This window comes from Dreissena polymorpha, chromosome 12, assembly GCF_020536995.1.
Source record: "Dreissena polymorpha isolate Duluth1 chromosome 12, UMN_Dpol_1.0, whole genome shotgun sequence".
NCBI classification, from domain to species: Eukaryota; Metazoa; Mollusca; class Bivalvia; order Myida; family Dreissenidae; genus Dreissena; species Dreissena polymorpha.
The window spans coordinates 58,991,500-59,135,678 of record NC_068366.1 but is presented as its reverse complement, the minus strand read 5'-3'; the positions used below and the strand labels follow the sequence as shown (position 1 = coordinate 59,135,678).

Genomic DNA, 144,179 nt, shown 5'->3' with positions numbered 1-144,179 from the left:
TTTAACAAAGTAATATTTAATTCATTACAAATATATTACAAATATAAATGTTTTGTTGAATTCCCCCATTAAGAATACCAATTAGTAATCCGAAACACACTTCTGATTGTTTTATGTTAGCGCGCCGTTTACAAATTCTAGCGTCACATATACAGTCGGGATTGTTAGCAGATTACAACGGAATATCTCTTCTTTTCCAAATTTCAACATGTATTTCACACCCATGCACATGACAGTGTTGTTGTCTTTTAGACACCGATGATAAAAGGAAACCGTGCTCGCACCTAGTTGTAGGCTCCCGCACCTGGATTAGTGATAATTTCGTGTTGTTAATGCTTTTCTCAGTTTGTAGCCACGACGAACCCATAATTGATTTTAATAATTGCATCATATATGTCTACATGTCGAATTTTATATTGAAACATTAGGCTGCGATCATTTTGATTTGTCGGCATTTTGTTTCAATTCAGACTCCATGCAGTTCTCAGATCATAATCTCTGTGATTTATTACTCTAACTTGTCTCTAACTTGTTCGTTTCTGACCACGCGTGCTACTGAAAAATAGCCATCGGGATTGTGTTTTATGGCCTTAACAAGCACACAGTGGCTTCGACCCGTGGTTTAATCCCTAAATGTAAGATAAGCACGTGAACTATTAAATATTATGTTGGTCAGTACAAACGTTCCACCGAAAATCGCAGACCGCGTCTGTTGTATTGCCCAATCAAGCCCTGAACATTCAATATCCTGTATATTACGACACACAAACTTTAGATAAGCACGTGCCGTCTGTCAAAAGAATGTTTTGTATAGATCAGTAAACATATCGAAGTTGCTCACACAGTGAATTCCCGTTTATGATCTCGGAAATGAGACCTGCTTAAAACATTGAAAATAACGATATTTATTGTCAAAATAATTTCTAATCAAAGTACTGGCAGTACTGGTGTGACGATGCTTTTGAAGAGGATGGATATAAAACATCAATTTAAGTTTATCTATATCACCACAATTGTGTTTGTTGATACGAACATTTGGGTACGATAAAAAATTTGGGTACGAAAATTTTGGGTACGAAAAAAAATTGGTACGAAAAAAATTTGCGTGCGAAACATTTTTGGTACGAAAAAAAGTTTAGGGGTACGGGGAAGTAGTACCCGTGGGTAACTTGACCCATTGAGCGAAACTGGGAGGCGGGTCACATTCTTGTTCATTAAGTATGGCAATACCTTCATGATGATTCTCGAAAGTAGGTATAAGCACATAGCCGGACCATGTGAGCTCAATCGTATGAGCACTTGACTATCCGAGTTCGCCCACGAACATATGGATAAGTTAACTAATAGCGAAATGACCTTATACATGTATATGCTGAAATCTAACGATCGAACGAAATATCAAACACGGTATGTACACTTAGGTGGTTGTGTAATTTCTGTTAGAATATCGTATTCAATATGTAAATTTTAAATGATTGTGCCCGCACTTGAGTTTTTGCCTTGTTTGAGTCCATACGCGCCTAGGCTGCACCCAGTGTGTGTATTTGTGTTTTTCCAAGGTAATGAGTTATCTCCGCGCTGAGGCTGCATAATGTTGGGACCCGGAGTGTGTCCAGCAGTCCTACCTAATAAGATTAGATTGACGACAGTTGGGACGAATTTTGAATGACAGCTGCAATTTCCAGCTATTTGTTTCGTACTTAAATACTTTTTAATTTTTATATGGTCAAATGCTGCGGGGGGGGGGGGATGCGATTATCCGGAAAAAAACACCTGTCCGGAATGGTGACCACAAAACAGACAAAATATAACATTGCGCCGGGAGCGGGAATCGAACCGGTGTCGTAAAGGTGAAAAAGCGAACGGCCTTACCACTGCGCTAGCGGGACAGACAATTACGCAAATAAATGTTGTTTTATCTATATATATCATAGCAGTGCAGCGTTTACAATTTGCAGGTTCGAAATTGTTCGCATTCTTTAGTTTTGTGATCACGTAAAAAGTTAACTTTACATGTTTTTATTCGCAATTTATTTACTAAATCGAGAACAAATATCAAACAAAATAGAGAAAATATATAGTTGTTTCATTGGTCCATAAAAATAAAATGGATGTAAAATTACTAATTTGAAATTAACGTTCTGATAAACTTATTGAATCTGTTTCCCCAGGATATGCTGTTCTATTAATATTTACCTTTATCAACACGAACGACAACTCTGCTAGGAGAATGTTATCAATGAAAATCAACGAGCAATCTCCTACGCAGTGGCGAATGCCAAGGGAAGTAACTGAAAAATCGAGTTATCTCAATCGGACTGGCTCGGTCTTTTACATAGGTCGCCATTGTAAAGATTTTTTTTTACTGGTTATCAAACCTTAGACGCTGCTGTTCCAGCATCGTCAAAATCAAACGAGAACCATCCAACATACACCATACACAGACGACACAAATTATAAATAATTTTGACAATTTAAATATTATTTTTTTTAATACAGAAACAACTTGTACATGTTATGATATCTAATATAAATTAGTTTTTTATTGGTCGTTGCAAAATAATATGAATTGTACACGATGATTTTTTTGTGCAATCAGTATACAGTACAATACAAATGTATGCAATGCAATGTAATTGTTCAATAATGAACGAACTAAAAGAGTGTAACGATAACGATACAGCGTGTTTTATTTTTATTTTATTCGAAGGAATTGTCAATGGCAAATAATTCGCGAGATACCTCGCGAGAAAAAATGGAGAAAGTTTGTGTTTATGAATTTGAGCACTGTTTCGTCAATATTTACCAGATTTTTTTTTTTAAAAATGGAAATCCGACATATACGGAATTATCATTGTTTAGACAGATGACATCCGATGGTAATTGTATGAAGTATGCAGAGAAGCTGACGAAATGTTAACACAATCTTGCAGAAGTAAATGTATAAGCGTATTATCTGTATCTGTTTCTAATTTTCGTTAATTAAATAAATATTCAACCTTTGCTACAGTATACAATAAATATTTGTAAATATTTTTACTCGGGTAATCGCCGAGTGTAAAGACGCGGCGTGATTCTGCGGATCGATGCCGAGGCAGAAACAGACGCGGCTGTTTTTATTTGTAGAAAACAGTTTGTGTTTGGAAACATGGCTAGCACGACCGATTTTAGTGCACCAAACCTTCTTCAGTTTTTTGTCATTCGGAAACTGGCAAAAAAATATCACATAATCTTTTCCAGAACGTGATTTACAGCCAAAGGCCGCACAGATAACCATTTTCCCTATTCCTGTGAAAACAATTTCACGAAATTATCAATAAAAACAGACAAATAAAACCCGAATTCTGAACTATCGCTAATCTTCTAAGCGGACGCGAAAATGCTTGTTCAGCTGTGACGTCACAAAACAGGGTAGAACAGGGGAGATAAGCGAATCAACGCTTTGCGAGTTACGATCATTAAAGTCAACAAAATCATCTTTTTCATGTTAAACACAACACGCACACGTTATTTTCCCGATAATTTAATCATATTTCAATGTAAAAAGCGTTAAATATATTGACTTTGGATTTTCTTTGAAATTGACCTTTAAATATCAGAGAGAGAGAGAGAGAGAGAGAGAGAGGCGATAAGAGAGAATGTTTATCTGAAAAATATCTATGCGGAGTAAGAATAAGGGTCACATGAATGAAACAATAGGTCAAATAACCAGGTCAAATATTACAAAAACATTGTTACCACTGTAGAGGTCACATTTAGACTCAGTAATAACTATCCCCCAACCTCAAAGGTCAAGGTCACACAAATGTTAAGTCAAATTTGGCCTTAAAACAGCTATAAAATTAATACTTTGCCATTTATTGATTTTGAAATTAATTCACAAAATAGTACAAGTCGGGTTTAAAAGTCTTCTCACTACAGTACACCAAAAGTCAAGGTCACACTTTATTATTTAAAGATCAAATTTTGCAATAAGATTGTTTGACAATGTTTGGATTGGAACTTTGTCATTAATTATGCTATATAAAGATTACTTTCCACAAATGACAATCATGAAGAGAATGCATTTTAATGTCATAAATACCTTACCTGCTATCTATTAGCTACTACCTTTCCAAGGTGGGTTTATTCATTCGGAAAACTTCTGGAGCTGGGAGCCACCACCTATATACTCCAATTAGACTAGGTCGGAACATAGTGTAATGTAACCTAGGCTAAAACTATCCCATAAAACCTCTACCTTTTTTTCCGGAGAGTACACGTAAACAACGTCCATTTTGTCGACTTTGAAAATCGAAATAATGATCGTTCTGTCTATTGTGTATGCGTGGGTTATTGTTAGGGTAAATATTATAACTTGTCTAACAGCGTTTTATCCCTGTTGTTATTTCCTACCGCTTTCACCGGAGGGGACTTATGGTTTTCGCTCTGTCCGTCAGTCCGTCACACTTTTCTGGATCCTGCGATAACTTTAAAAGTTCATCATATTTTTTCATGAAACTTAAAATATAGAATATGTGGCAATATGGACATTATGCACGTCATTTTATTTTGTTCCTACGTCAAAAATTCTGGCTGCTATGGCAACAAATAGACCAGAAATACTGCTGAAAATTGTGGTTTTCTGGATCCTGCGATAACTTTAAAAGTTCTTCATATTTTTTCATGAAACTTTAAACATGGATAGATGGCAATATGGACATTGTGCACGTCATTTCATTTTGTTCATACGTCAAAAAAAATCTGGTTGCTATGGCAACAAATATAAAACACTCTGACAATGGAATTTCTGACAATGATGGAGCCGGTAGGGGATACATATTGCTTGACAATAGTTTTGTTTCATATGTATTGTATTAAACTTTTGTTTAATTGTTACTAAAGACAGAGTGTATTCAAGCGTGCATATGGCGTTGTTCTCGTTTACATTAATAAATAGAAAATGTTAATCATTTGCATTTTGTGCTAATAATTCTTTTACTATGCCGTATGACAATCTGGTCATCAATGACAAGTTATTTGTTTTACTCTTGTTTTTCATGTACCGGCTGCACGAAGGTTGTATATCACAAATAGGACCTTCAAGAGCCGCAAGACGTGGCGAAGATCCTGTTTCTGTGGGCCTTCACCACCGTTGACCGTGCAAGACGTTGACCACGTGGGTTCGGCCATGCATTGGTGGACGTCAGACCATATGGCTCCCGCCATACTTCGGTCTTTGCACGGTACCGGGCAAGACGTTGACCACGTGGCTCTTCCGAAACGTCGGTCGACGTCAGACAAAATGGCTTCCGCCATACCTCGGTCGTTGCCCGGTGACGTCGACCATATGGCTTCGGCCATGCGTCGGTCGACGTCAGACCATATGGCTTTCGCCATACTTCGGTTTTTACCCGGTAACGTCACCGGTCATTTTATGACCGGTCCGTTCAGCGGGCACCGGTCATTGACCGGTCCGGTCACCGGGGACCGGTCCGGTCACCGCAGATCGGTTCTGTCACCGGTCACAGGGTATCACCCAAGGACATCACAGGTCAAACTTTGTCACCGGCCATTGACCGATCCGGTCACCAGGCACCGGTCACCGGGTATTGCCGAAAAGTAGAAGGACTGGCAGCGGAGAGATTAGAGCAGAAGATAGAAGAGAAAAGAGTATACAGATAAGGAAAGTTGAGACATTGCCCGGTGACGTCACCGGGCTCCTGTCATTCACCGATATTGTGGGCTGGTCATTTGAAGTCACCCTCACCGTCCAGTCACCGGTCATTCTACGACCGATCCGGTCACATTTCAGTCTTTGACCGGTCCGGTCACCGGTCAGGTTATGACCGGTCCGGTTACAGGTCAGTCTATCACCGATCCGGTCACACGTCAGCTTTTGACCTGTCCGGTCACCGATTGCCGGTTTGCTTGGCCATTTCACTGGTCATGCAACCCCTGCCTTGAAAAAGGGAGGTGCTGCACGGGTGTCACGCTTTTTCACTGGATTTCAACATCCGGTTATACGTTTACACGACGTTGTCGGCACTCCACTTCTCGGATTCTTCGTCGAATGACTCATCTTCTACTTCAACGATTCACCATCACTACTGGAGTGGACATCGGGTACGCTCTTCTTATCCGAGCAGTTCTCGTCGTTGATCCTTTCGTTAAGCGATTAAGCCAACGTTCGGGGAGACACTACTCTATGAGACCTCTTTCCAGCGTCGCCGAGCATTGTCTCGGCATTGCATGGATAACGGACATCGCCGCTCCTCACGTAGGCGCTCTTGGACCCCCGGTCCCCTTGGCGGTCCTTCCTCTTATTCCTTGACGGAATCTCAGAACTCTTTTCAACGTGTGTCGGTCTCCACACGCGTTTTAGCCGATTCTACAGCCACTGGGCCCGATTTGTCTACGAACACAAGTTCGTTTTACTCTAAGGCTCCAGCGTCAGGAGTTAATTTAGCCATTACGGCTACCTTTTCAGCCTCACGGGTATCTTCTACGTTGCCTAGTCGTATAAGCCGGCTGCTACCCCATAGAATCCAAATACATTATGGAATGAGCATTATTCAGGACACTTTGCGCCTTTCATACTGATACTAGAAGTTTATGAAATACCTACATCTGGTATTCCTACTTCTGTCTCAGCCGGCTACATGCAGACCACTGGTCTTGCAGATGGTTCGGCTTAAGCGGGCTCCGATTCTAACGTTGAGGCCGAATTTTACTATTGGGCCTCTATTAATCAGGTCTATGAACTTTTGTTTGAGACCTTAGATTATGACCTTTGACCCTGCCCTTCCCTATCGGCTACACGCTCTGCAGTTACCGTCACGGAACAGTTGGTCCACTAACAAGCTTTGCTTGTTATGCCAGTTGCTTCTACCCCTATCTTAGTTCATTACTCCATGTTGGAGTATGGGGAACTGAGAGAGCGCCGATCCATAGGTATAGCTAATCAGCTAGAACTCGTGGCGGCCACAACCTTGTAGATGGCTTGGGAGTTATTGGACTCAGTTCCTCCGTGCCTTATTACTTCATCTTTCGTAGAAAACGCAGTTTTTATCACATAATGCTGCGTCTTCAATGTCCGAGATACTAAGGATCCGGAGGGACCTTATCTCTTTTCCCTGCATCAAATTACCGGTTGGAACCAGGCGTGAACTCGATCAGAACTGGTCTTTTTACAGCAGATTATTTTATGGAGGCAGGATACAGGCGGCATCACGGCTAAGACCAGATATTTGCTTCTTAGCGAGAAACAACTCTGGTCAGTGCCAATGGGCTTTTAAGCGTCCAGCTTCTAAACCCTGGCAGCCTCGAGAGCCAATAATGCTAAGAAGAACAACCTTTTCTCTAAAGACTTTCTTCTAGGGATGGTAACGATTATCCGGATAGCCGAATACTGGTCAAAAATCCGAATTGCAAAAGAGGATCCGAATACTTGATTTAACGATGTTCTTGAACGAGGAAAATGCGAATGTTAAATACTGGAAAATAAGTGTCTTGAACCATATCTACCGCCTGTTATTCCAAGCGTCCGAGAATGGAATATGGAATATGTGGATGCGGAGATACTAGATGTATGGAGACGCGGGAAGGTGGAGGCCTTATGTAACAAGGGAATAACCCTCGCGTCCGAAGTTATTTGGCGCCATTTATTAGCGCGGTGCCGAAGTATGGCCGCGACTGGTACCTCCGGCATCGGAGGTGATGGCGGTAGAAAGGGGGGATCCCTAGGGCTGACCTTGGGGAGGTCCCCCTTGCTGGTCGAAGACTTGACAGTCTTCTGATCCGGCTTGGGTTGCCCTTATCCAATAATCCTTACCAGACGACGTCTAATAGGAAGACGGCCTGTTATAGGAAGACGGCCGGTTAGGGGTCGGATGTGGAATAGCTTTATAGTTAGGGATGCAAGAGGTTACAAGAATCATTAACCGGTTAACCTTTTCCCGTAACCGGTTATTAAACGGTTAACCGAAACGCCTTAAGTAGTGAAAATGATTTAGAGTACGTAAAAAATTTCATACCGCTCGAACAGCTCTGTAGAAACAAAAGTTATTTCAAATTTGATATCGCTTGCGTTGATAACATGCCAGTTTCGTAATAAAATGTATTGTATAATTTATTTTATTTATTTTGTAAATGTATGCTATATATTTTATTTAGTTTTCATGCGTACATGCACAGTGGTAAAAAAAATTAAAAACTACACAAAGTTCATTTTCACGCGTTAATAACTTATTTTTGGTTGGGCCGCTTATTTTACGTTCGCGTCGTATCGCTCACAAAAATGGTGTGTTCATTCTGTTTTAATTTTTGAAACTCAAATTGGCTTAATATATAAACGTTTTTTCCCTTTCTATTCGACGTGAAGTGGGTCATGTGTGTCCAACGAATTCGCATCTCTTCTTATTCGATACTTACATATTTTGTTGTTTGCATTTTAGCGTTTGTAGCCGAAGTAGTATCGTTTGATTTTCATTATACGATTAAAAAATGTGGGTAAAATAAAGAAAACAAATGCAAATTAAATTAATTTTGCACGATATGTAAGTTGAATGTTTAATATAATCAGTACATTTACTTAATAGCGAAGTAACTAAGTATAATGATCTCAAATACTGATAGTTACGTATGTTTGTTAACGTACCATAGCGCGAAAATTTTAAGCAATTACACAAATACTAAATTCAACGGTTTTATTTTGTATCTATTTTTAATTGATGTTAAATTATTTAATAAGATAATAATTTGCTTTCTTTAATAACACTTTCATCGGACGGTAATGGTGGAATCATTAGACGTAATATTATCATAATTATATTAATTTTTTATAAACAAAAGGACGTTAACTCGTCAAGATTTCAACTACGGATGCAATTCTTGATAAAAATGTTACTTATAAACACGGTATTTTTGCGAGCAATCAGTGTTGGGTATTGGTAAACAAAACATCAAAATAAGCCGTCTAATGTCTCAACTGTTTTTTTTATCGCGAGTTGAATAAACGTGTCAATTACGTCTTCGCTAATAGCTCCCACTCACCGCAGTTCGCTAGTTTAATGTTAGCGAGTCAAAAAAAAAGTGTCAGTTATCAAAACGTACCGCCTATTTGTTATCACAAAGGTATTGATTAATTGTTTTATTACTTTGATTGTTGACACGTTATTTATTACCGTCGATCGTGCGGCATGTTGTTCTAACTAGTCGCCAGCGCAAGTTGGCAGTATGTCACGCGAAAAAGTAAAATCGTACGAATTATTCCATGAACAAAAATAACCAAATATTTTTTTCCAGGTTAACCTTTTTCCGAAAATGTAACCGGTTAACTGGTCGTTTCGGTAGGTTAACCGGTTAACCTCTTGAGGTTAACCGGTTAACCTCTTGCATCCCTTCTTTATACGCGACTCCTGTGTTATGGTGTCAACAGACAACACATCAATCGTGGTTTACATCCAGGCACAAGGGTGAACACATTCTCACCCCCTGTATCTGGAAAACAGAAACTTACTCGTTCTTTGCAAGAATTTCAAAATTTCTCTCGTCCAAACACATAACATGACGTCTCAACGCCTTGTCGGACGGTGTGTCTTGCAAACACCAGTTCCTTTCGTCGGATTGGACACTTCATCGCGAAGTGACCAACCAGATTTTTCTCACGTTCGGTTATCCACAGGTTGACCTGGTTGCGACCAGAGACAACCACAGTCTTCCTCTGTACGTGAGTCCAGTCTACGATCCAGCAGCGGGGGCGATTGTCGCGCCTTCGTTTGCTTCAGAACTACTGAAACTTACGCCAATATCTCACCCATTTTATTCCCCGAATCTTGGAGAAATCAGAGTGAACTCTTGCCAGATCTTCCTGGTCGCCCCTTGCTGGCCTCGGAGATTCTAGTTCAACGACTTTCTCAGTCTCCTATAGGACTGTTCCAGGAAACTTCCTCAAAGGTCAGATATCCTATCTCAGAGAGGCAGATTTCATACGGATCCAGACATGTTCCACTACACGTCTGGCCATTATTGACAATCCCTATAGATGAACGTTTTTCTGTTAGGGCCTCTGCAAGGAGAAAGTCCACCAGAACAGTCTACGATGCTCTCTGGAAGGTTTTCTCTGACTGGTATATTCGATGACATTTGATCCCCTACATCACTTTGCTTGATGCATAGTGGATTTTCTTATCTATCTCATTGATGATAAGAAACTTTCTCTTATCTCCATCAAAGGAACAGACTATTCTTTCGCATACCTTGGCTTTTCGTAAGCCATATCAAGTCTGTGCTGACCTAGCTTTTTCGGAACTGTTCTGAGCCATGGAACTTCAACGCCTGTTTCTCGTTCCCTTACCCTTAAATGGGATTTGGCTTGCGTTCTTCGGTCGCTTACTGAGGCTTCCTATGAATCCCTTCACCGGGCTTCTTTAAAGTTCCTAACCTGGAAGACCGTTTTCATTCTTACTATGACTTCATCCAAACGAATAAGTGAAGTTCGTGCTTTTTCTGTCGAAGAAGTTGTTGACATGAAGATGAAGATAGACTCATCTTGCCAATCAGGGCTTTGAAGTTCTACTTCAGCAGAATTAAGTCCATTCGAGGTTCTCGCAAGAGACTCTTCGATCATTCCTTTTTATAAAAAGTGGGGGAGCGACGTGTCTGCGGCTTCTATTTCTCGTTGGGTAGCCTCGACTAAAAAAGGTTTACTCTTCTCTCACTTCTAGGGATGCATCCCTTGTTTAAGAGCAGACAGCATTAATTACGAGCTCTGTCAACTAAATGGGTGTATTTTTTTCACACCACTCTCTGACGTGATGCTTTCTGGAGGAATCCTACCACCTTTAATCTTCGTTCTCTTGAGTGCCAACAAGACAACTTGTATTTGTTGGGTCCCCTTGTGGTTTCACAAACGGTAGTGTCTTCTACGACATAGACATACTTACTTAGCTGAGAAGACAAGTCTATACCGTACTAACGAAGATTAGCTGATAACCCTGAATATGGGTTCTGCTGTGATGGGGATTGGGGAACTATAGGCGAACATTCCCGCCGCTGCTGCAAATTCAGCTAATAGCAGGTAACTTTTTTATGACATTAAAACATTTTTTTTAAGTAAAATTCATTTTCATTATTTAATACTTACCTGCTATCGGTGAGTTCCACCTCCCACCCCGCTCTTCGCCTAATATTGTTGCATATATTGAGGTTACAATATACTAAATACTCGTTTCATGAAGGGCTGTACTCTCTAAAAAATATCATAGTTGACTCGAAGGCATGTTTTACATCTTAAACTATTGTTCGGGTTTTATCTTTCGGAGATAATGGTAGGGCATAAATAGGTGTTCACGACCGAAACCCTGAAATATGATAAACTTGGAGACTTTAGTAAAGCCTTGCACTGAAAAAGGTTACATTCCACTAAGAAACGGCCGAAAAAAAAGTTGCAAAAACAGTCGATTTTGATAAGCGTCAAGTTCTTTTTTGGTTTGAACATGACATATCTTTTTTATTGCATAAATCGATTCCGCTTAGAATGGCCTTTAAGAAAAGGTATGGTTATGGGGGTCTCTATGTGCAAAATGTTGCATTTATTTTCGCTCAAAGTTGTCGCTTTTACATTGAACTATATAGGGAAACTATTTAGTATATTGTGACCTAAACGCAAACCTGGCCTAGTCACAAAGGAGCTGTATTTACAGAAAATCATCCTTTTTGGGGTGGGATATTACGCGTTTTTGCCAATGTCACGGAATAAATGCGTTTGTTTCATGAATTTAAGGAGCATTGTGTGTTTTTAAGACAAAAATGCGTTTTCAGAGGACAATAAGAAAAGAAACGTACAAAAACTCGTCTTGAGCATCTCAAATCGCAACAATTTGTGCTGAAAGAACTCATGAACACGTTTCAATAGTTGTTTACTTCTTTTTCTACATAGCTTGTAACAATATTCCAGTATTTTGACCGATTGATATTATTTAGGGTTATCGTTTTACTCCTGAACGCCCGTTATAAATCAAAGCTCCGACCGCGAAAGCCAGATGGCTTATCAGGCGTTATAATAAAATGCATTTTCAAGCATTTCTACGTGAAAGATCGGTCTGAAATTTGGCATGCACATAGAAAATGGGTTTATAAGTATCGAGAGGTGCTTATTTTTCGCGATGTTAACAGTAAATGTTGTCTTATACGCAAACCTGGCCTAGTCAAAAAGGAGCTGTATTTACAGAAAATCATCCTTTTTGGGGTGGGATATTAGGCGTTTTTGCCAATGTCACGGAATAAATGCGTTTGTTTCATGAATTTAAGGAGCATTGTGTGTTTTTAAGACAAACATGCGTTTTCAGAGGAAAATAAGAAAAGAAACGTACAAAAACTCGTCTTGAGCATCTCAAATAGCAACAATTTGTGCAGAAAGAACTCATGAACACGTTTTAATAGTTGTTTACTTCTTTTTCTACATAGCTTGTTACAATATTCCAGTATTTTGACCGATTGATATTATTTAGGGTAATCGTTTTACTCCTGAACGCCCGTTATAAATCAAAGCTCCGACCGCGAAAGCCAGATGGCTTATCAGGCGTTATAATAAAATGCATTTTCAAGCATTTCTACGTGAAAGATCGGTCTGAAATTTGGCATGCACATAGAAAATAGGTTTATAAGTATCGAGAGGTGCTTATTTTCGCGATGTTAACAGTAAATGTTGTCTTATAGGTTACAATATACTAAATACTCGTTTCATGAAGGGCTGTACTCTCTAAAAAATATCATAGTTGACTCGAAGGCATGTTTTACATCTTAAGCTATTGTTCGGGTTTTATCTTTCGGAGATAATGGTAGGTGTTCACGACCGAAACCCTGAAATATGATAAACTTGGAGACTTTAGTAAAGCCTTGCACTGAAAAAGGTTACATTCCACTAAGAAACGGCCGAAAAAAAAAGTTGCAAAAACAGTCGATTTTGATTAGCGTCAAGTTCTTTTTTGGTTTGAACATGACATATCTTTTTTATTGCATAAATCGATTCCGCTTAGAATGACCTTTAAGAAAAGGTATGGTTATGGGGGTCTCTATGTGCAAAATGTTGCATTTATTTTCGCTCAAAGTTGTCGCTTTTACATTGAACTATATAGGGAAACTATTTAGTATATTGTGACCTTGAAAGAAGATTGAGGTTTTATGGGATTGTTTTAGCCTAGGTTACATTACACTATGTTCCGACCTAGTCTAATTGGAGTATATAGGTGGTGGCTCCCAGCTCCAGAAGTTTCTGGATGAATAAACTCACCTTGAAAAGATATTAGCTAATAGATAGCAGGTAAGTATTTATTAATAAAAATGAATTTTACTGGATTTTTTTTTTCGTCTTCCTAACACGAAGGTCAAGGTCACACTTAGAGATCCAAAGTCAAATTTGTCCTTAAAAAAATCAATGCGAAAGATGTTGGACCTTGGACATTTCCAATAAAATTCCCTGAGATCAGGCCCCGTGTTCACAAAACAGAATTTGCAATAGAAAATCGATTTTGCTTGTCATTGAAAATGTTATTTCCATTGTAGTTGATAGGCAAAAATGAAAATCGATGTCAGTTAAAATCGATTTTCGATTGCAAAAATGTTTTGTGAACACCAGGCCAGGTATCATTTTCAAAATTGGCGGTCCTTGTGTCCGACATAAAAAATAGATATTTTGATTTGTTTGGCAAAGCAAAAAAAAAAATCTGTTAAAAATATTCACTGGAATAGGTTTATTTAACATCAATGTTTGAATTTACGATAAAATAGCAAGGTTCATTACCAACAAGTAGAGCCAATTTGCTATCTGTGCTGGTGAAGTAACAAAGTGCTATTCCCAGAACCAGCCAAATCCTGCATTGAGGTACGTGATGTAAGGGAAACACAAGTTTTTCATTGGTTGAAAAAAAGTTTACTGGTTTCAACCCTTGTTATGATTGTTAAGCATATAAAAGCAGTGAACAATCCGAAAGCTACGAATGTTCTTTTTTCCTTGACATTGTCAACATATGATGCAAAAGTAAGGATTTCAAATTGCTGCTAATTTTCACTGATTACTATATGGTTGAATATTGCTGTTTAACAAGAGATGTATTTGTCAGAAACACAATTCAGTCTACTGCGCCGCCAAATTTTTTATTATATCCCTTTAAAAAATATTACTTCCCTTGTAAAAATGATCTGTACGTGCCAAATGATATATAGAAATTATCTCCCTTTAAAGCTTCTTATTACCATTGGATTTGGTTTTTTGTACCTTTGACCATGAAGGATTACCTTGACCTTTCACTACTGAAAATATGCAGCTTCATGAGATACACATGCATGCCAAATATCTTCAACATTGCAAAAGTTATGGCCATTGTTAAAGTTTTCGGACGGACGGACAAACGGACAGACAGTTCAAATGATATATAGAAATTATCTCCCTTTAGAGCTTCGTACTACCCTTGGATTTGTTTTTTGTACCTTTGACCATGAAGGATGACCTTGACCTTTCACCACTCAAAATGTGCAGCTTCATGAGATACACATGCATGCCAAATATCTTCAATATTGCAAAAGTTATGGCCATTGTTAAAGTTTTCGGACGGACGGACAAACGGACAGACAGTTCAAATGATAAATGCCATCCTACCAGGGGCATAAAAATACTTGTTATATGTAACGTCAATATGATAGAAGGTATTTTCTCTTGTTTGCGTAAAAGAATAACATTGTCTGGTAAAATCTGGTGAGGTCCTGTAAATTTCAAGTTATCAGACCACATTTCCTGTAAGTTCCTTTTGTCTTTTGCATAGATTGCTTAAAACACTTTGAAAATTTCTGTCTCGGCTATAACTTTGCCATTTAACAATAGATTTTAAAATAACTTGGCAAAAATACAAATAACCACAAGACATTGTGTTGTGTATTACGACAAGAGTCAAAGTCACACTTAAAAGATCAACTTTGCCACAAAACAGCTTTTTTGGACTGTAAATGTTATTTTAATTTAAATTACCAATACTTACAACCATGAGTACTTGGCATTTTGTGTGTAAAACATGTCACCATACATCAGAGGTCATGGTAAAACTAAATTTTGCTACAAAACAGCTTGTGCAGGCTATGTTACAACCTGAAGTGTAATAACGACCTGAATTGTAATAAACTTTATTACATTATTACAATTGCGTGACAACCTGAATTGTAATAACGCCCGAAAGTGTAATAAACTTTTTTCTTGCTTTAAAATTGCATCTGATCGCATTTCCAAACACAGATTATTGCAAAATATAATGCATACATGGATATAATATATATATTAATAGGGTAATACGACCTATGAATGACAAAAAGGTGTTCTCATACAAACTCAATTGTAATAAAGTTATTACATTATTACAATCGCGTGTCGACCTGAATTGTAATAACGCCCGAAAGTGTAATAAACTTATTTCTTGGTTTAAAATTGCATCTTATCGCATTTTTAAGCACATATTTTTGCAAAATATAGTGTATATATGTATATAAAAATGTATCTTAATAAGGTAATACGACCTATGAATGACAAAAAATGTGTTCTCATACAAAACCAATTGTAATAAAGTTATTACATTATTACAACTGCTTATCGACCTGAATTGTATTAACGCCCGAAAGTGTAATAAACTTATCTTTTGGTTTAAAATCGCATCTAATCGCATTTTCAAACACAGATTATTGCAAAATATAATGCATATATGTATATAAAATATATATTAATAGGGCAATACGACCTATGAATGACAAAAAATGTGTTCTCAAAGAACCTCAATTGTAATAAAGTTATTACATTATTACAATTGCGTAACAACCTGAATTGTAATAACGCCCGAAAGTGTAATAAACTTTTTTCTTGCTTTAAAGTTGCATTTGATCGCATTTTCAAACACAGATTATTGCAAAATATAATGCATACATGGATATAATAAATAAATAAATATATATATATTAATAGGGTAATACGACCTATGAATGACAAAAAGGTGTTCTCATACAAACTCAATTGTAATAAAGTTATTATATTATTACAATCGAGTGTCGACCTGAATTGTAATAACGCCCGAAAGTGTAATAAACTTATTTCTTGGTTTAAAATTGCATCTTATCGCATTTTTAAGCACATATTTTTGCAAAATATAGTGTATATATGTATATAAAAATGTATCTTAATAAGGTAATACGACCTATGAATGACAAAAAATGTGTTCTCATACAAAACCAATTGTAATAAAGTTATTACATTATTACAACTGCTTATCGACCTGAATTGAAATAACGCCCGAAAGTGTAATAAACTTATCTTTTGGTTTAAAATCGCATCTTATCGCATTTTCAAACACAGATTATTGCAAAATATAATGCATATATGTATATAAAATATATATTAATTGGGCAATACGACCTATGAATGACAAAAAATGTGTTCTCATAGAACCTCAATTGTAATAAAGTTATTACATTATTACAATTGCGTAACAACCTGAATTGTAATAACGCCCGAAAGTGTAAAAGACTTTTTTCTTGCTTTAAAATTGCATCTGATTGCATTTACAAACACAGATTATTGCAAAATTTAATGCATACATGGATATAATATATATATTAATAGGGTAATACGACCTATGAATGACAAAAAGGTGTTCTCATACAAACTCAATTTTAATAAAGTTATTACATTATTACAATCGCGTGTCGACCTGAATTGTAATAACGCCCGAAAGTGTAATAAACTTATGTCTTTGTTTAACATTGCATCCTATCGCATTTTTAAGCACATATGTTTGCAAAATATAGTGTTTATATGTATATAAAAATGTATCTTAATAAGGTAATACGACCTATGAATGACAAAAAATGTGTTCTCATACAAAACCAATTGTAATAAAGTTATTACATTATTACAACTGCTTATCGACCTGAATTGTATTAACGCCCGAAAGTGTAATAAACTTATCTTTTGGTTTAAAATCGCATCTTATCGCATTTTCAAACACAGATTATTGCAAAATATAATAAATTATTTATTAAGATCGGACATGAAAACGTGTATTATAGAGACAATGACCGAGAAATATGATAGTTTAACAGTTAACTGTTCCCGAGCGAGGTTCCCGGCCTGCGCGATCATTTCAATAAGCGAGCGGGGAAACAACGCACTTCCGTTGCATTTAAAATGGCGAGTGGCTTACCTTGTTAATAATTATATCCATAGTCGAACTATCTTTTTTTAAGAGGACGTTTTGTCGGAAGATTTTAATTGATTTAGTATGTGTATGCATTATAATAAACAGGTTTATAAAAATCACGGCTGCAGCTGCATTTTAAAAAAAAAGTCACGACGTATAGTCGAATGATTGAGTCATTGCCATCGAGCGCCTGTGGTCGTTCCAGCAGTGGAATCGCTACCTCACTTTAAAGTTTATCATGGTCAGTTCGCGGTAAGTGTGTATGTATGTCAGAGTTTATTTACAGGTCATCGCTGCGTCTTCACGACTGCCGTATGTGCTGACCTGTACTCCAGTTCTTGGTCAGTACAGGGATAGTTATATAATATAGACGGTATCGCGTGAACTAGGTGAACTTGAATTTTATTTAGACCAGATGTTAAATGCAGATATTTGCCGATATAATTATGGTATCTTAATAATAGAGTCTTAATGTGCTTTCAACATAACCATGATAAATATTATTTTTTATTAATTTAACAAGAATTATCCCACCATATTGACCAATGTCTTAAGAATAAGCGAGATGATTCCCGGTACTGTTAATAATGGAATCAAATAGCAATGCCCGACAAACCACTAAACATGGTTGTCCGAAGAACGCGCGAATAAATATTTAAAATATGTACGGATACTTCGCGTGTGGCCGGTTGACTAACCTGTTTTAATTTCACTTCCAGTCTTTTTTTGTGTCTATAGATATATGATCAGCAATATGTAATAATGTTAAATAAACTTCGAAAACTACGCGTAACATCACGTACTGCGTGAAATGCAGCTAAGAACTGCACAGAAAAAGACATATGCTATCTTCGATTTCATTCATTAAACTCTTTAATTTCCACCAACTCCAACCACAATCAACGCCGTATATCTTTTTTTTTAAAGATATTTCTTGTTTATAGATTAAGAAGGAAAACGGATTAGGTTACGGTATTACGATCGTCTCGACTATTTATTTAAAAAAAAAAGAAAGAAAATGCCTTTTTAGGTCTTGAACTCAATAACGAATTGAAATATTGGTTATACATATTTATTTTATTCAAGGTTTAATATAATACATACTGAAGTGAGTATTGATACCGCGCGGTTTATTTGTCATACCTGAGAAATGTACGATGGATTCATAATTTTGAAAACACTAGGGATTTGTTTGTAGTTAAATTATATTTAAGTGTGCAACACCAAAAATAACAAAAACAATTGTGAACAGAACAGGGTTTTATATATTTATTCATTCATTCATCCGTCAATTCGTCCGATCGTTCGTTCGTTCATTAGTTTGTTCGTTCGTTCGTTCTTTCGTTCGTTATTTCGTTCGTTCGTTCGTTCGTTCGTTCGTTCGTTCGTTCGTTCATTTATTTATTCATTCATTATGATTCATTCATTTTTTTATTCATTCATTCATTCATTTCTCTGTCCGTCCATATGTTCGTTCGTGTGTTCGTTCGTTCGTTATTTCATTGATTGATTGATTGATTTATTCATTCATTCATTCATTCATTCATTCATTCATTCATTCATTCATTAATTCATTCATTCATTCATTCATTCATTCATTCATACATTCATGCATTCATGCATTCATTCATTCATTTATTCATTCATTTATTTATCTATTTATTTATTTATGTATTTGTTTGTTTGTTTGTTTGTTTGTTTGTTTGTTTGTTTGTTTGTTTGTTTGTTTGTTTGTTTGTTTGTTTGTTTGTTTGTTTGTTTGTTTGTTTGTTTGTTTGTTTGTTTGTTTGTTTGTTTGTTTGTTTGTTTGTTTGTTTGTTTGTTTGTTTGTTTGTTTGTTTGTTTGTTTGTTTGTTTGTTTGTTTGTTTGTTTGTTTGTTTGTTTGTTTATTTATTTATTTATTTATTTATTTATTTATTTATTACAATTGAGGTTGTATGAGAACACCTTTTTGTCATTCATAGGTCGTATTGTCCTATTAATATATATTTTATATCCATGTATGCATTATATTTTGCAACAATCTGTGTTTGCAAATGCGATCAGATGCAGTTTTAAACCAAGAAAAAAGTTTATTACACTTTCGGGCTCTATTACAATTCAGGTTGTTACGCGATTGTAATAATGTAATAACTTTATTACAATTGAGGTTGTATGAGAACACATGTTTTGTCATTCATAGTTCGTATTGCCCTATTAATATATATTTTATATCCATGTATGCATTATATTTTGCATTAATCTGTGTTTGGAAATAAAATCAGATGCACTTTTAAACCAAGAAATAAGTTTATTACACTTTCGGGCTGTTATAACAATTCAGGTCGACACGAGATTGTAATAAAGTTATAACTTTATTGCAATTGAGGTTGTATGAGAACACCTTTTTGTCATTCATAGGTCGTATTGCCCTATTAATATGTATATTATATCCACGTATGCATTATATTTGGAAATAATCTGTGTTTGGAAATGCGATCAGATGCAATTTTAAACCAAGAAAAAAGTTTATTACACTTTCGGTTGTTATTACAATTCAGATTGTCGCGCAATTGTAATAATGTAATAACTTTATTACAATTGAGGTTGTATGAGAACACCTTTTTTGTCATTCATAGGTCGTATTGCCCTATTAATATATATTTTATATACATGTATGCATGATATTTGACAATAATCTGTGTTTGAAAATGCGACCAGATGCAATTTTAAACCAAGAAATAAGTTTATTAAACTTTCGGGCGTTTTTACAATTCAGGTCGACAAGCAATTGTAATAAAGTTGTAACTTTATTACAATTGAGTTTGCATGAGAACACATTTTTTGTCATTCATAGGTCGTATAACCTTATAAAGATACATTCTCATATACATGTATACACTATATTTTGCAAACATAGGTGCTTGAAAATGCGTTAAGATGCACTTTTAACCCAAGAAATAAGTTTATTACACTTTCGGGCTGTTATAACAATTCAGGTCGACACGCGATTGTAATAATGTTATAACTTTGTTACAATTGAGGTTGTATGAGAACACCTTTTTGTCATTCATAGGTCGTATTGTCCTATTAATATATATATTATATCCACGTATGCATTATATTTTGAAATAATCTGTATTTGGAAATGCGAACAGATGCAATTTTAAACCAAGAAAAAAGTTTATTACACTTTCGGGCGTTATTACAATTCAGGTTGTCACGCAATTGTAATAATGTAATAACTTTATTACAATTGACGTTGTATGAGAACACATGTTTTGTCATTCATAGGTCGTATTGCCCTATTAAAAAATATTTTATATACATATATGCATTGTATTTTGCAATAATCTGTGTTTGAAAATGCGATAAGATGCGATTTTAAACCAAAAGATGAGTTTATTACACTTTCGGGCATTATTACAATTCAGGTCGACAAGCAGTTGTAATAATGTAATAACCTTATTACAATTGGTTTTGTATGAGAACACATTTTTGTCATTCATAGGTCGTATTACCTAATTATGATACATTTTTATATACATATATACACTATATTTTGCAAACATATGTGCTTAAAAATGCGATAAGATGCAATTTTAAACCAAGAAATAAGTTTATTACACTTTCGGGCGTTATTACAAATCAGGTCGACACGCGATTGTAATAATGTAATAACTTTATTACAATTGAGGTTGTATGAGAACACCTTTTTTGTCATTCATAGGTCGTTTTGCCCTATTAATAAATATTTTATATACATTATATTTTGCTATATTCTGTGTTTGAAAATGCGATAAGATGCGATTTTAAACCAAAAGATAAGTTTATTACACTTTCGGGCGTTATTACAATTCAGGTCGATAAGCAGTTGTAATAATGTAATAACTTTATTACAATTGGTTTTGTATGAGAACACATTTTTTGTCATTCATAGGTCGTATTACCTAATTAAGATACATTTTTATATACATATATACACTATATTTTGCAAACATATGTGCTTAAAAATGCGATAAGATGCAATTTTAAACCAAGAAATAAGTTTATTACACTTTCGGGCGTTATTACAATTCAGGTCGACACGCGATTGTAATAATGTAATAACTTTATTACAATTGAGTTTGTATGAGAACACCTTTGTTGTCATTCATAGGTAGTATTACCTTATTAAGATACACTTTTACATACATGTATACACTATATTTCGCAATAATATGTGTTTGAAAATGCGATAAGATGCAATTTTACACCAAGAAATAAGTTTATTACACTTTCGGTCGTTATAACAATTCAGGTCGACAAGTAATTGTAATGATGTAATAACTTTATTACAATTGAGTTTGTATGTGAACACCTTTTTTGTCATTATAGGTAGTATAACCTTATAAATATACATGTTTTATATACATGTATACACTATATTTTGCAATAATTTGTGTTTGAAAATGCGATCAGATGCAATTTTAAACCAAGAAATAAGTTTATTACACTTTCGGGCGTTATTACAATTCAGGTTGTCACGCAATTGTAATAATGTAATAACTTTATTACAATTGAGTTTGTATGAGAACACATGTTTTGTCATTCATAGGTCGAATTACCTTATAAAGATACATTTTTATATACATGTATTCACTATATTTTGCAAATATATGTGCTTGAAAATGCGATTTGATGCACTTTTAAACCAAGAAATTAGTTGATTACACTTTCGGGCGTTATTACAATTCAGGTCGACACGCGATTGTAATAATGTAATAACTTTATTACAATTGAGGTTGTATGAGAACACCATTTTGTCATTCATAGGTCGTATTGCCCTATTAATATATATTTTATATCCATGTATGCATTATATTTGGAAATTATCTGTCTTTTAAAATGCGACAAGATGCAATTTTAAACCAAGAAATATGTATATTTTACTTTCAGGCGTTATTACAATTCAGGTCGACAAGCGATTGTAATAATGTAATCACTTTATAACAATTGAGTTTGTATGAGAACACATGTTTTGTCATTCATAGGTCGAATTACCTTATAAAGATACATGTTCATATACATGTATACACTATATTGTGCAAAAAATGTGTTTGAAAATGCGATAAGATGCACTTTTAAACCAAGAAATAAGTTTATTACACTTTCGGGCGTTATTACAATTCAGGTCGACAGGCGATTGTAATAATGTAATAACTTTATTACAATTGAGTTTGTATGAGAACACCTTTTTGTCATTCATAGGTCGAATTACCTTATAAAGATACATGTTCATATACATGTATACACTATTTTGTGCAAAAATATGTGCTTGAAAATGCGATAAGATGCACTTTTAAACCAAGAAATAAGTTTATTACACTTTCAAGCGTTATTACAATTCAGGTCGACGCGCGATTGTAATAATGTAATAACTTTATTACAATTGAGTTTGTATGAGAACACCTTTTTGTCATTCATAGGTCGTATTGCCCTATTAATATATATTTTATATCCATGTATGCATTATATTTGGAAATAATCTGTGTTTTAAAATGCTACAAGATGCAATTTTAAACCAAGATTTTTTTTTAATTTCGCTTTCGGGCGTTATTACAATTCAGGTTGTCAAGCGATTGTAATAATGTAATAACTTTATTACAATTGAGGTTGTATGAGAACACCTTTTTGTCATTCATAGGTCGTATTGTCCTATAAATATATATTTTATATCCATGTATGCATTATATTTTGCAACAATCTGTGTTTGGAAATGCGACCAGATGCAATTTTAAACCAAGAAATAAGTTTATTAAACTTTCGGGCGTTTTTACAATTCAGGTCGACAAGCAATTGTAATAAAGTTATAACTTTATTACAATTGAGTTTGCATGAGAACACATTTTTTGTCATTCATAGGTTGTATAACCTTATAAAGATACATTCTCATATACATGTATACACTATATTTTGCAAACATAGGTGCTTGAAAATGCGTTAAGATGCACTTTTAACCCAAGAAATAAGTTTATTACACTTTCGGGCTGTTATAACAATTCGGGTCGACACGCGATTGTAATAATGTTATAACTTTGTTACAATTGAGGTTGTATGAGAACACCTTTTTGTCATTCATAGGTCGTATTGTCCTATTAATATATATATTATATCCACGTATGCATTATATTTTGAAATAATCTGTATTTGAAAATGCGAACAGATGCAATTTTTAACCAAGAAAAATGTTTATTACACTTTCGGGCGTTATTACAATTCAGGTTGTCACGCAATTGTAATAATGTAATAACTTTATTACAATTGACGTTGTATGAGAACACATGTTTTGTCATTCATAGGTCGTATTGCCCTATTAAAAAATATTTTATATACATATATGCATTATATTTTGCAATAATCTGTGTTTGAAAATGCGATAAGATGCGATTTTAAACCAAAAGATGAGTTTATTACACTTTCGGGCGTTATTACAATTCAGGTCGACAAGCAGTTGTAATAATGTAATAATCTTATTACAATTGGTTTTGTATGAGAACACATTTTTTGTCATTCATAGGTCGTATTACCTAATTAAGATACATTTTTATATACATATATACACTATATTTTGCAAACATATGTGCTTAAAAATGCGATAAGATGCAATTTTAAACCAAGAAATAAGTTTATTACACTTTCGGGCGTTATTACAATTCAGGTCGACACGCGATTGTAATAATGTAATAACTTTATTACAATTGAGTTTGTATGAGAACACCTTTTTGTCATTCATAATTCGTATTACCCTATTAATATATATATATTATATCCATGTATGCATTATATTTTGCAATAATCTGTGTTTGGAAATGTGATCACATGCAATTTTAAAGCAAGAAAAAAGTTTATTACACTTTCGGGCGTTATTACAATTCAGGTTGTCACGCAATTGTAATAATGTAATAAAGTTTATTACAATTCAGGTCGTTATTACACTTCAGGTTGTAACAAGGCTATAACATTCATCAATTTGATTAGAAAACAATGTACCATAAAATAAAATTTACCACAGGTGTGTGTATCACCTATCTCATAACCTCAAAGGTCATGGTCACACTAAAAGGTCAAAAGTCAAATTTGACAGTCAACAGCATGTATTTGACATAAGCAGTGTTTTGAGACAAAAGAGGAATTTTGGGACATCTTTGCTTGTGTTTGACATGTGCAGTTTTAAGAAAAAAAAAGGAATGCAGGGGAATCTGTTCCTATGGACACGTCTTCTTCTTTTAGGTCTTTCCTATTGTTCTCTTACTAAATGTGGGTGTTCTGTCTGGTTCACTCTTAAAAAAATTGTGTCGGTGAACTCAGATGAGCACTTAAGGGCCATCATGGCTAAATTAACTTTAATAAACATATGTTTGACTGACTAAATCGGCTTACAAGCACTTACTGGTATAGGACTGACTGGCATTAAACAATATTCAATTTATGCTATATTTCCATTCTGAGAAGTTTAAGAATTCCAAAGTCAGTGTCCAAGAAGTCCAGCCTTCCAGTTTCAATGCAAGCCTTGAAACTGTGTCAATACAGACTGATTAACATCAAATAAGCTACATAAAATCAAAACTATGAGTTTGTATTCATTGTTTTATTTGTACGCATGAATAATAATAATAGAATACCTTCACACCTAAGCTACATAAAATCAAAATTCTGCTCTTTGATCCAATTGTTTATTGGTGTGCATGTATAATAACATAAAACAATACTTAAACTAGTGCAATAATTTTACATAATAATGCGATACATATCGGAAAATAACACAGTGATTATTTTACGCCAGACATGTATTATAAAACATGGAAAGCACATACATGCAAGTACGATATTCAAATAACAATACAAGTATATATCTGGTCTAGATGGTTGAATTGACTAAGATAGTGCCATGTAAAGTGTAAGTTAATCTTACAACGATAATAACACTATATTCTAAAATGTAAATGAAATGGCAAAACAAGTACAAGACAGATTAAGTAATTAATATATGTACATATATGTACATGTAGATAATCACTAAATATAATAAATGTTATGTAATAATTTGCCCTCTGTACAAAACATAAATCACTGACACATTTGTATTACTTTTTTTTCACAACCTATCAATTGACTAGTGGCTAACAATATACAGGTCATGGTACAAACACAGCATGGCAAACATAAAAATATAAACAAAACAAATAAACAAAATGGCAAGAAAAGTGAGTTATAAAGCATACAAAGTGTACAAACAGTTCAAGATAAATGGTCCTATATACAAGACATCAATATGTGTATCTCAGGATTACAAAATGTATGTACATTCATTATAATGGTGACACTGTAATATGTCTATTCTAGTTTTAGAGCGTTTTTGAGTATTGATACATAAAGTGTGTATACAAATTTAGACTATTTTTTATCTCAGAGAAATAAAAATACAAATATATTTGATGATATGCCGGATTCTGTTTGACAGGTATTGATAAAAGACAATATAAACGTTGGCCTTGTATAGATACTGGTTTTTTTTGTTCAATAAAAAAAATAAACAGGAAAAAAAATTGATTACATTTGCTTCGATTCTGGACAATGTTTAACATGTAATAATTAAACACAATATCAATAACACAAACAATAAAATTATATAGTAGTCAAATTGTAGCTTTCGGGTTAACATCAGAAATACATAGTAGCACAGATAAAGTCAATACTTAGTTATGCAAATGAAAAACAACAGCAACAAAGAAAAAACATGCAATAACTCAATACTAAGATATACACATCATTACCAACTTTTACATAATGGAAAATATATACAACACAGAATGTTTATTTACATAATTAAACCTTTGAAAAATATATGGGAGATAACTCAGTCAGCCAGCAGCTGGTTGTATCGTCTGCAAAAAAGGGTGTCTATAAAAGGCTCAAAAGGTCAATTATGCATTACTAGTCTATGTGATTTTCTCGAGAAAAAATCTCAATCAATTGCAATATTTATTTAGAGTAATTCAATATTATAAGATATTTGGGTTGTTGTTCATGTTTCTGAAGAAATCAACAGAATAAGAATCATCACAAAACAACCGTAATATCACACTATCATAGCATTTGTTTGATGGTTGCAATCCCCAGAAAGAATTAACTTAAACCTGTGTTAAAAGGTTGCACTTTAGCCCAAATTACAAGTTAAAATAATAAATCTTGTGGCATCCATATTTTTCAACAGAACAGAACACGTTTTTTCAAACTCATTAGAAATATCATAAAGAACAAACATTCTTAGCAAGTTAAATGAAGGTGGGCAAAAAAGTTACCTTCAACAGTTAACTAGGTTTTAATATAGTCTTTTACCACTTAGATACATAAATTTTACGCATCTGTAGTCCCTTTAAAAGTAACATTTAATTGAATACTTTTGTTACTAAATTCAAGTGGTAATTTAACGATAAAACTACATTGTGATTATTATGTATTGGTTTTAGTGCAAACATGTACCAGTATTTATAAACACATAACCAGAACACACAAAACTAAGTGCAACTACTGAGTATATTAGTAAAAAGAAGTGCGCAAATCGTGTATTTAATAGAAAAGAGAAAAAGATTTCACAAAATACCCTACATTTAACATATACATCTGCTAAATATAATCCCTAGTTGGATTCAAAATCTTGTTGGAAACCCCATCAACTCGGAGAGGCTTCTTGTGATCCAAATTTATATATATATATACATGTTATCTTCTATTTTTCTCTCCTCTTAACATACACTCTAGTTTGCCTCATAACTGGGTGTTTAATGCCTGGGTAAACTAATCATCTTAAATCTTTTCAACTTATAAACAATACTGTATCATTCATCTCCTATGAAGTAGTAAAATAATATTAAGGATCAATGGTACATAATGTGCACTTATAGTCTATATCATTGTTATAGTCAATGATGTATGATACAATATTTAAGGTGCTAATTGAGTTTTCTATGATTTCTTAATATATATATTTTATATATACAAGTAATGCTAGTGTATCATGACAATTAAAATACAATTACTGGTAATTATCTTTGTGTGGAGAATCAAGTGGAAACTCTAATCAATTACACTCATTTTACCGATAAATTCTATGCTGGAATAATGAATTACCTCCAACCAACCCAATACAGTACTCAAGCTTTCTAATAAATGTAAAGCTTACATTACAGCTCAATTATGGTACATAGACGCTATCATGTGTGACAAAAAGCATGATCTAAATTAGCTCTGCCATGCGGCTTTCCTTGTATAATAAACAGCTAACATGTCTCAAAATTGGTAAACGTTGCTGCCATTTCTGGCCCAGTGTAGCTGAATTATCAAAACCAGTTGCTTGCCAAATTGATCTATTCACAACTGTAATTGCCTTTTACACTGTAACATAACTGCATCAACATGTTCTTAGATTGACACACATATCCTTTGTGCGTCTGCTGTATACATCTAATGTACATGGGAAATTCATGACTACAACCCCATTTTCTTGTACTCGCATTAAGATTCACTCCCATCTCCAAGACTTCTCATTTCCACAGGCAAAAGGCCCAGGCACCAAAATCTTGAGACAGCATTGCTTTGGCTTCTAAGCAATAAGTGAGGACATTTTTCCTCTCGGCCTGGTGCATTTTCATGAGCAACCTCTTCAACTGGAATCTTCCTCAAAGCTACGTTCAATAATTGAGATCACTTTGATCACAAACTGTATCCCTATCAGGACATGAAGGTTCTTACTGCCCCTTCCTTCTTCTTACGACATATTGGACACTTGGCAAGCCTCTGTGCGCAAACATTACATGTGACCAGATGTCCACATGGGAGTAGTGTGGTGTCGACTGGTCGCTCCATACATATCTTACAGGTCTGCATGTCCCTCAAACGCTCATTCTCTTTTTGAATTGCAGCTGGGTCTATAATTATAGAAAAATTATTACAAAAGCCTCCACTATTTGAAATCAGAGTATTAAGAATGAAATCTAATAGTATTTATAATATTAATGTATAAAATTTACATTTGATTTGAACTGCACCTGTTTTTGTTAAGTACAGATAACAGAAAAACCTGTATAATTAATAAGTTAGATTTAAACTTGTCAAACAAGCATACAATTTGTTGCAGAAACCAATTTCCATGAATTCTGTAAGTTTTGAAAGTATTTGAAACAAGACTATTGCCAAGCAATAAAAGTCCCCTACCGGCTCCACCATTGTCAGAAATTCCACCATTGTCAGAATATTTTTGTTGTTGCCACAGCAACCAGAATTTTTTACGTACGAACAAAAAAAAAATTGACGTACATAATGTCCATATTGCCATCTATCCATGTTGGAAGTTTCATTAAAAAAATATTAATAAGTTATCGCAGGATTCAGAAAACCACCATTTTCAGCAGTATTTCTAGTCTATTTGTTGCCATAGCAACCAGAATTGTTAACGTAGGAACAAAATGAAATGACGTTCATAATGTCCATATTGCCATCTATCCATGTTTCAAGTTTCATGAAAAAATATGAAAGACTTTTAAAGTTTTCGCAGGATCCAGAAAACCACCATTTTCAGCAGTATTTCTAGTCTATTTGTAGCCATAGCAACCAGAATTTTTGACGTAGGAACAAAATGAAATGACGTGCATAATGTCCATATTGCCATCTATCCAGGTTTCCAGTTTCATGAAAAAATATGTAGAACTTTTAAAGTTATCGCAGGATCCAGAAAACCACTATTGTCAGCAGTATTTCTAGTCTATTTGTTGCCATAGCAACCAGAATTTTTGACGTAGGAACAAAATGAAATGACGTGCATAATGTCCATATTGCCATCTATTCATGTTACAAGTTTGATGAAAAAATATGAAGAACTTTTAAAGTTATCGCAGGATCCAGAAAACCACCATTTTCAGCAGTATTTCTAGTCTATTTGTTGCCATAGCAACCAGAATTTTTTACGTAGGAACAAAATGAAATGACATGCATTATTTTCATATTGCCATCTATCGATGATTCAAGTTTCATGAAAAAATATTAAAAACTTTAAAAGTTATCGCAGGATCCAGAAAAATGTGACAGACTCAAAGACTGACGGACACACAGAGCGCAAACCATTAGTCCCGTTCGGTGAAACCGGTAGGGGACTAATAACAAGCTATTGGTTACATGTCATGGCAAACATGGAAGGTGATTTTCGCTCAAGAGTGCCTGTGCGCACTAAATCTACAGGTGGGAAGCCTGCTATGCCCATCCTGAATTTCTTTGTAATAAATGGAAAAATTAAAGGGTAATTGACCATCACTTTACATACCTAGGTTTTCAGTTTGTTGAGTTGTTGCCCCTTCATTAGAACTTTTGCTGGCAGCATTACCTCCTTTGCTTTTCCTCTTCTTTTTCTTCTTCCCTCCATTTTTGGCTTGACCTTATAAAGAATAAGTCCAGGATAAAATCAGATTAGATTTATTTGTTCAACAAGTTGACCACAATATCACCAGTATTTACAAGAAAGAAGGAAACATATTTAACTGCATAAAAGCTATTACAAGAAACTTCCATACATTCCATAAAAACCAAATTTTTCAAAAGCTTACTTTTCTAAAAAAAATATGTCTGTAAGTCACTTAATGTTTGTATGTTTTGTTACCCTGAACTTGACCCTTGCTGACCACATACAACACCAACAAGGCTCAAAAACAACAAGTGGCAAAAATAGAAATAAAATAATATCCTATGATAAACAAGGGCTGTTTGTAAAACATGCATGCCCCCATTATGGGCTGTCAGTTGTAGTGGCAGCCATTGTGTGAATACCTTTTTTGTCACTGTGACCTAAATCTTTGACCTAGTGACCTGAAAATCAATAGGGGTCATCTGCGAGTCATGATCAATGTACCTATGAAGTTTCATGATCCTAGGCCTAATTATTCTTGAGTAATCATCAGGAAACCATTTTAATGTTTCGAGTCATGATCATAGGCGTAAGCTTTCTTGAGTTATCACCTAGAAACCATTTTACTGTATAGAGTCACCGTGACCTTGACCTTTGACCTAGTGACCTGAACATCAATAGGGGTCATCTAACAGTCATGATCAATGTACCAATGAAGTTTCATGATCCTAGGCCTAAGCTTTCTTGAGTTATCATCCAGAAACTGTTTTACTATTTCGAGACACTGTGACCTTGACCTTTGCACTAGTGACCTCAAAATCAATGGGGGTCATCTAACAGTCATGATCAATGTACCAATGAAGTTTCATGATCCTAGGCCTAAGCTTTCTTGAGTTATCATCCGGAAACCATCTGGTGGACGGACGGACAGACCGACCTACCAACATGTGCAAAACAATATACCCCAGTGCCCCAGATAAGCTGCGTATCTGCGTCTTTCACTCTATTAAAATGTTTAAAAACGCAAAGAAATACAATATCATGCGTATTGAAAACGCAACCATTTTCGGTATTTTCTCTTTGGTATTATTTTCGTAACGCGGCGACGCTTTTATTCAGAAAGCGCCTGGATGACGGAGCAGGAAATCAGTCAAAGTTATTTAAACCCTCTGCGCACTAGATTTCATAACTTAATTAAAGCGTTTACGACAACATACATGCGTTTTCAATCTGATTTATCCGTCTCTCATTGTGCATGTATTTGTAAAGCGTCTGTTCTTACAGTTTCTATTACAATGCGAAATAAAAATGTCTAAGAGAGGTCGGAAGACGTCCGCGATTGTTGCGCAAAAATATCAGTCGATCACAAACTTTTTGAACCAAGAAATCAAGAGCCAATAAATGCAGAATCATTCATGTTATCATTTTTTTTAAGTTTAAAGTTTATATTATGGACTGTTTCAAGGGTTAAAGATGTTATGAAACATCTGTTTATTAAAGTTAATTAGTTTACAGTTTTATTGAATCAATACAAGTGCTTCAGCTTCAACAGATGTAAAGCAGAAATGATTATAAGGTATGCAATTGTATAACTAAGTTCACCCTATTTCAAGAATGAAATCACCCTATTTTTCAAAATCAATGGGTGAAAACCCTATTTCCCAAATAATTATCTAGGGCACTGATACCCCCTCTTCTTAGAAGGGGGGCATAAAAATAAAGGACAAGACTTTTCAAAGACTTGAAAACAATTTCTATGAATAAGTAATGAGCTTTAGCCTCTAGAAGGCAACCACACGCTCTCCCAGACATTGAATGCGCAAACATACCCGAGGCGTTTCCTTCAGGTGGGGTTTCATACTCCTCGTCATCATCATTATTTCCACCTGCAGTCATTGAAGTGGCGGTCGTAGCCGTTGCTGTAATGTTGGCACCAGCTACAGCGACCTCAACGTTGACCTGACTGTGACTGGTTGTCAGAGTAGTGCCACTCCTGCTACTGCTACTGGTGGTGGTTGAGGAGGAGGTGGTTGTTGTGGTGGATTCACCAGTCTGGACTGGTCTCTCCTCTTGCCTGACAACTGCTCTAAGCTGTGTTTTTGTTTCAGCTGATAGGAAGAAAAATAATACTTTGTTTTTTACTTCAAACTTAATGGGATTAAATGATGCATGAACAATGATAAGAGAAATCTAAAAAACTCTGTGGAAAAAGTACTCAAATCTCACTTGCAGCCAAGTCCTTAATATGTGCAAGCTTTAAGAGATTTTTCATGTCCCAAAAGAAGTTTGGCCCTTTGCGAATATTAAGCTACACCTTTTATTGGTAATATTTGAATGGCCAAATCATTCAATACTTACATCAGTATATAGGGTGAAAGTCTATGTCTATTGAGCCTCCTCAAATTAATTTCAAGAAATTATGTGAAATCAACCCAATTTATGCACCATCCACAACCAAGTAACTTTAATTGGTTATCAAACTTTTAGGTTTCCTATACATCAATTGTCTTAGTATGATGACATATTTCAATACAAATATGTCTCACTATGGGTTCAATGTCTTATTTATTAGATTTCATGTCCCGTTGACCTTGATCTTTATTAATCTTAAACTGATTATAATATCTAATTTCATGTTAACAGCTCCTATGACCTGGACCTTTTCGAACAAAATCAACAGGTGTCTTGCCTTCATAGTGACATGCAATAATTTGGATAATGATAGGTCAAAGCATTTTTGTTAAAGATATCAATGGATCTTTAGATATGTTTGATTACTAACATGCCTTTGTGAACTAGACCTCTGACTTGAATATGAATAGGCATTTTCCTTTTCTCATGATTAGTCTGCATACAGAATTAGATGATCTAAGGTCATGGCATTCATTTTGAAAACGATTTAACAGACCTGGGACCGGGACCTTAGAGGTATTGAACTCAAATTCAATAGAAGTCTTTCCATCCCGCATATAGCCTAACAGTGCTTAAAAGTCTGACCTTGACCTTGCAGGAAGTCATCCATAGCGAAATAATTATTGCGTGTGACACAATGTCTCCAAATAGTGAACTTTTTTAATTTAAAATCCTTCCATGCATCACCAAGTAATAAAGAGCACAAGCCCTATTTTGACAATAAAGTGAAATATTTAACCTTTGTCCTCAAAGTTTGACCTTGACTATGAAAGACAGCTTTATTGCCTTGGAAGGGTCGTCTTCTAATGTTGTTAAAACTTGTGACCCAACCCTTTTGCTTTTTCTATACATTCGAAAACATCAATTTGTAGTACATCTACTCTCTGCACTATATGTATATTTGTATGAATGCATGTACGAAAGAAAATGCAATAACATATTATTAAAGTTTAAAGGTTATTGTGTGCTACTCAACATCTCCTACAGGTGAACATTTGTCCAAAGTTATTTTGCAATCCTTTAATACATTTGAAAATTACAGACAATACAAGTTTCAGGATAGACTGACAGATTGAAGGAAAAGTAATTACAATATCGCTCAACCTATCTACAGGTTGTGGGGGTTAAGTGGAGAACAACACATTTGCGTTATGAAGTATTGAATTTGATAACATGATTACTAAATTACCCAATTAACTCTAGGCAAATGTCATTATGTAAAAAAATAATGCATAAGCATTCACATTCTTTCATCTAAGTTGATAAGCTTTATTTGTGTGTTTGAAAAAAACAACAACTTGAAAATAAAACAGGAATAGGTACGAAATAATGCCTGCCAGATAAGCAAAGCAAGGGAAGAATGATTTCATAAACTTCTAATCCCACACTGCTTTATAAATTACAATGGTTATCACATTCTATTAATGAGAACAATAAAATACTAAGTATACACTTGTTATATGCCTCAAATCAGTACCAAAATGAGTTATATCTCAAACTAATGAAATGTTTCTCAACGTTAAAGTAACCCCTGTTGTACATAAAATTATGTAACATTTATTCATATAGTGAGACATATTTTCAATGAAATCAAGCTTCAATAGGACAAAATATCTAAATACTGCTTGTGCATACCAGCTGCAGGGGGTCTATTTGCATCCAACCAATCAATAACTTCATTAGCTGTGACATCTGTTCTTCCTGAAAACAAATTACACAAACTTTTTTTTAATTACTTTCACATGCTAGACTTCTGGATAATGTATCACACACATAACTGCTTTAATACTTTTTGTACAGATTTATACTTCCAGTATTCTCCATAAAAATTTGAGTCGACAATTATATTTTCAAAGTAGCCAGTGACTAAGAACTAAAATGGGCGTTTTTTGCGCTGTTTTGAATCGATATTTTGGGGAAAACTAGCCGGTGCGTCCGCAGAACACTGACATTCACAATATCAGTTTAGTCTTAGTAGGTTTTACTTAGACTGCATTGTTATAAAAAAATAAAATGTTGAATAACAAAAAGTGATTAGTTAAAACTTATTTACCATTCAATAAAGTCACAAACACAAGATCAGGGGTGTGATTTAAGAACCACCTCAGGGGAGGAAAATGCCATACTGCTCTTACAGGGTTCAACTTAACTCTGAATTGGTATACAGAGACAGCAAAGTTTATAACTGTTTGTAAAATAAGTTAGACCTTAAAATTGAGGAAATCAGCTGACAGGAGGAGAAATCACAACTCCGAACGGAAGATATTGTTTTTACCCCTATATACATACCAAGGCGCTGCCTAGCTCCTGTTATACCGTCCTTCACTTGATCTTCTGTGAATCCCATATCTATCAGACTGCGGCCCAATTCACTTTGGAGAGGATCTGTTGTATTCAGGTCTGCTAATTAAGAGCAATATTGACAATTAAACGGTATTTTGCAAAAGTACCGGTATGCAATTTTTTTCAATGCAAATGTGGAATTAGACTGTTAACAGTCCTGCATTATCATTTTAATAGAGATAACTCTCTCCTACTTCTTGTACTGTACTTATAATATACAGAGTTACGTTTTCTTATCTGCTTAAAATGCTGATAATTCAGCCAGAAGAGTAAAGGAGCTTTGATATTGTATTGCAATACATCTCAAGAAGTAATTATGAAATTAGAAAAGAAAAAAAATTAGCAGTCTGTTGACAGACTAATGTGGAATATATATTAATTATCTACTATGTTTTCATACAAATACAGTTACAATTTATTTTCTTCTGATTTTTTAGCGACTTGAGTACCTTTAAAACATTTGTTATACAAACAATGTTTCAAAACACTTTGTTGTGTTATTTGCTCTGCCAGTAGATATAATGTGAGCATAATCATACAAACTTTAAAAACAAGAAACTGTCGGAGGCGGGTGCTACTCCCGAAAGTTTTTTTTTGGCACAATATTGCACTATATATTCAGATAAAAGGAAACGTCTTGAGGGCACAGAAGTTGGGGGGACAAGAATTTTTTTATATAAAATTTCAAAGGGCCATAACTCTGTGAACAAGAGATGTGTTCGTCAGACACACAATGCCCACTATTGCGCCGCTTTGAAATAAAAATATTTTTTTACCTTTGACCTTGACCTTGAACTGCCACCACTCAAAATGTGCAGCTTCATGAGAACGCTGCTTTGATTTTTTTTTTGATTTTTTACCTTTGACCTTGAAGGATAACCTTGACCTTAAACTTCCACCACTCAAAATGTGCAGCTTCATGAGATACACATGCATGCCAAATATAAAGTTTCTATCTTCAATAATGCAAAAGTTATAGCCAACGCTTTGATAGAAGTTATGAGCATTTTACCATGCTAAATCCTTGAAATGCACTAAGTGACCCCGTGACCTAGTTTTTGATCCGGCATGACCCATATTCAAACTTGACCTAGATATTGTCTAGATACAACTTCTGACCAAGTTTGGTAAAGATAGGATGAAAAGTATTTGAAATAGAGCGGACACGAAAAGTGTAACAGACAGACCGACAGACTTACAGTGCCAAAACTATATACCCCCTTTTCTTCGAAAGGGGGCATAACAAGAGCTGTCAGAGGACAGCGCGCTCGACTATTCGAGTGCTTGACAGTTTAACGTAAGCCATCAATGGGAAATTGTTCACATTCAATAATTTATTAGACGATCTTTCAAAAATAAAAAAAGGAAAAAAAATAAAAAAAAATTGGGTTGGGGGGGGGGGGGGGAGGGGGGTATAATGTGGGGTCTGGTAATTTATTAGATGTTTAAAAAAAAAAAAATGTTGGGGGGAGGGTGGGGTGGGGGGGGTGAGAGGGGGGTATAATGTGGGGTGTGGTAATTATTAGATGTTTAAAAAAAAAAATATATTTTTTTTTTTGGGGGGGGGGGGAGGTGGGGGGGGGGGGGAGGGATTCTGGGTAGGGGCGTGGGGTATTGTTTGGGTGGTATCCATTGTGGTATTCAGGTAAGTGTTGTTTTGTCACATTATTAATAAAATCTGATCATAAATAAAGAAGTTATGGCAATTTAAGCAAAATGTTCAATTATCTAAGTGTAAAAGGGGCCATAATTATGTCAAAATGCTTGATACAGTGGTCTGCTCTTGTTTATAGGTTGGGGTCATGTTGGTTAACAAGTATGCAACATATAAAAGCAATATGTCAAAGGATATAGGAAATATTTGGGGTAGTACGCAAACTTTAATATTGATTTATCAATAATATGCATATTCTAAGTATAAAAGGGGCAATAATTATGACAAAAATGCTTGATATAGTTGTCTGCTCTTGTTTATAGGTTGGGGTGATGTTGGTAAACAAGTATGCAAAATATGAAATCAATATGTCAAGGGACAATGAAAATAAATGGGGTAGTACGAAAACTTTAACATTTGCTGCATATTCTAAGTGGAAAAGGGGCCATTATTATGACAAAATGCTTGATAAGAGTTGTCTGCTCTTGTTTGTAGGTTGGGGTCATGTTGGTAAACAAGTATGCAAAATATGAAAGCAATATGTCAAGGGACAAAGAAAATATTTGGGGTAGTACGAAAACTTTTACATTTGCACGCTAACGCAGACGCTAACGCCGATGCCGGGGTGAATAGGATAGCTCCACTTTATATATGTCATATATAATAGTCGAGCTAAATAGTTGGGGTAGTACGCAAACTTTAACATTTGCTGCATATTGTAAGTGGAAAAGGGGCCATAATTATGACAAAATGCTTGATAGAGTTGTCTGCTCTTGTTTATAGTTTGGGGTCATGATGGTTAACAAGAATGCAAAATATGAAAGCAATATGTCAAGGGACATTGAAAATAGTTGGGGATGTACGCAAACATTAACATTTGCTGCATATTGTAAGTGGAAAAGGGGCCATAATTATGACAAAATGCTTGATAGAGTTGTCTGCTCTTGTTTATAGGTTCGGGTCATGTTCGTAAACAAGTATGCAAAATATGAAAGCAATATGTTAAAGGATATAGGAAATATAATTTGGGGTAGTACGCAAACTTTAACATAGATTTATCAATAATATGCATATTCTAAGTATAAAAGGAGCAATAATTCTGTCAAAATGCTTGATACAGTTGTCTGCTCTTGTTTATAGGTTGGGGTCATGATGGTTAACAAGTATGTAAAATATGAAAGCAATATGTCAAGGGACATTGAAAATAGTTGGGGTAGTACGCAAACTTTTACATTTGCTGCATATTCTAAGTGGAAAAGGGGCCATAATTATGACAAAATGCTTGATAGAGTTGTCTGCTCTTGTTTATAGGTTGGGGTCATGATGGTTAACAAGTATGCAAAATATGAAAGCAATATGTCAAGGGACATTGAAAATAGTTGGAGTAATACGCAAACTTTAACATTTGCTGCATATTCTAAGTGGAAAAGGGGCCATAATTATGACAAAATGCTTGATAGAGTTGTCTGCTCTTGTTTATAGGTTGGGGTCATGTTGGTAAACAAGTATGCAAAATATGAAAGCAATATGTCAAGGGACAAAGGAAATATTTGGGGTAGTACGAAAACTTTAACATTTGCACGCTAACGCAGACGCTAACGCCGACGCCGGGGTGAGTAGGATAGCTCCACTATATATAGTTTATATATAATAGTCGAGCTAAAAATCATCCGACCAGAACCGCTGATAATATGCACATCTTCTCTTGGTAGTGAAGCTTCCCATAAAGTTTCATTGAATTCCGGTCATTAGTTGCTGAGAAATAGCCTGGACAAGAATTGCACTATATGTACAGTTAATGGAAAATTTCAAAGGGCCATAACTCTGTGAAAAATCATCCGACCAGAACCCACTGATAATATGCACATCTCCTCTTGGTAGTGAAGCTTCCCATAAAGTTTCATTGAATTCCGGTCATTAGTTGCTAAGAAATAGCCCGGACAAGAATTGCACTATATGTACAGTTAATGGAAATTTTCAAAGGGCCATAACTCTGTGAAAAATCATCCGACCATAACCCGCTGATAATATGCACATCTCCTATTGGTAGTGAAGCTTCCCATAAAGTTTCATTGAATTCCGGTCATTAGTTGCTGAGAAATAGCCCGGACAAGAATTGCACTATATGTACAGTTAATGGAAAATTTCAAACGGCCATAACTCTGTGCAAAAATCATCCGACCAGCACACGCTGATAATATGCACATCTCCTCTTGGTAGTGAAGCTTCCCATAAAGTTTCATTGAATTCCGGTCATTAGTTTCTGGGCAATAGCCCGGACAAAAATTGTGCCCGGACGGACACACGAAGCGGTGACTATATGCTCCCCCCAAATTTTTTTGGGGGAGCATAAAAATCAACATAATTACATGCAATTACAAACAAAACAAAACCAATATAAACTCTGCTAAAACTTTTAACACTCACATAAAAATTGCTGTTAAAATGCAGCCCTTTCATCATACATACAAAATAGGCAAAATGTACTTTGGTTAAATTACTGTTAAGTTAAAATGCACTATTTCAAATACTTACAACTGCTACCTTTAAGTCATATTCTTAATATATCAAAACATCCTTCTTACTTTTACGTTATAGGTATGGGGCATTTTGAGGAGAAAGTAAGCTTTTTTGGCATTTTGTAGAACACAGTCATATTAGGGGATTAAACCTTGGTAAGATAAATTTCTCGGAAAATGGGGATGATGACATACATGTATATTGATGAGGGAATATTTCAAAATAAACCCTATTAAAGTATATAAAAAAGCACTCACAAGATGTTAAAACTTGTAGAAAGAACAAACAACACTTGTTAGAAAACATCACTTACAAGTTCTTGATGCTGCTGCTCCTTCAGCCGCCTCCTACAAATACATCCATAATGCAGATATGATTGTATTCTTCAATGCATTTATATTAATGTAAAACATAGTGAAAACAAGCGATGTGTTTGTGAAACACTATGTCCCTATATATATGACCTTTGACCTTGAAGGATGACCTTGACCTTCCACCACTTGAAATGTGCAGCTCCATGAGATACACATGCATAAAAAATATCAAGTTGCTAGCTTCAATATTGCAAAAGTGACATTAAATTAGTGATTTTGACCCATATATTTGACCTTTGACCTTAGGATGACCTTGACCTTTCACCACTCAAAATGTGCAGCTCCATGAGATACACATGCATGCCAAATATCAAGTTGCTATCTTCAATATTGCAAAAGTTATGGCAAATGTTAAATTTGGGACAAACAAACAAACCAACAGACAGGGGAAAAACAATATGTCCCCCACTTTAGTGATGGGGGACATACAAAATAATTTATACTTAAAAGTTTTTCATATCTAATTATACTATTAGATGTATTCGCTGTAAGGTTAAATACAAAATAATAGTAATATATTATATTTATACATGAACCAGATGTGTAGCCACAAAATAATTGTTCAACAAACATAATATACATATAATATATATATATATATATATATATATATATATATATATATATATATATATATATATACTGTACAAGACAACCGCCTGACCTGTTCTCTGACGTGGCGTAAAACGAGGTCAATAATGTGTTGTCCTTTTAGTTTGCGCATGTATTCACAGTTGGGAAACCATCGTATATGTTCAACCAGTGGATTGTCACCTGAATAGAAGATGAAGAGAGTTAGAAGGATTGAATGGGTGATTTGAGGTATATTGGAGACACTGATGTATCTGACAATCTTCTGATAAAAAAACCCAGCAACTAAACTTTTTTTTAATGGTCAGAACTTCTGCATATAAAATTGGTAATTTAAACTAGTGTAAGGTGATTTCAGATTAATGATTTCAGATAAATTGGTATTTTATTGACCTTGAGTCATCCATTATGTAAAGGATTGCTGTATATATTTGAGTTCAATTATTAACATCATACGCAGAATATGCACATGGATTTGATACAACGCAGATCCACTAACATAAATCAAACAATGTTAACATGGTAAGAAAAAAATGACACTTCTTCTGGTTATTCCATAAAGCTATGAAACCAATTTCCAACAAAGCAATGCACAAAACAACCATAAATGTGAACACTTACCTCTTTCCCAGTTGCGAAGTCCTCCACCACAAGCAAAGCACCTGACAAAGTCTGCGACACCTGCAAGGCAAAGAAACATTCCCTGCACGTGTGCTTGTACTGATAAAAATTATTGCAAATTTTGATAAACATAAAATGTAAACTTGAAATATACAAGAGATGTGTTTGTCAGAAACACTATGCCCCCTACTACGCTGCTTTGATTTTTTTTTTTATATCCCTTTAAAACATATTACTTCCCTTGTGAAAATGATCTGTACAGCGCTTCCACTTTTTTTGAAAAGTTGGAAGTCCTGACTTCCAAGCCTTAAATTTTGGACGTCCCAGATAATACAGTTGGAAGTCCCAATTTTATTTCAATTAATATTTTAGTAAACTCTACCGTGTGTGTTGATCGCTGGATACATACATGTTCCAACACTATCCATTAGCCTATAATTCAGTTTAATTGCAATTTCAATGTTCTAAACCAAAATATTACCAGTATTGCTGCTTATGTGTTTAAGAATTTTATAAAAACAAACGTTCGCATTTTTAATCAAGCCCATATGAAAAGTGAATTTTTGGATGGGATAATTCCCATTAAACATGCGTAAATCAAGGGACGCGATGTGCGAGCATCTAGGTGTTTGTATTTGGTTATAACGACCAATCAACGAGGGACTTTAATTTAATTTATTATTTGTAAATTTAAGTATTTTTTTGAAAGTTTCAATGTGTCAAAACTTATTGTGTACATTAATGCCAATGTATTTTTTCATTTTAAAATACAACACGTGTCGTGTAGCATGTCTATATTTAGTTACGGCACATGGTCTTTTTTGACACGCACGCTTTCGATGCGTGGAACTTTACTCTGTCCGCAACAAATTCACGCTCTTAAATACAGGTTTTACATGGCATCATGTATAGTAAATGGTGCAGATGCGTACAAAGGAATTCAAATAATATTACCACGTGGCTGAAGAAAAATTGTGTAATTCAGTTCTATAAATGGACATGATGAAATATACTTGTACTGAAATTAAATTGTTACCTCATACAATTTGTAACATGTATTGTTTTCACAACTTACTTGCCATAAGTAATTAATTGCTCACCATTTGCATTTAACTTCACATAAGGAACAATTGTTGTTTAAGTAATTGTTTATGATAAAAAGGTGTGATGATAATACTGGACATCGTCTTTCATGTACTGTTAATTTACCGTTGGATATTACGTAAAGTTTAAAACTGTGATTCCTTGTAAATGAATCTGCCAAGAACGCAAACTTCAAGACTGACGTCAATCAAAAATAATGATCGCCAGTTAACCATGTCCTTATAAGCATAATCGTCACTCATTGGACGCTGAACAGCACAGTTTGGAGACTGGAATGTTACTCGTGGTGCATCTGTGTCAGCACACATGGCTGTGTAATGTGACTTTATTTGGATACTCTAATATATCTTATCAGTGGGTGATCTATTACCCCATGTTGCATCTATGGCGATTAAGCTCTGAGCGCGGTTATCAGAGTGAATTACCAGTCTAACTGTTGTGATTTGTACGCCCTGTGTATTAGAAATCAGTATACATGCGGATTATCGGACGTCCAAGTGACTTCCACCATTTGTAAAATGGACGTACGACTGCAGATTTTGGGTGTAATTTACGCACGGACGTCCACTAATGGAAGCGCTGTCTGTACCTGCCAAATTATTTAAAATAGAAATTATCTCCCTTTAAAGCTTGTTACTTCCCTTGGATTCAATTTTTTTACCTTTGACAATGAATGATGACCTTGACCTTTAACCACTCAAAATGTGCTGCTCCATTAAATACACATGCATGCCAAATATCCAGTTGTTATCATCAATGTTGCAAAAGTTATGGCCAATGGTAAAGTTTTTGGACGGACGCACAGACTGACAGACAGACAGACTGGGGGATTAAAAAGTAAGAAGAAATCTGTACAGAATACAGAGGGCTCAAAACGCAAACTTTGACAATTAAATAATGGATTAATTATCAATGTCACCATGAAAATCTTTAAAAAAAAAATGAGAAAAACAAAAACATCAAACCTACCAACGTGGAAAAAGCCCAGTTCTGCCAACTGTCTTGTGTCCTGATCTAGATGGGCTGGCCAATCTGTGAATGTGTCAATTCTAGTCTGAAGGTTATTGTACTCCGGATGTCGAGGTCGCTCAATATAAATACCCGTTGTAAGATCCACGTTCAGTCTGGGATCATCCGGGCCTCGCGGTTGGGATGATCGCTCCAAGACTGCAGAGACCGTCTTCAGAGGCGTTGATGAGCGTTGAAGAGCCACATTGGCTCTACGAGGTTCAGTTTCGCTAGGCTGAATTACTGCAGTCTGCTGAGGTGGCGTAGTGGTGGTTTGAGTTGACCCGGCGATGGTTGCTGAGGAACTACTTCTTGTGACTGTCTCGGTTGTCAAGGGGAGATTGGTCAATGGGGCAGAGGAGCTTCTTAGGGGCTGTGATGGCTGGGGAGTGGTGACAGGCAAACTTTGGGCTGTAAATGAACCAATATTATGGTAGGTAACAAATACACATGTTTGGTGTGTACACATATTAAACATATTGATTACAACTTGTATGGCAGTATATTTTTCTGCGCAGTAAACATTTCAGTATTCTGAAGATAAAACATAATATTATTAGTTTTTCTTTTGTGTGGTAAATTTGTGAAAATATATTTAACATCATACACTTTCTTTATCGGTCAAATACCTAGTCAAATAGTATTACAAGGCAGATATTTGGTTTGGGACATTTGATTAGTAAACTAACAATTCACATTGTTATGTGTCAACGAATCTTTACTAAGAATTGATTATATCTACTACTTTCAGAATAACAATTAAGTTTGATACAGATCATTCACTTACATGTTGATATATAATACTTGAACTACTGACGTGTTTCCTGATGTCTAATTTCTTTCTTGAAATATGACACTTAAGTACTTGAGACAAGACTACTAAAACTCCTACACAAATACAAGTTTTAAAAAATAAAAGAAACAAGAGCTGTCAGAGGACAGCGCGCTCGACTATTCGAGTGCTTGACAGCATAACGTAAGCCATCATGGGGAAATTGTTCATATTCAATAATGTCAAGGCAATATAGTCATATTCTAACTGGAAGAGGACCATAATTGAAACATATTGATCGGTTATGTTTTAAAGAAGTTGTACTTTATAGACGATTCTGAGTTCAGGTATATTTTCCACAATCTCTTGAACTTTTGTAAAGACATAAAACAAACTAATAAGATTTTATTTCAAGTTTGATAGCAATAGCTAGGGTGGGATGGTTGGACGATCCTTCAAAAATAAAGTAAATAAATATTTGTGGATTTTTTTACCATGTTTCAAAGAAAAAAAAAATCTTTTTGGGTGGGGAGGGGGTGGATTCTAGGGTGGGGCGTAATGGATGGTTTAGGTGGAGTCCATTATGGCATGTCAGGTAAGTGTTGTTATGTCAAAGCATGAATCAAATCTGATCATAAATAAAGAAGTAATGGCAATTTAATTAACATTTATTAGTTTGACATTGAGAGTCAAGGTCATTCAAAGGTCAAGGTCAAAGTCAACTTGCCAGGTACAGTACCCTCATGATAGTAAGAAAGTATTTGAAGTTTGAAAGCAATAGCCTTGATACTTAAGAAGTAAAGTGGAACTTAACACAAAATGTAACAAAATATTCAAAGTTACTAAGACAAAAAAGGGCCATAATTCAGTTAAAATGCCAACCAGAGTTATGCAACTTGCCCTGTACAGTCCCCTTACGATAGTTAGCGTGTTGTCCAAGTCTGAAAGCAATAGCTATGATACTTTAAGAAGTAAAATGGACCAAAACACAAAACTTAACCAAATGTTAAATTATCTAAGTATAAAAGGGGCCATAATTCTGTCAAAATGCCAGTCAGAGTACATAACTTTGCCTGAACAGTCCTGTTATGATAGTTAGAAAGTGTTGCAAGTATGAAAGCAATAGCTTTGATACTTTAGGAATAAAGTGAACCTAAACACAAAACTTAACCAAAATTTCAATTTTTTAAGTATAACAAGCAAATTCGTAGAATTGATATCCCCCGCAACATATGCTTTGTTTGAGGATGGGTGCAAATCGTACGGATGAACATACTGACAGATGGACGGACGGAGGACAATAACTCAAAACTAAGACAGAGGAAGTGACAGACGGACAGCCAGACAACGCCAAAACAATATCCCTCCGCCTCTGGTGGGGGATATATACTCATACCAAGTTTCATTTAAATCCGCCAAAGCACTTCCAAGATATGGCTCTCCAGAAACAAAAGTGACGGATGGACAGCCGGACGGACAACCGAACAACGCCAAAACAATATCCCTCCGCCTCTGGCGGGGGATATTTACTCATACCAAGTTTCAATGAAATCAGCCAAAGCACTTCCAAGATATGGCTCCGGACACAAAAGTGCCTATAGTAAAAAGCATTTTTTCAAGATACAAAGGGCCATAACTCTGTTTTTAACAGATGGTATACAATGCCATTTGGCGTGCATCATCCTCTTATGCATATATATTCATAACAAGTTTCAATGAAATCCGCCAAAGCACTTCCATGATATGGCTCCGGACACAAAAGTGCCTATAGTAAAAAGCATTTTTTCAAGATACAAAGGGCCATAACTCTGTTTTTAACAGATGGTGTACAATGCCATTTGGCGTGCATCATCCTCTTATGCATATATATACTCATAACAAGTTTCAATGAAATCCGCCAAAGCACTTCCAAGATATGGCTCCGGACACAAAAGTGCCTATAGTAAAAAGCATTTTTTCAAGATACAAAGGGCCATAACTCTGTTTTTAACAGATTGTGTACAATGCCATTTGGCGTGCATCATCCTCTTATGCATATATATACTCATACTAAGTTTCAATGAAATCCGCCAAAGCACTTCCAAGATATGGCTCCAGACACAAAAGTGCCGGACGGACGGACGGATGGACAGCCAGACGGACGGACAACGCCAAAACAATATCCCTTCGCCTCTGGCGGGGGATAAAAAGGGAACATAATTCTTACAAAATGCTTGATACAGTTGTCTGCTCTTGTTTATAGATTGTGGTCATGTTGGTAAATAAGTATGCAAAATATAATATGCATATTCTAAGTGAAAAAAGGGGCCATAATTCTTACAAAATGCTTGATACAGTTGTCTCCTCTTGTTTATAGATTGTGGTCATGTTAGTGAAGAAGTATGCAAAATATAAAAGCAATATGTCAAGGGGCATAGGAAATATTTGAGGTGGTACGCAAACTTTAACATTCCAACGCTCATGGGAACGGGAATGCCAGGGTGAGTAGGATAGCTCCACTATATATATTTCATATACAATAGTCGAGCTAAAAATGCAAAGTACCGGTAAGTGAATTTTAAAACATACACAAATAAGCTTGTATGTAAAAATAATCTAAGACATAGGACAAAATTGTTACAAAACCAGATTTTCAATTTGAAAAAAGTCTGATATAGGGAGACAATTCAAAATGTGAATTGTTACCCCCCTTGTGTAAGATTCAATCTATTTTTACTCGTGGCGACCTTGATTTCAATTTGAAACAAGTTGTCACCATAGGATGACATATGCCTCCTATAAACGCTTTGATAGAAGTTATGAGCATTTGTCCAAACCTAAACGCAGATTTCGAAACCTCAACGCGGACCCTAAGTTCAAGGTCAAGGTCACAGGAGTCAAAATTTTTGTGCGTTTGGAAATGCCTTGTCCATATAAACATGCATACCAAATATGAAGGCTTTATCTCAAGGGACATAGAAGTTATGAGCATTTTTCGAAACCTAAACGCAGATTTCGAAACCTAACTGCGGACCCTAAGTTCAAGGTCAAGGTCAAAGGGGTAAAAAATTGTGTGCGTATGGAAAGGCCTTGTCCATATACACATGCATACCAAATATGAAGGTTATATCTCAAGGGAAATAGAAGTTATGAGCATTTTTCGAAACGGACAGACACACAGACGGACAGTCCGATCACTATATGCCCGCTTTTCTTTGAAAGGGGGCATAAAAAAAGTCTGATAAAGAAAGACCGACTCAAAATGTGCATTGTTACTGTTTGATCAAAGTTATCCCCCTTGTTTCAAAATCAATCTATTTTTAGTCGTGGCGACCTTGACCTTGGAGATATTTACGTAATTCTTTGGCGCGACACACCGTCCAATGATGGTGAACAAATGTACCAAATGATTTTTAAATCTCACAATGAATGACATAGTTGTGGCCATCTCAAGCTTATTTATGGCAATTTTTAACCTTTGAACTCAAAGTGTGACCTTGGAGATATCAATGTAATTCTTTCGCGCGACACACTGTCTAATGATGGTGAACAAATGTGCCAAATGATTTAATATCTCACAATGAACGACAAAGTTATGGCCCGGACAAGCTTGTTCGGCCTGCCAGCCTGCCGACATTTAACAATCTAGTAACCAGTTTTTTCCTTCGGAAAACCTGGTTAAAAATTACCCAATTACACTGTTGCTTGGGTTAATATCGTGCTTAGTTTCCAGGTAGCATTTCTATTAATTTTTTAATAAAACTATATTGCATACCTAACAAATCAATCTTATCAAGCAATTAAAATCATTGTTTATAACACATTATAACCAAATATTCATTTGATTATCTATTCAATGTATATGTACTGCTGTGAACCATCTCAAGGATCAGTCAAACGTGTCTGGCATTGAAGGACAAATAAAATGGGTTGAAACTGAAAAAGAGCATTTATTCCAAGTTCCATAAAATAAACTATGAAACTTACATTATTTTGATTTATTATTATGAAAGATATTTGGCTTTTTTTACAAGGAAGTTATATCCTGAAACAGGTCATAATTGCCTCAGACAAAACCGAACATATCACAAGGAAGTGTAACTAATACTAGGAAGAAGAAACTAGAACCACATAATTTTTTCATTATATCCATACATGCCAGAATTGTTCAGGTCCGAATCGGGACATTCCATACAAAATTGTCGGGATATTTGACCAAAAAGCAGGACACTTAAAACGATCAATCATTCCACCTTTACTTAATGTCACATATATATTTTAACTCATGGTTCTGCCAGTTGTGAAACTATACATTTATTATTATTACATGATCTCTTGTGAATTAAAATTGATAATCAACCAAAATAAACATGTCTCCTCAATTAACATTTTTTTAGCCCGCTTTTTTGAAGAGTACATATGTTTCCTCATTCCTGATCGAGAGCACTGTAAGCACTGTATTTGTTTAGTGAAGGACAGTATCTTTATAGTGCACTGTATATTCACTTGATCAATGTTCACTGGTAGGGGATGTAATTCTTGACTACTTTGTTACCTTTTTCTGAACATCTAAGTGTGTTCCTTCCAAAACAAATCCACTGAAGGAATGTATATTAACTTCCTGTTTTTCAAATAAAATTGGGCAAAAATTCTCATGTGGTCGTGACGGGAATGCGCGTTTTGTTATGTGTGTAATGCTAGTTCAGATTGAATTATTCAGATTGTGTGACAAGATCTCTATCCTGTGAAGCGTTGCAATAGACACATCAAAAACTTCCTGTTTTTGGTATTTGTTAAATCATGATAACGATAAATAACTTCGCTGTATTTGTATTTGGCTTTTAAGACAAAATAACTTCCCTGAATGGTTGTTTACTAGATAGCTATCAGAGTAGCACATTACATTAACCTTTGTGTGAGTTACAGAGGAATACAGAGCTGAATGGCTTGCCATTGTTTATAATGTCTGATTTAAATAAAAGATAAAACAAGATCACAGAATAACTCTTCCTTGAGGTGAACATGGTAACAATACACTTTTGTAATAACAAACTCTTGGTTCAAAGCCGGGACTCAGTTGGTGCAGACTTGTTGAACCATATCTAATAAATCTATTTGTCAAACAACTGTTTCTTTCTCAGCTTATTTTCATGGAATACTAGTGGATTATCAACACCTTCTGAATTATTGTATGAGTCCAACAGATTCACCCTAAAGGCAAACACATATTTGTCCATAGCTCTTATTAGGGTATCCATTCCTAAAATTTACAACACCTCAGATAATCACAGTTAGAGTTCAGTGTAAAATTATACATCGTTTTTTACGAATGTCGGGACAAAAAGTCTCATATCGGGATGCCGGGACAAAGGGCTCAAAAGCAGGACCGCCCCGCCGAGATCGGGACGTCTGACATGTATGATTATATCATTTAAATTGACATTCTTAACTGTTGACAAGTCAGCAATATCAGATAACAACTTCTAGCATTGTTTGAAAATTCCATTGATCAATAAGTGCTGCATGGCACAGGGCGTCTTTATTTAAAATTGGAATATCAATAACCCAACTTTAATAAGAAGACACAATAGAAGAACAAATTTGATTTTCAAATTTATTATAAATGCATTATGTCCACATCCATTTCATGATTGTCAAAATAATAAATCAAATATCAAATTTTCTGCTTTAAATCAGTTTGCGTTAGTGTGGTTATAATACAGTTTGTATTATATTCTGTTCAGTACTTCTAAACTAAACAATCGGACAATTACACTGCTAATAGCCACAATAGATATATGAAAAAATATTTGGCTACAGACATACCTTAAGCTGTAACTATTTATTCATTAACTATCATAAATTAAACAAAAAAGATTTATCATTACAACTTTGCATTGTGCATCTATATAAGGACAAGAAACCGTCGGAGACGGGTGATGTTCCCCAAAGGTTTTGTCACAATATTGCACTATATATTCAGATAAAAGGAAACGTCTTCAGGGGCATTACTTTGGACAAAATAATACAATGGATGGTTTAGCAACTTAAAAATTTCAAAGGGCCATAACTCTCTAAATAAATCATCTAACCAGAACCCACTAATAACATGGGCATCTCCTCAAGGTAGTTAAGCTTCCCATAAAGCTTCATTGTATTCCAGTTAGTAGTTGGGGAGAAATAGCCCAATGTACAGTTTATAGAAAATTTTAAAGGGCCATAACTCTGTGAAAAATCATCCAACCATAACCGGCTGATAATATGCACATCTCCTGTTGGCAGTGAAGCTTCCCATAAAGTTTCATTGAATTCCCGTAATAAGTTGCTGAGAAATAGCTCGGACAAGAATTGCACTATATGTACAATGGAAAATTTCAAAGGGCCATAACTCTGTGAAAAATCATCCGACGAGAACCGGCTGATCATATGCTCATCTCCTCTTGGTAGTGAAGCTTCCCATAAAGTTTCATTGAATTCCGGTCATTAGTTGCTGAGAAAGAGCCCGGACAAGAATTGCACTATATGTACAGTTAATGGAAAATTTCAAACTGCCATAACTCTGTGAAAAATCATCCAACCAGAACCCGCTGATAATATGCACATCTCCTCTTGGTAGTGAAGCTTCCCATAAAGTTTAATTGAATTCTGGACTATAATTGCTGAGTAATGGCCTGGACAAGAATTGCACTATATGTACAGTTAATGGAAAATTTCAAAGGGCCATAACTCTGTGAAAAATCATCCAACCAGAACCCGCTGATAATATGCACATCTCCTCTTGGTAGTGAAGCTTCCCATAAAGTTTAATTGAATTCCGGTCATTAGTTGCTGAGATATAGCCCAGACAAAAATTGTGCACGGACGGACACACGGACGGATGGACGGACAGACGAAGTGGCGACTATATGCTCCCCCCAAAATAAATCTTAGGGGAGCATAAAAAAAATCCGCCAGAGAAAACACAGTTTCCATTCTGGAATAAATTCATATTTTTGATTGACTAAGTTAAACATTTGCTTTTTGTCAATCCAGGATTGAGTTCACCAATAATAGGTCTTAATTTATAGAGGCAAACTAAAGCACAAAGCTGAATAAGGCAATCAATTTACAGCACAACAATAGACAACCAATCAAAAAGCAGAGACACAGATTTCTGTCTAATGGGTAATTTCGTTAAGGTTGTCAGTTCAGCACCCAGCCAATTAATGGTTAGGGGTTAGGGTTCTTTCCTGACAAGCTCATACCTGCAAAAGCTCCATGTCCGACTGGTCCTCCACCAAACATGTCTGATGGCCTGATGCCTGATACTGAAAGGTCCACAGTACATAATTATATGTGACATGTTTAATCATGTACCATCATAATACTTTTTTAATACTAGGAAGTAAAAAACTAGGCACTTACCAGTTACTTATTCTTGTTAATGAATTGGTACTGGTTCAAACATTTTTTTTCTTTCAAAGATTTATCATTTGATTATCAATTTTACATGCTAACTATAAACACATTAAATAAACAAGAGTTCCGCGGTCGGAGATGACCGCATTGAAGCCGGATTTTTGATTTAAATGACAGGAAAGTACCTTTCGTGTTTTTGTCAATGCAATACTTAAATTACTGAAATATTGTTCAAAGGTCAAAATGAAATGTAAGTACTTTTCAAGGCATGAGCAAACCTTGTGTTATGTTTTGAATGCATGCATATACATGAACAACAATAACATTTAAGGTCACAAATATGAACTTGCAAACCTTCATGTCAAGTTTGAAGACTCTATGTCCAAGCATACCAAAGTTATAACAATTTTAACATTTTAACATTTAAGGTCACAGTGACCTTGACCTTCAAATGAATGACATTGAAATGACCAGTGGTCATCTTCTAGTACTGGCCAATCTTTATTTCAAGTTTGAAGACTCTAGGTACAAGCATACCAAAGTTATAACATGAAATAAGAACTTTAACATTTTTACATTCAAGGTCACAGTGACCTTGACCTTCAAATGAATGACCTTGAAATGTCCAGTGGTTACTTACTAGTTCTGGCCAACCTTCATGTCAAGTTTCAAGACTCTAGGTCCAAGCATACCAAAGTTATAACAACTTTAACATTTTTACATTCAAGGTCACAGTGACCTTGACCTTCAAATGAATGACCTTGAAATGTCCAGTGGTTACTTACTAGTTCTGGCCAACCTTCATGTCAAGTTTCAAGACTCTAGGTCCAAGCATACCAAAGTTATAACAACTTTAACATTTTTATATTGAAGGTCACAGTGACCTTCACCTTCAAATGAATGACCTTGAAATGACCAGTGGTCATCTGTTAATCCTGGCCAACCTTCATGTCAAGTTTGAAGACTCTAGGTCCAAGCATACCAAAGTTATACCATGAAATAAGAACTTTAACATTTTTACATTCAAGGTCACAGTGACCTTGACCTTCAAATGAATGACCTTGAAATGACCAGTGGTTACTAACTAGTTATGGCCAACCTTCATGTCAAGTTTCAAGACTCTAGGTCCAAGCATACCAAAGTTATAACAACTTTAACATTTTTTATATTGAAGGTCACAGTGACCTTGACCTTCAAATGAATGACCTTGAAATGACCAGTGGTCATCTGTTAATCCTGGCCAACCTTCATGTCAAGTTTGAAGACTCTAGGTCCAAGCATACCAAAGTTATACCATGAAATAAGAACTTTAACATTTTCGAGCACGCCGCCCGCCCCCCCGCCCGCCCGACAACATCAATCTATAAGCCGAGATTTTTTCGAAAAAAATCCAGCTAACAAAATCAATTAAGTCTATTTAGAATCTTTAATCATGCAACTACATGAATCTGATTTAACGCTTGTTTGCCATTGATGTCAAACATTTAATGGGCTTCATTTTGATTTTATGCTACTCTTTAGTTATAGCAATTGAAAAAGAGGTTAAAATACAAATAATACAATTTTTGACAGTTCTGTATTAAACAACCTTGAGACATAATCAATTTTATGGACACAAAATCTTTTTTTTTAAGCAGATGACTATTTAAGTAATTACTGAACAAAAACTTTCAATCTTATTCAATTTTAATGAACTGAATAGAATTTAGTGTACAAAAACAAATTATTCGGTGTGTGCAATGCTCTTACTTAAACTAAACAGGCTTGTGAGTTTATTTAACTAACCTCAAACTTATTAACCATAGGGTGTATCTTGATTTGCATTCACCCAAAGCATTATTCATGGTTGTGGTAAAAATGTTAGTGCAATAACATTACCACACATCCTACTCATGCCACAACTAACCTTAGGTAAATACTCACAACAAATACTTTCAATACACTCATAATAGATCTTACTCTAACTTGTACTCTATCTTCATGTACTATGGTCTTTATCTTCTTAACCTCAAAACCATTAACCACAGGATGTGATTACATCATTCTTAATTTGCTTTCGGCCAAAAGCAATATTAAATTTTGCGGTGTAATGCTAGTGCAATATTATCGTTGCACATGCCTATCCTGCTGAAAGTATGCCCAAACCTTAGATAATACCAGAAAGAAATACTTTCAGTTCTCATAAAAATAATCCCAAACCCATCCTTAAATACATTACAAGATTTGATCACTATCAACATGAACATGAAACTACATGCTGTGTACACATGTCAATACCAGTAAAACATCTGCACTTTCTGTGACAAATCCCAGATGTTATCCTTTATGTAAATCTCAAGGAAGGTGCAGTGTGATTTTCAGAGCAGTATGTCCACATGATCTTACCACTGCGATCCTGATCACTGTATCCAGCCCTGTGTATGTGAGCCTGTCTGTTCTCTGGGTCTTCAGTTGGCTGAGCCAGAATGCTTCGTGGGCCCTAGAGTTATACGGTTAATTACACCAGTGTACATGTAGCTTATTTATAACATACAAACAACACATATATATAAATAACATCTCTTATTTTGTTTCCCCCATGGCTAATGGTTGTTAATGAAACTAGAGCTGTGTCACAGACGTGACGAATACCCCCACATGCCGCATTGACACAGAATATTTTGCATGTTGTCTTCAAAAAAACAGCCGACACCATGCTCAATTTTTAAAATGCGCTAAGTGACCCCATGACCTAGTTTTTGACCTGGCATGGCCCATGTTTGAACTTGACCTACACATCATTTAGATACAACTTCTGACCAAGTGTGGTGAAGATCGGATGTAAACTACTCGAATTAGAGTGTTTTAAACATTGCACATGGTGTCCGTTCTTTAAGTGACCCTGTGACCTAGTTTTTGACCTGCCATGACCAATGTTTGAACTTGGCCTAGACATCATCTAGATACAACTTCTGACCAAGTTTGGTGAAGATCGGATGAAAACTACTTGAATTAGAGAGCGGACAACATGCTCAATGTTTAAAACGCACTAAGTGACCCCTTGAACTAGTTTTTAACCCGGCATGACCCATATATGAACTTGACCTAGACATCATCTAGATACAACATATGACCAAGTTTGGTGAAGATCGGATGAAAACTACTTGAAATAGAGAGCGGACACTTAATACGGACCTACCGACAAGCTCACTCCTATATCCCCCCCCTTAACTTCGTTTGTGGGGGTATAAAAATAATTGCCTTTGCAACTCGATTCAAATGACAATGATATTAATTACACAGAAATTCTTAATGGATGATCTTATTATAAAAATGTTTAATATCACGTCTCAAATGACACTAAACATTCAAACATAACTATCTAATTTCTTTACAATTCGTTGTTAGGTTGCAAAGGTAATATTGGAAGTTTAAATTGTTTTACTACAATGTTACCCTTGTAAATGTGAATCACAGCGAGGTCATATTTGTGTCCATAAATGTAAGTAAAATGTTGCTTTATCTGAATACTGGTTTACGAATTCATTAATTATGAGTTAATAAATAACATTTAACAGAAGTGTTGCTTGCATTATCAAGTGTAAATATCTCATTGATTTTTCATTTTGTGTTCCTTTAACAGTTAACTTTCCAAATGCTGTCATGTTCCACTTGTGTGAACAATGAGAATTAAAAGCAGTCCTTGAAAACACAATCATTATTTCCATGTCATACATTATACTGAAAGTCTGCTTATTTAATCAGACCAACTGTTCATTTATTAGTTGCAGTATGATAAAGCAAGTATTGAGATCACAGATAAAGCTCAGCATACTTTTGTAAAGGTACAATGTAAGGCATTTACAGAGGAAAATTATCATATTTTTAACAGATAAAAACTAAATATTTTCACATTCCAGATTATGATAGTGAAATTATTATGAAAGCTTGCATAATAGTAAAAGTGTGTTCACATTACATAATCAATATTTTGTTGGGATGTAATTGCTGTTTTGGCCTTAAAAAAAGGTTCTTAAAAGTAAACAGAAACATATAAAACCTGTCATGTTTAAAAATACTTAGAAAACTTGAAGATTCAAGGCCTTTAGAATAGATTCATTGACGTTACAAATGTCAGCTGTTAGACATTCAATCCAAGCCTACATCAAAAATTTGTTTTGAGAATAATGAATTCTAATCCATAATATTTATTCTACACAAAGCTGTGTAAAAGGCAAAACTAAATGTCTTCTCACTGACCCACATGACTGAGGCTGACTAACATGTCCTTATGATCAATACTTATATAATTCATCACGCAAACAGTGTTCGACACTAACTATTTTGAGTAAGGAGTTCTTTGGACTCCCTTTTTCTGAAATTTTGGAGTCCGACCATACTTCAGGAAGTCCAAAAATTATGATACTTTTTATACCGAATTTTTCGGTTTATGACACATCTTAACCATAAATTGTTAAATCCTCTTTCTCGTTTGGTTTCAGATCGAAGTTCAACGTGACTGCTGTTCAATATTTGTTTTCATTTGTTATCTCAGATTGCAAAATTATTTTACACATGCCAGTAATATTAAAGCTAATTATTGTAATTTAAAAACAAAATTCTATGATGCATTTATATATACTTGCTTGTTGAACCTCGATATTTGTTGTAACAGCCCATTGCTTTATACATGTTCCCTATAATAGTTAACATAATATAACAAAGCCAACTAACCGCCACAAAGTCAATCAAAATATTGATTGATAGTGACATTGGGTTATTTACGCACAACTGATTCACAGTCGTTCCCATCCTCAGTGCCTTGGGACCGTTAAAGGTGCATTGTGTAAACAATTACGGGTATTGTGATGATGTTTATAGTGATTAGAGACTGTTCAGCGAAAGCTAGTTTTACACTCCGAATTATTTTAGTAAAAAACGACCAAGGTTGGGTTCATTCAGAGTTTGGAGTTTCTCTTATTGCTACTTGCAAGCACTGCAAAAAAGAAACCAAAATACATAATTTCGGATTGTTTTGTTTTGTTAATGTGTTTAAGCAGCACGATGAGTGGCTTTTTTTCCCGGATGTTAAATGATGCGGACATTCTGATCTCGCGATACGGGATCTATCTATCTATCTATCTATCTATCTATCTATCTATCTATCTATCTATCTATCTATCTATCTATCTATCTATCTATCTATCTATCTATCTATCTATCTATCTATCTATCTATCTATCTATCTATCTATCTTTCTCTGTATACTGCCAACCGCTCTTTCGAGTATTAGAGGCAGAGGGACATTATCAAGTCCGTTTCCTGTGAAGAACCAGTACTAGGTGTCTATGGAGGAGATAATGAGAACGCTCCCCGAGTGGGGTTCGAACCCACGAACTCCCGATCGCTAGGCGGACACCTCATCCACTACACCACCGCGATTTTATGATTTTGCCATAATTCAAAGATGATTCCGTTCTTGTTAGTTTTGAACCCAGACACATGATATGAGAAGGATGACCTTGACCTTTCACCACTCAAAATGTGCAGCTCCATGAGATGCACATGCATGCCAAATATCAAGTTGCTATCTTCAATATTGCAAAAGTATTCATAAAATGAGCGATTTTGGCCAAATATATTTGACCTCTGACCTTGAAGGATGACCTTGACCTTTCACCACTCAAAATGTGCAGCTTCATGAGATACACATGCATGCCAAATATGAAGTTGCTATCTTCAATATAGCAAAAGTTATTGCAAAATGTTAAAGTTGGCGCAAACAGACAGACCAACAGACAGACCAACAGACAGGGCAAAAACAATATGTCCCCCACTACTATAGTGAGGGACATAAAAACCCTGCCCTAACGTTTTGAGAGAAAACATTTTTTTAAATATTAAGTCTTAAAATATGTCTTCATCATTTGGCGTGGCCGGTTTTCACCCGAGGGACGATTTTTTTTAAACTTGGTAAAGGACCACAATAAAATGATACATGCTAAAAACCAAACTTCTTGACCTTGCGGTTTCAGAGAAGACTTTTTTTAAGTGTTTGCTCCATACATATAAAGCAAGTAACCCTCAGAGAGGGGCAAATTTTCACCCCAGGGTATTATTTAAAAAAATTAAACACTTCGGACGAACCATAGATTAACAAGAGTGACTTCTAAATAATACCGCCCTAAACTACTTTCACCTTAAGTCGTATTTTGGAATGGATATAATCATTTTCCTATTTAGTTGAACTATCATGAGTTCAATTGTTCTGATGATTTCACAGAACATTTGATTCTAAGATTGTTCAAAGTTTCACCCGCATAAGGAAATCGTCTAAGCCCACTGGTACTCATTTTTTTCAGTAGACCTGAACCCTTTTCAAACTCGGCAGATATACCATTTAAAAAGCATTCGTAGCAAGTTTCATGAGGATTTGGAAAACATGTTACTTCGGGAATGTTGAGAAATTTTTCATTTAATTTGACATGGTAACCACATTTTTTAATGCAGTTTTGTAAGTTATCCAATTGTCATTGAGACCAATCTTCTGACAAACGTTCTTATAAATTGGAAACAAATATAATCTCTAGCGTTAACAATGTATATTTTGATAACGGACCATGTAGGAACGATGATTAAAAATGTGCAAAATGTAATCACAAAAACTCACTGTAAGTAAGTTGTGCTCAATATATCTAATAAGGACTCTTGCTAGGTACATCTGTGTAAGATGTGACAGAGCACTGTGAACAGGGTTTTTAATTAAAAAATGTGTTAACAGACTGGGATCCTTTACGTTCCAAGTTGTTTCACTTAAACTGGTGAATGGAATTAAAAGTTTTTGCTTACATAAACTATTCAATTGACAATAAAAGTTGTTTCATCATTATAATACAATAATAAGTATAAACAATGCATCTTCTGAAAACAAACGTGTAGACCAGACAGGGGTTTTCATGGGATGAAAGAAAAATACTATTCAAGTGCATAGTCACAATGATGGTATTGTTCTGGTTTTGTATATGCTTCCGACATCACTTAGTTTTGATTGAACACTTCTCACTATGAATAGACCAGCTGTCTATAATCTTCCTTGTTAAGAGGAACCCTTACAGTTCTCAAGCAGTGGTTGAAGTGTGCAGTTATGACTTGGTATTAAAAACTTCCTTCTGCAGTATGTTGAGGGTGAATATTAAATTATTACAATTTTAAAGTGACAGTAAAAAAATGTACATAAGGTTTTTATAGACAGTGTTCGACAATGACTATTTCTGAGTTAGATATTTTTAAACAGACATTCTGATTTTGCGAAACGAAGGGATTTTTTTATATAATTCAAAGATGATTTCGAATGAGTCCGACGGACATCTTTGGCACAAAAACAAGGAGTCCGAGTCTCATTTCCTGGAGTCTCGGACCACGGGACTTCCGTTAGTGTCGAACACTGCGCAAAAATGAATACAATAGTTTTGTGTACATACATTAATAATGAACAAAATAAACTTATATAAAAATACTAAAAAAAGGTGGCTGAATTTTTTTCATTTGAATTGGACCCATCTCTCTTTATTTTTACTTGATACATCAGGTTATATCTCCGATATAAAAAAGGGAACTTTGAACCCGAGTTAATTTCACTTTATATGCAAGTTCAAAGGCTGATAATAGATTTGGTTATCAAATATTTGTTATCCATAAATAAATATAACTACCTCTTCAGACTCGGTAATCTGTGCATGGCCAAGGCGTTCTGTAAGTGGAGACACAGGGTTCTGAGAGGTTGATGCATTTCTACGTGCAGCTGCGGCAGCATCCAACTGCCGAATAGTCTCAGGTGTTGGCGGGTGGTTGAAGTTTGCCGGGCTGCGACCATGAGGGAATATGGAACCAGATGGGGTTGGCTGAGAAATGGAACTGGATGGGGTAGGTTGAGAGGCACTGGTTGCAGCGGGAGACTGGGATACACCAGTGGCCGAGGCATCTCGTACATTCACATTGGCAGTGCTGGCGGCTCTTTGGGGTCCATCGTCTGCCGCAATTGATATATTTCTACGTGTACCCTCACCACTGTTGTTACGGAGAAGTGGGCAGTTTGGGGACATTCTTCTATGAGTCTCTTCAACATTTTCTAATAATGTCCATTCTTCACGCATTGCATCACATGCAAAGCATCTAGTGGCATTAGGACCTTGATCGTGATCATGATAGAAACCATTTCTAGCTAGTGCAATGCCATTTCCTTCACCTTCATAATTGTGGAACGTTATGAACCTCAGCCATTCAAACTGTAATTCTTCCTCATGCGTCAATGGTACTCCAGTGTTCACTCTATTAAAGAAAGACCTAAGTCCATTTACAATAACAGTTTGGTGCAACTGATTATCATTATCTAAATAAAATCTCTGAGCAACATCTTTTGCTATTTGCTGTAATTGTTGTTGTGTTTCGTCACAATATGCCCTAAGAATAGTTCTCCAAGAAATCCATGAGTCTGAATCTGTGCTTGTTTGAGTCATTATTCCAGAATCGTCACTATGAAGCTCCCTTCGAATCAAAGTTTGTTTGGATAACTTATCACCCATGGGCTTTCTCATAGACCCACTGCCAATCATTGTTTGGGGGATATCACACCGCTTTTTTATCCTAGTTTTATCCATTTTAAATGTTTTCTTTTTGACAATATGTTCAGGGTCACAATTTACATTTCTGTGACCTTTTTTAATATCTTTGTCAGAGTTATGCCGCCTTATCACATGCAATTTCTTAGACTTAAGCTTCACTGTTTTGTGCAGTTTATTTGAGTTTTTATCAACACTTCTCTCAAAAGAGCTATCTGTTGAATAAACCATGCATACAGAATGCATACTAAGAGGAGAGTGAAACAGTGTACCTGCTTTCTGCCTTTTCTTTCTTCGTTTTTTCTTCTTGTTCCTTTCATTCAATGGATTTTCTCTAAATAAAGGTGAGCTAGAAGATTTAGGAGAAAATGTTTCTTTATTTTCTTGACAACACACATTATTGTCATCCAAAGTATCATGATCATTGAGAACCGGTCTATTGTCATCAATTATTGAGGTATGACCTATTCTTAACTCACCAATTATAAAGGTACATGTATGACCTATTCTTAACTCATCAATTCCTGAGGTATGATCTATTCTTAACTCAACTTCATCTGCAACAACTTTAAATGTGGGTTCTAAATTTGTCTCTGATTTGCAAATGCTTTGCATTTGATCTTGAACAGTTTCTCTACTATCACTGTGGCACACTAGTACATCTTGCACAGGTTTTGGTAGACCCTTACGCTGCTCATAAATTCCTTCATTACATGTGGTTTCTAATTGATCAAAACCAATACCAAAATGCATTGGTGATGTACAGCTTATCTCCTCAATGCTTAATATTTCCTCAAGAAGACTGTCTTCTTTGCTTTTCACAGATTTGCTTTCAAAGTGGTTGCTATTAGCACTCTTAGAATCAGTACTGTCTTTATGAATGCAAGTACACACACCCCTCACACAAGTGCCATTGTTGTTAATTTTTGTTTTGTCTTTATTAATAATAGAAATGTTGTCTTTTTGTTTCAAGGAAACTTTTTTGTAGTCATCATAAGCATTAACATCTCTATCAAGTTCCGATGCATCTTTTGTTTCCGATGGAATATGACCTTCATTATCACTTATAGTTTCTGAGCCTACTCCCCTTGTGACGTCATCATATTTTGATACAAAACTGGAATCACAGTTGCTGGCTGACTGTTCATCTGAAATATAATAAACAAGATATCTTGAGAATACAAATTTAGTCTGATCATACAGACATAATTTATAATGATTACTGTGTATAACCTTTTTGAAAAGAGATAAATAATCTAGAGCATTAGAACATAGACAATAATGAATATACAATAATACATGTAAATCAAATCATAATATCATAATTTTGTTAAAATAGTAAGAATAGTATGTATCCTTTCATTAATTATATGATTAACACACGTACATGTGTAAAATGTATGTGTAAATGCAGTTTTTGTGAAATAAGTAAGTCTGGATTAAGTGAGCTTTCCATATCCAAAATTATTGCGAAATGTTCTAATTATAAGAAATATGAATGTCGATGAAATTTCTTTTCATTTTTAGGGATGTGTTTTTCCTTTCTAAACAAATGTTTTCAATGAATATGATTGATATCTGCAATACACGAATGTTGATGAAAATCCTTAATTTAATATATCTGGTGATGTTTTTTCTTTCCATAAATATATGTTTAGCTCAAATGTATTCGTAATAAGTATGTTTAAGTGAAGATTTTTCCAAATTATTCAACATTATTGCTTAATTAATAATTATTTAAATTATAAACATATAAAAAGTAGAAAGAAAAAATGAACCATCATACATTGTTGCATTCAGGTTTAATTTGTGTGAATCATGAAGACATTAGTTTGTTTGTCACATGTTTGTGTTTCACCATACATAATACATCACCCATAAAATTACATATTATATATTTTCATATGTTGTAAATCATGTATTTTAATGTAAATAAGTCCCTATGTTTGATTGTAACCACAATCATTCATTATACCTTTAAGCCTCCTTATGTACATTTTGTTATTTTGTTCTTATATTGTATGTTTGTGTTTAAATTGCTGAATTGTTTGTGTCTAAACATGCAGAAGCTGAAAGTTATGAATATTGTATTATATATATTGCTTCAAGACACCTGTTTTGGGATTCATATTTTACAGCTCATTTTTCATCCTTTTATAAATGGATAATCTTAAATTAATTTCATACAACTGTAGGGGTCTAAATAACACAAAAAAACGTAGAGATGTCTTTGATTTCTTAAAAACAAAACAAGCCCATATTTATTGTCTCCAAGACTGTCATTTTACTCCGGAAATTAAAAATAAAATATATTCAGAATGGGATGTCATTTTAGTTTTTAACAATCTAATTCAAGAGGTGTTTGCATTTTATTTAAAAAAAACATTCAAATCACAGTAAATAAAATTGAAAAAGATTCTATTGGTAACTACTTACTATTGGATTTGACATATATGAATAACAGTTTTACCTTATGTACATTATATGGGCCCAATAAAGAAACGCCAGCTTTTTTTACAGATTTTCACACTGACACGTATATAATATGTGGAGACTTTAATTGTGTACTAGATGTCAACTTAGATTATAACAAGGGCTGTTTGTAAAACATGCATGCCCCCCATATGGGCTGTCCGTTGTAGTGGCAGCCATTTTGTGAATACGATTTTTGTCACTGTGACCTTGACCTTTGACCTAGTGACCTGAAAATCAATAGGGGTCATCTGCGGGTCACGATCAATGTACCTATGAAGTTTCATGTTCCTAGGCAAAAGCGTTCTTGAGTTATCATCCGAAAATCATTTTACTATTTCGAGTCACCGTGACCTTGACCTTTGACCTTGTGACCTCAAAATCAATAGGGGTCATCTGCAAGTCATGATCAATCTACCTATTAAGTTTCATGATCCTAGGCGTATGCGTTCTTGAGTTATCATCCGACAACCATTTTATTATTTCGGGTCACTGTGACCTTGACCTTTGACCTAGTGACCTCAAAATCAATAAGGGTCCTCTGCGAATCATGATCAATCTACCCATGAAGTTTCATGATCCTAGGCGTATGCGTTCTTGAGTTATCATCCGGAAACCATTTTACTATTTCGGGTCACCGTGACCTTTGACCTAGTGACCTCAAAATCAATAGGGGTCATCTGCAAGTCATGATCAATCTACCGATGAAGTTTCATGATCCTAGGCGTATGCGTTCTTGAGTTATCATTCAAAAACCATTTTACTATTTTGGGTCACCGTGACCTTGACCTTTGACCTAGTGACCTCAAAATCAATAAGGGTCATCTGCGAGTCATGATCAATGTACCTATGAAGTTTCATGATCCTAGGCCCAAGCGTTCTTGAGTTATCGTCTGACAACCACCTGGTGGACGGACCGACAGACTGCCAGACCGACATGAGCAAAGCAATATACCCCCTCTTCTTCGAAGGGGGGCATAACAATATAATTGATACTTTCAGATATCTTAATGACACTATCCAACAATATACATGGAGACGGTTAACACCATAACAACAGGCTAGACTTGATTTTTTTCTTACTTCAAATAATCTGTCATCAAAAATTAGAAAATCTACTATTGATTCATGTTATCAGTCAGATCATTCCATAATCGACTTAGAAATAAGTTTTGAGGATGTAGTACATGGAAAAGGGCTATGGAAATTCAATAATTCACTTTTAAAGGATATCGACTATTTAAACTGCATTTTTACTCTAATAAACAAGGGCTGTTTGTAAAACATGCATGCCCCCCATATGGGCTGTCCGTTGTAGTGGCAGCCATTGTGTAAATACGTTTTTTGTCACTTTGACCTTGACCTTTGACCTAGCGACCTGAAAATCAATAGGGGTCATCTGCGAGTCACGATCAATGTACCTATGAAGTGTCATGATCCTAGGCCAAAGCGTTCTTGAGTTATCATCCGAAAATCATTTTACTATTTGGGTCACCGTGACCTTGACCTTTGACCTTGTGACCTCAAAATCAATAGGGGTCATCTGCGAGTCATGATCAATCTACCTGTGAAGTTTCATGATCCTAGGTATATGCGTTCTTGAGTTATCATCCGAAAACCATTTTAATATTTCGGGTCACCGTAACCTTGACCTTTGACCTAGTGACCTCAAAATCAATAGGGATCATCTGCGAGTCATGATCAATCTACCCATGAAGTTTCATGATCCTAGGCGTATGCATTCTTGAGTTATCATCCGGAAACCATTTTACTATTTCTGGTCACCGTGACCTTGACCTTTGATCTAGTGACCTCAAAATCAATAGGGGTCATCTGCAAGTCATGATCAATCTACCCATGAAGTTTCATGATCCTAGGCGTATGGGTTCTTGAGTTATCATTCAAAAACCATTTTACTATTTTGGGTCACCGTGATCTTGACCTTTGACCTAGTGACCTCAAAATCAATAGGGGTCATCTGCGAGTCATGATCAATGTACCTATGAAGTTTCATGATCCTAGGCCCAAGCGTTCTTGAGTTATCGTCTGACAACCACCTGGTGGACGAACCGACCGACAGACCGACATGAGCAAAGCAATATACCCCCTCTTCTTCGAAGGGGGGCATAAAAATGTTAAACAACAATACTGTATCCCTATTTACAACTTAGAAAACATAGAAAATATTCCCAATAGTGACATGCAATTTGTTATCAACGATCAATTATTCCTAGAAACACTACTTATGGAAATTAGAGGTAAAACTATTTCATTCTCATCACATAAAGCTTAACAGAACAAAAACCATGAATCTACTTTAATTAAGAAAATAAATTTACTTGAACAATCATTAAATGAAGCTAATTCTGAACAACTTCGAGAACTACAAAATGAATTAGAAAATGTTAGAGAAAATAAACTTAAAGGCTCTCTTATTCGTTCCAGAGCTAAATGCATAGAAGATGGAGAAAAACCATCTAAATACTTTTGCTCGCTAGAAACAAATCATTACACAAACAAGTCGATACTTTTTATTAAATTAGAAAATGGTGCTAGATTAACAGATCAAAATGATATTTTAATAGATGCTGTTTCATTCTATAAAACCTTATACAATAAAAATGAAAACAAAATTAAATACAATATAAAAACTGATTTAGAAAATATTAATATACCAAAGTTGAATAAAGTTCAATCTGACTCAATAGAAGGGCTGCTTAATATTGAAGAAGTATCCATAACACTCAAAAATATGAAACATGACAAAAGTCCAGGCTCTGATGGATTCGCAGCTGAATTCTTTAAAGTATTTTGGAATAAATTAGGCCATTTCCTAGTGAAAAGTCTTAATTACGCCTTTATTAAAAATTCGTTGTCTATTACACAAAAACATGGAATTATAACTTGTATTTCAAAAGAAAACAAGCCGCGATGTTATCTGAAAAATTTGCGACCGCTAGCATTATTAAATGTTGTTTACAAACTAGCATCTGGTTCCATTGCAAATAGATTAAAAACAGTACTTGACATTTTAATCTCTAAAGATCAAACAGGTTTCATTAAAGGTCGATTCATTGGTGAAAACACTAGATTTATTAATGATATATTGAAATATGCTGAAGATAATAATTTACCTGGATTACTAATGACAAATGATTTTGAAAAAGCGTTTGATACTCTGTCTTTTCAGTTTATCGAAACAACTATTAGTTTTTTAAATTTTGGACCAATGCTTCAAAAATGGATATCTATGTTCTTGCATAATACCATGGCCTCCATACAAATAAATGGCTTCTTGTCAAATACTTTCTGTATAGAGAGGGGATGCCGTCAAGGTGACCCTATCAGTGCTTACATTTTTATTATCTGTGCAGAAATTCTTGCCATTAAAATAAGAGATAACAAAAAAATAAAAGGTATAACTATAAATGACATAGAATATAAAATATCTCAATTTGCTGATGATACATGTTTATTTCTAGATGGATCAGAATCATCTCTTAATTGTACACTAGACATGCTTCATGAATTTTCAAAATACTCTGGACTTAACATACATTGTAAACTACGAAAAAACTAGTTTAATTTGGATAGGTTCTATGAAATATAGTACCAGATCAATAAAAACTAAATACAAACTTACATGGGGAGCTACTACCTTTAAAGTTCTTGGAATAATGTTTGATATTAATTTAGACAACATGATCATGAAAAATTTTGATAATAAAATAGAAAGTATTAAAAGTTCAATAACTCATTGGAATCGCAGAAATATTACTCCTCTAGGAAAGATAACCATTGTCAAATCATTGTTTCTACTTTTACTTACTCATTTATTTGTATCTCTTCCATCACCAAGCAAAGACACCATGAAAACAATAGAACAGCACTTGGGCAGGGCCAAGCAAAATTAAAACAAGGGCCACATTGGCCCTAAATCGCTCACCTAAACAAATTTAATAGCCTTAGGCCCAATCGTAATTGACAAGAAACAAATTTTCTTGAACAAATTTTTAGGGGAGCCTTTAAGGATCATCCTTGTAAAAAAAAATTGAAAATCCTACGAGCCCTTTCTGACAAGAAGATTTTTTAAGGTATTGACCATATATGGGCATGGCGGCCAGCTTGGTTATGTGACCAATTTTTTTTTTAACAATATTTTTTTTTCGTGACGTAGGAATGCTCCACATGAAACTTGGTTGAAATTGGCTCAATGGTTTAGGAGGAAAATATGATCTGCTCAGGAACGCTAAAAAGTGGACTTAAACATTGAGATAAAAGGAATTTTTGCTTGTTTTGAAGAGATTCCTCTTTTTTCTCAAAATTGACAAGATATCATCCACTAAACAGGCAACCCATGTTCGCATAAGGAAAAGGGTAACTTGGAAAAAAATGGTATCCATTTAACCCTTTACCAATCAACATATTTTGGACTGAACAATTTCTCAATTTCCCACAATGATCCAACCCTACCAGAGCAATTTCCTAAGCAATAATCACCTCCCATTTTAAAAATGGTATCCATTTAACCCTTTACCAATCAACATATTTTGGACTGAACAATTTCTCAATTTCCCACAATGATTCAACCCTACCAGAGCAATTTCCTAAGCAATAATCACCTCCCATTTTAAAGGAAAAATAATTTCTCATCAACAAAACTACAGCATTAATTGATTTCTGGTAGTTAACCCTTTTCCAAATTGAAAGAGGTTGCAGACGACAAATTAAATTATAATGGAATAAGAAGAAACTGATTTAATAGGGTAGGAAGCATTGTGATGAAAGAAGAAAATGCTAATTTCAGCAATTTCTCCTTTTATTTCAATGATTTCCACAGTCACAAACATTTGCAGAAAGAATTAACTGTTTTGGGTTAAGGGTTTATGTGGTCTGCAGCAAAGCCATCAGAAGAGAATCGTGTCAGAGAAACCTGGCCTGTAGCCAGCAAATCCATTGCTCTAATAGCACTATTAATTGGAAAAAAGAGTACACTATAATTATTTCTAAATCTGCCATCTCAAGGAGATAATTCTGGACTTAATGGTCCGATGTTGCTCATTTTCGACAGGGCTCGAGTTTTCATTGATATGAAGACACTGTGCAAGTTTGGAAAGAATTGGATGAAAAATTTGGACTTTATTGCATAAACACCATTTTCTCAATTCAAGGGGAGTTAATTCTGTACTTCATGGACCAATAATGCTAATTTTTGTAGGGTTCGTGTCCTCATTGATATAAAGACACTGTGCAAATTTGGAAAGGATCGGACAAAAAATGTGGAAGATTTTTTAAAGTTTTCACAAAATAGGCAAAAACGAATAAACATGCAAAGTTCAACGAGCTCCTGCGGCCATGTTTTTTTGACGAATCAAATTTCTTTGAACAACTTTTTCAGGGGAGCCTTCAAAGGTCATCCCTGTGAAATTTTTTGAAAATCTGATGAGCAGTTTCTGACAAGAAGATTTTTTAAGGTTTTTACCATATATGGTCATGGCGGCCATCTTGGTTATGTGATCAAATTTTTATTAACAATTCTTTTGTCCCATGACCTAGGGATGCTCCACATGAAATTTAGTTGAAATTGGCTCAATGGTTTAGTAGAAGAAGATGTTTACAAATTGTTTACAGACAGACAGACAGACGGACGGACGGACGCCGGACGGTGAGTGATCACAATAGCTCACCCCGAGCTATCGCTCAGGTGAGCTAAAAACAGTAATTGTTAATGAGTATAACGATGGTGGGTTAAATATGGTTGATATATGTTCCTTTGAAAAATACATGAAAATAACATGGATTAAGAGAATAATGTCAGGCGAAGGAAATTGTTATTCATTGGCAAAATCGGTCATAGATTTTAAGACAATATTCAACACTGGTAAAATGTATGCCGAAAAAATATGTCTACACCTGAAAAATAAATTTTGGCTCGATGTTTTGAAAAACTATATATTGTACGTTGAAAAGCTGCCAATAATAGATAGTGATGATATTCTGGATATGCCTCTATTTTATAATCATAATTTTACAATAAACAAAAGCTATATCTATATTAAATGTCTATATGAAAGAGGCATCCGATTTGTAAGAGATATTATGGTAGAAAGAAACTTTATTTCCAAAGAATCTTTGGATACACAGGTTGGAACAAATGTAAATTTCCTGCTGAACCAAGGATTTAAAAATACAATAAAGAAATATATTGACAAATTTGAAGACCTGCAACATTTAAAAAAAAACAACTCAAGGACCTATATTACAAACTTACATTAAAAAAATAATAACCAGCCCAAAAGAAGAGAAACATATTTATAAACAAGGGCTGTTTGTAAAACATGCATGCCCCCCTATATGGGCTATAAGTTGTTGTAGCAGCCATTGTGTGAATACGTTTTTTGTAATAGTAGACATGGTGGTGGTGGTGGTGGTGGAGTAGTAGTAGTAGTAGTAGTAGTAGTAGGTAGTAGTAGTAGTAGTGGTGGTGGTGGTGGTGGTGGTGGTGGTGGAGGAGTAGTAGTAGTAGTAGTAGTAGTAGTAGTAGTAGTAGTAGTAGTAGTAGTAGTAGTAGTAGCAGTAGTAGTAGTAGTAGAAGTAGTAGTAGTAGTAGTAGTAGTAGAAGTAGTAGTAGAAGTAGAAGTAGTAGTAGTAGTAGTAGTAGTAGTAGAAGTAGTAGTAGTAGTAGTAGTAGCAGTAGCAGCAGCAGTAGCAGCATTACAATACCAATACTTAAGAATGATCAAATGGGAAAAGGTAACCTAGCACTGGCAGTAAATATGGGGCTCATTTACATGTCAGATTTGGAATCTCTGCTGTAAAATGAGATTTTGAATGAATTAAAGGGAGGCAAATCTGTACTTAAAAGAACATGCATAAACCGTAGTTGTTTCCCTTGTTTGAACCATGCTAAATCCTTATACATTTATAATGCCTATTTCCAGTAACTGTGACCTTCACCTGTGACCTTGACCTAGTGACCTCAAAATGAATAGGGATCATCTGCGAGTCATGATCAATGTACCTATGAAGTTTCATGATTCTAGCCCCAAGCGTTCTTGAGTTATCATCCGAAAACCACCTGGTGGACGGACGGACCGACCTACCGACCGACATGAGCAAAGCAATATACCCCCTCTTCTTCGAAGGGGGGCATAATTATAATCATATCATTTAAAAAAACTTAGAAAAATCAATCATTTGGGTTATAAATAATCAAAATAATAAATCTGTACAGTAACTGTGAAAAGAACTTCAATTCTTGGTAAAGAAATATATAATTTGAGATTTATAATTATATAAATTACTTCCCTTGAAAATAATTGTCTGTAACAAATCTCTATTTTTAGTAGCAAATAATTAAAAGCCACTACCGTGACTGCAGATTCACCACTCAAAATGTGCAGCTCCATGAGATACACATGCATGCCAAATATATAAAGTGGCTATGTTCAATATTGAATAATTTTCTCCCTTTTTAAAGCTTATTACTTCCCTTAAATCTGTATTTTATATCGTAGACCGTAAAGGATGACCTTGACCTTGACCTTTTACCACAATGTGTTTGTCAGAAACACAATGCCGCCTACTGCGCCGCTTTGATTTATTTAACAAAAATATATACGTGGGCAGGTCAGATAACTATGTCCATTTAAAGCTTATTACTTCCCTTGACTTTGTTTTTTCGACCATAGACCTTGAAGGATAATGTTAACCTTGAAATTTTACCACTCAAAATGTGCAGCTCCATGAGATACACATGCATGCCAATATCAAGGTGCTTTCTTCAATATTTAAAAAGTTATGGCCAATGTTAATTTTTTTTCGGACAGACGGACAGACTGACATACTGACTGACGGACAGTTCAACTGCTATATGCCACCCTACCAGGGGCATAATAAAACTGTACTAAATATTGAAACAACAACACAAATTTCAACAACAAGCCTTTTGCTTATATTGATTTGCAAGATCCAAGTCTTCAAATCCTATAGCGTTATAGATAATTTTTTGCCCATGGGGGTAAATACCCCCACTTTTCAAAGCATGGGGGTAAATGGTCAAATTTTGCCTCGCTTAAAGGGTAATTTGCTTAAAGTAAAACAAGATTATAGCCGGGGTACAGACACACTATGTGTATTCCTTCATAGTAGTAGTTTTTTTTAATCAGCCTTCTATTGTTGGCAGATTTTACATTTTAGACGAGCTTCATCCTTATCGTCCACCACAGTGAGCCACAGAAAACCTTTTGCCAACTTTCAACAGTTGTTTTATGAGGGTTTAAGTGTGTCCTTTTTGATTTGAAAACAGAGGAAATTAAATCATTCAGTATAGGCAGTACAATGTTTTTACTCTATACAACTTTTGCCATATAAAAAGAATCAATTTTACTTGAGAAGTAATTTGTTTTGGCTTGAAGAAGCCATGCTTACCTCTTCATGTAAATAAACACATGAGTGCTTGACTGTCTGTTAAACAAATCAATACTAAATTTACCATGTGTCTAGATGATACAGAGTATACATACCGACTGGCCAACTATTTCTACAATCCAGCGCACAAATTAGCTCTAATTTTTACGATAACCAGTCTCATATTTTGGCGAAAGACAATCAGCTGTTTATATTTTTGTTTACATTGTACGCAGAGAATTTACATCATTTACGTAAGTCCTGATTGGTTTGCTTAAAGGAACGCACGGAAATGATAAATTGAGCGTACCTTGATATTTTTTATGCATATCTTACGCTGATAGGCAGCTTATCTAGAACGCTGATCCTAGCTTTGGAATATTAGTTTTAGTTTAAACGTTACTATTGTAAAGCACCATTACTTATTGTCAAGTGTTACTACTGCTGACATTTGTACTACAGACATGTGATTGTAAAGCATCAGAACAGCTGCCATTGTCAGTACATAAGTGTGAATGGTAATGCTGAGAGATAGCTGAGCGAAAAAAATAAGACATGTGATTGTTACAACTGACTTACCCACTACAGACACTTTTATCTATCAAGTTCTACCTGTGATTGTACAACTGACATACACTACACAGACACAAGACCATAAAGCAAATTGTACACTAAGACCACTTGTCTTACCTTTGAGAGTACAGTTAGGGTAGTCAGAGTTCCATATAGCAAGCCTTACCTATGTGAGTACAGTTAGGGTAGTCAGACCTCCATATAGCAAGCCTTACCTTTGAGTGTACAGTTAGGGTAGTCAGAGCTACATATAGCAAGCTTTACCTTTGAGAGTACAGTTAGGGTAGTCAGACCTCCATATAGCAAGCCTTACATTTGAGTGTACAGTTAGGGTAGTCAGAGTTCCATATAGCAAGCCTTACCTATGTGAGTACAGTTAGGGTAGTCAGAGCTGCATATAGCAAGACTTACCTGTGAGAGTACAGTTAGGGCAGTCAGAACTGCATATAGAAAGCATTACCTTTGAGAGTACAGTTAGGGTAGTCAGACCTCCATATAGCAAGCCTTATCTTTGACTGTATATTTTAAATAATATATATATATTGAATAAAATAGCTAACCGTGTATGACACATGTCGGTGCAGACATGCTCCAACTGCCAGATGCCTCACATGTACGTACAGCTTCTCCAATCAGAAGGTAACCAGTGTCACAACTGTAGGTGGCTGTCTCATTCAATGTTGTAGCTCGATTGGAGAAGGTTACAACACCATTGTTTATTGTAAGAGGGCCACAGTCTAGAAATAAACAAGCAAATTTGTTGAATTGATATCCCCCGCCAAATAATTTTTGTTTATGGATGGGTGTAGAACTAAAACAAAAGGTGTAAGTGAAGGGTTGTGCCTGATTATTGTAAACAATTACAATCAGGACATTTTGAGAATCCATTTTAGTATGGTAGAATCCTTACCAAATAAGGCATATTTTATTCAAAATGTGTGATTTTGACCTTTGTGTTTGACTTTGACCATGACCCTAGCAACCTGGATTTTATATTTAACGCTCTGCTCATGTAGATAATGCAGAACAATTGTGGACAGTTATTACAGAATCCCTTGATGCATAGTAAAGGAATGACTAAATAATGAATAATTCATCAAATTTGTGACCTTTGACCTCAATGTGTGACCTTCACCATAGCCCCTAGGATTATGGGTGTTGAATGTGAAGCACCCCCAGATGATTGAGGACAACTATGGCAAGTTTCAAGGCTCTGGCTAATGTATTAATGGAGATAATGATCTAAGCTTATATTAAAAAGCATTTTTTCAAGATACAAAGGGCCATAACTTCGTTATTAACAGATGGTGTACAATGCCATTTGGCATGCATCATCCTCTGATCCATATATATATATACTCTTACCAAGTTTCAATGAAATCCGCCTAAGCACTTCCAAGATATGGCTCTGGACGGACGGAAAGACGGACGGACAACGCCAAAACAATATCCCTCCGCCTAAGGCGGGGGATAACAAGAGATGTGTTTGTCAGAAACACAATGCCCCCTACTGTGCCGCTTTGAATTAAAAAGTATCTCTTTTTATTATATCCATTTAAAAAATATTACATCCCTTGTGAAAATGATTTGTACCTGCCAAATTATATAAAATAGAAATTATCTCCCTTTAAAGCTAGTTACTTCACTTGGATTTGAAATTTTCTTTATTTGACCTATGACCTTTAAGGATGACCTTGACCTTTCATCACTAAAAATGTGCAGCTCCATGAGATACAAATGCATGCCAAATATCAAGTTGCTATCTTTAATATTGCAAAAGTAATGGCCAGTGTTAAAGTTTTTGGAAGGAATCACGGACCAACGGACAGTTTAACTGCTATTCGCCACCCTACGGGACCTTAAAATTCTCTTCTTTCCAATCATTCACATATTAAGATCATTCAAATGTGAAAGTTTGAGCGAGATTCACCAATTAAGTAAGGAAGACTACAAAACACAAGCTTTGAGGGCATATATATGCACGTTCAGATGGAGAGACAAGTGCAATACTTATTGCCTCCCACTCTCTTGCTAATTTCTGAATGTTGCCTTTTACAAAGAATTATTTCTTAAAGCCAAAACAACCCAAACAATTCCAACTGACAGACATACTTTACAGCATGACAGACATGATGGATGGAGTATTACATTCCCATCCAGTGAGACCGATATGGGACTTACAAGGCATGTACAAGGTGTGACACATGCCCTCAAAACATATGTAAGTCATGTGGGTAATACAATAATAATTGAAAAAATTATCACTTTAGCCTATTTACAAGGCCAGTATGAATTCAACTCAACAATGACATCAGAGAAATTGAAGAACAAACCTGCAACAACAAATATGTTAAATATCTGTCGTCCTACATGACTGGTACATTTGTAGACTGATGTTTCGTTTTCCGTAATGTGAAAAGTCATCGTCCCATTTCCTCTATTGGGAACATGAGGGAAAGCAGGATCGCATAAATCCATTGTACAATGGGTGAGAGGTGGTTTGTTTTTCTGGTTCAAACCCACACTATTGAAAACCTTACAATTCAGGTGAACCATTTCACCTGGCCTAATTGTAAGGTTGGTAACTGAAATAGAATAAGCAAGGCTTTACTTATATTGCACACAATACAGTAGTCAGCTCTAAAAGAAGGGTGAAAACGCCCATCAATTAAACAAAACATTTATTCTCTTTAAAATTCCCTTCATCTGACCACTTGCAATAGTTCATAATAATATGCGTAATGTTTCATAATAATATCCTTTTAGAACAGCTTTATAAAGGTTTGTTGTTCCTAATATTAACAAGAAACCGTCGGAGACAGGTGATGCTCCCCAAAAGTTTGTTGTCACAATATTGCACTATATATTCAGATAAAAGGAAACGTCTTGAGGGGCATAACTTTGGGCAAAATAATACGATGAATGGTTTATCAACTTAAAAATTTCAAAGGAATAATACGATGGATGGTTTAGCAACTTAAAAATTTCAAAGGGCCATAACTCTCTAAATAAATCATCTAACCAGACCCCACAAATAACATGCGCATCTCCTCAAGGTAGTTAAGCTTCCCATAAAGCTTCATTGAATTCCAGTCAGAAATTGGGGAGAAATAGCCCGGACAAGAATTGCACTATATGTACAGTTTATAGAAAATTTCAAAGGGCCATAACTCTGTGAAAAATCATCCGACCATAACCGGCTGATTATATGCACATCTCCTGTTGGTAGTGAAGCTTCCCATAAAGTTTCATTGAATTCCCGTAATAAGTTGCTGAGAAATAGCTCGGACAAGAATTGCACAATATGTACAATGCAAAATTTCAAAGGGTCATAACTCTGTGAAAAATCATCCGACGAGAACGGCTGATATTATGCACATCTCCTCTTGGTAGTGAAGCTTCCCATAAAGTTTCATTGAATTTCGGTCATTAGTTGCTGAGAAATAGCCCGGACAAGAATTGCACTATATGTACAATGGAAAATTTCAAAGGGCCATAACTCTGTGAAAATCATCCGACCAGAACCCGCTATTGATATGCACATCTCCTTTTGGTAGTAAAGCTTCCCATAAAGTTTCATTGAATTCCGGTCATTAGTTGCAGAGAAATAGCCCGGACAAGAATTGCACTATATGTACAGTTAATGGAAAATTTCAAAGAGCCATAACTCTGTGAAAAATCATCTGACCAAAACCCACTGATAATATGCACATCTCCTCTTGGTAGTGAAGCTTCCCATAAAGTTTCATTGAATTCCAGTCATTAGTTGCTCAGAAATAGCCCAGACAAAATTTTGCACGGACGGACGGACACACGAAGTGGCGACTATATGCTTCCCCCCAAAAAAATTTTTTGGGGAAGCATAACAAGACAATTGGCCACAGTAATAAAACAAATTTTTTAAATAAAATTCATTTTAATTATTAAATACTTACCTGTTATCGTATGCTTATACTTTCCAAGGGGAAATAACTCATCCGGAATTTTAACTGGGAATCTGCCACCTCAATACCGTAATACAGGCCAGGTTAAACATAGTGCAATGCAACCTAGCCAAAAATCGGTAACCAACCCTCAATATTCTTTCAATATATATACAAAAATATTAATCGAATAGCGGGGTGGGAGGTGGGACTTACCGATAACAGGTAAGTACTTAATAATTAAAATGAATGTTATTTAAAAAATTTGTTTTAATGTCATAAATACTGACCTGTTATCGTATGCTGATTTTGCAGCTGCGGTGGGAAGGTTCGTATATATTTTTCCAACACAGTAGAACCCATAAACAGGGTTATCAGCTAATGATATCAAGTAATCTTTGTTAAAACGGTATTAATTATGACTTCTCGGACAGAGTAATATGTCTATGTCGTAAAGAAGACACTACCGTTAGTGAAACCACAACAAGCCCAAACATATACGAAAACGAAGATAAAAAGATGACAAAGGTGGTCGGATTCCTCCAGTAAACAGCTTAGAGCACGTCAAAAAGTGGGGTGTGATTAATATATGCCCACAAAACAGACAGAGCTCTTAATTCATGCGGTCAGATCTTAAAAAGGAATGAATCCTTAGATAGGATAAGAGTAACTTTCCTTAGTCGAGGTCTAACCCCGAGAAATAGAAGCCGCAGACACATCTCCCCCCCCTTTTTTTGGGGAAATGAAGAGTGTCTTTTGAGAACCTCGAATGGACTTACGACTAACACTGCTGAGATAGAACTTCAAAGCCCTGATTGCCCAAAGAAGTTTATCCTCATCTTCATGACTACCAGTTTGAGAAAAACTTGGAAACTTGAAGGTAGAAGCCATATAGAGGACTTGATATTAAGCAAGGAATCCTGGCTGACACAACAAAGTGAAAACGACAATAGATCCAACTGGCATTGGTCGTATTCAACAGAAAAAGCATGAATTTCACTTCTCCGTATGGTAAAAGCCATAATAAGAAGGAAAACCGTCTTAAAATTATATTGGAACTGTTAATAAACCTGATGAAAAAGGTTCATAGGGAGCTCATTAAGCATCCCAACATGTAACACAAGTCAAAACCGCTTAAGAAGGTAAAGGAACGAAAAACATAGTGTTGACGTTCCATAGTTTGGATCAGTTCCAAAATAGGTAAGACAGCACAGAGTTGCGATGACTTACACAAAACAAGGTATACGAAAGCATAATCTCTATCCTTTGATGAAGAAAAGAACAAATTTCTTATCATCAAGAACAAGATGTGTTTGTGAAACACAATGTCCCCCTATATGATGTTTGACATTGTAGGATGACCTTGACCTTGTGAAGGATGACCTTGACCTTTCACCACTCAAAACGTGCAGCTCCATGAGATACACATGCATGCCAACTATCAAGTTGCTATCTTCAATATTGCAAAAGTATTCATAAAATAAGCGATTTGGGCCACATATATTTGACCTCTGACCTTGAAGGATGACCTTGACCTTTCACCACTCAAAATGAGCAGCTCCATGAGATGCACATGCATGCCAAATATCAAGTTGCTATCTTCAATATTGCAAAAGTATTCATAAAATGAGCGATTTTGGCCACATATAATTGACCTCTGACCTTGAAGGATGACCTTGACCTTTCACAACTCAAAATGTGCAGCTCCATGAGATACACATGCATGCCAAATATCAAGTTGCTATCTTCAATATTGCAAAAGTATTCATAAAATGAGCGATTTTGGCCACATATATTTGACCTCTGACCTTGAAGGATGACCTTGACCTTTCACCACTCAAAATGTGCAGCTTCATGAGATACACATGCATGCCAAATATGAAGTTGCTATCTTCAATATAGCAAAAGTTATTGCAAAATGTTAAAGTTGGCGCAAACAGACAGACCAACAGACAGACCAACAGACAGGGCAAAAACAATATGTCCCCCACTACTATAGTATCTATGTATCTAGCAGAGTGATTAAGGTAATAACTATGCTCTCAATACCCAGTAAAAAATGAATTTCCATAGAACCTTTATACAGTTCTGATGGAATTATCCTTGGACAAGTAACAAGGATTGAAACTCTACCAGAAAAACGTTCTTCTGTTGAGATAACTAAAAGTTATTAATGGCCAGACATGTAGTGGCACATGTTTGGATCAGTATAAATATGTCTCTCTGAGATATGATATTTGACCTGTGAAGAAGTTTCCTGAAAATAATTGTACAGGAGACTTAAAAGGTCGTACAACCATAATCCCATGGTTCATTAAGTATATTGCATGAAATTATGGCAAAAACTCAGTTATTGCAAAAACTCACCAAGAAGGCAAGATATTCCATTTTATGTCAATGGACGAATGTATAACAATCGCACACCCTGCTGGATCGATTTCTGTGAACTGCATTATTGACGTTGTTCAGCATACCGGTATACACTGCGATATACGATCGCATAACGCTAATTACTAGCGTTTGATGATAAACAACATTCTTTGATATACTATGTACACCATGCAACTTCTCTGCTGGGCATTCGCAATTACATTATTTGAACCCAACGGAAAAATAATTCGAAAGAAAGAACTGCAGGACAAAACTTCCAACAGGGCGTTGAGACGACCTGGTATGAGTAAGACGATAGAGAAAATTTGTTGTTCCTGAAAAGAACGAATAAGTTCCTGATTTCCAGTTACAAGGAGTGATAATATGATCACCTCTGTGTCTGTAAGTAAACCACGACCGATGTGTGATAGTTGAAACCATCACAAAGGAATCGTGAAAATGTGTTGTAAATGAAAAACAGCTAAAAAGAATTTTCGCTTTTCAAGATGTAGATGAAGTCAGCTGATGTCTACGTGAAGGCTGACGACGTCCTCGTTTCCTGCGATGTCGAGATCTGGATCGGCCGAGATGTGGATCGGCTGCGATGAGACCGAGATCTTCTAGAATAACGTCTCCGTGAGTGACGACGTGATCGCTTACGAGAGCCGCGACGATGAGAACTGCTCGACGAAGAAGAGCGTGTCCGATGTCTAATCCTTGATGAAGATGATGTATTCGACGACGAATAGGAGAATAATTCAATGAAGAAGACCGAGTTCTTCTTCTTGACCGGTGACTGGTGTTATCGGTGGCAGGCCTAACTGATGACTGTTGACCGGACCGGTGATCAATGACCGGACCGGTGACATGACCGGTGACCGGTGATCAATGACCGGACCGGTGACATGACCGGTGACCAGACCGGACTGGTGATCAATGACCGGACCGGTGACATGACCGTCCAGTCAGTCGTCGATAAATGGTCCGTGATCAACGTCCCCGGTGACGTACCGGTCATATCATGACCAGTGTTGTCACCGGAGAATGACCGTATGGCGGATGCCAAATGGTCCGGCATTGGTCGATGTCCTTGACCAATGCCATTGGGCAAAGACCGGCTGACGGGTGTCGCCATATGGTCTGATGTTGACCGACTGTCTAAGAGACTTAGCATAGTATGGTCGCGATCGTGCCCGATACCCGGTGACTGATACTGCAACTATCATCCATGATCTGCGAAGTCACCAGGTATTTATCCAATCTGTTTCTGCGACCATCATGTAGTCGAATATATGAAAAACAAGAGCAAAGCATTTTCAACCATAAACTGGTCACAGACCAGATTATCATACGGCACATAAAATCATTATTTGAACATAATGAAAATTATAATAATACTGCCGTAGATCATAAATTAAACAAAAGTTTAATTCAAAACAGATGAAAAATAAAATGACGATCAATTAGATTGTCATACGGAACGTTAAAATCATTATTGCACACAATGGCAAATGATAAACAATCTGTCTATAGAAGAACACGCTTTGCACGATCTCGTAACACATTAGAAGAACATGCTTTGCACGTTCTAGCAATGTATTAGAAGAGCACGTTTTGCACGTGGTCGTTCGCGCCTGAAAACACCAAGCATGGTAGAAATAAACCATTGTTCGATAAAAACAAGCATGGCTTACCTTTTACAAATGAAACAAAATCCATTAAATCCACACAAATTAATCGGAATGAGAAATAAAAAGATAAATAACACAATTTATCTATTCAAAACCCCAATCAACCAAGTGAAAAACAATATTTTAATTCAGAGCCGTAAAAGACACGTATACACCTGGTTGCTCCGGAAAGAATATTGAGGGTTGGTTACCGATTTTTGGCTAGGTTGCATTGCACTATGTTTAACCTGGCCTGTATTACGGTATTGAGGTGGCGGATTCCCAGTTAAAATTCCGGATGAGTTATTTCCCCTTGGAAAGTATAAGCATACGATAACAGGTCAGTATTTATGACATTAAAACCAGGGTCTTCCCCAGGCCATTTAAGCGCCCCTTGGCGGGGCGCTTGAATTTCGAAATCAGAGTCCCTGGGGCGCTTGAAATTTTCCGATCAGTGTATTCTTCAGTAAAAGAAAGTGGAGATTGTCCAAAAAAATCAAGGTTTCCCCATCAGTGTATCAATATTCCCTGTTTTAAAAGAGCACTCGGTACCTACTTTCACAAGTAATCGCCATAAACACCACGTGGGGTAATGGATAATCTACTGATAAGAGAATAGCATGACGCGCGTATCGATTATTCTAGCCACATTACACGGTCATTTAAATGCTGACAAGGATGTATCTGGTAACTTTCCAGTCGTCAAACTGTGAAGTTCATCGTCCAATCGGTTACGCAAATGCTTATGAGGGCGGGGTTAACTATCGACCATTATTTTTGATTGACGTCAGGCATGAAGTATGAGTTTATCGCAGCTTGATTAGCAAGAAGTTGTACCATTTGAGTAATATAAAACCGGTAATTAGTACAGTGCAGAACATTAAAGACGGTTTCGGGCATCATCATCACACCTTTTTACTGAAAACAAGTGTTACCTATGACTCATAATTAATACGAGAAGTTAATTGCAAGTGGTAAACAATTAATTATTATAGCTAGTAAGTTGTGCAAATGACTCCCGGTTACAATTATGTGATAACAATTTATTTAATTCCAGTACATGTATATTTCAACATGTCCATTTATAGAACTGATTCACCTCGTTTTTCTGACATTTATTCGACACGTAATGCGCTTTAACAAATTTTCGTTGAATTAATTACGCACACTTGTAAATGTTTCGTCCGATAATCGATAGTTAGAAGACTGATGATGGCAACCGGCCGTGATCCTCGTGGACAACGTGAATTTCATGCATAATTCCGTCAAAACATTTATTCGACTCGTAAAGTGTTTAAACAAATTATCGTTGAATTTATAACGCAACGGTTAATATTTGTTGAAATCTCAAATGGGAATAATTAAATTTGTAATCCGAAACCCATTCCCGTAAATCGATGTTAACGCGTTTTTAATCCGAAACACACTTCCGAATGTAAATGTTACCGCAACGTTAAATATTTTTGCTTCAAATTAGCAGTGCAAATTTATTTTGTGTCGAATCTTTTTCTAAATTAAAAAGAGCGGGAAAATTATGCAGCATGTACAACGTCGCATCTATTGCATACAAATGGCGTGTATTAAGCGTTTTAACAAGCACAAAACAGGTCAGGGGATTGACGCATATTCAGAGGCAATATTTCATCAAATCTACAAATAGTCACTTAAAAAAATGGCAAGGTTTGTATTAAAGAAATAACTGAAAGCTTTTATGGTAAATATTTACCAGACAGAGATTGATAAAAACAAAATAAACGGGATTATCGGGAAATAAATAGAAACTTGAAAAATAGTAAGTATACAGTAATAGAGTTGTGTTGAAATGGATGTATTGGGGAATCGTTCGAGTCGGGATTTTACTATCTGTGCGGAAATTTTTTTAAAACAATTAAACAATAAAAAAATATATATTTTTAAATGACTGGGGGATTTTTTTGAAGAGTCATTGCGCACTAAATGACGTCTTTTGACGCTGTTTTTCTTTGAGTTATAACGCACCACAGAACGTGAATTGACACGTTAAATTAAAAAAAATCAACATCGGGAGGGGTGAACCCACCCCCGATCGGCCCCGGGGCGCCTGAAAAAATTCCTGTGGAAGGCACTGAAAACAGATGTGTGCATACCATAATTACTCGTTTTCGGTACGGAAAATATTAAACAAGAGGGCCTGTAAGACCAAAAGTTGCTCACCTTCTCAGTGCAGCCCCAAGATATTATTAAAACAAATGTTCTAACCAAGTTTCATGATTCTAACCAAGTTTCATGAAGAGTGAACTATAACTGTAACTTTTAGAATGCTAATAAGGTTTTTCTATAGCCATATTAGGATAAATTCTCCGACCCCACACGGTAATATTTTTCAACTGACCAGAACTATTTTCTAAGGGATCCAAGATATCATTAAAACAAATGATCTGACCAAGTGTTATGAAGATTGGACAATAAATGTGACTAAGAGTGTTAACAAGTTTTTACTATAGCTATATAAGGAAATGACCCGCTCCCAGGAGGCCATGTTTTTCAACCAACTGGAACCATTTTTGAACTCGTCCAAGATATCATAATTGGGACAAATCTTCTGACCAAGTTTCATTAAGATCAGACAATTAATGTGGCCTCTAGAGTGTTAACAAGGTTTTGCTAAAGTAATATATAGCCATATAAGGAAAATTGCCCCGACCCATTGCAGCCCTGTTTTTCAAGCAACTGGAACCATTTTCAAACTCGTTCAAGGTATAAGAACAAATGTTCTGATCAAGTTTCATGAAGATTGGACAATAAATGTGCCTTTTAGAAATTTTTCACAAATTTTTACTAAAGCCATATAAGGAAAAATGACACGCCCCCTGGGGGCCATGTTTTTCAACCAGCTAAAATAATTTTCGATCTTGTCAAAAATATTACTGAAACTAATCTTCTGACTATTAAGATGGGACAATAAATGTGGTCTCTAGAGTGTTAACAAGGTTTAACTATAGCCATAAAAGGAAATATTCACCGCCCCCTGGAGGCCATGTTTTTCAATAGACCAGAATCATTTTCAAACTCAATCAAGATGTCATTGGGACATATGTTTCATGAAGATCGGACCATAAATTTGGCCTCTAGGGTGTTAACATGGTTTTACTATAGCCATATCGGGTTAAAATACCCCCGCCCCGCCCTGAATGAAGGACATATTTTTCGACCAACCGGAACCATTTTTTTAACTTGTCCAAAACAAATCTTCTAAGTTTCATGAAGTTTGGGCAATAAATGTGTCCTCTAGGGCATTAACATGGTTTTACTATAGCCATAAAGGGAAAAATGCCCCGCTCCCTGGTGGCCATATTTTTCAACCAACTGAAACCATTTTCAAACTTGTCCAAAATATCATTGTGAAAAAATTTCGGACCAAGTTTCATGATGATCGGACAATAAATGTGTCCTCTATTGTGTTAACTAGCCTTTACTATAGCCATATAAGAAAAAACACCCACCCCTGGGTTCCATGTTTTTCAACTAACTTAATCATTTTCAAACTTGTCCAAGATATCATTGGGACAAATCTTCTGACTAAGTTTCACGAAGATCGGACAATAAATGATAACTGTATGGAAAATTCGAAAGTACATAATTGTATGTATGTGTATAAAATGTAGACTTACTGAAGGTTTGGTTTGTGCTGAACAACGTAGATCACTCACCTGTGTCCTGTGTGACCAGTCCCAAACTCTGGGGTTCAATCTGCGTAGCGGTCCCACCTTCAATGTTAAGCATGAAATATTTATTCAATGACCCTTGCAGTTTCAAAGAAGAAGATTGTTGTACTTATTTTCTATATAGTCTTCATATCAGGTGACAACATGGGCATTGTTAGTTTTGACCCAAGGCGCATGATTAAAACAATCTTACACAAGACATAAATCTGCTGTTTCATAGTAAATGTCAAATATCTGGGTCTTATGTTTTCAGTGAAGATTTTTAAAGTCGCTACCTTAAACTTGCTGAGCTTGAATTTAAAGTTGGCTCGTAGTCTCCTAAAAGGATCAATTGTTTATTGCTATATACACATATGTTTGTTTATTTTTTGGATCTTATTCATGACATTCAATTTTCTGATGGCATGAAGTGTTCCTCAATCCTGGTAACAATTTTATCACCTCCTTCAAACTCATTTCAAGTTGCAAAAAGTTGTTAGTTGATCAGGTGAACTTGACATGTGTCACACACATATTCCTTTTAAAGTTGTTGCTTAGTTGATAGTGACTAAATTGTCAATTGGTTTGAGTGGCATTTACACTTTGTATACAAGCTTGGGGTTTTGTAGAAAAAGCATCATGTACCGGTTATTAAAAGTAATTCATCAATACCACACAAATATACATTAAATCATTCTTGAACAAAATAAAACAAGGGCTGTTTGTAAAACATGCATGCCCCCCATATGGGCTCTCCGTTGTAGTGACAGCCATTGTGTGAATATGTTTTTTGTCACTGTGACCTTGAAATAAAATCCAATAAGTATCATGGAATCATTTACTTATTAATACTAAGATGAAATTCTCTATACATTCTGTCTACAATTTATGACACTTATGTCAATGACCTGTGAAATGTATCCAATTAATAGTGCAAAAACCAATCAGGAGCTATACTAATCAATTATATCCATTATATGATTGAGTCTTTGATTTTTTGGATTCCTTTCACACATTTTGACTTATTTGACAATATGTGAAACATGCACACAATTTGTAATGTTTTATTTATTAATTAATGGTAATGAAACATGTTATTTATAGCAGTTAACTCCCCTAGTCAATGACCACCATAGATAGCAATGCAATCTGATTAAAAATAGCCAAGGCTAGTGTTGTGTATTGGGCAAATGTATACAAGTGCAACTTTACCACATGACCAGTATCATGTGTTTACCACACACAGAAGTCAGTTATGTAATAGACCATTAATTCCACTCCCAACTTTGGCCACTTGCCAAGATACTGACCAGTATCAGATGAGGTTGTGAAATGGTGTAAACAGTGAACACCAGTCCATGTAATACTGGCCTACCACTTGTACTAGTTGGTTTGGAGTAAATACAGTTATGCATGTACAAATGAGACATTAAGCTCAAAAGTTAATTATATGTGCGCTCTAAAAACTAACCAGAGGAGTGGGTTGAAATTTACAATCTTTACTTGGCATTTGAGGAAATCTGAACTCTCAGGGTTTGGATAGAACATCCCCAAATTAACTTTTCTTCACACTGTTGTTATTTTTGTTCAATACACAAATATTAACCTAACTTTACAAATCCTGTACAGTAAAGGAAACTAAATCTAAATTGATATTTTAATATGCTTGATCCTATTTATGTATTAACATTGTTTTATACATACAAACTGTGTTGCTGTTTTTCACTTAACAAGCAGATTAAAAATTAATTATATTTTTATGTATAATTTGAATTGACGAAATTAAATGCAAGATGCGTAGCAAGAATTACATGTTTGATTTATTGTCAGTGAACTGTGACATTTTCTCAATGTTTCAGACCACCAGTTTGTCAAAGCTATCAACATCTTGGATGGTCAAGCTAAATAGAATATACCCAGCAAATCACAACTGTCCTGTTGCCATATCATATTACATTGGTTTTTTAAATGTTAAATTCTCTCGTCATTTCCATAAACATAGTATTTACTGGCACAAAAACAAAGGCTTATACATCATTATGAATGAACATGTGTCAAAAATTCAATTTGTAAGTCTCTTAACTGGACAGTGTGGAAACAGAATAAAATATGGGCTGTCTGTTGTAGTGGCAGCCATTGTGTGAATACGTTTTTTGTCACTGTGACCTTGACCTTTGACCTAGTGACCTGAAAATCAATAGGGGTCATCTGCGAGTCACGATCAATGTACCTATGAAGTGTCATGATCCTAGGCAAAAGCGTTCTTGAGTTATCATCCAAAAATCATTTTACTATTTCGGGTCACCGTGACCTTGACCTTTGACCTTGTGACCTCAAAATCAATAGGGGTCATCTGCGAGTCATGATCAATCTACCTATGAAGTTTCATGATCCAAGGCATATGCGTTCTTGAGTTATCATCCAGAAACCATTTTACTATTTCGGGTCACCGTGACCTTGACCTTTGACCTAGTGACCTCAAAATCAATAGGGGTCATCTGCGAGTCATGATCAATCTACCCATGAAGTTTCATGATCCTAGGCGTATGCATTCTTGAGTTATCATCCGGAAACCATTTTACTATTTCGGGTCACCGTGACCTTGACCTTTGACCTAGTGACCTCAAAATCAATAGGGGTCATCTGCGAGTCTTGATCAATCTACCCATGAAGTTTCATGATCCTAGGCGTATGCATTCTTGAGTTATCATCCGGAAACCATTTTACTATTTCGGGTCACCGTGACCTTGACCTTTGACCTAGTGACCTCAAAATCAATAGGGGTCATCTGCAAGTCATGATCAATCTACCCATGAAGTTTCATGATCCTAGGCGTATGCGTTTTTGAGTTATCATCCGGAAACCATTTTACTATTTCGGGTCACCGTGACCTTGACCTTTGACCTAGTGACCTCAAAATCAATAGGGGTCATCTGCAAGTCATGATCAATCTACCCATGAAGTTTCATGATCCTAGGCGTATGCGTTCTTGAGTTATCATCCAAGAACCATTTTACTATTTCGGGTCACCGTGACCTTGACCTTTGACCTAGTGACCTCAAAATCAATAGGGGTCATCTGCGAGTCTTGATCAATCTACCCATGAAGTTTCATGATCCTAGGCGTATGCATTCTTGAGTTATCATCCGGAAACCATTTTACTATTTCGGGTCACCGTGACCTTGAGCTTTGACCTAGTGACCTCAAAATCAATAGGGGTCATCTGCGAGTCATGATCAATCTACCCATGAAGTTTCATGATCCTAGGCGTATGCATTCTTGAGTTATCATCCGGAAACCATTTTACTATTTCGGGTCACTGTGACCTTGACCTTTGACCTAGTGACCTCAAAATCAATAGGGGTCATCTGCAAGTCATGATCAATCTACCCATGAAGTTTCATGATCCTAGGCGTATGCGTTCTTGAGTTATCATCCGGAAACCATTTTACTATTTCGGGTCACCGTTACCTTGACCTTTGACCTAGTGACCTCAAAATCAATAGGGGTCATCTACGAGTCATGATCAATCTACCTATGAAGTTTCATGATCATAGGCGTATGCGTTCTTGAGTTATCATCCGACAACCACCTGGTGGACGGACCGACATACCGACCGACATGAGCAAAGCAATATACCCCCTCTTCTTCGAAGGGGGGCATAAATATTAATTCAAAACAATGAGATTCCAACTTGTCATACAAAATGGGACACATAATTTTTTAATATTGAATGGAAAAAAGTACATCCACTCGTATTCAATCTAACTAAGGAAGTATATGTCAGATGCCTCCAATGCAGAATAGTCCACAGAATATTGGGGACAAAATCCCTTATGTTCAAAATGAAAATTGTACCAAATAATCTATGTACTTTTTGTAACACTGAAGTTGAAAATATAACGCACTTGTTCTGGTACTGTCCATTTACTCAAGAAATTATTAAATTTGTTGCTGAGATTATTCGTAAAAGTAGACTAAGCATACCTATTCATATTACATGTCAGAATCTAGTCCTTGGGATTATTAATCCAAAAACGAACGATTTAAACATAGTATGCCTAGAGTTTAATCGATATATTTTTCATTGTCAGAGAAAAAACAGAATCCCTTCAAAGTATGGACTCGTAAATAGTATGAAGCACGCTTTTGAAATTTACAAAAATACAATTAAATCAGAAGAAGAATTAAGAATCTGGTCCCTTGTTAAAATTTTACTGACATCACATATAACAACATTACAACACGGGCTGTTTGTAAAACATGCATGCCCCCCTATATGGGCTATAAGTTGTAGTAGCAGCCATTGTGTGAATACGTTTTTTGTCACTGAATAAGTTTTTTGTCACTGTGAATGGTGGTGGTGGTGGTGGTGGTGGAAGAAATAGTAGTAGTAGTAGTAGTAGTAGTAGTAGTAGTAGTAGTAGAGTAGTAGTAGTAGTTGTAGTAGTAGAAGTAGTAGTAGTAGTAGTAGTAGTAGTAGTAGTAGTAGTAGTAGTAGTAGTAATAGAGTAGTACAGGGGTGTCAATTGGCCCAAATTTGAAATCCGGAAAAGTAAGCCGTAGGATAAAGGGAAGAGAGGGCCCAACCCCCCGGGCCCTAGCTTATTGTTCTTTTTTTATAGTCTTTCTAGGTGCAATTTCTGGTGAGTACAATGCAAAATATTATTAACCAAACCATCCGTAACACCTTCGAAATGTAATTAACAAACCAGCGTATCCGAAAACGACTGTCCGAAAACATGTCGCGATACATCATTTGCAAATGAAATAAAATATGCATATCGTTTGACTGCAGAAAATGAAAACCAGTAACCAGTAACCTAGCAAATACGCAGTCAATATATAATTTGATTAACATATTGTTTTAAAATATGACATTGCAGTGCTTTACTTTGCCAGTGCCTGCTCATGTCAGTGCCAGCCACTTACCAATCAGATAGCAATAAATAAAATCGGTACCAAGCGCAAATGTCCGGAATGCCGACGATGCTATAACAATATTCGTTCTGAAATGATCCCGCACTAAAATAATTTTGTCCCTACCCCCACCCGCCTTAAACAAACTCATCGGATTTACATTCACCTCAAAATCAACCCTGGACGGCTCAAATCCGGATTTCCGGAATAATCCGGAAAATTGACACCCCTGGTAGTAGTAGTAGTAGGTGGTGGTGGTGGTAGCAAAAGAAATAGTAGTAGTAGTAGTAGTAGTAGTAGTAGAAGTAGTAGTAGTAGTAGTAGTAGTAGTAGTAATAGAGTAGTAGTAGTAGTAGGTGGTGGTGGTGGTAGCAAAAGAAATAGTAATAGAGTAGTAGTAGTAGTAGGTGGTGGTGGTGGTAGCAAAAGAAATAGTAGTAGTAGTAGCAGTAGTAGTAGTAGTAGTAGTTGTAGTAGTAGTAGTAGTAGTATGCATTACAAAAATGCAGTTAGCCTTACATTTGGTAAAATTTAAATATATTACAAGGGAGGCAAATCTGTAACAATAAATTTAAACTTATTGCATTTGTTTCCCCTGTAGTGTATTACCTCCCCTATCCTGCTTATATTTATATTAATCAACAAAATTAAACATTAACACAATATTTAATATACAAAAAATCTCATATTCTGATAATATTTTTACTGATCCACTGTATTTTACTAAAAGGATGATGTTTCATTGGACTGATAATTATAGATTTAGGATTACAGACCAGTTGCTTCAGTAATATTGTTCAGAGTGTGCCCTGTTGGCCGCGTATGCATTCTAAAATTATCATTCAAAAAACCTTTTTACTATTTCGAGTCACCATGACCATGACCTTTGACCTAGTGACCTCAAAATCAATAGGGGTCATCTGCTAGTCATGATCAATGTACCTATGAAGTTTCATGATCCTAGGCACAAGCGTTCTTGAGTTAACGTCTGACAACCACCTGGTGGACGGACAGACCGACCGACAGACCGACCGACATGAGCAAAGCTATATACCCCCTCTTCTTCGAAGGGGGGCATAAATAGTTAAATAACTGATAATATAATAAAAATATTTATCCTGCAAGTTTTGTACTAAACTCTGCATAATCTATATTCTTATATAATACAATTCAGCACTTACAAATAAATTTTCTAATGTGCAATACTTTTTTTATAAATAATATACATACATATAATCAACATTAAGTAATGTTGCATGTTAAAAGCTTGTTTGTGTTGTTGTGTGTGTTTTTTGCTGTTGTAAACTACTTCCAGTATAACACAACTAGATTTGTATATGAATGTATGTTGAATGTACGCCAGTAATATGTATGTCCCTATCAAGTAGCTGTACAATACTATCTGAGAAGCTTTGTATGTATGTACTGTATTGTCTACATATGTATGTAATATTCTACGGAAAAAATAAAATTTTGCACAAAAAAAAAATAAAAAAATAGTAAGAACTCATTAGGACAGCTCTTTCTTAAGCTTGGTTACAATTTTAACAAATTACACGTAATTCATTAATAGACATACTCCAGATTGGAGTAGACTTTAAACAAGAGGGCCTGAAAGGCCCATAGTCGCTCACCTGAGATACAAAGAAACTGACCTGCTCAGTGCAGCCCCAAGATATCAGGGATCAAGCAACTGGGCGATTTGGGCGATTATATCGCCATGGCTTCCCTTTAATCGCCCGGATCAAAAGCACCGGGGATATCACTTCGCCCTAAAATCTGGCAATTATCATATCCGCAGCACTATCTAAGTGGCTTCTGTTTATTACCGAATACACGCCAAAGTCAATCAACTGACCGAATCGACGAAACTCCGCCCACTGGCGTAGTAAATTACCTATTGAAAATTGATAAGCAACCATTCACAGCGCTCGGCATTCGGGTATTTGGCAGGAATCTCTTGACCAAGCAGAGTGAAATCACTGAAGCGTGTAAGTGTTACAAACGGTGTTTTTACTGCTATTGTCGAGTTTTATTAGGGTCATTATCGGATGAACGGTGCCTTTATGATAGTGAGCAATAAATAAAGTAACACTGTGACAAACTCTCACCACAATAAAAAATTATAACGATTATTAGGGCCGCTATTTCTTTACCATTTAATCAATAGTGACTGTCGATACCACGGGCCTGGCAAAAGCATTTAACAAAAACAATTTCTCGACAAAAACACATGAAATCTTGTTTCAGCAGGAATTTGTGAGCATTTCTGTTTAATAGTTTCATTATTATAATATTTTGGGAAAGGTCAAGTTTGATTAAGAAACCAACAATTTCGGAAATAAAAAGTATACCATTCACTCGTTGTACTATATTTCGGATATGTTAAAAATTCGGACATTTAAAGATACGGACATTTATGTGTTGGTTTGTTGTTGATAGTTTGTAAAACAATGTTTTATGATATTTCAGGCAACTAGAATGGATGGTGGCAATTATCTGGGCCTTTCTGTCAAGAAATATGCGTGAAAAACATTCATTTATTTGAGCCTAGAAATCATCCACCACTTACAGATAACGTTTTAACAACAGAAGCTGTCAAAGCTGATGTATATCATGTCCAAATGACCAAATATAACTGTTAAACAATATAAAGTGAGATGCTTTATTTTCTGATGTTTTCTTCTTCCCTTTCAAATGATGTAAATTGGTGTGATTCTTTGTTTAAAATTAAATAGTTAATTTTGAAACATTTATGCAGCATACTGTTACATTGATGTTAACATTATTATATTATTTTGGTTATCTGTGTTGTTTATCAAGATAAAAAAATATGTATATACAAATAAAGCTTATTAAGACTTATGAAGGCATGACTTATGAAGGTACTTATAGTTTTTTTATGTATTACCATACTTTTTCAAGTGATAATACAGTCAATGACATTAATGTAATGTAGTAAGGTTTCTTATAATAATTGTCCTAAATGATTGTTCATATTAATAAGGTTGGAATAACAGACAGTTTTCACACAAAAGTGGCAACAACTATGTTTGGGCCAGTGAAACCCCTGGGTCATGGTTCACAATGGTCCATTGGTGATTGCAAAAGATCCACTTCTCCCTAAAACTGCCTCACTTCTCCCTCTCCAGAGCTGAGGGAGAAGTGACTTCTCCCAAAAATTGGAGTCTAGCTTGATCCCTGATCATTAGAACAAAATTTAATGTTCTGACCAAGTTTAATGAAGAGTGAACTATAAATGTAATTTTTAGAAAGCTAACAAGGTTTTACTATAGCCATATATAAAGGATAAAGTCCCCGACCAATGTTTTTCAACAGACCGGAACTATTTTCGAACTGATCCAAGATATCATTTAAACAATTTTCTGACTAAGTGTTATGAAGATTGGACAATAAATGTGACAATAAGAGTGTTAACAAGTTTTTACTATAGCCATATAAGGAAAATGCCCCACCATCTGGCGGCCATGTTTTTCAACCAACTGGAACCATTTTCGAACTTGTCAAAGATATCATTGGGGCAAATCTTCTGACCAAGTTTAATTAAGATCAGACAATAAATGTGGACTCTAGAGTGGTAACAAGGTTTTACTATAGTAATATATAGCCATATAAGGAAAAATGCTCCGCCCCATTGCGGCCACGTTTTTCAAGCAACCAGAACCATTTTCGAACTTGTTCAAGATATCATTTGAACAAAATTTTCTGACCAAGTGTCATTAAGATTGGATAATAAAATTAATTAATGTGACTTAAAGAGTGTTAACAAGTTTTTACTATAGCCATATAAGGAAAAAGCTCTGCCCCCAGGCGGCCATGTTTTTCAACCAACCAAAATATCATTGGGACAAATCTTCTGACCAAGTTTCATTAAGTTACGCAAATAAATGTAGCCTCTAGAGTGTTAGCAAGGTTTTAGCCCACTTAAACAGCGAATTGGAATGATTAAAGCCCCGTTTATTAAATTTCATCTATAATCAACGGCACGTGCTATGTTGTTAGGCTTAGGTTCCTTGTATATAACAACTTAATGTTATATTGATGTTATAAAACTTTTAGATTTGCAATTCAACACGAATACAATTGTAAAAAATAACGCACGACTCTTTGTCACAGAACGAACTACTGATTTTAAAACAAATGCATCGCATAACGGGTGCCACGCTCGGCTGCGAAAGCTTGTCAGATTTTTTTTCCCCTTTTTTAGAGGTCACAGTGACCTTGACCTAGTGACCCAACAAGAGATGTGTTTGTCAGAAACACAATGCCCCCTACTGCGCCGCATTGAAATAACATTTCTATTTATCATTTGGCAGGTATAGAAATCATCTCCCTTTAAAGTTTATTACTTCCCTTCAATTTTGTCCAATCCAACCAGAGGAGGGGGGGGGGGGGTGCGCGGAGGGTCTCACAGTCAATTATGACCATGTCAGACATCACTGACAACCAAGGCCTGTGGTTTAAAAGAGATCATAGCCAGAGTTGATCATGTATCTATGGACATAAGTCAACAGGTACAGTGCCCCAGATAAGCTGCGTATCGGCGTTTTTCACCCTATTAAAATGTTTAAAAACGCAAAGAAATTCAATATAATGCGTATTGAAAACGCAATCAATTTGACTTTTACGCTTATTCTTAAGATTTGATGCGTACGAAACAAGTCTCGATCGAAAATTCTTTGCTAAATTTTGGTAATTTTTCATTGGAATAATTATCGTACCGCGGCGAAGAGAGCAAGCGCCTGGATGACAGGGAACCAGAGCAGTCGAAGTTATTCACTTCAAACACTATACGGACTTAATTTCATAGCAAATTAAGCGTCCGACTAAAATAGTTACAACGTGACAATCGGGACACCTCGGACAATTCCGCCATATCGGCGATCGTCTATCGGGACACCTCGGACAATGCCGCCATATCGGCGATCGGTGTGGTGTAGCCCACTGTCCGATGCGTTTAGATTGACAACGTGAATGTATTTGTAAAGCGTCTGTACTTTCAGTTTCTATAATGGTGCGTAATAATGTCTAAGCGAGGTCGAAAGACGTCCGTGATTGTTAGCCAAACTTTTTCCAACCAAATACAAACAACCGAATCATTTGTGTTATCAATTTGTTAGAAACTGTGTATGCAGCAGTTGAAAGTAGCGAGTTGACATCCAAAATACATGACGGAAAGTCCGTGATTAGAAAAAAAATTTCAAAAGTGGAAAAAGTCATATCCCTGGCCTGGTTAGAAATTATTTAAGTTGATGGGACAGAAAAAAAAGTTGAAATGTGCATTCTGCACATAGTCTGTATAACAGCAGCAATGATTTTGGTGTATAAATATTAATTACTTATTTCACCCTATTTAAAAATTGAAATCACCCTATTTTTCAAAATCAATGGGTGAAAACCCTATTACCCAAATTATTATCTGGGGCACTGCAGGTATGAAATGAACATCAAAGAAATTATAATTATATCATTAAAAAATCATTAAAAAAAAATTTGACAAATCAATCATTTGGGTTATAAATAATCAAAATAATAAATCTGTACAGTAACTGTGAAAAGAACTTCAATTCTTGGTAAGGAAATATATAATATGAGATTTATAATTATATAAATTACTTCCCTTGAAAAAAATTGTCTGTAACAAATCTCTATTTTTAGTGGCAAATAATTAAAAGCCACAACCTTGACTGTAGATTCACCACTCAAAATGTGCAGCTCCATGAGATACACATGCATGCCAAATATATAAAGTGGCTATGTTCAATATCGAATAATTTTCTCCCTTTTTAAAGCTTATTACTTCCCTTAAATTTGAATTTTTTACCATAGACCGTAAAGGATGACCTTGACCTTTTACCACAATGTGTTAGTCAGAAACACAATGCCGCCTACTGCGCCACTTTGATTTATTTAACAAAAATATATACGTGGGCAGGTCAGAGATAACTATGTCCATTTAAAGTTTATTACTTCCCTTGACTTTGTTTTATCGACCCTAGACCTTAAAGGATGATGTTCACCTTGAAATTTTACCTCTCAAAATGTGCAGCTCCATGAGATACACATGCATGCCAAATATCAAGGTGCTATCTTCAATATTTAAAAAGTTCTGGCCAATGTTAAGGTTTTAGCACGACGGCAGACGACCAGCTGGCTATGACAATAGCTCGGGTTTTCTTCAGAAAACAGCCTCGCTAAAAATGATTATTTGATCAGCAGTTATTTTTGCAACGCGGAGTAATACACTGACCTTGGTTACACTACAGTCATTATCAAAGTACTACAAACAATTTTGAAAACTAATTTTGTTTATAATCTATAATCAACACTAACCTATTATTCTCTATTTACTATAGCCATATATCTAGCCACATAAGAAACAAGGGACAAAATTGTCACAAAACCATGTTTTCATTGTGAAAAAAAATCTGATAAAGGGAGAACACTCAAACTGAACTTTTGAAATGAACAAAAAAAATTACCCCCCTTTGTAATTTTTTTTTTTTAAATCTATTTTTAGTCGTGGCGACCTTGACATTGGAGATATTGACATGATTATTTCGTGGGACACACCGTCCCATGTTGGTGAACAAATGTGCCAAATGATTTTAAAATCTCACAATGAATGACATAGTTATGGCCAGGACAAGCTCATTTATGGCCATTTTTGACCTTTGAACTCAAAGTGTGACCTTGACCTTGGAGATATCGACGTAATTATTTCGCGCGACACACCGTCCAATGATGGTGAACAAATGTGCCAAATGATTTTAAAATCTGACAATAAACGACATAGTTATGGCCCGGACAAGCTTGTTCCGCCCGCCGCAAGCCCGCCCGCATTCGCCAATCTAATAACCAGTTTTTTTCTTCGGAAAACCTGGTTAAAAATGCCCTGCCCCTGGTGGCAATGTTTTTCAACAGACTACAACCATTTTCGAACTTATCCAAGTTGTCATTGGAACTTATGTTCTGACCAAGTTTCCTGATGATCAGACAATAAATGTGGCCTCTAGAGTGTTAACAATGTTTTACTAAAGCCATTATATAGCCATATATTAAAGGAAAAATGCCCCGCCCCTTGGCAGCCATGTTTTTCAAGCAAACATAACAATTTTTGAACTCATCCAAGATATCATTAAGGTCAATCTTCTGACCAAATTTCATGAAGATTGGACAATAAATGTGGCCTCTAGAGTGTAAACAAGGCAAATGTTGACGCAGATCGACGCACAACGGACAAAAGGCGATCACAAAAGCTCAAACACTATTTTGCAGGTACGATTACCATACAAACAAAGCTGACATATTAGAAATCCTTCCAAAATCACACACCAAATCAACCGCTATTATTTGAATGCAACTATCATTGATGGATAAAATTGGGCAGCGTTATTTGTACCAACATATTTGATGTTTTTTTCTAAATTTGTGGTGATCCAGATAACATCTGTTGGCTACTAAACAATCCTAAACATACCTTCTGAAAAAGCATCATTCCCACATTCCTGAAAGTAATTTTAATGAAAAATATTAGCAAAATGATTCACGAACACATAAAAAACATGTCAAAAAGCATTTTTTTTTATAAAAGATGAACTGGTTCAGTACAGGTTTGCTATCCATGAGGGTTAATATAAACTAACTTTGGAACATACACAATGCAAAGACAAACTTGGCCAGATTATTGTATTAAGAAGTCAATATTGGAGATATGTTAAGCTTTAAATGGGTTGAATATTTTTTTATTCTGTGCTTTTTGCTCACGTCTGATTTTGACCCCACTAAACCAAGATTCAAACACTGACTTGAAATTATCAAGATTAACATTTACGCCAGGTTTCATCAAGATTTTGATGTTGACTTTTACTATAAGATAAGCCAAAGTCTCTATTGCTCGAGTTTTACATAAAAAGAATACTTTAAAATCTGTAACAAGTTACCTTTTCAGTCCGCATGTGTAATGGTTTGTGAAAGTTCATCTGCATAGGACCATCTCCAGGCAACGGACAATTGCAGTGTTGTAGTACGCAACATCCAGGCAATGGAGGATTGCAGTGTTGTAGTGCGCAAAATCCAGGCAATCGACCATTGCAGTGTTGTAGTGCACAACATCCAGGCAATGAATGATTGCAGTGTTGTAGTATGCAACATCCAGGCAATGGACCATTGCAGTGTTGTAGTGTGCAACATCCAGGCAATGGACGATTGCAGTGTTGTGACGCGCAACATCCAGGCAATGAACGATTGCTGTGTTGTAATGTGCAACATCCAGGCAATGGATGATTGCAGTGTTGTAGAGCGCAACATCCAGGCAATGGACAATTGCAGTGTTGTAGTGCATGACATCCAGGCAATGGACCATTGCAGTGTTGTAGTGTGCGACATCCAGGCAATGGACAATTGCAGTGTTGTAGTGCGCGACATCCATGCAATTGACCATTGCAGTGTTGTAGTTTGCAACATCCAGGCAATGGACAATTGCAGTGTTGTAGTGTGCGACATCCAGGAAATGGACAATTGCAGTGTTGTAGTGTGCAACATCTAGGCAATGGACCATTGCAGTGTTGTAGTGCACCACATCCAGGCGATGGACAATTGCAGTGTTGTAGTGCGCAACATCCAGGCAATGGACCATTGCAGTGTTGTAGTGCACGACATCCAGGCATTGGACCATTGCAGTGTTGTAGTGCGCAACATCCAGGCAATGGACCATTGTAGTGTTGTAGTGCACAACAACCAGGCAATGGACCATTGCAGTGTTGTAGGGTGCAACATCCAGGCAATGAACGATTGCTGTGTTGTAATGTGCAACATCCAGGCAATGGACTATCGCAGTGTTGTAGTGTGCAACATTCAGGCAACAGACTATTGCACTGTTGTAGTGTGCAACATCCAGGCAATGTACTATTGCAGTGTTGTCGTGTGCAATTGAATTCAAATACTATGTTTGCTGTGTTTGATTGGCAAAATGCATCTACATTGGCTGTAATAGTATCCAACAAATTATCCAGCTCATGCTCTATAAATAGTCTATAAGCATGAAGTCCACGATCAGCAAGTCTAGTACGTGTATGAGATACATGTAGTTTAGAATAGTAATTAAAAGAAAAACAATATTCATTCAATGAATGCACAATATTCAATGCCAATTTCCCAGTTAGATCACTAACTTTATTACAAGCGGTAGATGCCAATGACGTTTGTACATGTACACTATCTACAAACATCATGTTAAATATCTGGGTCGATCCTACCAGTACATGTATGTCATGTACAGCTTGGCTACATTTTGTGATAGCCACATTTAAGTATTCCCATTTTTCCAAAATGTCTATGGTCGTTTTTAGTTTAGAGTCTTCCAACGAACAAATCCTTATTGAGAGGCAAACCCGTTCCATAAGTTCAATTGGTATTGGCACAGTCTCCCTTGGCACTTTCAACATATGATGCACAGGGTGGGGTTGATTTGAGATTACATTCTGCATTACACAATCTTTAATTCTTTCTGCAATGTTCATATCTCTAACTGTTGGCAACATTTCACGTGGGGATTGTATAAAGCAGTTTATAAGTAACCATTTCATTTGTAAAGACATCTTGTTCCTTGGCATATTTAACATATGATGCACGGAACCAGTTTCATTAAAATCAAATTGTGTAAGTTGAGAAACAACATTTACATTTCTTTCTGAATGATTCCTAGCTGCATGTATAACTTGAATACTTTCTCTTTTGGGAAGCAGATGTGAGGGTTCAGAATCTTCTTCAACTGATTCCGCCATTTTAAGTTGCAAATCTGGGATTGAGAGGCAAGTGAGCTTCCTGAACATATTGATGTTAGCCAAGGCAATGAATATTACTGGATAAGTAAGCCCTGTTGTCTGGATGATCAGTATGAATATATTCTGATTGAACTCTTCCTGGCAATTAAGTAACCAACGCTCTAATTGTGTTAGCATGCACTGCGGTATTATCATTTTCAATCCATTAAAATATCTTGGAAGGCATACCATCGTATTTTCACATCCAGTCTCCCTTTGGTTTCTGAAGCTTTTCAAAGATTTTGCTATCAATAGAATGCATATTAAAATATCCAAAGGGTAAGAATATGTTTCTTCTAGTAGAGCTTTGTTTGATGACATATTCTCCAAAATAGGTGGCAACACGTTCAGTAACATCAACTCTGCTTCTGCATTTTCTGATGCCATGTCAAATGAAATGTCCGAGTCAAAACTTTGATCAGACATATCTATAGATGCATTGGGATAACCAGATGATTGGCTAGATAAAGTTGGCCTGCGCAAATGATGACTTCTTGTTTCACTTCTGTTCACAGTTTCATCCACAGGACATTTATATAAAGTTTCATCTTCACAAACATTAGGATCTTTTAGTACACTTGTTTCTTCAATAAGCAATGAATCAAAGTCACATCTTTTAAGGCTTGGAGCTTTTCCATATGTTTCATCTGCTTCTTGTTTGGAAATTGTATCACTAATCTGCTGAACTTCTGTTTTGTTCGCAAATAGGTCAATCAAAGTCATTAATTTTTCCAATTGGAGTGCAGAGCTTTGAAGGTTTCTAGTTTGATATTGTGTATGCAAATAAGAATTCTCTATGTGCAGCTCCACTGTTTTATTGCTAACCAATGTGTCCTTAGACGATATCGCTGCTTTTGTCTCGTTAATTTCGTCACCATTTTCTTTGTTTATAAAAGTGGTATCAATGATAGCATGTGCACTAGAAGAGAAAACTTCATCACCACAGAAATCTTTACCTGATGAGTTGTTTGTGTTAGGGGTAGTATCATGTTGTTCTGAAAGGTTCTGAAATCCCTCAAAACGACATGTCAGTTCACAAATATTCTCTGTAGATTTTGTATCCAAATCTGTATGACTATTGATAATGTCTGATTTCTTAGCAAAATTGTCTGTCTTTTGTTCGTTTGTTTCACTGGATAGTTGAGAAAATTGCCATCTTTCTTTACTCATAGTATCACTGTATGATTTTTCGAATGCAGACGATGAATCTCTGTCAAAACTTTGAGAATTTTTTCTTATCTGTTGCTTAACATCAGGATTTTTTTCAAAATGTCCAGAATCAAACCATTTTCCAACATCACTTGCAAAGTCTTGAAAATTTCTTTCTTCCAATGTAACTGTTTCAATTTGTTGTGTTTCTTGAATGCCAGATTTTAATGTTTGTTTGCAGGTGCCAAAACATTTGTTTTTAACCACTTTTTTTTTGCTTAGCTTCCTTTTCAAATCTAATTTATAATGTTCAGTAGAAAGTTTAATTTCATTTTCTCTCTTAATCAATTTTAGATTATGAGAACCTCTATTTTTCGTAATGTAGGTCCAAACAGCATCGTATAATAGCTCTATCCGCTCGTCAAACCAGTTTCCAACATCACTTGCACAGTCTTGACAATTTCTTTCCTCCAATGTAACTGTTTCAATTTGTTGTGTTTCATGAACGCCAGATTTTAATGTTTGTTTGCAGGTGCCAAAACATTTGTTTTTTACCACTTTTTTTTTGCTTAGCTTCCTTTCCAAATCTAATTTATAATGTTCAGTAAAAAGTTTAATTTTATTTTCTCTCTTAATCAATTTTAGATTATGAGAACCTCTATTTTTCGTACTGTAGGTCCAAACAGCATCGTATATTGACTTAATCCACTCATCCCACTCATCATCCTGATTTTCAAATTCTGATTGACAAAGGCACTTGTCTGGGTCCTTTTCAACATACCTTGCTGCACTATGTTTTGAAGATCTTGCACCCATCTTTAAAATATCTCTCTGAAATAATAGAAATAGGAAAACTGAATTGGACCAAGATACCAGGGTTAAATTTATGCAATGTATGGAAAACCTGCACTTAATAACATAATTTCAAGAATATACATAATACACAGTTTACTGTCTTAAAAATACATTTAACTCGTTTGTCAAAATGAAAAACGATCTTGGAAAATCTAAACTCTAACATATCTTTTTAATAGGGCAACTAGATTACTTATACTGGAGTTTAAGTGGATATTAGTCTCTAAAATGGTCAGCAAATTTAGAAAATATATATTTCTGGTAAATTCAAATCAATACCAGTAAATTGAACTATTATTATGTCTGCCTAAAAAGGCAATTCCATGATTCAGACGACATTATGACAATGTATCCACATTAATAAAAAATTGATGTGTGTTTTGATGTTTGTTCCATGCAAGCCTTCCTCATTGAATTTTTACAGAAACAGAGTTCCTTAATATGTGAATTAAAGGAAATAAATAGAAGACAAATAAAGATAATAAAAGAAATCCATGAGGTTTAGTGCTTTTTTACATCTGTATAAAGTACCGGAAAATGGCACTTTCCCAATGAGGAAAAAACAACAAATTTCCAATGGCTGTCAAAAAAATTCCCAATTGAAGATTTCTCAAAAAAATATAATATAATATATATTTATTTTTTTTAAATAAAGTGCAACATTTTGTTAGTTTCCTTATGCAGCTCTAGGGTTTGAACCTCAGTAAATATTGACAACTTGACAATATTTAGTTATCAAATTTAAAGTGTTGTTGAGCAAAAATTTAATACCCTGTTAAAACCAGTCAATACTGGTCGATTGAAAATTATAGCATTTAAACAACACAAAGGTAGACTTTAAGCTATTCTATATTACATCAATCATTATACTGTAATTGATAAACTTTTTTTGAGTTATTTATTGTAAAAAAAAATCTTAAAAGCTGTAAAAAATTACTTTTATTATTTATGGAAACTGCCTCAAATACATAAGGACTAAGGCAATATCTTTATCTCAGTGTATCACAGCTGTTACTAAAGTATTATTACTATTGAAGTTACCATAGTATTTCACTAATTTATTGATATATCTATTTGATAAGCAGAATGGACAAACAGAACTCTTGTGTTTTCTAGGGTTAAAAGGGTCTGTCCCCTAAGCCTTAATTGGTAATAAAATGCATGCAGTGTTAGTACTGTGTTACATGTATGTCTCTGATATTGACAATGAAGCAAATCTGCCCTTAGGCTATTTCATATCACTCTGGAAACAAAAGGAGATAACTTGCCATTAATTTAATAGTATAAACTTCTAACTTGTCCCTTGCCATTAATTTAATAGTAACTTCTAACTTGTCTCCTTTCTGTATTAAGAGGTTGTTTTTTCCCTTTCATATTTAAAAGTTCAATTGGTCTTCAAATGCATAAGCAATCAAAGTTCTTGATTTTGCCAGCAAATAATGTTGTCAAATTGTTGGTCTATTCTAGACTCTTCTTTTCAATTTTTTTTTTCTTTTAATAATTATTTCTTATTATGTTTTTTATTTTTATATCAATGGAAAAGAAAATATTTTTTCACTATTTTGTTTAAAAAGAATTTAAAGAAATCTAGGCAAGAAAACATGACAAGTATTAACGGTCGTGTCAAAAAGGTGCCATGTAAGGCCCTATTATCATAACAATCAATAACCTGTATTATACATGTACTATACAGTACAGCCAACGCGGAACAAACATATTTCGCGATCCGCAGCATCAAGGCGCAACGAGTCAATGCCCAGTCGGCAGTTGAAGCCGCGTCAGTATGCGGCGGCACGTCGCATTTCGCCGCGATGCTTCCGCCGAGGCAAGCTGCGATCCGCGATATGACGCCGAGTCGATGCGCATCATAAAATAAAAATCTTTTAAAAATGATTAGTTAGTCAATAATTTTAAAAGAATAATTATAATAATATTTAAAATCATAATTAATTTAATGTAATTAATCTATTACTGAATACTTACTATTTTTCCCGTCGCTACTTATTACCTGATAATCCCGTATAATCCAGTTTCAAGGCAAAATCTGGTTAATATTTGCGATAAAAGTTCTCATGAATTTCAATAAATACCAAAATCCGCCATTTTTCTTTAGTGTAAAAAAAAATTGGGCATTTGTTTTTATTTAAAGATGTGATGAAATAACGTCCAATCAGTGCGTTTTTTCCCCACTGAACACGCGTAAATCGCCTGACGTGATGTTCATGTTTTTACACAACACAAAATACACCCACACTTTCCATGCGACATTCTACATGTCTGCATTATTTTCGCGCGCTTATTATTGAGACAAATATTTTTTTGAGTGATATTATAATATATATTACCGTAGGTTTCCACGTATAGCGCGCTCCCGTGTATAGCGCGAAGGCTGTTTTTTAAATGCAAAAATGGAGAAAAAATATTTAAAGACAATAAAACCACTAAATAGGACCGAAAATGGCCGCCATTTTACTATTGCACATTCCAATAATCCGGGTCATTGGAAAGCTTAATTAAGCATTCAAAATAGGAAGCGTCATTATGATTAGGAGCATGGGTTGCATAGCACTATACTTTTCTGACAATTTTGTAATTTTCTAGCAAAAGATTAACAGTCCAAGTGCATTTCGTGAAAAACGTGAGAAAATAAAAATTAGGGTATATCGTGTGATTTTTCCTCGGGGAAAGCATGGGCATTACCGGTAAATTTGAATGTCTTATGGGAGACAGGGATACAGTTGTTGAGGTACACCACTGTTGAACATTCAATATTTATACACACAAAATGCAATTGCATATCTTCACGTTCTCAAGTGTCAATTAGTGTCTCAAATGTTGATTAGCGTCTTAACAAGTCGTGGCACATATTACTCAATAACATCTGCCAATTACGAAGTGCAAAATGACCCCCTTTCACACCTACCGTTACCCGCAAAAAAGACCTCGTTCGCACCTACCCTTGCCTGCTCTCCGGAATGTCGACAACAATCCCCATCGGCATTCATCAATAAAGAAGTGTAAAAACACAAACAAAGAAATGTCCGCAAGTTTATTCAAACACATTTATTTTTGACCAAAACTTCTTCTACCGCATTCATATCTACCAGTAGCGACTTCTTGTTGTTTCGACAATGGCCCCTCAGTCTGTACGATTATAGGGTGGTAGTTTTCTTGAAAAAAAACATGGCGACCATTTTGATTATTTACCATTACACAACATATTTTTTACCAATTAAGCAGCCAGGATAGCGTTGCATCAATGTATAGCGCGCACCAGCTTTTTAATTTGAATTTTGGAGGTAAAACACTGCGCGCTATACGTGGAAACCTACGGTATCTTAATAGTCTATAAAGCAACATATAACAATCATGTCCGCTTATTAAACCGTGAAAATAATAACTATGAAAGTCGCGTAAATTTAGGTTTGAACGCTACACAAATGTACAAGTAGGTGTACATCTTTGCACTTGATCAGCCACGTACGCGGCGGATTTATGCCGCAAAAGCATGCAAGGTTAATAGTAGGGCTGTAATGAATACACTAGGTGACGAATACGATACGTATCACGAATACAGGGAAGCGAATACGAATATTTATTCGTGAATATGAATTTCAATGAACAAAAGTAATACTGACATTTTGACATGACATTATATAGTATGAAACTATGTGTATTTGTCAATTTGATTGAGTATCATTGCATACTGAAAATATGAAATATAACACTTTGAAATAACAAAACACTGCAAATTGTCTTCATCTCATCGTCTTTTTTGGGGAAACCAAATAGCGCCAGACAAACAACGTGTATTTGGCAAGCATGTCAACGATACCAATAGCATTTCCTTCGCAAGGCTCCATGTTTGTTGATAAGTTGCACAATCATTGTCGTAAAGATAAACAAAAATGAAATTCCATCTGCTAATCCTTTGTGTGTATGTTTAAGCATCAAATCACACGTATTTACCTAAATAAACATTAAACAACCATCGAAAGAATTTTCAATTCAATGTCGTAAATATTTAAATGGTGCCCGCATTTTTGTTGATAATCTCACAGTGTAACATAGTGGGTGGGATAAACATGATGAAAAAACGCCGGAATAAGGAGAAGAACATTTAAATATAGGGGTTAATTGTATGAACCTTCATGTGTAAGGTAAGATGATTAAACTTTCAAACTGGAACCCGGTTGTTTGTATTCGTCAAATATTCGGTTCGGGAGGTGGCGAATCACGAATACGATTTGCCCACAGCCGTATTGGAGTAATTCGAATATTCGAATGTATCGTTACAGCCCTAATGACAACAGGGTGTAATCCTCGTGGAAATTGTGCTTAGCATGCAAAATATTGTCCGAACATGTTTTCATGGTGTAAAATTAAAACCCAATGATGAAATTACAATACAATTAGAATTATATTGCGTTTCCCAATTTCCACATTCTTGGAAATATTATAAAGAATATACATAAAGCAATGAGAAATATAGGGTTGTAACACCCTTACGATGTGATTAAGTAACTATGACACTAACAAAACAGAAGGCTCCGAGAATGTTTTTAACGCTTATGTCGAGGTTAAACAAGAAATCATTATGCATAATAGAAAATAGTATATTTTGAAATCTTACAATGATTAAGTAAATTATGAACTAAAATATTACTGGAATGCATTAAATATTTTGCAATGTGATATATCATTTTATATATTGAACAGCAGTCACTAACAACTTCCATCTAAAAACAAACATACAATAAAAATTTAACATTTCATGGATTGACATGTGTTGATGGCCGAAAATATGATATAAAAAAGTGTATTAATTGTTGGGCTCCTTGAAATCTGTCCGGACTCCTAAATTTCAAAAGTTAGGAGTCCTTGAACTCCTTACTAAGATTAGTTAGTGTCGAACACTGACCGGTGGCGGTCGATTGGTCCCAACTCTGACAAGCCCCTATCAATAACCTCTTAATTGCCTCTTGAGCAAACTTCTAAGCTGAATATTATCAGAGTATGGCTCCAAGGCTGTGCAGATGAGCACAGTTGTGAATTAGTCATGCATGAACCACATGTCAATATCAATTGATGTCATTGGTTTTGTGGCTCTGTTATACTAAGCACACTAATCGGTCCCTAATGTGTACTTGTACTCCTCCTCAATAAAATCGTGGAACGTTACTTAAGAGACTTATGTTGGCAACCTGGTGTTATCCACGTGGAAATTGTGCATTCCATGCATAACACAGTATTGTCAAAACATTTATTTCTACATGTAAAGCTTTTTTTTAAAACACATTATAATTGGATTCATTACAAACAACTGTAAATAATGAGTTCTAAAATGAGCTTATTAAACACACTTCTAATTTTTAATGTTAACTCAATGATAACTAATTATAGCTTCATTCTATCTTCAAATAAACATTGCACTGTATTTTGTGTTGATCCTTTGTCCCAATAAAAAGTGCGCACAAATTCTACTGCACACTATTTCATGTCATCTGCTAGCTAAAGAAACTTCAGCGCACAGTTTATATAGTATTGACATACCTGTACGCTGAAGCCAACCCCTTATCGAAAGTCAACCAGAGTCGTAACATATTCATGTCACGCTATAAATCAAAGAAAGCTCATTTTCTTGAATACATTTCTACGTATATTGGTGAATTAATATAAATTACTGCGTCGGGGAATATTTTAAGGTTCAAATGTTTCAAATGCATCTTACAATAGATAAAAATAACTCTCATCATTCTGAAATTCACAATTTTGACGCCATTGTCGCTTTGTCACGTGACGAGTTTTCATTTGGATACTTTCAGATCGACCTTGACATTTTTTGCTGAAATTGTAAACATTACTTTCGTTTTATGAAATCTAATATTTGTGATTAACAACTAATTACGTCTGGTGGATTATAAGACTGATTTCAGTGTAGTTTTAAATAATATTTACCTTGAGTTTGTATTTACACTATAATTTGTTTACAAAATACGCCAGATTAATCTAAAATACCGGGAAATGTCATTCTGAATTTGAAAACACTTGAGCACATGGTATGTTACTAAAAATAGAAATAACATCATATGACCGTGAAATCTCGGGAGATTTGCATTTCAAAAAAGTATGTCACATCGCTGTTTTTCTCGATATGTAAGAGCAGAATAGATAAAATTTAAATGTTTAAGATAGTATTTTGTGAAAGAATATATCAGTTAAATGTGAAAAATGTCAATCTTTCCGATCAAGTGGTTGATTTGGGCCAATAACTGCATTTAAATGCTGTTTTGGGCTGGTCTTTGTTTACTGTCAATTTTTTCGGGAATTTCTGGTTGACTTTCCTCATGGGGTTGGTCCATAACTATAAAGTCGCGCCTGTCAAAAATCATAAAAAGCGACATTTAAAGTTATGGTAGCCAGAACTAGTCATCTGACCAGTGACAATGAATTTAAACCAGAGGAAGTGAAAACCCTATTAAACAAACACAACACATCTAAGTCTCCAGGTCCAGACCAAGTTCACCCAATTGTTTTGTCAAAACTGTCAGACATAATCAAAATACCTATGTGCCATGTATTCAACAGCTCTTTTAAGTCAGGTATTTTGCCTAATAAATGGAAAATTGGCCAAATTACAGCATTATTTAAGAAGGGAGATACAAAATTAGCCTCAAACTATAGACCAGTCAGTCTCACTAGTGTAATCTGCAAACTGATGGAAAAATTAATTCGTAAACGGATAGTTGACCATATGAACTCTAATGATTTATTCAGTGATAAGCAGTTTGGATTTATTGGAGCCCGATCAACCAACCTACAGTTACTCAGAGTTATGGACCACTGGACTAATTTACTAGATGAAGAAGGCGAAATTGACACAATATACACAGATTTCATGAAGGCGTTCGATAAGGTCCCACACAAAAGATTAATATATAAATTGGAAAAATTGAGCATCAGCAAACAAACATGTAAATGGGTACAGAACTTTTTAACCAATCGTAAACAAAGGGTACAAGTCTATGGGAGCTATTCACAATGGCACGATGTCACCAGCGGCATTCCTCAGGGTTTCGTACTAGGACCTATCCTATTTGTGGTGTTCATAAATGACTTACCAAAATGTGTGAACTCTAGTGTTTTTATGTTCACTGACGATACAAAAATATACCGTGAGATTTTCATCAAAAAGGATCAATTAATTCTTCAAGATGATTTGAATAAACTTTTTGAATGGACAGGGCCCTCAATCTATCAAATCTGCCGCCGAATTTCGGCGGCAGTCCCCCACCTGAAAAGTATACTTTTTTCCCCTTTTGTGGGGAAAAATTCCCCCTAAAAAAAAAAAAAATATTTTTTTTTTTTTTTAAATAGAAAGATGTGTCTCACGATTATTATATCTCAATTCTATTTTAATTTAATTTTTTCAAACATACTAAAATATGAAAAATGCAATGAATATAGTGCAAACAAGTACAAATGAAATAATGAGAGATTAAGTAAAAAAATCCCCCAAAAAGGGAAACGCCGCGAAAATTCCCCCTCCTAAGGGCTGTGGACCCCTTCCCCCAAAGTAGTGTGAGGGCCCTGATGGAGCAACAAATGGCTGTTAAAGTTTCACCAAGACAAGTGCAAAATATTGCAATTTTCAACAAAACCCCCAGAAATAAGATCATATACTATGCCAAAATATGAAGGAGGCCTCGTTTCTCTAGAAAGAGTTGAAAATGAAAAAGATGTTGGTGTAACAATAAACACAAAATTGAAATTTGATGAACACATACAAAACCAAGTAAATAAAGCCAACAAAATGATGGGATTAATAAGACGTTCATTTAAATTTCTAGATATTAGAAGCTTCAGATTATTATTCAAGTCAATTGTAAGGCCACATCTGGAATATGCGAGTCCATCAAAAATTAAAGACATTGATAGCATTGAAAACGTCCAACGTAGAGCAACTAAAATGTTAACCAAACTTAAGGAGAAGTCATACGAGGAAAGACTTAAATTTATTAAACTACCCACTTTGAAATTTCGCAGACTACGGGGGGATATGATTGAAACGTACAAGATCTTGAACAATATCTATGACAACAGAACAACAGTTGGAATTTTTACTCTGAACACAAACACAAACAGAGGTCATCCATTGAAACTTTTAAAACACAGATGTGCACGTGACATTCGCAAGAACTTTTTCTCCAACTGCATTGTAAACATATGGAATAATTTACCAAGTGCTGTCGTCACATCCAAGAACACAGATACATTTAAAAGACACCTGGATACACATTGGATCAACCACCCGATGATGTATGATCATAAATGTGACTAGAATGTAATAACCGGAAGCAAAACACCGAGACTACTTAATAGTGAGGACGAAGAAGAGGCCACTACAGAGGTCCCAAAGACCTGCGGTGGTAAACCACCTAAGGTAACCTAAAGTAAGGTAATCTGCAAGGAAAGTGCGTGTATTGATATTTGTATTAAGAGTTTGCATCGCAGGACACATTTAGATTTTTAAAATACGATTAAAAGTTTTGTATTTTATTTTGACAAAATTATATAGCAGTGCCGGCTACCCTGCGCTGAAGGAACATCTGCTGGAATTGACCTCGTAAAAAAGGAATTATGTAAAATGTAATTTACCATTTTAACGACAGATGCACTACTAATCGGATAAAAAGGCTAAAGCTTGCTATTGAGGGTCTTGTTGCGACTAAACAGTGAGTGGAGCTTTGCATTAAACGTGTGGAACTACTGAAGTATGAACATGTTAAAACAGAACAGTGAAACTTTACTCAGACATCACCGTAACGCGGCATCCATTTTGTGCGCTATTTTATAAGGTTACAATATACTAAATAATCGTTTCGTGTAGGTTACAATATACTAAATAATCGTACTCTCTAAAAAATATCATAGTTGACAGGAAGGCATGTTTTACACTTTTTACTATAATTCGGGTGTTATCTTTCGGAGATAATGGTAGGGCATGAATAGGTGTTCACTACTGCCTCCCTGAAATATGATAAACTTGAAGACTGTAGTAAACCATTGCACTGAAAAAGGTTACATTCCACTAGGAAACGGCCGAAAAAAAAGTTGCAAAAACAGTCGATTTTGATTTGTGTCAAGTTCTTTCTTGCATTGTACATGACATATCTTTTTTATTGCATAAATCGATTTCGCTTAGAATGGCCTTTAAGAAAAGGTATGGTTATGGGGATCTCTATGCGCAAAATGTTGCATTTATTTTCGCTCAAAGTTGTCGATTTTACATTGAATTATATAGGAAAACTATTTAGTATATTATTGTGACCATAACTCTATAATGTCACTGCCACAAACCGGTTGTTTAGGTTATATTGAGGTTATATTACACTTATTCCGATTCCCATAGGGTCCCGTTATAAAACTGACATCTTTCACAGCATTTCTTGCCTTTCCGACGTATCAATTTTTCCGAACCTGGTATAATTTTAAAGATGGATCTGTCCTCTACCAATAATTGCAATCAAAAACATACCGTCTCGTAACTTCTAAGAAAGTAAATCGCTGTCGAATGAACCCACCGTAGAAAAACGTGTTTCGGAAACCTAATTTCCACAAAATCACCACACAATAGTAAACACCCCCCCATAAAAAAAAAGAGTTCATCTTTTAAGTTAGCTTTCAATCCAAGGCATCAAAGTACTCCATACACTTACATAATATTGCAAATAACCACAAAAGACATGTCTCACATTGTTAAATGGCTTTTATTTAAGAAGAGAAAAGGAACTCTTTAGAAATAGGCACTACTTAGTGTAATGTAACCTTGAACTCTGAACAAAACTCATCCTATCACTCTGGACCCAACCGGCTTTTTATTGCATAAAGTAGCACTCTTTACGGAGCACTCTGAAGATGGACAAAGTGTTACGATTGTCATCCTATTTTACATTCGGTACCCCTCGCAGATTATCAATAATCCTTACTCATCCGATGTTTGACGGAAAGGACCGAGAATGTGCATTGCCTATTTTACTAGAAGGCATGTTTTACGTGTACGTGTGTTGTTCTGGTATTATCTGTTTGAGATATTGATAGATTAAGAATAGGTGTTCACTACTATATCCCAGAGATGTGATTAAGTAAGAGACATTAGTAAACAATTGCACTGAAAAAGGTTACATTCAGCTAGAAAACGCGTTAAACGACTGGAAAAAGAAGGTGCAAAATAAGTCGAGTTTGATTTGTATCAAGTTCGATCTCGGTTTGTGCATGACACATTTTTATGCCCTCGGATCGAATGATCGGGGGCACATTGTTTGTCTGTCATTCTGTCCCAAAACTTTAACCTTGGTCAAAGTTTTGCGATAACTTTTGCAATATTGAAGGTAGCAACTTGATATTTGGCATGCATGTGTATCCCATGAAGCTGCACATTTTGAGTGGTGAAAGGTCAAGGTCAAGGTCATTCTTCAAAGTCAAACGTCAAAAACTACAATCCAAGGGAAGTAATAAGCTTTAAAATGGAAATACTTTCTAAACCTGCAAAATGATATATTGAAATTTTATTTCAAAGCGGCGCAATAGGGGGCATTGTGTTTCTGACAAACATATTTCTTGTTTATTGCTTAAATCGATTCAGCTTAGAATGCAGTAAGATAGGGTTATGAGGTCTCTATGTGCAAATTGTTGCATTTATTTTTGCTTAAACTCATCTATTGTCGCTTTTACATTGAATTATACATTCTACTAGCAGAGTTGTCGTTCGTGCATCATCATACATGAATGTAATGAACCGCAGTGTAAGAGTGTGAATTATATAGCGACAATATTTAGTATATTGTGACCTTTAAATTTGTAACTTCGCACTTGCGCTTAGGGTGACAATATACTAAATACTCGTTTCATGTAGGCTGTACTCTCTAAAAAAATATCATAGTTGACCCGAAGGCATGTTTTACATCTTAAACTATTGTTCGGGTTTTATCTTTCGGAGATAATGGTAGGGCATAAATAGGTGTTCACGACCGAATCCCTGAAATATGATAAACTTGGAGCCTTTAGTAAAGCATTGCACTGAAAAAGGTTACATTCCACTAAGAAACGGCCGAAAAAAAAAGTTGCAAAAACAGTCGATTTTGATTAGCGTCAAGTTCTTTTTTGGTTTGAACATGACATATCTTTTTTATTGCATAAATCGATTCCGCTTAGAATGGCCTTTAAGAAAAGGTATGGTTATGGGGATCTCTATGTGCAAAATGTTGCATTTATTTTCGCTCAAAGTTGTCGCTTTTACATTGAATTATATAGGGAAACTATTTAGTATATTGTGACCTTAGCTTCGTCAAATGTAACTTGTCCAGCGAAAAGTTGTTGGGGGTCGTGGTAATTTACTTCATTTAACCATCGGGAATGTTTTTCTTGTTGATTTCATTATTTTGTTGCAGAGTTTTTGTGTATTTTCCTTAAATTACTTTTGACAGTTTGCTGTCGTCTGTTAAGTTTGACAAAGAATGTCCTTTCCGCTGTTAAAAATAACAACTACGGAAGAGCACTGTGTCAAATATATAATTATAAATGCAAGGTATAGCATAGATTTTAAAATGCAAATGTTAGCATATATATATATATATATATATATATATATATATATATATATATATATATATATATATATATATATATATATATATATATATACATAACAACTACGGAAGAGCACTGTGTCAAATATATAATTATAAATACAAGGTAAAGCATAGATTTTAAAATGCAAATGTTAGCATATATATATATATATATATATATATATATATATATATATATATATATATATATATATATATATATATTATTTTTTTTTAATTGCCATGTTAAAGAGTTTGACGTGACGTGACGTATACCCCCACATGCCGCATTGACACAGACTATTTTGCAAGCTGTCTTCACAAAACAAGAGAATTTAAATGGTAATTTTTACAAATTATTATGCCATTATTATTTATGGCCATTTTGACCTTTGAACTTTTGAATTTTTTCGCATGACATGCTGTCCAATGACTGTGAAAAAAAATTCATGTACAGAGTCATTTTAAAATCTCACAATGAATGACATAGTTATGGCCCGGACAAGCTTATTTATCCCTTTACCATTTAGATACGTATTTTGACGCCTTTGTAGTCCCTTATACCGTAAAATTTAATTACAGACCTTTCTTACTGGATTCAAGTTTTAAAGGCTTCATTTCCAACCCTTTGATATTTATGAGCAGCAAACAGCATACAACCTTAACATACTGCGAGTAACTCGCAGGCTGTTCTGGTTTTATGCTGTATGCACATAGCCATTTTCACTTTGCTTCTGAGTGGGAAAGGGTTAAGGCCATTTTTCACTTTTGAACTCCAAGTGCGACCTTGACCTTCAAGATATCGACGTAATTCTTTCGCATGACACATTGTCCAATGATTGTGAACAAATGTTCCAAGTAATTTTAAAATCTCACAATGAATGACATAGTTAAGGCCCGGACAAGATCATTTACGGCCATTTTTGACCTTTGAACTCACAGTGTGACCTTGGATATATCGACGTAATTCTTTCGCGCGACACACCATCCAATAATGGTGAACAAATGACTTTAAAATCTCACAATGAATGACATAGTTATGGCCCGGACAAGCTCATTTATGACCATTTTTGACATTTGAACTCAAAGTTTGACCTTAACCTTGGAGATATCAACGTAATTCTTTCGCACGACACACCGGCATCTGATGCTGAACAAATGTGCCAAATTATTTTAAAATCTTGCAATGAACAACATAGTTATGGCCCGGACAAGCTCATTTATGGCCATTTTTGACCTATGAACTTAAAGTGTGACCTTGACCTTGGAAATATCAACGTAATTCTTTCGCGCGACACACTGTCCAATGATGGTGTGCAAATGTGCCAAATGATTTAAAAATCTCACAATGAAGGACATAGTTATGGCCCGGACAAGCTCATTTATGGCAATTTTTTTTATCTTTGAACTCAAAGTGTGACCTTGACCTTGGAGATATCGACGTAATTCTTTCGCGTGACATACCGTCCAATGACGGTGAACACATTTTCCAAATGATTTTAAAATCTCACAATAAATGATTAAGTTATGGCCCGGACATGCATTTGACCTTTCTTTGAACTCAAAGTGTGACCTTGACCTTGGAGATATCGACGAAATTCTTTCGCGCGACACACCGTCCAATGATGGTGAACAAATTTGCCAAATGATTTTTAAATCACACAATAAATGATAAAGTTATGGCCCGAACATGCATTTGACCTTTGAACTCCAAGTGTGACCTTGACCTTTGAGATGTTGACGTACTTCTTTCGCGCGACACACCGTCCCATGATGTTGAGCACATGTACCAAGTCATTTCAAAATTAACGATAAATGACATAGTTATGGTCCGGACAAACTTTCGGTTTAAAACGCACTAAGTGACCCTGTGACCTAGTTTTTGACTCGGCATGACCCATATTTAAACTTGACCTTGACATCATCTACATACCACTTCTGACCAAGTTTGGTGAAGATCGGATGAAATTTTCGGGACAGCCCGACAGACAGACAGACCGACAAAGTGACTCCTATATAACCCCCATTACCAGTAATGGGGGTATACAAAGCTAGGTAGGGTAGGGTTTGATTTTTGTTTAACCACAAGAATCTATGTATTCCTACTATAGGTGTTCCTGCTGCTTACTTCTTTGCATCCATAACAAACTATGATACAAATATGACTTTATTTCAAAATTATTTCAAGTTCAAATATTTATTGTATTAATCATTTGTTTTATTTTCAGGTGTAAATTGTAAATAATTGTTGAAAATAAAAACATTTTGTCATTCGTTTTTTTTACAATGTATTTTATACATTCAGTACCATTCGAAAAAAACAATACTGAAGTAGTCACAAAGATTAAAATTTTACTTAAAAATATACATATAAATGGAAAGTCCTACATGTTATTTAATCTATTTATAATACATCAATATTTGATTAATTTAATGCTTATTATAGTTTACTGTAACTCTTCCTCTTCGATGGTTGTAATAATATTTTTGGACTGCCAAGGGAGATTGATTTCACCAAAAAATTGTCAGATCAAAATATGCCTATGCTCAACTTCATCAAATGTGTAGATATCAAACACTATTATTTTTCAGAAAGTGACGTTATTATATAGAAGTTAGGTCATCAAATTATTTATGATGCACATTAAACTGCAAATGCTACCTTCAATGTGGTTGCATTTTTTCTCTGTGGCATTTTCATGTGTAAGATAAAAAATCATTTCAAATACTTCAGTGTTCATATTAAGAAGTTACACATTCGTTTAAAAAATTAGTAAAGACGAATTTCCCCACATAAATACTATTACAAATAACAAAACATGTGAATAATTTAATATTAACATATTTTCACTAATTTGCAGAATTACCCCACCCATTAAAATTCATCGTGTCCGTTTTACAAACCTTCAAGTTTTGAAAGTGCTACTTCCATCATTCCATCCTCGTGTAGACATTCGAAAGAATAAAAAAAAACTTAAAACTTAAAAAACTTGCAGGACCGGACTGGGATTCATAGGACCAATACATCACTTCACTGACTCAAATTTATGGACATAATGCTAATTGGAAAACTGTAATCATAAATGGATAATAACCAACACAACACTGAACACTAACAAATCACAACACACTTACATTATTATCACAACACATTTTTTATATGAAAATAAATTGGTTAAAAACTAATCACTTTCTAAATTGAAAATTCGATTATTGTATACTTGTATGCAATTGCTGTTTTAACAAAAGTTGTCAGATACTGATCACGGGTGTTTTTCCTTCTTTAGCAGTGGCCTTATGTAGGCCCCCTTCCCCAAGGGAAAGACCTCTTCCCCCCAACTTAATTTCTTTAAAATAGTGCAAATTTCCCAAAATTTTTAGTTAACCTTGGAAAAAATCCACGCTTTCTTCTTTTTGTGTATATTTTCCCCTTAAAATTGAAGGCCAGACGTTTCCACCACATTAAAAAACAAGAGGGCCATGATGGCCCTGAATCGCTCACCTGACTAACCTTGCTACATCAACTTAAATTCTATCAGACCCATATAAATCCCAAGCAGAATTTCATCAATTAATACATTGTGACAAAATTTCATTAAGACGTGATGAAAACTGTGTCCTCTTTCATCTACACAAGGTTTTACTAGCATTGGCAAGGTGACCTAATTATTGACTCCAGACGATCCATATACGATCCAAAAATCAGATATTATCAAGATAAATTTTAACATTCTGACAATACTTCATTACGATCAGATGAAAACTATGACCTCTACTGTCGACACATGGTTTTTCTATAATTTGACATAGTGACCTAGTTTTTGACACCAGATGGCCCAAATACAATCCCAACCCAAATTTCATCAAGATAAACATTTTTGACCAAATTTCATAAATATTGGATGAAAACTGTGACCTCTATTGTCTACACAAGGTTTTTTGTATTATTTGACCTAGTGACCTAGTTTTTTACCCCAGATGACCCAAATACAATCCCAACCCAGATTTCATCAAGATAAACATTCTGATCAAATTTCATACGGATTGGATGAAAACTGTGACCTCTATTGTCTACACAAGGTTTTTCTATTATTTGACATAGTGACCTAGTTTTTGACCCTAGATGACCCAAATACAATCCCAACCCAGATTTCATTAAGATAAACATTCTGACCAAATTTCATAAAGATTGGATGAAAACTGTGACCTCTACTGTCTACACAAACAAATTGTTGACGGACGCACACACGCACGCACACACACACGCACAACGGACGCCGGACATCACACGGTCACATAAGCTAAAAACGCATTTCTGATAGTAAAAGTCAATTATTTAAAAAAAAATCACATTTATTCTTGTAAGGAATCAATAATATAAAGTACCTCAAACAACAGAATACCTGCTGGATATCGATACCATAATTAAACACACTAAGATTAAAAAGCGCAAAGCAATTCTCGGTATTACGAAAGTTTCATTGACAATTTCCCGGTCGCGAAATTATTTGACAACTCAGAATTTTACTACGAAAGTCAATAAATTGGCCACAATGATATATAAATCAACGAAAATGCATTATTATGCGTAAATTTTAAGGGGTAACTAACTGTTTATGCCCCAATTACAACGATATGAGTGGCAGAACGTGTATTCGTTTGACTGTAAAAACTATCGACATATTTACTCTGAAGTTTTAGCTGCGCAGGCGCAAAACATTTTATGAATGTTAACAAAAATACGACGTAATGTTAACTGCTCATATTTCTTTTAAGCTTTGTTTTATTTTTAGATTTAATTCTTTGAAATAAATATTTTTGCTCTTTTATTATTTACCGGACATTCGGACCGGCAACATAGCATTTTCAATCGGACCTGTCTTAAAAACGTCGGTCAGGCCCGACGGTACGACACTTTTGAGAATATCTGCTCGTGGCATCGAAGATGCCCTTGAAACTTATTGAACGAAGTCATGTCCTGGACATAATCTGATAAAAGCTTGTTTTCATTCATTGTCCCCAGCTACTGCTGTAAGTTATTAAATGATTGCGCTTTTTGAAATTCTTTGTCTGTTATCACTCGCTCGTGGCAATATTTATAACAACATTAAGATCACATAGTGAAATTCGCAATTCAATGCGCGGTATTTTACTTGTTTCTAATATTGAATTGCTCAATATTAATATAAATCTTTTGTCCGTCTGTATGTTATACTGAATTTGCTTCATTGCATTTTCTATTTATTACAGGAGACGGTGTTGACAATATCACCATAGTCAAAGTAACTTTGCCGCCACACTGAGAGCTGGGAGATATTCATCCAGCTCTCTCGAAAATATAATTGACCAGGGCCCGCATTTTGTTAATACCCGTAAAATGTTGTTTTTTTAAATGTTAATCGACGGTTACCTGGCCAATGTTTAAGCCGTTGGTTCGACGACTTTCTAAACTTTTTTGTTTGCCATTCCCATTTCGGTTTGCAAGCAGAAGATATAGAGATTTTCTAAATAAATATCACAAATAGTAAAATATTTGTTGTTTCTTTCGTAATCTTTGAAATATTAACGAGCTATGTAATAGATGAGCTTACGATGAGAACCTGTTCGTAAAATATGGCTTTCCTTTATCGTGCCTCAGAAATCTGCAATGAGGTGGATGTATGTTGTGTGTTTTGCCATACAAATCTGGCTTATTGCGAGGCTGTGTATGCTTTTAAATATGTAAATTATCCAATAATTTTCATCGGTCATTTCAAGGAAGGGACCCCAGTTTTAATGATGTTGATGAACAAATTGTTTAAATAAAAGAAGTTCTTTTTTAGCATTTTGTTTCAATAAAAATATTTCACATTGGAAGTAAAAAACAATAATAGTTTTGGTCTCAGTAGTCAGTATCTTATTATATGTTAATATTAAGGGTATATAATAGGCATCTTTACATCGTATGGGATGTTTGGAAACGTTTATAATGCGACACATTCGGACGGCACGTTTCGTTACATCAACGTCTTCATCTTATGCTGTTGTATTTACGTTTAATTCGTTTGTATACAGAACCTGGTCTGACATTCTTACAGCTGCATAGACCTTTGCGCGAAACGTCACGAGACGTCTACATCATCATTTTAGTGTGCGTCTATTATTACACTACCGGTAAGCCAAACCTATTCAAATCCTGTATAAAACGCGTTCGTCTCCCTTCTTGAGAGTTTGAGAAATTCAATGCTTCATAGTCTCAGTACGATCTGCTGTTTCACATGATTCCTCCAAGTCTGAAGAAGTGATATTACTTTACGACATGATCGTTAACCACAATCACATAGGGAATCGATCTCGGAACTTATAGCTTGCAATTCATTTTATATGTTATCAGATTTTCATTTTAATCGTGCAAATCCTGAAATCCATGTACCGTAATTGTAAGCGTACATATCATTCAGTCATCTGTTAACTACAGAATACTTAATATTCGACAATTTGCATTCTTCTGAGAAATCTTCAAGATTGTAATGCCGAATACCATCGTCGCAAAAGAAAGGTCTTATGACTCACTTGTTGAAGCAAAAACATTATTTAACAATGGTGCCCTAAGATCATTTATCACAGAATTTAAATTTTCCGCATTCACAAGTTCATTTCGTGATAGGAAATTAATGAAACATGAAACCAGCGACAATGCACAGACGACCGTAAGGATTCTGAACGTGATGATCTGTCAAAGCTGTCGATATCGAGAGATTTTGGAAGCTCAGACCATTGGGAACAAAACGCAAAATGACGCATCGTCCGATACAGATGAGTTTTAGATATATATAGATACCCGTTCTTCTTGTTAGAAACACTCGTATTGTGCGAAACCGCCAAGAAAAGATCATCCCTTGCCTAAAATACATGATATGAGCGTCAGTCGTACTCATAATATTATACAGCGTCAAGGAAAAGGACCGTCCCCGTTGTGATCCAGATTTAAACCAGCCGTCTATGTACTATAATCCACACCATGAAGAAAAAATCGAAGAACCGAAGATCAATTAATATCGATTGCAGTTGTCATAAAGTGTCTATTAAGACTAAGCTGTTTACAACCGACTCCATCTGAACTGAACGAAAAAGTTCGTATGCCCTTCCAAAAGAGCAAATACCCTGTGATAACGAACGTCGACAACGAAAAGGTTCAATACCTTGTTGCCTTGGGTGAGAGATCGAGATATGATCACTTAGTATCTACCAGTTTAAAGCTTTGTTCTAATCGAAAGATTGAACAGACTCGTGTAGATTGTACGTTTATTATAATTCGTTCTGCAGGCAGTTGGTAAATGCTGGGTTTAAATCCTCACTTTCTCCGATGTATACGCACGCCGTACAAATGCACTAGAAAATTCTAGTATGACTGCGGTCATAATGAAGATTTCAGATAGAGATAATTGACCTTTCAGATAAATCGTTTGTTTTCATTAAGAAATTATGCTACATCATTCTTTGAACCATTTAATAATATATAATCTGCGGTCAGACTGTCAGATAAATCCCCAATCCCCAACTGAAGGGTATTCCTTGTTTGCCGACGATTTCTGTGTCTGTCCAAAAACATAACCCTGCTCATAACTTTTGCAATATTGAAGATAGCAACTTGATATTTGGCATGCTTGTGTATCTCATGGAGCTGCACATTTTGAGTGATGAAAGGTCAAGGTCATCCTTCAAGGTCAACTGTCAAATATATGGCTTCAAAGCCGCGAAGTAGGGAGCATTGCGTTTCACAAACATATCTTGTTTGAGTCTGATGTTGAAGTTAGTTTTAGTCCTATTCAGACCAAACAGCAAACATACTTGCTGACATGTTTCGGAGATAGGGCCCCGTTTCATCTCGAAGATATGCCGAAACAATATAATATTGCTACTTGCACTTTCAGAAGCCATCGGCAGTATTGTGGAAGACCAGCCGAAGAGAACCGATTCTATTGCTGTGTGTAGTTGTTACATATGCCTCTGTAATATTTAAAAAATATAATCGATTACATTCCTTCCGTATTTTTTCGAGAGGAGATTACACAGAGGGTGTTATCGCGTGATAGTCAAGATGGCGACGTCCATGCCCAGACCGGTATTTTTCGCCGTTGAATACCCTTTACTTCTTGTGTTGAATTTTTAAATGCAGCTCACTTTCCAGCCATTTAAGTAAGAAAGTGATTAGCGTTTATTTCGTATTAAAAATCGTTTAATATCTCAAATTTACTATCTACGAATTATTATAAAGCGGGAGCTGTAATTTTGTGAACCGCTAAAAATTTCGTAGCGAGTTAAGTCGAGATATAGAGCGAATATTACTACGAATTAACTCTAATCTCTTTCTTGCTGATATGGCTGGAAAGTGAGCGGCATTATTTTTTTTATATAAAAGTAATAAAGGGTATAACACGGCTAAAATACCTGTCTCGACATGGACGTCGTCATCTTGACTATCACGTGATTACCCCTCTGTGACATATTACTGGCAGTGTGTACGAAAGGTCTCCTGAATTTCTTGAGTGTATACACATTGTTGTAGGAAGTATTTTGCACAGTTCGTACTGTTACGCAGAAATGAATTCTGATAAACGTTTTATACTTTTGTTGATGTGTATGTATTGTTTTGCTAATGCTATTAAGGGATAAATGGGCTTGGGTGTCTACATCGGAAATAATATCAATATAGTGATATACCGGTAGACGTATATCGTCTAAACGAAATTGGAACATTATCAAAGTCGCTACATTTGTGTTTATTTTAACCATAGGAAAAAACTATAAACATTAATTATATTATGTGCTGATGGATTGTTGCATTGATGCAAATACGTACTCGAACTTGTACTACAATTGTAACAACATTAATTAGGATCTTAAAAGTGTGGTGGGCGTTAAGTACATTTGAATGCTAGTTTTTAAGCTTATGGTTATGTTATTATACGTATTTTTACATTAAAACTGTCACCGGGAGGTAAGGCTAGCTTAAAATATGTTTATCTTCGCAAATATTTTACATTTCCCTTTTCAATACCATAGTACCACCTTTATTTTTATTTTATGACCAGCGCTGCGTTTTATGTATAAAGCTGCATAATAATTAGAGCTGAAGGTTACGATATTTTTTCCTGAAAGATTTTTGGGGAGTTTCATTATAAATGGAAGTATTACCTCAGCATCTGCATGGACTGTACTGTTCAGATTTATTCCTCCGGTTTTCATCAGATTCATGTTTCTGTCCAAACTGAAAAATTAAAATAATGAATTGTACGTTTTTGAGCAATAATATCTATATATTGCTTTATAATTCCATACAGAGACATGATATTAGTCTATTGTTAGCTCAACTGAGAACAACCTGCTCATGGTGAGCTTTTGTGATCGCCTTTTGTCCGTCGTCAACATTTGCCTTAATAACACTAGAAGCCACATTTATTGTCTTATCTTCATGAAACGTGGTTAAAAGATTGACCGAGTTTTAAACTGAGTCATGTACGGTCAAAAATAAGGTAACTTGGTTAATTAAAAAAAGAAGATTGTTAGCACTTAAGAAGTCACATTTACACTCCAATCTTTATGAAACTTTCTCGAGTTCAAAATCAAAGCTTGTTAACACTTTAGAAGTCACATTTATAGTGCAATCTTTATGAAATTTGCTTGAGCGGGGCGGTGCTTTGTTCTTTACATGGGTGTTGCAATAGCTTGTTAATTCAATTGAAGTCACATTTAAGTCGAGTCTGAATGAAACTTGGTAAGAACAATTGTTCAAATGATATCTGAGCCGAGTTTCACAATGATTCCGGCCTGTTGAAAAAATATGCCCACCAGCGAGGGGGCAGTTAACCTTATATGGCTTAAGTGTAACCTTCTTACCACTCTAGAAGTCACATTTTTAGTCCAATCTTCATAAAAATAGTCAGAACATATGTTTTAATGAAATCTCGGCTGAGTTTGAAACTCGGTAATATAAAAACTAGTTCAAATTCAAGAAAAAAAGCTTGTTAACATTTAAAAGTCACGTTTACAATCAAATCTTCATGAAACTTGGACAGATTTTTTTCGAATGAGATTTCAGCTGAGTTCGAAAATGAAAATATGCATATAATTCAAATGATCATGTTTCATAAAGTACTTGTATTTTTCTGAACGCCACATTTTTCACCTTAAAAATGTATTCATTATTTTAGTAAATACAAGCGGCTTATTAAACCTGGAATCAATTGCTAATTGTGCTGACTTTCGATAATATGGTAAGCAGAACTTGAACTAACCATCTGTCATACAATAAAGAACTCTTTAGTAACACACATGGTCCCTATACCTGCCATTCGCATTTTGTTAAATATGACCAAGCGATCACGTTGTTTGATGTTGATTGCACGTTCGAAACGAAGTTCGACAATGACGTCGTGCATTTTCTTCTTTTTATTCTTGATCCGACCCGAATTAATCAGCTGTTTCATCTTAAATAAACGCAAGCACAACATTTTCTGCTCTCACAATATGCAGCAGTTTAACATGTAATTAAATGGGAATTCTCACAATAAAAATACAACAAAAACTTTTAATTTTATATACATAACCGATGAAGTATAATAGAAATAGCAAAATAATCGTATGGTGTACTTACCAGGAACATCACACGTAAACGTTTAGCATCAAGAGTGTTCATCTGAACGTGTCGACAGATTTCGGACCAGGATTAAGACATTTTTCATATTGCTAAATGAAGTACCTTTAGTGTAGAAGCTATATTAAGCGTGATTAGAAAATGACTTATCATTGTCATAAATTCCCCGGCTTCTACGAATTCCCTGGATTTATACCAGTACAAAATTGTATGTCTAAATGTGAATGTAGGCAGCTACATACTTGCATCTTTCTTCTTTTCAGTTGCTACTTTCAGGTCATTTTTTTCGTTTCTCAAATGAAAAGTTGTGTATATAGTATATTCGCTGGATGCAACGCTGTGTTATAAAAAATTTATTTAGCCATTTAGGCAGTGGCCGTCCTGGTAAGTGTACTAGTATATGTGCAAAACGCAGTGTTACACTAAAAGTTACTGTCTAGAAACGTCTAAGGGAGAACAAAATGTTAATCGTTAACTTAAGGCAATATGAAATTTTAACATACATACTACCATGTGGATAAAACTAACTTAAGTGCACTTAAATCATTTTAACATAAGCCTTATTCAAAGTAAAAAATAAAATATGAAGCCCTTACCTTGTAAAGGAATTATTGTATCTGGTTTATATCAACAGGAAACACAAACTATTGTGCTAATGGGTAATTAGATAGGGAGAAATATGACTTTATCGGTGTTTATGTTGATAAAAGACACTGTTCTCCCACTATGATGGTAAAATAATATAATTGTTTCAACACCTTTCTCATTGAAAGTTCTTACTTATGGAAAGAAGATGTTTTTAAAGAAAACTACTTTTACAATATAAGGTAAGATTTTTAGGTATTATATTTGTGTGTAAAAAGCTGTCTTTTATAATTAAAATACTAAAATGTTTCAAATTTGGACTTAAAAGGCAGGAATAATTTAATGCTTATCCTTTTTAGATTTTGCAGTAATTAATTTTATACGTGTATTACAGGTATATGTCTCTCTGACTTCAGTGCCATTTGATATGTTCACTATAGACAGGCTTTATTGCAGATGTATACTTTTATGGTTATAGCATTCAAGCAGTTCATTACACATTGAAAGTTTGAAAAAACATGTTAAAAGCTGTGCATCTATTAACTTATTTTCAAATGAACGTTTAACATGCCAAAGTTGTGCTTATATTTTTACAAAGAGATCATATCAACGTCAGAAGAACGTCTCATGTTCAAACATAACGGCATAGGGTGTTACGACTGATCAGATTCGACGTTTCACTTTTAACGTGAAGAATGCGGAAAACCTAATTGGTAAATATTCCAGTGATCATAAATTGGAGAAATGGTAGGTGTGCGAAAATGAGACCTCCTTAAAATAAGTGAATCCACACTATGACGTCATTGGAATGTGCGTTTAATAATGTCAATCTTTATGTTTAAAAGTATAAACTGGTGGACAAAACTTGTCATAGTGTGCGCATCGTTATAACAATTTTTCTAATGATTTATGATAAACACATGTTTTGTGGATATTCTGAAGACATAGAATATTTTAATCATTGTTCTTATACATGTATGTTTACTGATGTGAATAACATAATATCTTCAAATTTTTCATTGAAAATAAAGAAGTGAAACTCCAGGTACTGGAGCAGTTGCCAAATAGTACAACACAGCACAATACAAAACAACATAAACATATATAAGAATAAAGCTTGGGTCACCGCCTTGGAACGGTCAACCTCACACTTGGCCCAGCAATATTCATGATACATATAAGTGTGAATAAAATTTAACCTCATAGCATTGCAACTCAAATTAAACAATAATAAAAGGAAACCAAAACGCATTCATTTTAATTACCATTTAATTACTCAATGGAAGGGAAGAGACCAGAGCAACAAAGTTACAACCTTTTGAGGAACGATGAAATAAAATTACGAACAAGTGTCAACTACATCCCTTATTTTTAGAAAAAAAAGATTTGAGAATATAGCAAACCAACTTTTATTTGAATAACATTAATCTTTACTCAAATTAAAATATATAAGGCGTAGATTAAGACTAAACCCATACATGCCAGAGTAGGTAAGCAGCTAGAAATTCTCGCATGATTTCTTGGCTTCCTCAACTGACTTTTTTCTCCTGGCAGTATTTGATGTAACATTATGCAGTCAATTTGTTTACTGAAAATGACGAACACATATTTTATAGAAAATGTTTAAAGATATATTCATGTTCTGTAATCAAATCCCTTATCTGTAAAACACGGCAACAATTTTTCCCAATACATGTTGCAAACTGACACAGATTGAGCAACATTTAAAGGACACGTTCTTGACCGTTCTTGTTGATGCCCTGTGTTAGTGTCATTTTTTTACAGATTAAGATGGAACAATATTACATTAATTGGTTAAAAAGTTCGCAATTTATTTTAACAAATATTATTAAAGCGATACTAAACGATTTTTGTATGTGTTAAATTGTAATATATTGATTAAAATATGTTACAATAACGCAAAATAGGCAAGAAAAAATATAAATTGAAGACGAATTTCATAAAATGCAGCAAAGACAAATAAGCGTCCCGAGCCGATTGTGACGAATATATTTCGTACATATTTTCCTACAATTCCCGAAGCATTCATCTTTTTATTAGGTTTGAAGTTAGTGTTCGAGTGTCGTATGAATATATATCGTTGCAGGAAATTAAAATGATCCGTAAAACACAATTTAGATTCACATCGTACATGCATGATATACATGCTGACGAACTCGTCTGTACAGACATTGTCGATTTCAGAATTAAATATCAGGCTTATTTCGCATTTTTCGACACATGTCCTTTTTAACTTTTATTTTAATTTATATTGAAATATATGTATAATAAGTTTTTACACGTTTTATATAAATTCATAAATATTTGACAAAATCGTACAGTCTCGGTTTCAAACGGAAATAATACAGTTTATGGAATGACATAAAATAAATATTTAACAAAGATACGCATGTCTATTAAAACATGCCTACTTAAAACAATATACAGATTAAAAAAACAGTAAAAGCATATTACGATACCATAAAATATGTACTGCTATATATTTGTATAATTTGTAGTTACCGGTATACGTCTGTTTTTGTTTAATTTAAATTTGTTGCTGTATTAATTTCTTTTAGTTACATCACTGACTTATGTCAGTCAACCTTCTCACAAAATATGTGAACAAGTCCCTTCAAAATGTTACACTTTCTTCCTTCCATGACCATCCCAGCCCATATGAAAATAAAAATGACCCACAGGTCAGTACAGGGGCAAGGTGGGGGCCATCCTTAACATGGTGAGAAGAGGCAGAATGAAAAAAAAACAATGAACAATTATTCAAAGCAAAGATAAATATATCAATATGCTTAAATGTATTTTGAAACAAATATAACTAGTTAATATCAAATGATTGAGAATAAACTAAATTTATACAGGCATGTTTGCATTCATATTTAGATGTACAGTGGCATAGAGATGACATTTACTCCTCTTTTTTATAAACTGCACTCCTCTTTTTTCTATCTCGTTCCCACGACATACTAACTAGAGGGAACGAGTTAACTATGTCGTGGGAATGATTTATTAAGTCGAGAGAACGAGATACAAAAAAGGGTAGTGCAAAACTAAATAAATGAAGAGTGCAATCGTTATGAAAAAAGAGCAGTGCATTAAATAAAGGAACGTGCATTAAACACTTTACTGCACCGCTCTTTGTTTCGTTGCACTCCTCTTTTATTTTGTTTTGCACTCTTTTTTTCTATCTCGATCGTTCCCTTAACTTAGTAAGTTGTCCCACAACATAGCTTACTCGTTCCCACGAGTTAGTAAGTCGTTCCCTTGAGATAGTTAAAATGCTCTCTTCTTTTGTTTAATGCACCCCTCATATATTTACTGCACCGCTCTTTTTTGATTGAACGCCTCTTTCATTTAGTTGTGCACTCCTGTTTTTTTTCTATATTGTCCCCTGGACTTAGCTGACTGTTCCCTCGAGTTCGAGTTAATAGGTCGTTCTCTCAAGTAAGTATGTCGTTGGAACGAGATAGAAAAAAAGAGGAGTGCAATGTAAAACAAGAGGAGTTTTTAACAAAAAGGAGTGAATGTCTCCTATATTCCACCGTACTACTGATGATCAATACATGTATCTTACTGGAACGTTTTGAACAACTTTGATAGAGGATCACCCATTGATCATTTATGTGAAGGTTTTTCGAATCTTCCAAGTGATTGAAGTGGAGATTTGAAGCTGATTGTAGACAACATAAAGAGAAGCCAATAACCGCGTTAGCTAACTCTCAGTAGAGGACCAAAATACAAGATGTAAGGCAAATACTAAAGCACAGAAGATTTAACAGTATGCAGTCGATAAAATTGTGATCAACCTTCAACTTAGGTAAAACTCGGTTAATCTCTTCATTTTGTTATACAAATTATTTGAACCTCGTTTTGTGACCAGCTTTTACCACTGCATTCACATTTAAACAACTGCTGTAGAGAATCACTTTGCATTTACAACAGAGGCATCAATTTATATAACATAATTGACAAGGCGGTTCAGAATATAATAAGTTATAAGTAGTTTTTGGTCTATCGATGTGTTTCAAAGGATGTTGCCCCTGGAGTGCGGAATGTAAAGACTCCAGGATCATAATTAACAAGGATGTTAGTTAATATATATAATATGAAACCTATTGGCATTGCATTTAGAATGCGCTGATGTTGAATATTATGTTGATATTTATAAAAACTATATAACCCATGCGACCCTAAACCATTCAGGCTATATTTCATTTGACTAAGTTAAAACAATCAAATCAAATATAGTGTTCATAAGCTTTTTCTTATATTTGGCATGGTAACCTAAGTTTTGAATACACTTTACTTAGATTCCATCTTTGTTGTGATATTGTGATGATACAAATTCTTACCAAATGTGATCAACATTTAGTCATAAGGGTAGCTTCTACAGTTGTTACAACTTTAGCAGAACCTTTAACCTGTTGACCAGGTTTTTGATATCAATTTCGCCCAAATTTTACTTTGATTTAAATTTTGTCGAGATAAACATTTTTACTTTTATATTTTATTTGGCCTTAACCGCATCGGAGTTTGCTTTATTATATCTGTACTGTAACTTTGCTCTACTTTGCTGTCGGTGTCATGAACTGTAAAGAAATCCTTGTAGGTCCCGCCTTTGATGACATGAAAGTATTAAACTTTGCATGTTTTTTTGATTTACCCAGACAAATGGGCATGAGTTAATTAGAAGCGAATTAATAATTGTCTTCGTGAGGTAATCACCAACGGTTTGGAGTTCCGATGAATAGGAATTAATTACAATATAAAGAAGTGAAACTCCAGCTGCTGGAGAAGTATTGAATTCTCATTAAAAACAAATAGTTGGTACTTTATTTAAGGCATGTGGCCGATTGCCCAAACAGTACAAAACAGTACAATACAGCACAATACAAACAAACATAAACACAAAATATGAATAAAACTGGGGTCACCGCCTTGGAACGGTCAATGCAAAGCATTGGGGGTTTAAACCGGTTATAGAGCGCTCAACCTCACACTTGGCCCAGCAATATTCATAATACATTTAAGTGTAAATAAAATTTAACGTCATAGCTTTGTAACTCAAATCAAACAATAATAAAAGGGAATTAAAACGCATTCAATTGAAATTACAATTTAGTTAATCAATGGTATTGAAGATACAAGAGCAACAGAGTTACAACTTTTTGACGAACGATAAAATGAAACTACAAACAAGTGTCAACTACATTCCTTCTTTTTAGAAAAAGATTAAAGAATATAGCGTCATTAAGTTAATATTTCAGATAATCATCGCGCAAATACAGGAAGAAGCAGCAATAATGGGTGTAAAAATTCCATATTACATTGTTTGGTTGTTTATGTGACTGCTAAAAATTAAATAAATAATAATTAAATAAAAAAGAAACGCCTATCAGAGAGAAAATATAAATAAAATTGAACGTTATAAACCCAAGCATCAGAATAACAAACCGTTGGTTATTACCTGAACAAACAACGAAAGCTATATATAATTTTAAATCTAACATGATTGTTTATACATAATATGCCCTTTTTCCACAAAAAATACATACATTTGTTTTCATGACGACAACACACTTAAATTATAATAACTTTTGTCAGGTTCATTAAGATTATTTGAGGAAATTACATTCAATAAAAATATTAAGTTAATCATGCAAAATGTGTACCAAGTAAACAGGTTTGGTAACTTATGTATGAACCTTTTACTACTTAAATGTGGTTTCACTGGGCCGAATGCAGAAATGATATGTTTGTCAAACGTCTCCTATATCACATATTTAAGGAGGCACATTTTACTGAACTGAACATTTGGGAATTCTTGAATTACCATGACAACAGAGGGCTCTCTTTCTTCTTTTGTTAAGTAAAAGTACGACGCTCAATTTATTTGAAAAAAAAATCCCACAAATTTCAAAATTGTGAGAAATTTAGTCACAAACTCCTCAAAATGTTACAAAAAAATATTCACATACTTGTAGAAATTGTAAAATGATGATTTTTATGCATAGGTATAGTAAAATATTTTCATTGGCTGGACACTTTTGCTTTCAAAAAATAAAATCATACATCATATGAGCAAGTAAATTCTGACAGGTTTAACTGTATCTTCCATGATCCATAGTCAATACTTTTGACAAACATTAAAATGTTTGTCTATGTGATTTTTGTTGTGTGGCTAGACACATTAGTTATACATTGAATTTTAGTTCTAGTGTGAGAAATGTAAGCCATATAATTTTTCCAAGTTTAAAACCTTTGTCAATTACAATTGTGCCATGTCACATGCACGTAGGATTCCCTATAAATCATACATATTAACAATATTTGATATTAAAATGCATTTCAATCTATTTGAAAAGAAATTATTCAAGCTTTGAAGAAAATTTACACATATAAACGGATAAGAATACGAAAATCTACTCCAAATTGCTGCCCTTGCCTCGCTCTCTGCCAGTACTACATTACTCAAGTGTTTTCACTTTCGTACCATGATCTTTCTGATTCAAGGTTTTTCCGTTGTAAAAGTGCATGCTTAAATCTTACTGTGATATCTTTAAAGTGACTCTTCATTCAAACAAATCTGGATCCCCATGCTGACTTTTTAAACAAAGGATCTCAAGTTTTACTATACAATTTACTGACAGTCCAATGCACTGGTGTGTTTTTTTAGCCGAACTAACGTTACAACACTGGTTTCACCAGTTTTATACTTGTAATTCCCTAACAACAAGCAAATTCGTTGAATTGATATCCCCCTTCTCCTCATTTATATATAGACACCTATGAAGTTTCATGTTAAAAAACTTAAATAGTTTCTGAGATATAGCTCTAAAAAGTTTGTGACAGACAGACGGATTAATAGTACTTTGAATATAAAATGTCTGTTAAAGTTAAAGTTTTGTAAAATAGTGTGGATATATTAGATTTGTGAAATGCTTGCATCAAAACTGTTAGATGGCTGACCCAGGCCACACGCAAAGAAGGAAAAAAGCCCTACGACATTTACAGGTTTTGATAGCAGAATAACTCCATAATGTATTGCAGTATAACCACATGATTTGTCGCAAAATAACCTTTAATTTCAAACTCTGTCTACATAAAATAGGTAAGGGTGGTGGAAGAATGATAATTAATTAAAGCAAATTAAAAATGATTCTGTAAATTGCAGTGGAATTGTAAACTTGTTAAAATCCACTTTATACTGCAATTTGAACCAAAATGTTTGCTCATGCCATTTTAATAATGCAAAAGGAAATTATTGCTTATTTTGAGGTATAAAAACCATTGAAAACACATGATAACAAATTTATATGCAGAAATATGCAAGTACTATACTGCCATAGATGATCTTGGAGATAACAAAGCACATGTATGTATTCTATATGATTAAACTATATATGTCAGTCAATTACAAATAGTTTGCAAAGTATCTTGTGGAGCTTGCTTAAAATTGTATAATAAGTATACGAACTGAATGTTCTAAAAACAAACCTCTTTAACTTTAACCATTGATGGGTTTTCATACTCAAGATTCTTTTTCCAATTATATAATCACAATGATGGTATTGTTAAGTTGAGTGTGTCTTTCAAAAATCACTTTAAGTTTTAATTAAACATTTCGCATTATGAATAAAATCTTCCTTGTTGAGCAGAACACTTCTAGTTATTACCTAGTGGTTGAAGTATGCATTCATGCCTCTGTATTGAACCACTTGAGAACAATCTACCATTCATCCTCCTCCCGTCTGAATGTAAAATTATTAAAATTGTTTTTGGAAGAGAGCATAACAAAATTGCCAACTACATTTTTTTATAGATTAAACAATGTCTAGCATTAATATTTCATGTACAGTAAATTGTGACCTTCAATTGTTCGCGTAAAATCTACTTAAGTTTACATGGAAGGCAGATTGTTTGCGTGAAATCTACTAATGTTGACATGGGAGGAAGATGCAAATAGCATGAACATACAAAAAACATGAACATGTGCGCAATTATATCTGCCATCAATTTTCTCGCTGCATACAAGTATGGAATGGAATCTAGGTCAAAACCTCTGGATAAGACAGCTACAGTAAAACAAGAAGGTCAACACACACCCTTGTTGACTGTGAGTACTTAAATAGTGGATGGCTTGAAATAGCAATGAATAAAAATTGCATCCGTTTTCTGAATTAGTGGCTCTTGACTGACTTCATAGAAATATATGTTGAATGATATTAAGCACAAATCTTTCCCCACTGACATGTCTTGATAAAGATACATAATTATGTATATTGGGCACCTATAATACATATTTCCATGTGAGATGGTAGGGTGTTGATTGTGAAATTCTGTCTAAAAAAGGACTTTTAAAAACACATGATGAGACAGCGTACTTTGCACAAGAAACATATTTTAAGATACGATGTATAGATCAGGATTGTTAAGTCAGTAATTAGTCACTAGCCTTAAAGGGGCAGTCAACCAGATTGACGAACAAAGAAAAGTTCTAAAATACCGTTCTAACTCTAACCCTGCGAGTAACTCGCAGACTGTTAAGAGTTTTTATGCTGTTCGCTGCCAATCAGTATCTAAGGGTTGAAAATGAGGCCTTTACAACTTGCATCTTGTTAAATAGGAATTTAATTTAATAGTATTTTGTAAGAGACTTCACATGTGTACAAATATGAATCTAAGTGAAAAAGGGTTAAACAAGAGATTGGACTCTGCATTAGTCTGAGCCAAATGTAGATCAGCGTCAACAGCAACATGAGGTAAGGTTAGAGTGGGTGTGTTGATACTGTTTAAGGACAACATCCATGCAAGTATGAAAGCTTTGTAGGAAACATAATTGATATTCTTTGGAATGTGCCATTTTGTGTTAATCATGTAGAGATGGAAGGATGAATCAATCATTATATAACACTCAGTCAGTCAATGCCGGGGCATACACAATATTTTCGGATTGGGTCTACTTTTTCATATATTACTGTAAGTACCACATACACTTTGGTGTCACAATCAAGATCAACGGAAATAACTACTTGGGAGGAGCAGCAAGCAGATCTGGTAAACGAAAGGGCATACTTAAATATTGACTGTGAAGGACCGATAGTTAAGTATTGCTATTATGAACATCATAGTTCATAGATACAATAACAACCAAATTAAACACGATAAGAGTTAACAACTTAACAGATATATCAGATAGTCACTAACAAATTGTCCTATGTATATTTCGCTCCGGATTCGTACAAACATTGCTAATTTTGACCGGAAAACACTAGTTGGACTGCCTTCTATAAAATGTGACTTAAAACCCTTGTATGATGCCAAACTTCCAATTACAGAAGCAAAGAAAAAAGACCTGCTATCACTTTGCTCTGATGAATAATTCCTTCAGAATATGACCAGTATTTCAAGGATATTCCATCTGATAAGACAACTAGGGACAGTCTTCCAGAACCAGATACAATGGAAGAAAGTGAAGATTCAAATGTGGAATAGAAAATCTGAATCTTTACTTTCTTCCATTGTGAAGGTTGGAGACAAACAAGCCCATACTGATTGAAATATATGTATTGTAACATGTGTTTGTCCTGTTAAAATCTAGAATGCAAAAGGAAATAATGATGTACTTCTGTATAATAATATCTCGTATTATGAATATTAATATGAACGTGTGCTAAGTGCACATGTTTCGTTCAGTCTCCCAAAATAGATGCATAGCAAAGGGCTGTTTTGCCTTAAGGGCACTTAGACCTGTATGGCATAGGAAAAGCAGGGTACTATTCTTATGCTAAGTAGCACCAAGTGCACTTAACACAGTGGAACACAGAAAATATATATGTTTTACCTTTATGCCATAATGAAGTAAGTGCTATTTTGAATACATAAGCATTAAATATTGTATGCAATTCTATGATATGTTTATAATGCCATAACAATACTTTTACCTAATATTGTAACATAATATTATGCTAATATTCATATTAAAATAAAAGTTATAGTTTGTCAAACCTTCATTTGCGTTTTTCTCCACTATTTGAAAAATGGACTTATTACGTTCTGGCTCTATCCCCTCGATAAATGGTCACATATCGCCTTTTCGTGTTTATGCGCATGTTCGTCTAAAGCTGAGGTAAAACCTAATTACGCGCAAGAACTCAAAGTATATGTTTAGAACGTCTACAGTGTTTTCAAAATGCATACATGCAGTAAAAACAATAGGCTTTTGAAGAAGTGTCATTGTGAAGTTGATTTTTGGTCGAGCCTAGTTGCTTTCAAGCCATGTGTTGTTGTTTCATTTTTTACTTTTTATTTCAATGTTTTTATAAACTTTACACTATTTGAGTTTCAAAAACACCGTTATGAGGACTAAACACTTTGTCTTAACTAACCCGACCGACAATATACTTTTTATTTTCAAGGCTTACGCTTTTTACCATTTCTGTCACATTCGATCGTATTCACAACATCTACTTTTACTTTATTGAGGGAGATATATAACAAACCGACCTAGAAGATTTCTGTTATTGAACATGCTTATACAAGATTGAAAGAACTCGTGTAATATATTTGTAAAAAAAAAAGTTTTGCCGACATATTCAACCTATTCTTGGAGTTTTTAGTCTAAACAAACAACGTATTTTTAGGAATGGGTAAGAATACTAAAATGTTATTCGAATATTCCTTTTTCATTATTCGAATATTTTCAAATATTCGATTTTTAAACCTTAGATTTAAATGTCAGAGCGTACGACCGTCCGGAGCCACGTTAGTGCCTGATTGCCACAAATAAAACTACCGGTATAAATCGTATCTTATATGCAGCTTTGATAAAAGGATAGATTAATCATTTTTGAAAACGATAATTTTTTATGTTCTTCATTTCCACGTTATGCATTTTATTTTTAAATGATAAAATATATCCGGTAAACATAATATAGAGTGTGGTATTGCAAATTGCTTTAACTTCAAATTAGTTATAATCTACATTGTACATGTATCTAGAACATAAAGCGGGTTTGAAATCAATGCTCTCGAGCCTTAAAAATGATTGTTCTTTGAAACAAATCAAATTGGTAAATATTTAAGTAACTGAATTCTTATAAGAAAACCATGGATTTAATATTTGAATTGAGTAATTAAAATAATTTGCCACTTTAAAGGTAGCGCAAGGTAGCGGTTTTCCTGCGAAATGCTGAACTGAGAAAAACATGTTAATGATTTTCGACAAAAAAAAACAACATGGTGTAACGTAAAAACTCACAGATAACACCATTAAAGAATCTACCACTCACCTGATAACTTCCCGCGTGTTATTAATCATATAATTAAGTGATGGCAGTTGTTATCCAAACCATGTCTGATACACCAAAGTCGCCTGCATTGAAACACAAATGCGACTTTACACTTTATGAAAATGTCTTTGCGTTAAAATCGAATATTCGAATACAGATTTGAATTCGAACACTCGGCAGATTTTCGAATAACGAGTATTCGTTCCCATACCTAGTTTTGTGTACCTAATAACGATTTATTCTAAAGATTCTTTAATAAAATATATTTGATAGTCACTTGGTATATAAACTGTTTTTTTATATTTGACGGTAAAACACTTCCTATTTTTAGAGTTAGATAAGCTGTAGTTTTCCGACTAATATGCGCAGAAAAACATTCAGAGCTTAAAAATGTAATTCTAATTAATTGGCTGACACAACGATTTGGGATTAAAACGAGCTCAGAAGTAGTAAAATGTCTGCGTGGATGTTGGATTAACTACGAGTGTCAAGTTCGAGTTGACGCAACCTACGCACAGATATATGAATGGTTACGAGCATAGCTCAATTACATCCCTTCTATTTTATATGATTTAAGGTGTTCATGCTTCATATTAAATTTTGACTTTTTACCATAAATAAAACGTTTAAATATATAGAAAAAAGAGCACGTGTATTAAATGAGAAAATAATTAAATTGGAAGGACCTTACTTCCAAATGCAGTGTCTACCATTAACCCGCCAGGGAAAGTAAAAACTGCAAAGAGTTTGGAGTCATTACTAGCTAAAGTTTAATTGGCCATTGTCGGTTCGGATACATATTAAATGGATCCCGGGTACTCTAAAGTAAACTTAAATGTACCCCGGATACGGAAAATATACTGAAAAGTACCCGGGAATTATAACGCTAGATTGTCGTTGTCGGCTAATTGTTTCAAATTAATTATATTAGTATTTATGTCAATATTCTGTCAAATGGCCTCTATATTATCCAAACTCCTGCTTAAAAAGCATGTTGAGGCAAGTTTTTGATCACAGAGAATTGTTTTTCGTATTCTGTATGGCGTTTCCGACAGTCTAAATTGGACGATTAGTTAGGATATTTTCATTACCCGGTGCATATTAAAGTAATACCCTTGCCGACAATGGCCAACCTAGCCTAGCTTAAGACACATTAACTTGAAGAACATAATATTCGATATGTTACAATAACTATAGACAATAGAATATTCGACAAGATACCATCATTTATAAACCAATCGTTCTCAATCATTCTATACATAGATGGTGACGTCACTACGTTATTGTCAGTAAGACCGGTGTGTACACAATGATTCTCCATTGCTTGGCGATTGAAGTGCGCACTACTTCATGAAGCTATTTATAGAAATTACACGTATAGCGAATTTTAAAATTCGTTATTGGTAATGTGAAACGTGTTTAATGCGCACAAAGCGTGACAGCGTGCTATATTGACACTAGATAAGCGGTATATTTACGATGTATAAGATAACATGTAATAATACTTGAAACTTTTATTATTAGTATGTTGGGATCCCACACATTCTGTTCATACGGAAATTTTGCAGTGGTTTCCACTTTTCAACAATAAATAGGCTTGCCGTAGCCAGCTATTTTAAGTTTGCCTCTGTAGCTTACTATGTAAATCATCAAAAACTACAACAACGACAAAGCTTAAGTATACGTTTTTCTGTGTCGTTGTCAATAGTTTTTGTCAATATACCGTTATGTTGTCAGCACGAATTACATTACTTTAAATTGTCTGATTAATATATATTAATATATTATATATTAATACGCCCACTCATATAACTATTATTCATCGTTACACAATACATATAAAATCTAATATGCACATTTACGTGAATTAAGGTTTAACTCACTATTAAAAGCACTAAAGTTTAGCTTACCTGTTCTTTTGAATAACTCTGATACTCTGATACAATGCAGATATTCGTTTAGCAGACGATACACTCGATCCAAGCACAACTTACAAATGACGTTCTCATGATTCGTGGCGAGGACGTGTCGGTTTATAGGTTATTTTTAGTTGTTCTCGTGCGCATGACTAAGATCCATATTAATAGCCATATTTCAATTAATCCTGAATATTAATAACCAGGATTTTTCTAACATGCCTGGTAATACCTTCTTTGCATACACCAAAATATATTTTATTTCAAAAATGCCTTTAAACAATAGACATGACGCCGCCTGTCAATCAAGTTCTTATCTAAGAACTGATCTACCAATCAGCGATCGATTAATCGGGCGCGTTAGTTAGCAACGAACTGTCCGCCATTTTCTAGACAAGCTATGTATAGGTTCACTTTTACTTTAGCGAGTTTCTTTTGTTTTCCTCTTAAAATAAGTAGATTAAAAATGGTTAAACGGTGTCGATGGGGACTATGTAACTCGGACAATCAATATCCTGAAAGATTAGTTGGTGACATTTAATTTATATCGTTTCCAAAGCCGAAAAGAGATCTTGAGAAGTGTAAGAGATGTATAAATGCATGCGGTCGTCACCACGAACAACTGAACGTCAACACTGTCAAAGACAATTATAATATATTTTTTATCGGATATACTAGCAGAGTTAAATAGTTTATGTTATGTCACATTATGGTTAGAAATTGTAGGTGGAATATGTGGGTTTACCTCATGTAAGAAATATTGAAAATTTTATCAAACGGGCCAGTAAACATGACAGTCACAAAGTGCACATATGTTTAAATAAGCTTATCGATGAGGGAGAGATTAAAGAAAAGTATATTTGACACAAGGCCGGGTATGTTTGTATTGATCAGGCAAAAGTGTTTATACAGTTAAATCTCTCATCAAAAGGTTTGATAAAGCTTGTAAATTGACCGTTCCAGAATTTAGTAATTACCCAATTATCTCCCCTGAATACTCTCCGCGTCCGCCATTACACTACTGCCTAACAATTATTACATAATCCTAAACGGAAGTGGAATTTGGGGGGTTACATGCAGTCAGTTTGCTACTAAGTACAAATGATGCAGGTCCTGGTGCATATGATTTAAAAAATGTATTTGAAATAAAGAGTTTAGGTATCAGTTTAAAGGTACATGTGTAAGTCACAGGGCAAAAGGCTTGATTTGTGCATTTCTTTGTATGTTAGTGGTTGCCAGCCTAAATAGTAGGGCATGGTTTTTGCCTTCAAATGGCAGTGCCGGTAGCTGTCAAAACCGGTTCATATGTTCTAAGGTAATTATTTTGAGTTACGCCGTATAGAATTTTTTCAAATGCAGTTTTTTTGTAAGCTTATGAAACCACCTTTCCAGTCATGTATAGTTATATATTGGCTTATCGCTCGGTCATGGTGAAATTTGAGATCAAAGATTGCGAATTCTATATATAACAAAGACGGAAATTAATTGGGCATGTGTAACCTTTAAGAACTTCCGAGTTAGTCATCTTCCAGAATGTTGACAATTGACCATCAAAAACTCTCTGTATTGCAAAACATAACTGCCAGATGTCATTTTGACCCAATTAAGGGCTGTTTGCAATTGGGCTGTTGAACTTGGGGTCCTAAGGGGGGGGGGGGGGGGTAAATGCTGGAAAATCACACCGAAACCTGTTCCGGAGACATATTCTAAGACTACGTAAACACTCGGTATTGTTTTTCAGTGACATTTTGACATTTATTTGCATCAATCTCAATAATGAACCTAATTCATGTCTTTATTTCATCTGTATTTGTTGCTATTGTTTACTTTTAGCCTTTTACTATTTAAAATGTAACTAATGTGTGTTGTTTTTCCATGCAAGCATTTTTCGACCGACACTGCTATCTGCCTTCGCTTTCAACCCCGCCAGGCAGACCTACTCAGAATAACACTACTTTGCCTTATTTTTCCTGTTTGGATAACTTGCTGAGTTCAAGTTAAATCAAGTATTCAGCTGAAAACACAAAAATGATAATAATATTATGCTTTCTTTCTTGGAACGATGTTGTTGTGATAGACCGTGCGTGAAAAACAGCAGGGAATCTGTATTTAAGTGACCTCAATATTATACGTAAACCTAAATGTGCATTTTTAGGTGGTGTCGAAACTGGTCTATAGCTCTGCCTGAACTGCTGTCCAATTGGTTTTCAAGTCCGGCTGAAGTGACAGGCCATCAAAAACTGCACAGTATGACTGATTCGGAGACGGCCCTCAACACTCGTCCAGTCGTGTCGAGAGGATCGGTGTCTTTGCAGGTTAGTACGCTGTTATTTTCAATGAAATCTATTGTAAAATGATTTCTTTGATATCATGGCACACTTTTGTCACCAAAATTAGGAAAATTGTTGTGTTTTTTTTTACAATTACTGCAAGTAATAAGTTAAATGTCTAATCAAAATAATATGAGCGACTGAACCGGCAAATTTTCGCCGATGATTACCACTTGTTTACACACACACACACACACAAAACAAACACACAAGAGCATTTTAGTTTTTTTATTTGTAACAATCAATCTCAACTTCAAACAATCAATTTAACAACAAAAAATGTGATAATCGTCTGAAAATAATTCTTTAAGTAATTTATTTATCCGACATCGGCGAAGCGGGTATTCGCTACGTCTTTGGCTTTTGGAATCGCTGACTCGCAGAAGTTAGCAGTAGTGTAATGGCGGACGGTCACGTGACTGACAATATGGCGGCGGTCAATTTATCGATTCTGGTAACAATATTCCAAAAGATTTCCTACACAAATTCAATGTAAAAGCAATAACTTCAACAAAAAATAAAGTCAAACTTTTGCGCATAGAGACCCCATAACCATACCTTTTCTTAAAGAGCATTCCAAGCCGCAATGATTTAGACAATAAAAAAGGGGGGTCATGCGTTTTGCAAGAAAGAACTCGATGCGAATCAGCGGTCACTGTTTTACAGCCATCAATATACCGGGTTCGTACCAGTGGATGAGGGTTTCCCGCCATCTGTCAAAGTCTCATGTAGTCTTTAACCTTCAAGCAAATGAGTGAATTTCTGTTAAACATCAATGTTTTCCCTACCACATGCACAAAGAAACATTCTAAAATAAAGTCATGGCAAGTGCCCACACAGAAAATTGTGTCTTTTTATAAATGATGTTCAGGTTTTTAAAGAGTATAGCATTGCACTCCCAAAAGATTTAGTATATTGTAACCTTCTGGAACGGTCTATATTTGGGTGGTTTGTTTATCCCGTTCCCAGGGCTTCATTTATTCAGTATCTTTAGTGATCTAGCCAGCAATAAGCACGCACAGAACACTGACCAATGGGATTCATAACTGAGTTTCACGGGGCAAATGTAAGAGGGAAAGAGGCGGTTAGCGTTTAGACTTGGAGGCGTACGGATCGAGAAAGATACGATCATGTAGCTATCAGACTGTATTTGTATAACTGAAAATGTTAAGTATGTTAGACATTAAATTGGACTAGAAACTGATATATGGTATTGTTGAATATTTTATCCCACATAACGCAGAGAAATTAACATGAATAGAGAGGGACGGACTTGTCCCATGCGCGACACGGGAAAATGGTAGTTAATGCAAATCTCGTCATCATGGCAATACGCGCATGACGAGATTGTGAATGATAGGCTACACACCAGTAATTTAAGAGTAATGAACATTGCTAGTAACTATGTGTCGTCCATAAACTATGAACGATTACGTGACAGTTATCGATCTGATTATCACATAAGATTTCACGTTTAAAAAAAAAAGTTTTATCAGTTACTGGGTCATTAATATACAGAAGCGAGGTTCATCTGCATTACTTAAAGAGAAATAAAACCCAGCATGAAGCCTAATTTGTGCTGTGTTTTATTACTCTAATAGTAATGCACTTTATTGCCATTATACATGTTATTAGAAGGTGACACGTGATATATGATATTAGTAACGGTATCTACACATGTGCAGACATGTGATGTCACCAATGAACGCTTTTAATCCACCTTTGAGATCGAATGCCTAGTTCTCATTTTTTTCAACGAGTTTCGTTTGATTTGTTCGAAAAAAAAGCGGAAATGAAATAAGGCAAAAACGGTGTGAATAGGTTTTATGTTACTCTGACATTCGGTATCCATAAGTTAGATTAATTAAATATATACCATTTCAAACGCGGAAATGCGGTCTTGACAAGAGCAAGTGGAAGCTTCAATGTGTAGAATTACCGAGATAACCCTTATGGAGCATTTATTTATTTAAAAAACTGGAAATGTTATGTTAGAAATAGCTACGAATTATTAAGTATGAATTATATCACGTGTGCTTGTAGAATAATAGAGAAGATAGGTACCATCTTTGCGTAACTTAACGAAATCCCCGTTATAAATCAAGTTTTGTGTGTGTCAGAAACAAGTAAAAACGATTATATGTTTCTATTTTAATAGAATCGAATCGATAAATGCCACATAATAAGATTTATTATTACTGATATAACCAATTAATGCCGAACTTGGGAGAAGTCGGTACCTGCGCCAGCGTCTGATACAGGTAGCTTTACTGAATTCCCCTTCATACAGCGCTACTTTATATATGACAATGACCAAACTTATTGTGCTGTCTTGCACTTTCAATTATAGTGATTGATAAATGTCCCATAAGCAATGTTTAATATTATTAATATCCCTTTTATACGTAATAACATGTGGGATTTTGGTACAATTGGTGTCAGAAAGCGTGTAAAACTTCACCGAAATCCCAGTTTAAAGCGCTATTTCGTGTCAAATACACGAGTGGAAATGTTTCGTAAATAACATGGGTAAATGCCGTTGAAGAAGTGTTAATTTATTGCTAATACCAACATCACACGTAATAACAGGTTCGATTTCGGTCAGCGCGCAAGCGTTTGAGAGCGTTATTCATGTACCGAAAATTCGTTATAATTAGCTGATGTTCTCTATAAGCGTATATTTTTTGCATTTGCAGAATAACTAAATGACACAAACCCCTTATACAAGTGTCATATGGTGTCAAAAAGTTCATAAAAATAATTCGGAATATCGCGTTAATCTACATGCAGTATATAGGCAATGAAGCCATTTTGGTGTTAGCTTGTCTAGGTTTGCTACCCGCTGAGCCACGTGATTAAGTGGGCGGAGCGATCATAGATAAGGCGTCATGTCAATTATAGAACTGGATTTACTTACCCTACCGAAATTCATCGAAATATATCGGCAACTTCTCCTAGCAGATCCAACTGCTCACAGCATATTGGGTCTCCGGGGGTGAAGATTATGAGTGTGCGTTGCAAGCCAATCTGTTCTTAGTTACGCTAGGAACGATAACCGCATCTGCCTGTTTATATGAAATTATTCTCGGTTTGATAAATACGGTATATTATGGTTTTATACATGTTATTTAGAAAAGAGATTATGGTAATGGTTTAGCGCGAATATTGCACGGGTTTTGTGTTTAAGATTTAGCGCGAAAGCGCACGAGTTTTTCGTTTTGGGGTATATATGATTCGAGGGTGTATTTGACAGGCAAAAGTAATGGAACAGGAAAACGAAAGGGCGATAAAGTAGTTTAGGCGTTGATTGGCGAAATACATGGTATATGGAATGAGAAGATTTTAGATGAGAGGGTGGATTCTCTGTAATAAGCGTAATGGGAAGCTGAAACTCCGATCAAAGTAGCTGGACAGTTGGAAGGATAAATAACGTATAGTATAACATTAAAGTGAAAAGGCAGCTCGAAAGGTATGATTTGTTTGTGTGTGTATGTATGTGCGTGTAATTGTGTAGTAGAAAATAACTTGTTAAGATTAATAACGATAAATTTATTCATTCAATTTGATGGTCTTATTAATGATGATGATGATAATGTTATATTGATGAGGAGTATATGTCAGTGTATTGAAAATGGACAACATCGCATTAACGAACTATGAGTGAATGAAATTATTTTAGGTTTGATAAATACGGAAAGTTTGGTCTTATACATACTATTTAGTGAGAGTATGGTAATGGTTTAGCACGGGTTTCTCGATTTGCCTTTAAATGAACATAGACAAGTAACGGTTCACCAACAGGGATTATTAACAGAAGGTAGAGGTATTCCTTTTGCAATCACATAAATTAAACTTTGCACAATTGATATAATAGATCACCTTATTAATTTTGATTAACTAATTTGATAATAACAAAATGCTAAATACACTCAAATTGGTCGGCTGGAAAACTCGTCAAATTATGCAATTTTAACCAATCAAACGAATCTCAAAGAAAACGTGTATTGATGCAAAGTTTAATTTATGTGCTTTAAGTATGTCTGTGTGGGTGAATTGAAAAAATTAAATAAATAAAGAATGATGAAGAATTGTCAAGTCGCTAGTATTTATCTTCAAAGCAGAACATACGTATCGATTGTGAATACAAATAAAAGATAATTTGTTTGAAAGGAATGTGTGTGTTGCAGATAGTGCACGTTAATCTACTTTGTTTTTAAACCAGTTGATTTGTTTGTAAAGAAAAACATGTTTTTAAATTGATTACTAATGGTAAGCCTATTATAGTTAATCTAATGTTAATGATAGTTTTAAGGAAGTTATGTATTCAGGATTATATTTGTTCTAAACATGGATTTCATTCCTTTAATGTTGGTGTTGCTTCAATAAGTGTTAATAACAAGACTGTGTATAGACTGTGGCAAAGACATGGTAGATGGAAAGTATTTCCACTTAAGACGTCTAAGATTTTTTGAAGCACATTTTATCGGGGCAACTGAATTTATAATTGTGAGGAAAGTAATTATGTAGTATTACAGTGATTTGAATCATGTGTGGTTGGTAGCATGTCGAAAATGCATTGTTTATTGTTATTGAATGAAAAGGAAATGTATTTGTATTAAGCGGTTTGTTTTGTGTTTTTATGGTCAGTTGGCCTTATGTGGAAAGCCAATTTGCTTGGGTGGTCAGTTGACCCGTTCTTTTGAAGGCAGTTTGAACTGATGTGTTAAGACAGTCGGTTTGTGTGGTCAGTTGACAGTTTCTTAAAGCCAGTTGGCCTGATGTATGAAATACAGATTTATTATGTGGTCAGTTGACTGATATTTTCGTTACAAGCACGTCGAGATAGAATTAACAATGTTTGCAAGTTTAATTTGTCTGTAACTGGACAGTTCGAAAGGTATATTAAAGAAAATTAAAATCATGTCTTTTAAGTGTTGTTATGATTACTCCTATTATTACTATTGTGATGTGTTTTATTATTATTATTATAATTATTAATTTTATCATTATGACTTGTATAATATCTACTGTATTCTCTTGTTTTATTTGAGGGTCCGTTGACCGCTGTGTGAAAGTAAGTTGATTATGTGTGTAAAAGCAAGTTTGCTTGTGTGGTCAGTCGACCGTTTTGACGAAGGCCAGTGTGTTGATGTGAAATAGCCCAATCGTTCGCCTGTGTGGTCAGTTGACCGTTTTGATGAAGGCCAGTATACCTGATGTGGATACGCCAGTGAGATTGTGTGGTGAGTTGACCGATGTTTTGTCTGTATTGTTTATAAAAATGTTTGAAATTTGATCTTTTCAGTGTTGAAGGCCATAGTGTTGCAAGTTTAATTTTGCAGTAATTGGACTGTACGAATGGCATATTAAGTATTTGAGAATATAAAGGTATGGTTTATGAAGTATGTTATTATTATTATTACTATGATTTTGCTTATGATGTTTTTGTTTAAATAAGTATCATTAATTTTGTAAATATTGTTTTTATTATATCTGTTTTATTTTCTTGTGTATCATCTGAGCGGTCTATTGACAGTTTGTTGAAGGCCCGATGAGTATAAGCCGGTTGGCTTGCGTGGTCAGTTGACCGTTTGTGAAGGCCATAGTGTACCTGATGTTGATAAGCCAGTTGGTTTGTGTGGTCATTTGACCGTTTGTGAAGGCCAGAGTGTGCCTGATGTTGATTAGCTAGTTGGTTTGTGTGGTCATTTGACCGTTTGTGAAGGTTAGGGTGTGTCTGATGTTGATTAGCCAGTTGGCTTGTGTGGTCAGTTGACCGTTGTTGAGAGCCATAGTGTGCCAATTTTGATTGAATCATATATTTTTATTGCTTTTACAAATGGTTGTAATTGTATCTTTACAATTAAATGACGGCTCGAGAGGTATATAACGTTGTGGAAAACATTTAGGCATTCATTTTATGTTTTATATTATTTGAATTCTCTCTTTGTTTTATTCGAAAGTCCTATTTTGTCTTTGGGCTATTATTTGTTTGATGCTGATAATGATGTTGATAGGATGATAATGATATGGTTGGTGAAGATGAGGGGACTTTAGTAGTATTTTGAGAATAGAGAATAATAAATTTACTCATAACTATGAGTAAACTCTAAACTCTAAACTGGTACACTGCAGACAGCAGTGTGTATATGTAATCAACAGTGTTTAACAGATTGTGTGACGACACTGGCCAGTTTTTCATTGAAATATGTACATATTGGCTGTTCAGGGAAAAAGGGGCTTAATGCATGTCAAATAAGTGGTGTCACAGATTAGCCTGTGCACACTGATAAGCCTATGCAATGCACACAAGCTAATCAAGGAGGGCACTTTCTGATTTTATGGTGCTTTTCGTTTTAAGAGAGTCTCTGGTACTAGGATGACAATTAATGCATATGCATTAAGCCCTGTTTTTTCCAATATGAAGCTTAAATGATCTTTTCTATAAATGATTTGAAAAAAAAAAGAAGATATAAATTGATTATAACTTTAAAGTAATCTCGCTGACAAGGCAAATCACTTTTAAATCAAATAAACAACAAATGAGTTCTAAATTTTTACTTTGTGGCATTTTTAGTAAACATCTAAAAGGGAACTTTTCACAGTTTGTCATTGAATGCTTAAGGGGTGTTGCGGCAGTTTATTAAACCGAGGATATATAACTCCGATGATGCTATTATCACAAATCAATATTTTTGTTATAAGTATCATCAGAAATGACCGAGTTGGTTCATAATACAAATTTCATTGGTTCAATACCAGGTGGGGGTCAACTTTTTTTTCCCTTTTTTTCTTTCTTTAATTTTATTCTTGTTTTATACTGAAGCTCTTTAGTCCTGTTGTTTACACTTATCAATTTAAAGCATTCAAACTTAAACTTCAAAACATGCCGAAATCTGTGA

General features: G+C 35.1%; 1 protein-coding gene and 1 long non-coding RNA gene across 5 annotated transcripts; both read right to left on the bottom strand.

The window, feature by feature from the left end:
* Window positions 1-24,892: 24,892 nt before the first annotated feature.
* On the bottom strand, window positions 24,893-135,209 carry LOC127852740 (uncharacterized). 4 transcript variants are annotated; one of them, XM_052386697.1, is made up of 19 exons: window positions 134,942-135,208; window positions 98,673-98,847; window positions 94,987-98,381; window positions 94,524-94,551; window positions 82,109-82,165; window positions 72,790-73,041; window positions 71,017-71,193; window positions 58,097-60,150; window positions 52,791-52,884; window positions 50,252-50,314; window positions 42,218-42,667; window positions 40,145-40,204; window positions 39,597-39,706; window positions 38,872-38,905; window positions 34,331-34,444; window positions 33,677-33,742; window positions 31,459-31,737; window positions 29,552-29,662; window positions 24,893-28,163 (listed from the first exon to the last, which is right to left on the bottom strand). In XM_052386697.1, the coding sequence occupies exons 2-19, from the start codon at window positions 98,830-98,832 to the stop codon at window positions 27,967-27,969; spliced, it is 7,701 nt and encodes a 2,566-aa protein (XP_052242657.1). In that variant the 5' UTR covers window positions 98,833-98,847; window positions 134,942-135,208; the 3' UTR covers window positions 24,893-27,966. The 4 variants fall into 4 exon arrangements, with proteins under 4 accessions (XP_052242657.1, XP_052242656.1, XP_052242654.1 ...); XM_052386696.1 differs by having other exon boundaries at window positions 34,331-34,441; window positions 94,987-98,847; window positions 134,942-135,209; XM_052386694.1 differs by having other exon boundaries at window positions 94,987-98,847.
* On the bottom strand, window positions 83,939-85,883 carry LOC127852741 (uncharacterized). The gene is made up of 3 exons (XR_008036239.1): window positions 85,429-85,883; window positions 85,160-85,283; window positions 83,939-84,869 (listed from the first exon to the last, which is right to left on the bottom strand). It is a non-coding gene; the product is annotated as an uncharacterized LOC127852741 (long non-coding RNA).
* Window positions 135,210-144,179: the final 8,970 nt, after the last annotated feature.

Bases quoted from the DNA above. Each gene is read 5' to 3' on its own strand.
- LOC127852740 (XM_052386694.1), bottom strand. From the start codon at position 98,832: ATGGGTGCAAGATCTTCAAAACATAGTGCAGCAAGGTATGTTGAAAAG. The intron at 71,194-72,789 runs GTTTGTTCTTCA...GTTTATTTCTAG, and splicing joins TAACATATTTGTTGTTGCAG to ACTGTGGCCCTCTTACAATA. The intron at 28,164-29,551 runs GTATGTAAAGTG...CTATAATTATAG, and splicing joins TCAACAAACTGAAAACCTAG to ACCCAGCTGCAATTCAAAAA.